Source organism: Artibeus jamaicensis, unplaced genomic scaffold (genome assembly GCF_021234435.1).
Source record: "Artibeus jamaicensis isolate MK-2021 breed Jamaican fruit bat unplaced genomic scaffold, CSHL_Jam_final contig_354, whole genome shotgun sequence".
Taxonomy (NCBI): Eukaryota; Metazoa; Chordata; class Mammalia; order Chiroptera; family Phyllostomidae; genus Artibeus; species Artibeus jamaicensis.
The window spans coordinates 46931358-47040698 of NW_026521803.1; the positions used below are offsets into that span (position 1 = coordinate 46931358).

Consider the following 109341-nt stretch of genomic DNA (forward strand, 5'->3'; position numbering starts at 1 on the left):
GTTTTGTTTCGTTTCACACACCTGCTTTCAGACTTCTGAGAGCTTAGTCTGTTCACCTTTGCCCTATAAAATGACACAAAGTGAGCAGCTGCCCACAGGTGACTGACTCAGAGCGAAGTGGCCATGTCACACAGAACGCCCGGAAGCTGCTGGCACTCGGGTGCCATCTGGGGGAAGCAGGAGGGGGGACTGGAGTGTGAGGCCATCTCCCGTGGCCTCAGCGTCTCTGGCCAGACGCTTCTCGGCCTTGAGGACGGGGCAGAGCGGCCGGCCCGCTGGCCACGGCCCAAGTGCTGGCGCCAACAGTGAGGTTCGTCCGTGGCCGGATGCGCTGCGGACCCCGGGCCACCTCGTGGGCCCTGCACTGCCGGGACGGGTACTGAGCCAGTCCGACTTAGAGCAGCTGGTTTTAGTCCCTTCTTTTCTCTTGAAATGTATGATGCAGTTAAAGACCTCAAGTATTTCAGGGAAAATGTAGTGTCTAACAGGCGTGCTTACTGATACAGCGACGCACCCCGTGGGGACACCAGGGGGCGCCACGGGCGTCGCTGGCAGGTCTGTCCTGCCAGGCCCTGAGGGCGAACCTCTGCCTGCCCTGGGTGGTAGCAGTGGTCAGAGTGTGTCGGGGTGTGAGCATGAGTGCCTGCAACTGGCTGGTGCGCTCAGTCAGCGGTCCACGAGGGGCCTCCCTTTCATCAGAGCTGGCTCTGGGCTGTCCTGACCTGTCATGGGTGGCTGTGGTCCCGCATCACCCAGAGGGGCTCCTGTGACCAGAGGGTAGACATCCACTGCAGGTGCTTCGGACACTGCCGTCCAGACCCCCGGTCGAAGGCACCGTCACAGGTCAGGTGCCCCAGGCTGTGGCCTCAGCCCTGACAGCCGTCTGGGTTCCCATGTCCCCGACTCGTCCCACCATTGGCCGGACAGCTCACATTTGTCACCTGGTGGAGGGTTCCCAGGCGAGGCCCAGGGGCTCCAGGTGCAGGAGCTCCTGTGCCACGGAGCAGGGGACAAAGCCACCTAGCACATGGACGTGCCCTCCCACCTCAAGTGCCCGGGTGGCCTCCTCATGGAGGTGTGACCGCCCGTCCACTACATCCACAGACCCCACCCTCCCCAGTCCTTGAAGGCTGCAGGGGGCTGAGGGATTCAAGCTTGTCACCACAGCCTGGTCTTTCTTGTGACCAGCCTTGTCCAGGGGGCCACCAGAGTCACACAGGGACAGAAGTCACTGCTCTTGCCCAGGAAACTCCAGGGTTTTAAGAACCCGCACTGGGAACTGGGGCCGAATCCAGTCGGCAGAGGCCTCCTCGTCTCACAGAGGGGACCCACTTGTGCAGTCTCGTCGTCATGGTGACATGCGGGGTCGCTAGGTGTCAAGAGTTTTTTCTGTTTGCCTTCCTGGGAAAAGCAAAACGACCATCACAGCCACCCTGCCCGAGCCCCAGGCGGTGGTGGCAGTGTCCCCTTGCCAGTTGAGTGCTGGCATGGGGTGGCGCAGTGCCCGGTCGCCCTCCTCGGTGCCAGGGTTTGGCCACGCTGGGCCCCATGCGGGAGCTTAAAGATGCATCGCACATGCAGCCCACGGCTGTGCTCCAGGCGTGTCTGCTGAGCAGTGGGAGGGGCAGCACCTGGGACCTGCCTGCGGGACACGTGGGCGGGCTCTTCGGGCCTCGCTGGTGAGCAGCTGACTCTCGGTGCCCCAGGTGGACGACATCCTGGGGGAAGGCAGCGACGACAGCGACAGCGAGAGGAAGAGGCCGGAGGAGGACGAGCAGGAGCAGGAGAGCAGGGCTGCGCCCAGGGAGCCCGAGGCCCCGGCGGCCCCGACGAGGCCGGCGCTGGAGTCCAGGCCTCCCAGTGAGAGGAGCGTGGCGGACGGCCGGGGGCCCAGGTGAGGGCGGGCCCCGTGGGGGCGAGGGCGCTCAGAGCAAGTGGGGCGCCACAGGGCACGGAGCCGTGCTTCTGTCTGGGGTGAGGCGGAGCCGCCGCGGGTGCCAGTGTCTGCGGTCGCCGTTGGCCCCCCCGCTCGTGCTGGCCGGGGCCGCGAGGCCGTGGGCCGCACGTCCTGCCGTTTCTGAGCTGCCAGGCTGCTCAGAGGAGGCGCCGCTGAACTCGCTGTGTGCTGTGTGCTGTCCCAGAAGGAGTCGCGTCTGTCTGTGCTTCCCCAGATCAACAGCCACCAGGTGCTGTTTTCATATATTTTTTAAAAGAGTCCACTTATTTCAGAGAGAGGGAAACATCAATGTGTGGTTGCCTCTCACACGCCCCCTACTGGGGACCTGGCCCACAACCCAGGCATGTGCCCTGGCAGGGAATCGAACTGGCGACCCTTCGGTTCACAGGCCAGTGCTGGATCCACTGAGCCACACCAGCCAGGGCTGCGAACAGATGTAACGCGCTGCCTTGTGTTATGTGTGGACACGTGTTGCACACATGCCAAGTCCAGTGCCATGCCTGTCCTAGGTGACAACTGTCTCTGCACAGTCTCTGCAGGAGACCCTTCAGAGTTGTGACTTGAGGCTGCTCTGCCCGGCCCCGGGTGGGGATGCAGTCCAGACAAGGTGGGGTTGCCTGGCACCTGTTCTCAAGGTGTGATCGAGTGTCCCCAGCGCAGTGGGACATCGGGGTCCGTGAGGCCTCGGGGGGAGAACGGCGTGGCTGGGGGGCGGCAGCGAGCCTCCTGGGTCTGCAGGGCCCTGTGGTGGGCGGCCGCGCAGGCTGCTCCCAGGACACCGTGGGCCACAGGCTCCCTGGGCTGGGCCTCCGCTCCATCTGCCAGACTCGTCCGTCGTTCGTGTGGCCGGGCAACGCGCTCGTGTGTGGTGGCTCCTTGTAGGCGCCACGCTCAGCAGGCAGCCGTGTGTTGGAAAGGGGGGCAGCGGCTCCAGGGTGGGCTGGACACGCACGTCGCTTGTTCTGGCCAGAGCCCACCCTGCCTCCTGTCCGCCCGCTCAGGCAAGCGCTCCCGTGGGGCAGGGCCCAGCTGGTGTCCTCCGCCCACAGCCACGGGGCACGTGTGCCAGAGTGTCTCAGCAAGTGCTTCTCCTTCAGGGGCCACAAGAGGAAGCTGAGTGAGGAGGATGTGGCCAGCGAGTCCAGCAGGGCGTCCAGCTGTGAGGATGAGGAAGGCAGCAGCTCGGAGGCGGACGAGATGGCCGCGGCGCTGGAGGCGGAGCTCGACCTCGTGTGACCCCTGAGGCCTAGGGAGGACCAGCTCCGGCGTCCCATGCCGGCCCTCACGTGGGGTTTCCTTGTCTCCGGAAAGATGTGTATATTTTGCAAAGAAAGCTCCACGTACAGAAACACGTTATTTTGCAGAAATGGGTGTTTTGAGAAGTTTTACTACCGGGAAGCACGGGCCATGCCAAAGATCTCGCAGAGCCCGGCTGTGCAGGACTGGGGCGTGCTTCCTGTCGTCGTGGGGGCTGGGGGGGTGTTCCTGTGAACACCGCAGCCGACGGTCCAGGGTGCAGGCGGGAACCTGATGGGACGTGGAGGTGCGGCAGGAGCCAGGCAGCCTGTGCTCTGTCACTCGGAAGCTCCCGATGTGCAGGGGTTTCTGAGAGGCTGGCGTCCACCGGTGGACTGGCCTGGGGGCCCTGCGGCCCCTACCCCCTCAGGGCTCGTTTCCAAGTGGCACCGGGTCCCTGGCACTTGGCGCCGCCCGGCTGTCCACTCTGGCTCCTCAGACCCAGTGTGACGTTTTATACGTTTCCTACCCAACGCTCCACGTGGTTTCCTCCGTTTAATAAAATCCTTTTTGTAAGCTCTTCCGTCTGCTGCACTGCCACAGCGAGTGGCCCGTCCTCGGTCAGAGAGGTTGTGGAACAGGGCACACCCCGTGCCCAGAGGTCCCCAGGCAAAGGACCACTGTGGGGGGGTCTGTCCTCAGCCGACCGTGGCTGTGGGTCCCTCTCGTTCAGAGACACAATTCAGAGCCTGTGGTGAGGCACTGGGAATGTGGAGGGTCACTGCCAATGCTGATCATTCCATTCGTGAAAATGAGACATAAGGACCTGCAGAAACGGCACAGGAGCCCCTCAGCAAGCTGTGGGACAGCGCTCGTCACATGCAGGGGGTCAGCTGGACGTCTGGGCCCCTCCTCCGATCCCTGCTGAGCTTTGGCTGCCTGTTGAGGACACTGGAGGCCAGGAGCATCTGCAGGGCCGTCACTCCAGGTGACGTCCCAGGGGGTGTGTGGGACAGCAGCCCAGCCGCTGTCCCCATGGGGGCCCTGAGTGGCTCCCTGTGAGCAGCATGGCCTGGTCCTCCCCAGCCCCCGGGTCTCTGGGCACCAAGCCCCCAGGGATGCCGAGTGGGCCCTGCCCTGCTTGGTCCCACCCCCCCGTGTTCCCCGACCTCAGCAAAGGGCTGTTTCTTTCTTAAATACGGGAGGAGAAGGAGGCCTGGTGGCTCCTGTGTCAGTCTTCAGGGGCCAAGTGGGTGCCGTGAGTGTCCAGGCACCTGGCCTGGCCCCAGGTTGTGCATGTCCCTGTTCTTCCCGCCTCTGAGGAAGTCCCATCTCCGGGTGGGCGGGGCTCAGGCGCAGCCGGTCCTGCTGCAGAGGAGCCAGCCCCTGGGGGGTGGGGGGACATCAGCCCTCCTGAGCACACCCCCCTTGTTGGTTTGTAACTGGTTCACATGCCTAGGCAGAGCTATCCCCCCCCCCCCCCGCAGGACTCTGCTGTGCACCAGCAGCAGCAGAGGCACAGACCGCACCCCAGGATGCCCTCCAGACCGCCCAGGACACGCGGGGGGGCAAGAAGAAGCCTCTCCCCCCCCCCACGAGTGCACATGTGCCGGTGTCCCAGCGGGGGGCTCTGGCCGTCCCTACGGCAGGAGTGTGTGAGCCTCTGCGGAGCCCAGGCACATGGCGGGCCCCACCAGCCTTGGCACTGGGACGGGAAGAGCCGGCCCACGGGAGCCCTGCCCTCAGCAAGCCCTGAGCCCTGTGGCCCCTGGACAGGGGGAGGCTGCGGTGGGGCGGATGCAGGTGTGGGAGCCAGGACCTGAGGACAGGCTGGGGGCGAGTTGGCAGGACCCGGCCGCATTGTCCTGCCGTGTTTGCTGATGACCTTCCCAAGTCCTGGTCCCCAGGCTCACCAGCCACACACACACCGTCTCCAACCTGCAGTTGGGGACGTCCTGCTGGCATTTTCCAGGGGTCCTCGGGCTGACCAGTGGTGGTCTCTCCCTCGGAGTGAGACCCTCAAGGAGCGAAATACGTAGGAAGAAGTAAAGCGTAGCTGCGCGCCTTTGTGCGCCTTTGTGTGCTTCCCACAAGGATCACAGGTTCCCAGGGCCCCTCACCAGGTCTGCAGAGTGGGGTGGGGTAACCGGGTGATTCCCCTGCAGGGCGGGGCCCGGTGTCCCGGTCCAGGGCTGCCCATGCGCATGCGTTACAGGGCACGGTAAGCTAGGTGTGCGCCAAGCGTGGAGCAGATTTGTGTCTTTCATGCTGAGAAGGGCAGGTTGGGCAGTCCCACGAACCTCTGCTGCCTCTGCTCCAGGGTCCAGCCCTGGGCCTCAAGCCTCATCTGGGCGCCTCGGCTTGAGAATATGGCCTTTTCTCGTGTCGCCATGCGGTTAGGACCCACGGGGGGTACGGTGAGCCAGAGGGCTGTCCGGGGACAGGGACCTGGCTGGGCTGCACTGATGCTCAGCAGCGGCCTGTCTTCACATGGAACTTGCAGGGAGGGACGAAAATCCAGCACCATCAGCAGAGCAGCACAGAGAGCGACAGCGAAGGGCTCATGTGCATTTGGAAAAAAATGGTATTTGAAGCATGTTGAGGCCCGAAAGTTTTTCAAATGCACTGGCGAGGTGACTTACGTTTGCGTGTGTTGTGAAGGGTGTGCGGCCCCAGCACCAGAACAGTGTACATGTGAGACCCACAGGCAGAGCCTGCCGAGTCGACCTCTCGCACACTGACAGGCCCTGAGGACTGACCCCCAGGTCGCACTCGCACACAGCTGGACTGTGGCTCGCCCTGTCCACGGGGCAGGAGCATGGGTGCTGGAGAAGGGACCCGTCCTGGAGCGAGCAGGTCTGATGGCAGAAACGAGTCACAGCTCACGGGCGTGATGGCCCAGTGGCCAGTTTGTCCTAGAGGCTGAAGGCAGCAGGGCTCCGGTACTTTGACCCAAACGTCCCAATTCCCAGCTGCCTGGGGTCTGCAGACCCAGAGCTGCCGCCCCACAGGGACACCCCACTGTCTGTGGGAAAGGCCCGAGGACTCCGCAGGCCCCCGACCCCCAAGGTGGAGGACAGCCCTCAGCTCAGAGTGCAGGGGCTGGCTCAGGTGGCCTCCTGGGCAGTTCCAATCACAGGGTTCCCGGTCTCTGAGGATGGACCGAGTCAGGTTTTAACTTTAAAATCGAGTGCCCAGGACTTCCGCCAAGATGGAGGCGTAGGTGGAAACACCTTGCATCCTCGCACAACCAAATCTAAAAACAATGAAGTTTTAACAACAATAAACTCAACCAAACCACACAGAAAATCAACAATCTGGAGTCCGAAAATAGCAAAATGCTCAGCTAAACCAGTAAGAGGGGCGAAGCCAGCAGCAGAGTGGGTTGGCCAAAGAGATCCCCAACTGAGTGGCGCACAAGCAGCTGAAGGCGCGGATCCCAGGTGCGGGCTAGCTATGGGCAGACTCGGGGAAGAGGGGCGGCTGGCTGTCTGCGGTCGGTCCAGCTTTTGCACGCAGATAAACCAGTGAAGAAGCGAGCATTGAGACCGCATGGCACGGGGCAGCAGGCTCGCACATTTCCGCTCGGATAAACAGGCGGGGGCGAGCGGTGGGACAGACTGGGCGAGCGGAGAGAACTGCCATTGCTCCCTCTCTGACCCCACCCCCACATATAGCGTCACAAACCAGCGACCTGGGTGGCCCCACCCTGGTAAACAATTAAGGCTCTGCTCCTCATACGTAACAGGCACAAACAGATAAAAATATGGCTCAAGAACAACTCAGAGCCCCAGAGCCGATAAATCTAAGTGATGAAGAAATAGCCAAACTTTCAGATGCACAGTTCAAAACACTGATGATCAGGATCCTCACAGAACTGGTTGATTTTAGTCACAAATTAGAGGAACATATGAAGGCTGAACTAATTGAAATGAATGGTAATGCACAGGAAACCAATAGTAATGGAAAGGAGACTGGGACTCAAATCAAGGGAGTGGACCAGAAGGAAGGAAAAAATAACCAAACAGAAAAGAATGAATAAACAAGAATTCAAAACAATGAGAGGCTTAGGAACCTTCAGGACATCTTTAAACGTTCCAACATTCGAATTATAGGGGTACCAGAAGGGGAAGAGGAACAGTCACGAGTGGAAATCTTATGTGAACAAATAATAAAGGAGAACTTCCCCAATCTGGCAAAGGAAATAGACTTCCAGGAAATCCAGGAAGCTCAGAGAGTCCCAAAGAAGTTGGACTCAAGAAGGAACACACCAAGGCACATCATCATTATATTAGCCAAGATTAAAATGAAGGAGAAAATCCTAGAAGCAGCAAGAGATAAGGGGACAGTCACCTACAAAGGAGTTCCCATCAGACTGTCAGCTGATTTCTCAAGAGACCTTACAGGCAAGAAGGGGCTGGAAAGAAGTATTCCAAGTCATGAAAACCAAAGACCTACAACCAAGATTGCTCTATCCAGCAAATTTCTAAATTTCATTTAGAATTGAAGGACAGATAAAGTGCTTCTCAGATAAGACCAAATTCAAGGAGTTCATCATCACCAAGCCCTTATTATATGAAATGTTAAAGGGACTTACCTAAGAAAAAGAAGATAAAAAAGATGAACAGTGAAAGGACGGCAAACTCACAGTTATCAACAACCACACCTAAAACAAAAGCAAATTAAGAGGACAGCTAGATCAGGAGTGAACCATAGAAATGAAGATCACATGGAGGATTAGCAACAGGGGAGTGGGAGAAGAAGGGGGGAGAAGGTACAGAAAATAAGTAGCACAGACAGTAGATAGAAAATAGATGGGGGGAGGGTAAGAATAGTAGGGGAAATACAGAATCTAAAGAACTTGAGACACATGGTCATAAACTGAAGGGGGGACGGTGGGGGAGGGGTGTGCAGGGTGGAGGGGAATGGAGGGGGGAATAGAACAAATGTAATGGCATAATCAATAAAAAAATTTAAGTTAAAAAAAAATCGAGTGCCCAGGTGGGTGCGGAACAAGGTCAGAGCCTGGGTTGAGGGAAGGGGGTGGCTGGTGGTGGCAGTCTGGCCACCCAGCCCCGGAAGCACAGAGTCCAGAGGGGCTGGGAGCTCAGTAATGTAGGGTGGAGGTGCCCCAGGGCGATGCTGGCCGCCAGGCTCTGGAGAAAGGTAAGACCAGGTGCCCATTGTTGAGACTCAGATTCGATTGTTGAGACTCAGGTTCGTCCTGTGAGAGCAGGCCCGCTGTCCTCAGGGGCGGCTGTGGCCTGGGGCCGGGGTGTGGGCCAGGCCCAGACCCCTCTGTGACCAGGGGGCTGCTCTGGTTTCTGCCCCCACTGCACCTTCCCGGCCTGTGAGCGTGAATGTCTCCCCTCCTGGGCTGGTTCACGCAGCCCAGGCCGTTTGGGGAAAGGACAGCTGCAGGGATCCGGCCGAGAGCCCGGGAAGCTTGTGCCGACTGCAAACCCGCCGGGCACAGGCCCCGCTCCTCGCCGGCCCTGTGGCATGCAGCTGCCGAGTCCCCACCGCCCAGCTCACCTGAACCAGGAGTCTCCCCATGGCGGTCACAGGTGAGCCGGTTGACAGATCTGTGCTAGAATTTGTTCGGCCACAAGTGGGCTGGTTTGTTGCATCTGCTGACCTCCAGTGCGAGCCCCCCGCCCCCACTGGGCCAGTGTCAGACATGACCTTGTCACTTCTCCAGCAAAGATAACGAGAAAATGCAGGACTTGGGGATGGATGAGCCTTGCTCTTCGCTGCATCTCCGTGGTGGTCAGTTTATGAGTTAATCTCTTATAATGGCCGTGTGACTGCTGCCTGGCTCTCTGAGCCCCGAGACAGCCCCCCACACCCACCACCCCGCCCGCACTGGCCCCTGGCAACCGCGAGGTGGGTGAGCCTTCTTAATCAACATTTGCCTGCTCAGCTGGTCCCTTTATAGCCTCTTAGGAGCCTCTGTTCTTTTCATAGAATCAAATAAATGTGCAGCAGGAGAGACCAGAGATGGGGGGGCACACTCTGGAACTTTCTCGATGCATTGTGGGCATCTTGTGAGGGGGTCAGGGGTGGAGCCTGAGTCTCCAACGGGCTCTCACAGCCGCATCCACCTCCCCTGACTCTGAGGTGAGGGCCTTGCTGCCCAGAGAGGCCCCAGAACACCCCCCAAAGCATGCCACCCGCTGGTTACACTTGGCTGCTGTCCCTCCTTCCTCTCATTGGCTTCTGTCAGCCAACCTTCACCTGCCTTCCTTCTCACTGAACTCATTACAGACTCAGCTCTTCCAGTACACCCCCATCACACGTGTGCACACAAGCACGCACACACCCTTGCCTGCAGACACAGGCATGCAGGCATGCACACGTGCACACACACTCACACCCGCCCACGCCCTCCACCCAGGTGAGCTGCTGTGAGGCTCTTTAGCAGAGTAAGCCACACGCCCCATGCAGCCGCTGCTGGGCTGGCAGTCGGCCACGGCCGATGGACCACCCAGCTCAAGGCCCCCTCACACTGCGAGTCTCCTCCGTGGGTGCCCCCAGCCCTGTGCAGGTCCCCACGCAGAGGCAGGGTGGCTCTGCCCAGGGGAGGAAGCCGGGACTGTCTGCCCTCCCACCATGGGAGACAAGGGCAGAACTGGTGGTGTGCAAACCCACGTCCGGCAATTTAGCTAAAGATGTTTTATTCTGGAGGCCAACACTTCGGAGGTCTCTGGGCGCACACAGGACACCCCGCCAAGTTCTGTACCACCTGGGCATGGACCCTGGGCATGGGTGCCGGGAAGTTTCCAGATCACACGCAGTCACACCTGGGCAGAGCTCGGGGCTACCTCTGTGGACAGTGCTCTGCCTTCGGTCAGAGCTGTGGACCGTGGCTGGTCTTCTGTCCGACTGGCCGAGACTCTGCAACCAGTCAGTGGCTCACTTCCTTCCAAATCCACCTCTTCAGTTTCGTACCTGGCCGGAGTCCAGTGCAACAGATGAGAAAAACCTAAACCTGGCAGCATTCGGCACTTTTTCTCAGTAGCAACTGTGCCTCTATCTGCTCTGGCCGCCCAGCGAGGGCTTCCAGGGAAGTGGGGCCTCCTGTCGCTGGGCTGCATCCGCCTGCCAGGGTCTCTCATCTCTGCCTCTGGCAACTCCAGGACTTCCCGGACATTCCACAGCAAACCCAGGACAGTCAGGGACAGAGAAGCCCTTTGGATGCGGCCTCCGATGGCCCCCAGGTCCTGTGGGACGGTCCGCAGCATCGGCCCCTTTTCAGTGCCTGACAGTCCCTGGAAGTGGCCGTGGCGCCCTGCCCGTGTGGGTCCCTGAAGGCGGCCTGCTGAGGACAGATGAGCAGCAGTTGAAGGGGTGCGTCCAGCCTGGACCCAGAGAAGCTGTCCTCGGCATCCCCCGCATATGGCCACAGGGTGGACGACTCAGCCTCATTCTCTGCACCTGCACCGCTGACTGGCCTTCCCGCCAGGAGGCCGCCGTGGGCACAGTGCCTCCGAGGGGCCATGCCCAGCACAGCGCTCCGGACGGACATCGGGCAACCTGCCTGAGGTGGCTGGAGCCAGAGAGGGGCGGGGCTCCACCCGTCCCATGTCACCCCAGTGTCCCCGGATCCCCAGCAGGACAGGTCCCCCCGCAGCCAGGCACATGCCTTTGCCTAAAGTACGGTGTCCCCAAGCCTCTGTTGCCTCAGCCATCACGCCGGTCCCCTGTGCTGTTCCGTCAGCACCTGTCTGCAGCTCTGTAGGAGTGGAAGGTCCTCCATGACGGGAACCCTTTGTGCCGCCAGCGCCTGGCACGGACCTTGCGCTGCGGAGGTGATTCTGGAAAGCTCTGGGAGCGCGGGAAGGATGACTTTGCGGTGACGGGAAACTCTGTCAATGGCACCTGTCCCTGTGGACCAATGTGGCGAATCTGAGGTGAAGTGTGACGTGTCAGTGAGACGATTCAGCTGCCGACGAGGGCCTGTCGATTCTGGTCTGTCACCTGTGGTCAGCACGGTGTGACCCGTGTGCCGTCTCTCTGACAGCTGTGGCCAGGGCGCGGCCTGTGGAAGCCGCCGGCCGGGCAGCGTGCCCGAGCCAGAGGAGGGGTGGGCAGGCTGCACCCATCACCCGAAACATCCTGACTCCGGCTCCGTGGTCCCCACGGTGGGGGTCTGGGACGTCAGGGACAATGGGGTGGATCGCTCTTGGGGGGCTCTTGTACTTGGAGGCCTCCTAACTGCACCCGTGAGATGCCAGTGTCCCTCCAAGCAGTCCCTCCCCACCCTGGCAAATGACTCCCTGGTACTGACCCAGCCCGAACGCCAGGGGGCGGGGACTGTGCCCTGGCGCATCTGCTCGCCCTCCCCCGCCCGGCCACCTGTGTCGTCACTGCCTTCTTGGGTTTCTCTGGCTTGGCTTGGCCCGAGAGCGGTCTTTGGTGGCAGCGATGGGGCGGGTGGAGGTTCAAAGACAGGATGTGACAGCTTCAAACGTCCAGGGGGAGAGAAGTGGCCAGGGTTGTTCCAGGCGCTTCCATTTATCTGAGAGAAAAGGGCTCGGCGGGACACCACATGAGAGGCGGTGGTGGCAGCCCGTGGAAGGGCCTGCTATCCTCTGCTATCCCTGCTGCGGAGGCACAGCAGGGCCGCCCCGGCCACCGCCCCAGGGGTTCCGTCTTGGGGCCGACAGGAGCCAGGGGCTTTGTGCCCCACAGGCATATGGTGATCACGGTGCAGAGATGGACAGACTGCAGCGGGTTGCCGTTGCCGGGGCTCCGGGACCACGCCTGGGTTCAGGGTCTCGGGCCGGGACAGAGTGAGTGGATCTCTTCAGCAGACAGAGAGATCCACAGCCCCGGTCAGGGCGGCCATGGCCTTCCCGGCAGCCGCGGGGAAGTCGAGTGCCCCTGGAGGCAGGTGCCGACCGGCAGGGCAGCCCCTAGTCAAAGTGCCGTCAGAGCCTTGTGATCTAGTTGAGCCTCGGGGGGTTGTTCGTGTTATTCCTCAGCAAAGAAACATCGAGAGCCGACAGGCGGAGCAGGGAGCTGCGGCCCAGGCCAGGCGCCAGGGGGGACCGGGCCGCCGAGAGCGCCCCCACCCGGGGGGTGTGAGGTGGAACTGCGGTAACCGGCACGGAGGGACGGCCTTGAACCAGGGCCCATACGCAGGTGTCGCCACCTGAACCGATTCACAGACTCGTAACGGGCACGCTTCCGCTCCCCGCGTGGACACGTCTGCCCTGAGACCCCGCGGCTGGGCGAAGACCCCAGCGAGCTCTGCCGGGTGGAGAGCGTGGGCGCCGGGAGGACGCCCCAGTGTCCTCATGCTCCCCGTGTGGCGCTCCGATCACAATAGGAGGCGAAGTAACAGGCGTGCAGGCCCAGGGGCTTAGGGCAGAGGATGAAAGGCAGCGAACTTTTCAAGGAGGAAACTGGGGAAGCTGAGACAGGGCGTCGCTTTGTGGCAGGACGCGTTTGATCTTTCAAAGCGAATGTCAGGGCAGACGAGAGGCCGACCAGGCACCTGGGAGAAAGAAACCCAGGGAGCGGAGACGCAGGAAGACGAGGTGCTCCGGGGGCACTGGGTGTGGAGGTGCAGGAGGGTGGCGCTCGGTGGGCAGAGGCCACCACAGAGGGAAGAGTGCTGGCTGCTGCCCTGGGCGGAGAGGACAGGAGACAGGGTCCGAAATGACTCCTCCTTCCACGGAAAGAAGAAAGAACGAAAACGAAAGCTCAGAACCAGGCAGATGAAAGAAAGCCTGCCTGTGTCTAAAGGCACGGAGCCCGAGGGGAGCCTGCGGCCTCGCCCATGGGCAGCGGAAGCCCTGCCTACTCCCTCTGTGGTGCCGGCTGACCCAGGGGAGACAGACAGACAGACAGACAGACGGCAGCCGGTTGTGCTGCAGGGGCTGGGAGGGCTGAGCAGCGGTGAAGGGCCCGGGGCCCCTTATGGGTGGCGAAATGTTCTTTGGGGAGGTGGGTGAGCAGCTCTGAGCACCCCAAAATCAGCAAACTGCACAGGGGAATGTGTGGATTCCGTGGGGTCTGAATTCTCTGTCAGTCAAGTCGTGACCAAAAAAAGGAGGGAATGTCTCATCTTGTTTTGAAAATTGGCCAAGAAACAAAAATTAAGCTCAACATCAAGAGGAAAATCACTAACTGGGAAAACGCTGGTGAAGGAAGAGAGGAGACGACTGCGTGGGCGCCGTGCCCGCCCGTTCCTGGCTGGTGCACTCTCGGCGACCCCTCGCAGGCTCACAGTGTGTGCCAGACCAGCACCCAAACGCACCTGCCCTGCCCCGGGCCTGGCCGCTGACTCACCAACACGCAGCTGCGGTCTAGGCAGTGGCTCAGCTTGAGCCTCGGAGGCGTGTGAGGCAGCAAACTTTACATGCTGAAAACCGGGAGAACACGTGTTTGATGGTGGTTCTGGTTAAAGGAGGGACCGAGTGGAGGGTGACATTCCACGCACTCACTTAAAATGACGAGGGAGCCTGCACACGGTTGAAAGTGTTCATTTCCTGTTAAATGATAAAAATCCAGTGTGTAATGGGATGGTGTTTTCGTGTATAAACAAACACAGACATGGTTTTATGTTAAAAAAGACCAAAGTGTTTTGGTACCAAAACAGAAATGGGGAAAATGTTGGGATGATGCAGATGGGAGACACAGGAAGTTTTTTATTTTCTCCTTTGTGTTTTTCACAGAAAGCTTACTAATTTTTTACAGTGGCCATTCATTACATACAACAATGCTTTGTAAATGTTTCCTCCTTTCCTAAAATAGAAGCTACGCACAGTGCAGATGCAACCGCCAGACACAGGCCTGACGTTATTCAGAAGAAGCAACAGGGAGCCTGCTGGGAGGGACGAATGCCACCTTCTCCAATCTTGTCCCCGGCTGCTCCGGCCTCATGACCAGGGCTGGGATCCCAGACGCCTGGCCACCAGGACCTCCATGTCAGCCCCTCACTGACACCTCGTAGCTGGGACGTCAATGTGAGGGGAGAGGTAGAGTCACACATCCAGAGACGTAGCGATCAGAGCAACCCCGAGGAGCAGGCAGCAGCCAGCGAGGGCGTGGAAGGGGTCGGAGAGGTGAGGGGTGCACAGGGGAACGAAGAGAGATTTAAAAGGACGTCAGTCCCCGAGATGTGGGGTGTGTGCACCTGCTTACTGGCTGGGGCTCTGCAGCTGCGATGGCAGCCCCGTCAGCCCCTGGTGACACAGGGCGAGTCCTTGGGGGCAGCAGGACTGTGTGACGTCTCCAAGGGTGCCCTGGGTTCACCACCCAGGGTGCCACCCAAGGGTGCCCTCGTTTCAGCGTCCCTGGAGCATTCCAGGTCATCACTGTTGTGCGAGCCCCCAGAACAGCCGGCTCTGAGTGTTCACGGTGGGCCTGCCGTGTCCTCATATCGACTCGCTCGGCTGTGACAAGGAGCAGTGGAGCCGGTTCTGCTCTGGCTCTCGTGGTGCTGAGGAGCAAGCCGGGGCCCACAGAGCTAAGCAACTTGGTGAAGGACACAAACTGCAACATGGTGGCCCAGGAGTCACACCTGCCGGGGCCCGCAGGGTCACAACACACTGTTTCAGAAAGAAAAGGTTGAGTGTTAGTCCAATGCTGCAAAAAGTCGTATAAAACAGACCATTGTTTGCTGTCTTTTAAGGGGAGGAGAGGGCCCTTTTGGTGGATTTTCAGGTCAGACGCCTGACTGGTTGTGTTCCATTTCAGAAAGGGCTTTGCCGGTCTCCACGGAAGCCTCCTAAACAAAATGGAAACCTCAACTTCCCTGAGCGGCCTGGGCTGGGACGGAGCAGCGCCTGATTGGTCGTCATTCTGCACCGAATCCGAGACCCCGCCGCCCAGCCCCAGGCGCCCTCGTGGTGGAGCAGCGACTTCGGGATGACTTGGGCTAGCGGTGCCCAGCCTGCTGCATGATCAGGTCACAGTTCGGCAACACCTGGCAGGCTCACCGGAAAGGTCAGTAAAAACTAATCCAATAAAACTGAACAGGAGCAGATGTTTTACAATAAACTGCACCAAGAGCTTCAAGAACCAAAGAGCTGAAATGACGGGTGAGGAAAAATCTAAAAACCGCTGCACCAGCCCAGGCAGAGCCATCTACAGGGGTTTGTTGACTGAAAAGCCAGGGTTGCTGGAAAATGTGACTTGGTGCCAGAAAAGGCTGGGTCACCAAGGGGCAGTGTCAGGGTCAGGGAAGGGGGTGGCGGCTGGGTTCCCTCTGCAGGGTCACGGCCGCCCAGGGACTGGGCACAAGGTGCGGGGCCTGTAGGAGGCAGCCTGGGCGGGGCTGGGGCAGGGGCGTCCCTCCCGTGAGCACAGTCAGGGACTGGGGACCATTGTCAAGCAGAGAAGTCACACGCACGGACCAACTAAGTGAGGCCACCACCAGCGGGTCACGCCCCGTGCAGGCAGGTGCTGGGAGAGCTTCCTGTGAAGCATCTCGTTTGCTTGTGTCTCAGCGTGTGTTTCTCCAGAGAAGGGGTTGGGGGTGTCCTGTGTTGAAGGGAATCTCGCCCAGGTCCCCACGCAGCTACAGGTGTCCACTCCGTGGCGGCACACTCGGGGGAGGACGTGAGGAAGCCTTCTAACTGAAGGAGGGGGCCTTCCAGGGCTGCCGCGGCCCGGCCTCTGCAGCTCTAAATGCAATTAGTGTTTCTATGGAGAAAAAGCCTCCTTTCTGGCCAGGGTGTTCAGGCCCAAGTTGCAGAGAACACTGCCTTCTGGTGAACCAAATGGTGAGATTCCTCACCAGAGTGCGGCTGGTCAACCTAATCCTCCTGCATCGCTCGGGCCCCACACCAGGGTCTCCACACCTCAGGTGGCTTCCCTGGGTCCCTCAGCACAGCGCCCACCTGGCAAGCCCCTCATCTGCCCTTCGCTCCAGGGTTGCTGGAGTGTGGGAGGCGCTGTGTGTGTGAGCGCCAGTGCCTTGGTGGTAGCGGTGCACCCAGTGGATCCGAGGCTCTTGCACCCCAGGGGTTCACTGCGGAAGGACTCCTGGCAGCCGCACTGGGGTCTGCTGGCCCTCGCGGCCCGTGGTCGGGCACGAGGGGGCGCAGCGCCACCACAGCCGTGTCGATCTCCGGGGCCGGGCCGGGGCCGGGGGCGGCGCGCGGGGCGGTGCCGGACTCCGCTGGCTGAGGGCTCTGGAGACGCCACACTCCGCCCCGTGGAGGACACCGGCCGGACGAGAGAAGCGGCAGCCGAGGAGTCCGGTCCCGAGGTAAAGTTGGGCGTCCGGTGGGGCTGGGAGTCTACACCGGGGCGTCCAGGGAAGAAACATGGGCTGGGGAAGTGGTCAGGGATCTACACCACAGGACCTACGGCGAGCAAAGCAGGGGGCGTGAGGGGTGTAGGGGAGGCTGCAAGCACCTGTCCCGAAGCGGAGATGGTTAGGTGCGCGCAGTTTCTACCGGGTTCCGCGGTGGGGTGGGGGCGAAGGAGATTGGAGAGAGACGTTGGAAGCGCCCTCCTTCCGCACCCGCCTCCCTGCTACTGGAGCTGGGGTCCGGGCTGTGCTGGGCACCGCCCCCTCGCTCCCTGCAAGCTCGGCGCTTGATGCGCTCTCCTGGAGGTCTGGGCGGCCGGTGGCCGGAGCCTGGCTCCAGCAGCCCCCCCATCTGTTCGCATGGGACCTGCCCAAGCCCAGGTGAGAGCAGCGCGAGGAGGGGCAAAGCGGCGTCTGCGACGTGGGGCAGGGGACTGGGTGGGAGGTCAGTGGGGGCACCCGAGTGAGCTGACAGTGTTCCACCCGCGCGCCCTGGCTGGGTTGGTGGGCGCACTGGCTCGGCAAAGAGGAGGCAGAACGTGGGCGAGTTCTCGGCACTGCTAGGGCCTTTTCCTGGCCCTTTCCTCGCCCCTCCCTGCCGCCCCTGTGATAGTGAACATCGCCCCCATGCGCGCGCGCGCACTCACACACATGTGCACATGCTTGCACAGGCATGCACAGAAATGCACATGAACATGCGTGCATATGCTCGCACTTGCACGGGGCCCTCTCTGGCGGGGGCACGACCCTGGTGCAGACCTGAGTCCCTTGAATTCTACAAACTCCGACCCAGAGGATCCGGGCAGGGGGCTTCCACACAGGCCTGCCCCCCCTCCACCGTGCTGGGGAGGGAGCCGACCAGGGTCAGGACAGTGGGTCAGGAATGGGGGTACTGAGTAGGTCCCCAACCGCTGTGCAGGTGGCAGGCAGGGTGATTTGGGCTCTCTCTGCTCCCCTGGAACTGCCCCAGCCCACAGTTTTCTGGGGCTCCGTGGTCTGTGTACTCTAATGTTTGCAGTCCAGCAGCTTTGGGGTACCCAGTGCGGCCCCCCAGCCTGCCTGGGCTCCCCAGTTGGGTTTCAGGGTTTGGCTCTTGGAACAGGCTACACTGGAGATGGTGGACTGTGACTCCCTCTGTGACCTCTTCCAGAGCCACAGCCCAGAGCTCAGTTCGGGCTGGATGGGTTCCACGTCGCGGCCTTTACAATTCCAGCAAACCCTCTCCCCTGCGGAGCCGCTTCTCTCCTCCCTTCGCTGGGGCTGAAGGCCGAAGTGTGGAGCGGCTGGTTGTGAGCTGGATTCTGACGAGGCGCATCAGGACGGCTCCTGGGGAGGGGCCTCTGAGGAGCCCCGGCCGCCCAGGCTGGTGCTACCCCCAGCCCTGCCCAGGGGCTATTGTGGAAATGGGGTATCAGTTAGGTGAGCTCCCCAAGGTCACCCTGTCTCCAGACTGTGAAAGCAGAATAAACTAAGTTGAGGAGTTTTTATTTCTGCTGAGAAATGCAGCATGGCTCCCGCAGACCCCAGGCAGGTTAAGCAGAAGAAAGCCCCCCCTCCAGTCTGCGGGGTGCACCGTGTATGCAGGTGGCCTGCCAGGATCCCTTCCCGCACGGCTCCCTCTTGGTCAATGGGGTGGAACTGTTCTGGCTTCTCTTCCGTGGTGAACTTTGGAGGCCACACGGGGGTACCGGTCCCCTTGGCTGTGGGAGCTGGGTGCACAGCAGCCCCACACACACAGGACTGAGTGATGCTGCCAAGCGAAGACTCATGTCTGCGCCCGAACTGGGTACATGTTATGAAAACAGTTTTCACATTCTTTCTGAGGCCAGTGCCAACAGTGTTCTGAATCCTTTCCTCTTCAATTTATATATTCTACTTTGCAGTCTTTTTTTTTTATACCTTGAAATTTCCATAATTTGAGAAGAAATTGGGTGTTTTTGTGGGCACGGAGGAAAAGGAGGGAAGCGAGTCCTTGCTGGCACGGAGCAGGGGGCTGTGCAGTTTTCTTCGCGGCGCCTGGCAGAGTCCTCCATGCCAGATGCTCCGAAATATGTGCTGGTGGGTTCGCCGAGTTATAGCTGAGAGTCCCTGCGCAGGGCGCGCTGGCACGGCTCGTCTCCGGCATGGTGAGCCGTAGTTCACACATCGGGCAGAGCTCCTGGCTCGGCAGGAGTGATATGTTGGGTTGGCCCTGGCCAAGCAGGTGGGCCTGAGCGTCTTGTGGGTTGGCAGCCGGGCCCTGCAGCCTGGGCCCCCTGCAGCCAGGGCTTGGCTGCCCTCCAGGAAAGCCTGTCACTCAGGCAGCCAGAGGGCGGGGCCATGGGGACACGGTGGCGCTGTGGGAGGAGGTTCTCACTTCTGCAGTGTTCGGATGTGTGGGGGCGGCAGTGAAGGGGAGCAGATGGGGCAGCGCCCAGGGGCGTGGGCGCTGGGGGTCGGGATGCACCAGAAGGGGTGCCCGTGGCTGTGAGGTGAGGGTGGTGGAGGTCCCGGGGGTCTGAGAAGACAGTGTGTGTGTCTGAACGTCTGAGCCTGTGTGTGGATGGGCACGTCCGTGAGGGAGGGGGACAGTGTAGGGCTGAAGTTATGGAGCCCCAGGCCCAGTGCAGTGAGGGGATCCGGGGCCAGCCAGCCTAGGGCACCGAGGGACGGGCTCTGGGGCTGGTCAGGGACCTGCCTCTTCCCGTGCAATTGATCTGCACCTCACAGCCAGGGCCACTCAGGGCCACTTGGGCCACGTCACCTTCGCCATCCGGCACTTCCTGAGAGCTTGGGCAGTTTTCACAGGGTCAGCTGGAGTGGGGCAGAGGAGGAGGCGGGCAGCCCCTTGGCTCGGACGCCCTCTCCACTGGGGTCGCACCTGTGGGCGCCTTGCAGCCTGACCTGGGCTCCATTCGTCTGGCTGGTTTGTTTGTAAGAAAAACCTAAATCAGAAAACTTGGAGGAGCAACCAAACCGACTGTCAAGGAAAAAAAAGCCACCATGAGAGGTTGCAGGGCCACTGGGAGCCACAGAGCTCCCAGGAGGAATTTATAAACAGCCCAGTTCAGCCTGCCTGTGTGACCAGGAGGTCAGACTGGCCAGTGACACAGGAACAGGCTGCTTGGAGCTTTGTGGTGACCACACCCTTGGAAACCGAGGGACTCACTCCTGTGAGGCCTGCGCATGTCCCCGGCCTGTGAGACGGGCCGATCTGCTCACTCACGTCCGACGCATCCTGGGTCAGATGAGGGCTGGCTGCCCGCTGGGCCCTCTGGCTTCAGAGGGGGGACTTGTGTCAAAACGAAGGATCAGGAACCTCACACATTCTCTGTAAATGCAAATACCCAAGGTTTTAATTTGATTGTATGTTTAGAAAAGACTTATGGAAGTGTCATGTAGAAATAGCACAGAAGACCATAATATTTATGTCACTTAATTAAACCAATGCAGCAAGACCCTGACAGAGTTCACAGAGCCCACGGCTCCCCAGCCCCAACTCGGGTGCTGCTCTGGGGTCCTGGTGCTCTGTGGGCGGGGCTGGGGCGGCCCCCATCCTCTGCCTCCTCTCCCTCTGAAACTCAGGGCCTGTCTTGACTTGGGGTCCCTTCCCTTGCCTCGCTGGCACACCTACTGGGCCACGTCTGCTTCGTGCCCAACCTGGGCTGAGCCTGGCTGGGACGCAGGCGCTGGGCGAGGGAGGGCCCGTGCAGGCCCGAGCCCTGGGGAGCAGTTCCCAGAATGCAGTGACCTTCCTGGGTATGTTCAGCCTTCTCAGATGTTTAAATGGTGGCGTTCAGGTCTTAGCGCAGACTCAGAGAGTGCTGGGCGCGTGGGGATCAAAGGCTGGGGCCGCGGGGCTGGCAAAGCCTCAAAGTCTGGGGGTCGCAGTGCTCTCTCTGATTCTGGCTTGAAGGGGCGGGTCTCAGGCTCCTCCGTTCTCACTGGCCTGGGGAGGTGGGGGCGCCTCCAGCTGGCCTGGCTACGCGGTGCCCCGTCTCCTCCCCCTGAGTGCAGCTGAGTGAGGTCTGGACTTCCCAAGAGGGTTAATCTTGCCTCCAACCCGGCATGTCCATTCTGGCAGAATCAGCCCCCCGCCCAGCGACTCTGGTCGCCCCCGGAACTTACAGCCAGGAAGAGGGTTCCCTTCCTGTTTTCTTTGTGTTTTGTGGGGAAGGGGGTCGAGAGAGGTGTCTCTGTATATTAACAGGGGAAAAAAGCACATGACAAGTTTTGCATCTGGATATTTTATTTAATGCCACAGCAATTAAAGCGATGGGCTTAAAATCTCAGCGAAACCCACTGTGTGAAGGCCCGTCTTGCAGATCAGCTGGCGAGTCGCAGCCCAGCAGCCTCGAGTCAGCCCCGGGGACCTGGGGTTCGATGTCACAGGGAGGCAAAGTCCGTCTTCCTCATCTCTCGTCTGGAGTGGTCACTGGCTATAGTTACAGCAAGAAAATGACAGTTTCTGACTGTGAACAAATTTTCTTGAAATTTTTCCCATGAAAACAAACAAACAAAAACATCTTGTAGATGAGGAAAGAGGGGACATCGATATCATTGGCTTTTTTAATACTCACCAAATTAAAAATGGAAACTTGCAGAGTGTCAGGAAGTGTGGAGGTGGGGGAGCTGCTGGACGGCACACTTGGGCCATTTTTCTGAGAACCTGTGAGGATGGGCAGACTTCCTCGGGCCCAGCCTCTCCAGGAAACCGGCCCATGTGTCCTGGCGGGGTCGGCAGGGGACGCCTGCTGAGTGAGCAGGAGGAGACTGTGGGACCGAGGGAGGGTGACGTGGGAAACCAGTCACGCTTTCCCGAGGCAGCAAATGCGGCCTCGGCTGCCTGTCGCAGCTTCTCCTCCACTGGAGAGAAGCACCCGTGTTCCCAGAGGACCCGGAGCATCTGAAGGAAAACGCACGTTTTTAGCATCTTAGGTGGTGCCACTCTGCGGGGTAATGGGCCCTGATTTATTAGGGCACTTCCTTCTGTCTCTCAGGATCTATACGCGAATTGCGCACGGACACTCTCACGCGGCCATGCCCGTGGTCCCCATCCAACAGGGCGGTGTGCGCCCCAAACTCTTCCCGTCGCAGGTCCTGCTAAGCCTGTTTCCTGTGGACTCCATGGAGGGATAGGGTGGGGGACGCGTGTGGGAGCCCGGCCCCGGGCAGCTTCCTGCCTCCACGGTGTGGCGCCCTTCCTCCCGCAGCCGCGCCCACCAGCCGCGCCCTGTGCACCTCTGGCACCTCGGGAAACCAGGTGCAGATGCCCCGCTGGGACAGTGGGTGTCTCTGGGGCGGGTTGGAGGGTTTTCCTTCTGTTTTGTGGTGCTGGCCAGTTCTCCTGCATCTCGTGGCTCAGCTGTGTGTGTAATCAGGGCGTTACTTTTTATGACAAGAACGTCTAAGACTCATACAGGCAGATTGACATAGAGAAGAATAAGCAGCAGCAGACATCCCCTCTGAGGTCCAACAGGGTCAGAGGGCAGTGCCACCTGTCCTGGGACACCCTCCCAGGCCCAGCAGCTGACCAATAGCCGGTGGGTTTTGCCAAATGGTCGAGCCCAAACTTCCTGCATTGGTAGTGGTTGATTGGGGTTCATGTGATGACGTGTTTGGGTTGAACTAACTCCCAAAGTCCTGTCAAGACAGTTGCCTCTGCAGGGTGGGCTGTGGGGGCTCAGGGACATTTCTCAGGGGGCCGAAGTGCTGATGGGGAAGTCGAGGCAGAGTCCCAGCTCGTAGTCGGGTGACGGGTGTGCTGGGGGTCACCCGCTTTCAGCCAGTGCATGTGGAAAGCCTGACCCTCACTGTCACACCCTTCAAATGGTCTCAGGGACCCCGTGACATGTGGGGAGATCACGTACCTGAGACCCAGAGGCAGTGGGGAGTTCGTAGGGACCGCCATGCAGGTCCACTGGGGTGGGTCCTCCTCCCGCTGCCCTGGGCCGGGCCGGGGCACCCTCTCCTCATGTGCCTGGCGTGTTATTGCTCAGCACATGGACAGCGCGGGAAGGAGCTGCTCGGGTTACCCCAAATTCACGGTTTCTTCCAGAAATGGCTGAAGGGCCCATTTCGAGTTGAATTCAGAGCATGTGGGTACATGTGCTGGCAACCACATGTCACGTGCTCTTTCTCATGAACGTGAAATTGCCAGAAACCACGTTCTCATGGGCCCGACGGAGTGGGTGGGGGGAGGTGCTGCTTGAGTGACACTGTCCACGCCCCTCAGGGCTCCGGGGGCACAGGGGAGGGGGAGCGGAGGGGTGGCCTGGGCGCCGTGGGGAGAAAGCCAGGACCTCGGGACACGCTCGCCAGCACCGAGGTCTGATTTTGTCCGTGAGCAAAGCCAGTGCCTTTGCCGGGGGCGGTGCTGTGAAGCCCCCTGTGGCAGGATGTTGGGCCTCACCAGTGACCCTGCTGGCCGCCACCCCACAGGACAGACGGACTGACCGCTGGCCAGGAGGAAGGGCCGCTAGGCCAAGGACAGAGGCTCCGGGCTCATCCCAGCAGGACTCCCGTGGCTGCAGACCAGTTTGCCGTCCCACACCAGAGCCACGGGGCCGGCAGCCACAGGACAGCCACCTGGAAGGGGACTGGAGGCGGGAGAACAGGGAAACAGCTGCCTGTCATCTCCACAGGGGGGGGAGGCGGAGCCCACAGTGGGGACACCATGGGTGAGGACGCACGAGCAGGGGGCATCCTGTGTAGGACGAGTGTCCACCCCCAGGATTCTGGCCCCGGCAGGTGGCTGCCGCCGCCTGCCCGCCCGCCCTCCCCGCCCCCTCCTGAGCCAGGTCTTCCCACTTTGCCGTGACAGCATTTTTGTCAGCAGCTGTCTCTCCACTGAAGAGAGCACAGTCCTGACGCTGGGGTTGCAGCTCTTCCTTTCGGGAGCTCTGGCTGCTGCAGGCACGTGATGCAAAGGGCGAATGACCTCCGGTCACTGCGCGCGCATGTCCCCCGCCGAGCCGGGTTTTCTGCTGGGCTGCCGCAAAGGCTTCACCGCATCTGGAGGCGCCCGTTCAGGGTGCGGTTCTCTCTGGCCCCAAAGACGTGGCATCAGTAAGACCGGCTGAGTCCCCACCCAGGCTGGCACACATAACGGGCAAGCTGGCGGATGCGTGCTCACCGGGACAGAACAGTAACCTTCCGCTGTCCCCGTGCAAATAGCTCCCGTTCGGTGGGAAGACTGTGCCATGAGGCCGTGACTTCCAGGCACGCCCCACCTGTCCTTCCTTGGGGACGCAGGGTGCTCCCGTCACCTCCCGCCGTGACTGGCACAGAACATGGACCCAGAGTGGCTGGCTGACTTGCCAGCGGTGCCCCAGTGCGTCACCTGGATCTCAGCCACCTGGCTGGGGGCAGAGACCCTCTAGCTTTTCGAGGCTGGCTTTCCCGTGTGATTGGCTCCAGGTGCAATACCTACGAGGCTGTTGCTGCAGCTTCCTGACCCCGCCCCTGGCTGTGCCTCTTGCATAATTGCTGCAGGGAAGAGCATGGCCGTGAGGGTCTCCGCACAGATCAGGTAGTGAGATGGTGGGGGGCGTGGAGAAGTTGCTGCCTGCATGTTCGCAGAGGGGTCACCTTTCTACCATGTCACAGCACACTGACTGGGCGGGAGTCTCACCCTGGCCATTTCCCCGAGGGCCTCTGGGTGTGGCTGCCCTGGGAGCAGGCGTGCAGGGGTGGGAAGAGGAAAGGAGGCGGGTGCTGTGGGGGGTGTCCACAGGGCAACAGAGGGACTGAAACCCCGTGGGGGTGAGTTCGTCCTGACCACGGCCCAGGCTCCTTGTGTGTTCCGGCCTCTCAGAACCGCCTTCACTCTCGAATTCCTGCCTCCAGGCTCACAGAGGGGACCGGGGTCCCGGAGGCCCTGGGAGATGGTGGGGCAGCTTCCTCACAGCTGCCACCGCGGCCTCCCCCCCACTCTCCGGCCCCAGCAGATGCTGCGGTCTGAGGGCACAGCCAGGGGATGGGAGGCCTGCGTTCCAGCCCTGATAGGTGCAGTGCGCTGTCTCAGTGTGGTTTTGATTTTCATTTCTCCCGCAGAGATTAATGAGAATAATCAGATTAATGAGATGAATAGAGATTAACTATGTTGAGCATCTTTTCATGCAGTTGTTGGCATCTGTTTATCTTCTCTGGAGAAACGTCTTTTCACGTCCTTCACCCATTTTTTTTAAATGGGGTTTTGTGGTTTTTGTAGGAGTCTCTCTACATATTTGGGGCATTAACCCTTTATCAGAGCCATGGTTTAAAATATGTTCCCTACAATCTGATCTGTGGGTTGTCTTTTCACTTGGTTGATTTGGGTGCACAAAATTATTTAATGCTAATGAAGTGCAGTTAATCTATTCTTTCTCCTCTTGCTTGTGCCTTTAATATATCCAAGAAACCATTGCCAACTCCAATGTCATGAAGCTTTTCCTTTCAGAGTCTTACAGCTTCAGCTCTTATGTTTAGGTTGGGATCCGCTTTGGGCTGATTTTTTTTAAAGATTTTATTTATTTAGTTTTAGAGAGAGGGAAAGGAAGGGGGAGAAAGGGAGAGAAACATCAGTGTGTGGTTGCCTCTCGTGTGCCCCCTACTGAGGACCTGGCTCGCCACCCAGGCACATGCCCTGACTGGGAATCAAACCTGTCACCCTCTGGTTCACAGGCTGGCACTCAGTCCACTGAGCCAGACAAGACTGGACCACGTATGTGAGGGTTTGTCTGTCTGTCCCATCGGTCTGTCTGTCTTTATACCAGGCCCACACTATGGTGTGTGAATGAAACCTTCACCTCTGTTCTTTGAGAGTTCGCCTTGGCTGTCCAAGGCCCTTGAGATCCCACGTGAACTTGAGGCTGGGTTTTCTACAACATTTCTGTGAAGATGTGGTGGGGTTTGGATGGGTGTTGAGTCTGCACACCGCTCTGGGGAGTGTTGAATCGTAACAATTTGGAGTCTTCCTGTCCACAACCATGGGTGCATCTTCCACTGTGTGTGTCTTCTTTCCTTCCTTCTGGCAGGAGCTGTTGCTTCCCATTCTGCTGGCGCTGGGGTTAGTCTCGTGGCACACACCGGCCACGCCGAGGGCCCTCGGAGAGGTCACGCGGGGCTCTGTCCACCCTTCCACGCCTCCCTGCCCCCCCCCCAGTCTCTTTACTACCTGGTTTGTCCCTCCTGGATTTCTTCTGCACGGTGCGGCGGACGCCTGCCCCGCTTCACGCACCAGCCGTCCCGCCCAGAGTGTCCGTACTCTGGGTCTTCCTTTGAACCTGCTGTTCATCTCACAGCCACACGCGGAGCCGCCCCACTCCGAGCCCTCGCTCGTCGCCTTTTGCCACGGCAGACTCCGTTCTGCTGGTCTGTTTCCCCGGAGGATTATCCATTTTCACATTTACTCGCAGAGACGAGTTTAGAGGGTATCTTGTGATTTCTGAAATGTCTTTTTTCAAAAGTTAAATTTCTTTAATATAATCATGTGGTTGCAGAAAGGAAAAAATTTTTAAATGGAGTGACTGGAAAATCTCATCCGACAGTTTTGAGCTTTATTGTTTGCAAAGCAACACGTTACAGAGTATTGTTTGCTCTGGTTTTCAAGGGCTGCTGAGGTCTGGATACAAAGGTATCTCTTCTGTCCATCTGCTGCTGCTTGGAGAGCGGGCTTGTCGCCTGGGGGTTGTGGGCTGTGCACTTGGGATATTAAAACGCCAACTCGAAGGTGTACTTTTCACACCGGCATTTCACGAGATTTCAGTCTCATCATATAAGAGACTACACGAGGGGATTTTCCCTCTCAAACTAGAATATTTTATTCCTTTTTCTAGATACTAAAGTTATTTGTATCTTTTGCTTAAAAAAGGAAAGAAAAACAAAATGAAAAAATAGAAATCACCCGAAGTCCCACCGCCCACACCTGCGCACTAACAGCCTGCTGAAGCCTTTCCTCGGGAAAGGAACTTGTGAAACTTCTTTGCACACCTGCCCGCAGGGAAACGCTGTGACACACACAGTCCCCGCCACAGGCTGCGCTGCGGCGACCTGGGCGCCGGCCCCAGGCTGAAGGGGACATGCACAGGAGGAATGTCGGCCCGGCAGGGGAGGCCCCGGGCTCGGTCCTATAGGTCTGTGGCCAGGAGCAGGTGGCCCTTGCGTGGGGCGCAGGGGTGACCGGGTCCTGCCCTGTGGGCCACACCGTGGTCACACTGAAGGGCAATTTCTGGAGCAGGCCGCCATGTGCAGCAGCTGCCTCGACTTCATGGGAGACTTACTTCTGCAGAGTCAGCCAGGGTGCGGGGCTGCCCCGCTGGGGGTCACAGGAGCGAGGGGCTTCTCCACAGCTTGTCCCAGGCCTGAGCTGCCGATGGCGGTGGGGTGGCCTTTGGTGCAGCTCCCCCCCAAATTGCATCGGGTACGGTCTGGGTGGTCCCTGGGGGACCCGTGCTCAGCAGCGTCGACTTAAGAACTGTCGTGATTTAAAAGCAGATACTCAGTGTCTGGAGCACTGGATTTGTCTGGCGCCCCTCTGAGGTCAGGGGACTGAGATGTGCTGTCTCGTGCCTGCAGATGCCAGCCCCGGCCTCTCTGGAGTGGGAGGGCACCTGCTGGTCTTTAATGGGGTGCAACGGGCAGCCCAGGCCCCTTCTGGGGCCCATCCTGGGGACCCCCACATAAGGCTCGGAAAATCCTGGGGTGGGGGGCTCCTCCAGGTACATCTCACCCCTCAGGTGGTGGGACACCTGGTGACACAGGGGCACTCCCTCCACCCTGTGGCAGTGGGCCCAGGAGAATTCAGACCACGTCCCCTTTGTGTCCCCTTCAGTCCAGTGGCTCAGTCTCTGTGAGAGCGTCTTCTTGGGGTTGCGTCCAGGGCCAGGCTGGACCGGAGCCCTGGCCTCTCGGGAAGGAACACCGTGGAGCCCGAGAGCACTCGGGCCCCTCCAGTGGGGAGCAGGCCCTCGGGCTGCCCAGCGTCAGCACTTGAGGACACAGAGGGGCTGTGGGTCGGTGCGTCGTGTGCACAGTCGTCACCTGGTGGGAATGGACAAGCTGCTCAGGGCCCATCACCCACTGTCCCCAAGACCGTCCAAGGGGAGAGGTGCTCAGGGTGGGGCATCTCTCCCTCCAGATCAGGTCTCCTCTGAGCTGCTGGCAGCACCACCGGTGGGCAGAAGGGTGAGGCCGTCTCCTGCCGGCCAGGCCCCCAGCTCCGGCCCTCAGAGGGGGGCGGATAGAGCCCATTCTGGGTTCCAGAAGCACAACTACTTAGGTAAAAAGCTACTTGCAGCAGAAAGGGGTTAACAGCACATCTGCGGACACGCGTGCCAGCTCTGTTCCTCTTCCTTGCGCATCACAGCAGACTCCGCGGCTGGCATTGTCCCGGAGCATAATGTTCTCTCTAAATGTCTCAGGCACAGGCACAGAGAGACATGTTTGACACACACATGCGTGCGTGTTGGGTGCACAGCCGCCCTCGGGTCCTGACGAAGGTGGTCCGACGGAGGGAAGGTGGTCGTTCCGGCACGTGGTGCCAGAACCGTCAGGCAGCCGTGGGCCGGGAGCCTTGGCCTGAGTCCCACGCCTGCCACAGAAACCGACTCCAAGTGGGTCATGGTTAAATGTGAAAGGGGAGCTGTGCATTTTAGAAAACCTCTTTGGATGTCGGACTTAGCAAACCACCCTTCACACCAAAAGTACAGTCGATAAAAGAAGAAACGATACATCGGAGTTTCTCAAAAGTAAAACCCTCTGCCTCACTGGGCGTGTGTCCCAGAGGAGAGAAGACCTTCTGTGGAGCGCAGACTTGCTCTCGGCTCCGGTGCTGGAAGGAGCCCCGTGTCCTGCGTGTGAGGCGTCAGCACCCGGGCCTGGCACAGCAGCAGAGATCACCGAGGGGTCCACTTCCACGCCGCCTCGGGACGCCCGAGTGCGGGCATGCACGCCCGGCGGCAGTGTGTCCGGCCCGTGTCCATGTGGCATCTGGGCTGGGAGGCAGGGCTACAGTTTGCAAGATGCGACCCCTGGGCAAACTGGGCGGTGGGTACGAGGCTCCTTGCAGCCTCAGAACCAAAAGTGTGATTTATTTTTTAATATGTTTTATTGATTTTGCCATTACAGTTGTCCCAGTTCCCCCCTTCACTCCCCTCCACCCTGCACACCCACGCACATTCTCCCCTTTTGTTCATGTCCATGGGTCATACGTGTAAGTTCTTTGGCTTCTACATTCCCTAAACTGTTCCTAACCCCCCCCTGTCTATTTTCTACCCACCATTTATGCTACTTGTTCTCTGTACCTTCTCCCCCCTTCTCCCCCTCCCACCCCCCTGTTGCTAACCCTCCGTGTGATCTCCATTATGTGGCTCTGCTCCTGTTCTAGTTGTTGGCTTTGTTTTAGGTTCAGTTGTTGATAGTTGTGAATTTCTTGTCATTTTACTGTTCATAGTTTTGATCATCTTCTTTTTCTTCGCTAAGTTCCTTTAACATTTCAAATAATAAGGGCTTAGTGATGATAAACTCCTTGAACTTGGCCTTATCTGAGAAGCACTTTATCTGCCCTTTCATTCTAAATGAAAGCTTTGCTGGATAGAGCAATCTTGAATATAGGTCCTTGCCTTTCATGACTTGGAATACTTCCTTCCAGCCCCTTCTTGCCTATAAGGTCTCTTTGGAGAAACCAGCTGAGAGTCTTAAGGGCACTCCTTTGTAGATAACTCTCCTCTTGTCTGGCTGCTTCTAAGATTCTCTCCTTATTTTTAATCTTGGATAATGTGATTATAATGTGCCTTGGTGTGTTTCTCCTTGGGCCCAATTTCCTTGGGATTCTCCGATCTTTCTGGACTTCCTGAAAGTCTATTTCCTTTGCCAGCTTGGGGAAGTTCTCCTTCATTATTTGTTCAAATAAGTTTTCAATTTGTTGCTCTTCCTCTTCTCCTTCTGGTACCCCATATAATTCGGATGCTGGAATGTTAAAAAGTGTCCCAGAGGTTCCTAAGCCTCTCCTCATTTTTCTGAATTTTTGTTTTTTCATTCTTTTCTGGTTGGATGTTTCTTTCTTTCTTCTGGTCCACACTGTTGATCTGAGTCCCAGTTTCCTTCCCATCACTGTTGCTTCCCTGTACATTTTCCTTTATTTCACTTAGCATTGCCTTAATTTTCTATCTAATTTGCAAACAAATCCAACCAATTATGTGAGCATCCTGATCACCAGTGTTTTGAACTGTGCATCTGACAGGTTGGCTATGTATTCGTAGCTTAGTTGTAGGTTTTTCTGGAGTTTTGATCTGTTCTTTCCTTCGGGCCTTTTTTTTTCCGTCTCAGTGCACCTGCTATGTAGTAAGGGGCGGGGCCTCAGGTGTTCACCGGGACGGGGCAGCCCACATCGCTGTGTCGTGACACCAGATGTGGGGAAGGAGTTGAGAGGGACAGTGCTGCTTGCTCTGCTCTCTGCCAGATTTCAGTCACTTACTCCACTACCCACGAGCAAAGTGGGCCCTTCTGGTGCTGATTCCAGGGTGAGAGGGTTTGTGTACGTTCTAGGACCCTGTGGGTCTCTCCAACGAACTCTCCTGTGAGGCTGGGAGTTTCTCCTGCTGCCACCTCAACCCCCACGGGTGTTTTCAGTCAGAGGTTTGAGGCTTCATTGCCCTGCTGGGTTGGGAGGTCTGTCTCGCTCCCCAGGTGCTCCTCCTGGTTTATCCGCGTGTGAATGTGGGACCACAGGCTCCACCAGCCGCTGCCTTGCCACGGCCCCTCTATGTCCGGCCGCCCATCTCCGCCCCTCCAGCCAGTCTGGATGGATGTGTCTTCTTTAACTCCTTGGCTGTCGGACTTCCATACAGTTCAGTTTTCTGTCAGTTCTGGTTGTTTTTTGTTTTTAAATTGTTGTTGTCCTTCTTTTGGTGGTGGGAGGAGGAGTAGTGTGTCTACCTACACCTCAGTCTTGACCGAAGTCTCCCTGAAAGTGTGATTTAAAAATATCTTCAGGGCTGTACATGTAGCTGGGTTGTGTGCACCTTTCTTTGGGGATAAGAGTTATTAGTTACCACATTTCTGGATTTGGAGATTCTATGGGGTTCTCATACATCATAACAAAAGAAATCATCAATTTCTGTTAATGACATGGCTGAAAATAGGTCTAATTAGTGAGTTTTGAGTTCTTCTCATATATGCACCCCAGAAGCCTTTGTGGTCTATGTAACTTTGACAGAAAAGAAATCCATTTCAAAAAAAATAATTAAACACAAATGAGTTTCACAATCAGAGAGAAATTACGGAAATGACCCGAAGAGTTCTTTAAGACTCTGAAACTTCCCGAAGAGTCGTGTCTTACAGGAAGTTAGGTATTAGCCTCGGGCTCTTCGTTCTGACCCCTGGGTAACTTTATCTGTAACTCATATGACGTGTGTCTCGTGAGGACACTAAGAACTGAATACAGTGAGCAGAGGTGGCACATCTTTTTTTTTTATTATTTTTGTTGCTCAGGGACAGTTGTGCATGTCTTTATTTTTTTAATTCTTTTAAAGATTTTATTTATTTATTTTTAGAGAGAGGGGAAGGGAAGGAGAGAGTTAGAGAAACGTCAGTGTGTGGTTGCCTCTCACACGGTCCCCATAGCCTGGGGACCTGGCCCACAACCCAGGCATGTGCGGTGACTGGGAATCGAACTGGCGACCCTTTGGTTTGCAGCCCGCGCTCCATCCACTGAGCCACACCAGCCAGGGCTGTTGTCTTCGTTTGAACCCCTCAGCCACAGACAGCGTGGTGGGTGTTGGAAGAAAAGCAAATCTCAGATTGTGTTTCCTTAACGGGACACGTCCATGCGTCTGACTGTAGGACTCACCGCCCGTTGTGGATTGCCATCCTGATCACGTTAACAATGATGATTATTATTAACAACAGCCAGCGGAGCGGCCCCTCCCGCAGTAACTGACTCGTCAGGCAACAGTGCGCGCGGCGGGGGCGGGGCCTGCGGCTTCCGGGAGGAGCCCGCGGGGTCTGAGCCGAAGGCGGGTGTGATCGGACCCTCGCCGTCACTTCCAGGGAGCGGCTGGGGAGTGGACCTCTCTGTGCCTCAGTTTACCAATCTGTAAGATATCCCTGAGGGTCCCGTGTGTGTGACGTGCCACTGGGCGGCGCCGAGTCCTGGGGACCCCACGGGTGAGTGACGTCCCAGTGTCCTGCCCCGCATCCCTGTTCGGCCCTGCAGACTCCGCCGGTGGCTTTTTGTGCGGAAGCGTCCATCTCACGTTTGGCCTCCCCTCCTGCTGCCCCTGCGTTCCCAGCACCATCGTGTTTCCCCAGGAACCCGCCTTGTGCCGAGACGACAAAGGAGGGCAGACTTGTGTGGCCCGTGCTTCCAGGGCTGTCTCGCCCTCGTCTTTCTCTCGCCGGACTTGTCCGTCTTTCTGGTGACCCAGGGGCTCTCCTCCAATGCCACGTTTCAAGTGCATGCATTTCCCGTCAGCCTCCTTCACCGCCAGCCTTCACAGCCTCAGGTGGTTGCCAGGGCTCGGGGTGTGGACGGTCTCGGCCTCACTCTCTAGTGTCCTGTCTGTGCTCCCGGTGAGCGTCCCTACAAGTGTCTTGCCGTGCCACCCAGGGGCTGTGCGCACCTTCCGGTCAGTGGACTCTGGAAAGTCCTCTCTCAGCAGGTCACCGACGCGGCTGTCCCTGCCTCCCCCCATCTGCCACCTCCGCCATACACTGCTCATTGGACAGCTGGGATGGGCCCCAGGGACCCTCTGCTTCTCTCAGCCTCATTTCTGGTGGCTGGGCTGACGGAGGAGTGGGGACGCCTGGGGTCTGTGTGGCCTCCCTCCAGGAGCGACCTGTCTCAGGACTGGGTGGGAAACAGAAGTGAGGCCACCACGGGCCTGAGGCAACGGCCCTGGCCCTCCCCAGAGGGCCTGCCCGGTCCCTCTGCTCCCCCCGGTGCATGGCACCCACGGGACCCTGAATCAGGCGGCATCCCTCTTGGTTGCGGGACAGCCCACACACTGCAGTCTCCTGGTGCCGCTGTCACCAGCCCCCTGTTCCTTCCACAGAGTGTCCCAGCTTGGACGTCAAGTGACATGAGCTCCCATATTGCCTGGGGACAGAAAACGATGGGCAGGGCAGAAACTGGGCATTTTGGGGCACACAGACATATCATAAAATAGTTCTAATTCTTATGAAAGACCCAAGATAGAGTAGTTAGGTTCCTTTTCGCGACTATAGGAAGAGGAAGTTCTATTCTGAGTGGCATGATGCCCAGGAGGCCTTGAAAATTGTTAGTTGGGTGAATGAATGAGTGAACGAGTTAGTGACTGAGTGAGTGACTGAGTGAGTGAGTGAGGCCGGACATTCTCTGTCACACGCTTCCTTCCTGTTTCCGAGAAGTTCCAGGATGCGTGGCCTCCAAACTCACCTCCTGACTGTCTGAGTTCAGGCTCCTCCTGAGAAGATCCCATGGCAGGGACTCAAAGGCCAGCGGCTCATCTGGGGAACCATCCCAGCAAAACCAGGAGGCAACACAAGGAAGGGACAGGGCGGGGGCAGAGCAAGTCAACAAGCAAGGCCCCCCCTGGAGAAGGGGGCAAAGGGAGGACCTGCCAGCAGCTGGGAGTCCACTGGTGTGTGCACAGGGGGTCTAGGGGCCGGGGGGTTGGGGGTCATGGTATGTGGGGGCCAGAAGGATGTGAGAGATGGGGGCATGTGGGGAAGAGGTGACTGCGGAGGACGGGGACGTGGGGGACAGGGAGACCCGACAGCGTTACTCCCGCTCCCAGTCTAAGCAGGGTCTCATTGTAAAGATGACTTCCTCATGGATACTGTCTATTTCTGCCAAGGAAAGAGATTTCTCCTAGAAAAGAATTTGCCACGTCTTTGGAAGCCCCAGATCCCATGGTCTGCTGGAGTCCCTTCCAGTTCATGTTCTTAAGCCCAAGCTCAGAACGGGAGATTCAGCCACAGAGGGTTTCCTCCACTGTGGGCTGCCTTCCCGGCCCGGGACCCCGTTGCCGGTCTGTGCATTCTCCTCCTTTCTCCCCTTCCCCCGGTCCGAGGAGGCCCTGCCTGCGCATGCTCACATATGCTCACACACACCCACTCACACTCACACAGGCCCACACAGGCTCACTCACTCTCTGCCAGCTCTGCCCCCGCAGCCCCCAGGCGGGGCTGCCCCCAGCTGGCGCCTCCTCCCTCAGTTTGTGTTCTCTGTTCTGGAGGAGCCTGCTGGTGCTGCGGGCGCTGGTTCCCTGCCAGGGGCTGCTGCCGTTTGCAGGCTTGCGTGGGCAGCGGGCTCACAGCTCCAGGGACCGGGGGTGAGGCCGCCAGGCAGGACTCCAGGATGGAGACAGCGGGGTGATGGGGAGGACACCTCTCCGGGCGTCCGAGCACATTTGCCTGGGAAAGGAGCAGACCCAGGCTTTCTGCTGTGACCGCCAAGTGTGTCCCGGCCCCAGGTACCAAGTGTCCTGGGGACTTGGGCTGGGAATGGCACAGCTCAGACAGCCAGGCAGGCCGACGGCCATGGGCAGTCAGCACTCAGGCCCGTCTTCCCCCCGAACAAAAGCACAAGAGCTTCCTCCAGGTTAAAACTATCAGGTTCCACTGCATGAGTTTATTTTAGGGCTTAACGCTCCCCAGTCCCCCTAATGTACCATGCGTGGAATTTTCCACCTGTCCGGCACCACCCCTAACACTGGAGACCCTGAACCCCCACACCTTTCCCCTCTTGGCTGACTGCTGCCTCTTCCCCTGGGATTCCTGGTTAACAAACGACGTCGCTGTCTCCTCCGCGTGGTGTGTGGTGCCTGCGTCCTGCTGGCTCCTGCGTGCCCCTGAGCGAGGCCGCCGCCTGCGCCGCGTCCCTCTGTGACTTGCAGCCTCATCTCCGGGCTGTTTGTTCACTCCCGGGAGCTGCGTCCCCCACTGAACCCTCCTCGTCTTCTCCGTGAGGCCATTTCTCCTCCTCACTTTTAACGCCTTCTGTCACATCTTTGCTTTTGACTCTTTCTCTGAAGCCCCTGGAGCCTCATCCTGTTACTTGTGTGTCTGCTGGCGTTGGCCCACGCGGGGTGTTGCCCTGAGTGTTTCATAATTTGGGTTTGTAAAGTTGTCTCGGCTGGGGCTTCATTGGAGAGCATCCCACGAGGCTTAAACGGAGGGTGTATCCCCCTCGACAGTGGCCCCGTTGGCGTGTGGGGCTGGGTCCCAGCCCTTTGTCCTGTAGGTTTGGGCAGTGCTTTGGTTTATACACACTCAGTGCCTCTCATGCCCGGTCCTGACCCTGCCCGGCGCCCCTGGGGCAGAGTCGCCCAGTCGAGGAGCCCTGCCCGACCCTGAGTGTGTGTCTGGTGGTGACCCGCGCCTCAGGCAGGCCACCCACCGGAGACCACTTCTTTCGGGGCTCCTTTCTTAGCTCTGCTCCACAGACCAACTTCCCCGCCTCAAACCCACCGTGCAGTTAGGCGGCAGGCACACACACTCTGTCTCACCTGGGCGCAGGCAGGGAAATCTCACAGCCTTTCCACACCCGCAGCCAAGTTTCCCCTGGACCCCTGGCCCTGAGCATGCAGCCCAACGGGGTCCCGCTTCCTGCAGGGCTCGTGCCGACTCCGCCCTGCCTGTCACGGGGGCACAGCCCACCCTCTGCCTCAACCGGGCGTCTCTCGGGGATCTCGCACCCCGGCGCTCTCATCAGCAATAGCGTGGGGGGATCTGAGATGTTCAGTTCTGCTCTTGCGAGTGAGGTTGCCCCTGGTTTCACAGGTTTCGGTGCCACTCTTCCCTGCCCGTGAACTTGGTGACACCTTGCCCACTGTTTCTGTGGTGCTGTCGTCAGTCTCTCTCTTAGACTCTTAAAAAGTAGCACGTCAGTCACGTTTGTGCTCGCAGATGTAGGTTCTGGGGAACTCGACCTTGACAGCAGGCGTTCCAGCTTCTGCTGGTTACCCTGCTTCTCACTGATTATTGTGATGAAGACTCCTACCTGCAAACAACTGGGGGCCCCCAGGTGATGCGGCTACAAAAGGAGTCGCCAGCCTGGTCTATGGTCTAGGACGTAGGCCCGAGGGGACGTGGAACGGGAGGTGTCAGACGTTGGTCCCCAGGCAAGGATGATAAAGTCCCCTAGGGTTAAAACGCCCTCTTCCCCTTTGACCTTTACTGGGTGACCATCAGGTAACAGACCAATGTCTGGCCCCGGCCCAGATTTCCGGAGGCAACCTCTGCACGGCAGGCTTCCTTCCCCGCCTGGTTAGCTAGTCTGCAGGAGATAAACCGAGGCAGACCACCACTGAGCCAGGGTCTAGGAGAAAGGCTGGGGTCCTCATTTGGGTCACCTGCAGATGGGAGGTGTGCCGGAGGGAAGGTGAGAGGGCAGGCAGAAGGCAGTCCTTGGTTCTGCTGGGTCCCGGGGCCCAGGGAGTCCCCCAGCCTAACGTACTCTCTGTTCGTTTCCCAGGCCCAGCCTCCTGACCACAGCGCCGCGCATGGGGCCATGGCCCTGCTCCCCGGGCCTGCGGAGCCCCCAGGCGGCAGCGGCCGGGCCCGTGCCCGGCACGTCATCATCAATGTTGGTGGCTGCAGGGTGCGCCTGGCCTGGGCCGCGTTGGCCCGCTGTCCCCTTGCGCGCCTCGAGCGCCTGCGCACCTGCCGCGGCCACGAGGAGCTGCTGCGCGTATGTGACGACTACGACGTGAACCGCGACGAGTTCTTCTTCGACCGCAGCCCGTGCGCTTTCCGTGCCATCGTGGCACTGCTGCGCGCCGACAAGCTGCGGCTGCTGCGCGGCCCGTGCGCCCTGGCCTTCCGCGATGAGCTGGCCTACTGGGGCATCGACGAAGCGCGGCTGGAGCGCTGCTGCCTGCGCCGCCTGCGCCGCCGGGAGGAGGAGGCTGCCGAGGCGCGCACTGGGTCGCGACCCGCGGAGCGCACTGCACCCGGAAGTCCCAGCTGCACCCTGGGGTCCCGCGGGCGGCTGGCGCGCGGCCGGCGGCGCCTGCGCGACATGGTGGACAACCCGCACTCCGGGCTGGCCGGCAAGCTCTTCGCCTTTGTGTCCGTGGCCTTCGTGGCTGTCACAGCAGTCGGCCTCTGCCTGAGCACCATGCCAGACATCCGCGCGGAGGAGGAGCGGGTGAGCGCGGGCCGGGCCGGGCCGGGGGGGACTGGCACAGGGTGCAGCCAGCCGGCGGAGGCCTGGCCCTGGGTCTGGGTCCCGGGCCTGGAGGCAGCCGGGTTTAGGGAACACCCCCTGAGTGGGGTCTCAGAAACCTTCTGTCGCTGGTGGTGCAGCTACAAGCGCTGGGCCCCCTTGGTGTGCTCCTTAACATGCCCTTGGCGCCCCCCACCCCGCAGACTGCCGTTGCTGCGGGGACGTGCGCTGACAGGAGATGCTAGGATTATAGTGACGTCCAGCTCAGCCAGGCCCCTCCCAGAACCCTCCGGCCACAGGCCCTGGACGCTCGGTAGCAAGGGCTGAAACACCTAGTGTCTGTCTTGAAGACTTGTGCATCCTGCACCCGGACAGTGTGGCCTCCACTTCTTTGAAGGCGTGATAGCCAGGCGCGTGCCTCAGTTGACCCAGGTGCTGGCTTTGTCCAGAAGGGGGCGTTGTTCTGAGCACAGGGTAGGCTTCCCATCCCCCCCCCCCCCCCGTCCTGCGGGAATGCCAACACGGGACTGTCCAGGGAATGTCCCTCTTGAGCCAGCAGCTATGTGCCCAGAACATGGCCAGGGAGGCGTGGGGTTTGTGCTGTCCAGCGAGAAGAGGGCGCTCCAAGGGCTTGAAGGACGTTGCTGAGTATTGCCCTGGGAGCATGGCCCTGTGCTTCCTGGTGGAGGCGGGGGCAGGGTGAGGGGCCATCCCACTGCAGGAGCTGCCTCTGGCTCCGCCTGGCGCCCTCCCTCAGACAGGGCCCCCGTGCTGGGGGTTGTGGCAGAGCTCACCCGGTAATCTGGTAATCCGGTGAGTTTCCGCAGCATGCAGTGAGGGGCTGGAGGGACGGGCCACATGCCCCTGGACCCCGAGCCGTCACCTGGCCTGGCCTCGAGCGTGGCCACCCTGGCTGCAGGTAAAATTTGAAGGTGAACTGCAGGAGCTGGGCTTGGCACCCTTTGGGGTTTGCACGTTCTGCTCCCGGGCTCCTTCCGGCTGTGAGAACCAGGCCCGAGTGTCGGGTTCTGCTGCTGAAGAGACGCCCGCCGTGTTCCAGTTGTCGGAGCAGCAAGCACACCACACTGTGTGCGGAACCAATGCCACTTAGACCAGGGTCTGGGGCGGAAGGCAGCAGGGCTGCCTCAGCCAATGGCGGCCCGCCGCCGTCACGGAACCCTCAGGGCAACCATGTCTGTGCGTCGTTGTCGCCCTCCACTCCGTGTCCTGGAAAGCAGCGTGTGCAGCCAGTCACAGGTGCCAAGGGCCCTCGCTGGGGGCCCCAGGCGGGACCCAGGGGCTGCCTAGGAAGAGCCCCTGCCCACCCTGAGGCGGGCCCACCCCAGGCAACTCCAGACTGTGGTGTGGAGGGCGACCCTCCCTGTGCTTGGCTCTCCAGGGTTGTCCATGTGAGTCCGGGGCTGGGAGCTGAGGTGCTGGTGTTGGTGGGCTGGTTTCTGCAGAGGCTCCAGGGAGGGTCCTCTGCACCCTTCCCTTGTCACCACGCCCCTCCTCTGTCCTCCAGGATGTCACCCTGGTCCTTCTCCATTCTGCCTCTGGCCTTCTGACCTCCCTCACAGGAGGACCTTGACTGCACTGGGCCCCTGTAGCTGAGGACCCCCTGGCTCAGGGTCCTTTCCTTCATTCCACCTGCAGGGCCCTCCTGCCAGGGAGGTGACACAGCCACAGGTCAGGGGACCAGGGCGTGGATGTCCCCCAGGCCTGGAGAGCCACCCCCAGCCGCACAACACGTGAGGGAGCCGTTCCTGCTGCCTGTCCCTCAGGCTCCCTTCCGGGTCCCTGTGCTGCTAACGCGTCCCCCGGCCACAGAACGCGCCTGCTGCCCTGACACCCAAGGGGCCACCGTGCCCCCACGCCCTGCTCCATGCTCACGAGACAGACGGGGGACCTGCCTTCTGCACAGCTGGCCCGCACTGCATGGCAGCCTCCAGGAGGCACCTGTGGGGCAGTGACAGACCTGCACCGAGGTGTCACCGTCACCCCCATCTATGGCCGACTGCTGGGTCGCTGCTGGGGGCCAGCCTGTGGGAAATGTCGGCGCCCGCCACCATGGTGTCCCACGGACGTGCCTCCTGTCTGCCCCCAGCCCTGTACACACCAGTCTGCCTCCTGTCCCCACAGTTCGGCCTTTTCCAGAAGGTCATATTCTTGGAACGTAACACAGGACGTAGCCTTTGCAGACTGACTCTGTCACTGAGAAGAGTGCACGTCAGGTCCCTCCAGGACTTTTCGTGGCTGGACAGCCATTTCTGTTTATGGTGAATCAGATCTGCACTGTCCGGAAGGGCCTTCAAGCAACGTCTCGGCTGTTCCCAAGTCTTGGTGATTCTCGGAGCAGCAGCATTGCCCCCTCGTGCTCCCTCCCGGGGCCTTGGGCCTCAGGCAGCTCCCGACGCAGAGTCTGAGCACAGCCCCTGTGGCTCGGTGATGAAGGGGCAGCCCCGCCGGGCAGAACGCCCAGAAGGTTCAGCCCAGGCTCCGCAGGGCCCTCCCTGCTACCTCCCCAGTGGATCCCGAGTGTCCAGTGCCAGGCCTGAATCCCGCTGTCCCTGAACAGCCAGTCACACTCCGGCAGGCAGCTCGCAAAGTGCCCACTGCCCAGGCCCCGCCCGGGGACTTCAAGGGAGCAGGAGAGTGTGGGCAAGGAGGTAAAGCAGCATCTCTGATGACATGGCTCCAAAAGGGGCCCTGAGCCCCCAGACCTTCTGCACAGGGAGGCCGCGGTGTGCACACTCCTGTGACTAAGGCGCCAGCACCGCCCCCACAGCTGTGCGAAGCTTGTGGTGGCAGGAGGGGTCCGTGGGGGGAGCGTGTGGCCCCAGACACAGGGTCAGGGCACAAAGCCCGGGGAAGATGCTGTCAGAAGAAAAAAAAGTCAAACTATAAATTCATAGTGAAATGAGTGGAGTATTTTCCTCTGGGCACTCGGGGAGGCTAAACGCCCCTCAGCACACAGTCGGGGAGGGCCGTCAAGCCCACAAGCCCAGCGCTGTCTGCAGGCTCTGTCTGCACGGCTCCTGTGGGCCGTCACCCACTGGTCTGTTTGGCCGGCTGCACAGCGCCCGTGGCGGACTGATGGAGACAAGGGCCTCAGTGTCCAGAAAATGCAGGCAGCAAAGGGATGTTGGACACTTTGGGGACAGAGAACAGGAGAGCCCGGGAGCCTCAAGGTCCTGGATGAACCTCAGCCAGGACCTGCAGCCCGGCTGCGGCAGGGGCTCGGCTGCAGCTTTCCCCGATCATTGGCCTACGGAGAGGACTCCCCGCTGGCTGCCTCCACCTCCTGCTTTACTGGAACCAGCCATGTGCTTGGCAGGGCTCACGCCACTGAATTTGTGATGCTCTGAAATGAGAACAAGGCCGGCTGGGCGTGCACCAGGGCCAGGCCTCTCCCAAGAGTCCACCACTGACTGCCCCAAGGCCTCTGTTCCTGACAAGACTCGGCCCTGAGCTTTCACTTATTTTCACTAGAAAATAAAAACAGTGCCAATTGGGCACCATGTGGGGAGGCCGTGCCTCCCAGCAGTGGTTTCCAAAATGCTGCTTTTCCAAAAGCTAGCTTGGACCGCTGTCACCATCCCTGGCCAGCCTGTGCCGTGGATGGCCCCTCCCGGGGCTCTGCTGGCCCCTCCAGCCCACCTGCAGCTGGATCCCGCAGCTGGGGGGCCTGGAACATTCCGAGCCATCTTGTGTTTGCTTGGGTTTGGTGGTAGCGGATGACGCCGCCCGCATAGGTACACATGCACATTCCTCCCCACGGCCATAAGTATATCTGTAATTAGCTCAAAGTTCACCTGTCCTCGAGTTGCTTCCTTGGAGGCAGCTGGCTTTGGTTCTTGAGCCACAAGTCACTGGAGGAGGCCCAGTTCCAATCCTGGAAAGAAAACACATTTGAAAAGGAACTGGAACCCTCTGGCCCCCAGGAGCAGCCAGCTGGGCAGCCATCAGCAGGATGCTCTGTCCACCCTGGTGGTCAGTCTGATGGGAGCCTGGGAGCAGAGCTGGTGCCGCACAGCTGGCAAGCAGGCGGAGTTTCAGAGGCGCCCAGCTGGGCTGGGCGGGGCCACGGGGGCAGCCGCACCTGGTGCACAGGCCTTGATGAACACATACAGGCACCTGGCCGGAGGCCGGATTCACGAAAACCGTGGACATCTTCGAAACACAAGCAAAAGCCAGACTTGTCTAGTCGGGGGAGCAGGGCGTCAAAACCTGGTGAGCCAGCTGAAGGGAGATTTATTTCTGACCCAATTTTGGCCAAATAGGCCAGATGTGTCAAACTCTGATAAATCAAGGTCTGTTTTCTGGGTTAAAAGTTCCAGAAATAGCTTCCCTACAATTGACCTGCACAGCTGGTCCTTAAGGAGAGGTGGGGGAGGGGTGTCGGGGCTCCCACAGGCCTGTCTCCTCCAGAATCCACCAGGGTGGATCTGGCCGCAGGTCGGCGCCGGGGCAGGTCCTCCTTCAAGGGCAGGGGTCCTTCCTGGACCAGCCCCCACAGGGGCTCAGGGACTGCAGCATCCTTCCCCCAAACACGGTGGTCACAACGCCCCCATGGGGGCTCACGCCACACCTGGCCGGGTGCCTGTGCCAGGACATGGGGGCCAGACGGGGGGCATTGCAGGGCGGGGGGGTGTCCGGGGCTGTGGGTCACGGGTCACGGCACCACCACACTTCCTGGGCTGAGGTCATCAGGCTCCTTCTGCTCAGGCGGAGGCCCGGTGGATGTACCACTGCCTTGACCTGGTGTCGTGCCTGACCTCTACCCATCTCCTGTGTGGGCTCCCCTCCCCCTCCCTTCCTTGGGGTGGAGCATAGGTTTCTGACCAGCTCTGTCCCAGTCACCACAGGCCCCAGCTGTGTCTTGACTGAAAACTCGTGGACCGGGGTTCCCCCCAAATCCAGTGACAGGCTTGGTCCAGCAGAAAGGCCCTCCTGCTCTGTCCTGAGACACCCTCTAACCTCTGAGAGCTTAAACCCAGCTGGACATGGGGCATGGCCAAGTCAGACCCCTACTGGTGTCCCCCAGGCCCAACATGGGGGCTCAGAGCCCCCACCCGCTGCCCCATGAGGCCCAGGACCAGACTCAGTGTTGCCACTGGCCCAGGCAGCCCTGAATATTGACGAGACTTCACTGCCCTCAGGCAATGAACAGGCATCAGAAATTGCTGGAACAAAACCTGCCTGAAACCTAGAAGCAACAAGCAGTGAGCTCCACTGGGTGTGGGCACAGGCACAGGTCCAGGGGGTGCCGGTCCCCATGGCCACAGCCGCAGAGACCCTTCCGCCAGGCCACCTCCCAGGCTGAGCTCAAAGGCAACCGACAGCCCCAGCCCAGTGGGGCTCTTGTTCAGGAGCGATGCTGGCTGTGGGGCGGGAGGTCCAGCCCACCTCCCACAGGGGCTGCCAGCCTCTGGCCCAGGAGGGTCTGGAGCAGTGCTGGGGGTCAGAAGCCCAGGGCACCTCTCATGTCCAGGAGCCCCTTGGGGAAGCCAGTCCGTGGCCAGGGTTTCCAAGCCCACCCAGGGGACCATGACCAGCGTAGTGGCGCGGTGTGGGGCTCCAACAACTCAGTAACGGGGAACTCCGCTCCACGCACACGTGACCCAGCCCTGAGCACTGGTCCTCAGGAGTTTGCAGGGGCCCTGTTTGCCCGATTCCTGGCAGACCAGTGATGTACGTCGTGCCTGGCATTAAGAGACGAGACAGGACTTGGGGAGCAGCCCTGTGTGCTCGAGTTTCAAGGTGTTGAAAAGCTGACTGCGGACCCCTGACCTGATCTCCATTTGAGGTGTCAGGTGGGCCTTGAGCTACTGTCTCTGGGTGGCAGAAGGTCACTGCTGTCCCCCCGTCCCCACGGATCACCAGCTGAGAGGGCTCGGGCAGCTGGTCAGGTGTGACGATCTGTTCTCAGTGCCCAGAGGGACCCGAGCTAGGTTCAGGGCCTTGCAAGGCACAGGAGGCCATGTGGCCCCTGTGGGGCCCCCAGTGGTCTCACCTCCAGCTCAAGGAGGGCCCTCGACTCAGAGCACCCAGCCTCAGCTGAGCGGCTCGTCTCCACCCTGTGGCCTGGGTCCGGCCTGGCGGCATGCAGCTGGGGCAGCCCTGGCTGCTGAAGCCTCTCTCCTGGGGGCCCCTTGGCTACAGTCCCACAGCAGACCCCCGCCTGCCTTCACAAATTTTCATAGATGGTCTTGAATGGATGTTATATTTGCTGCTCACCCTCAGGACCATTTCCAGAACCTCTGGCTGTTTTTTAAATGCTTTTCATATTTGCCGGGGAACAGGTCAGCTGAGCTCCTGTGGAAACCTCATCTCCAAATGGATCTTTTTTACAGGAATCGGGCATTTTTGTGGATATCCCGGGAGCTCCTGCAGCGTCATGCTTACATGGGCTGGGGTGGAGAGTCAGGGCCCCCCAACCCCAGTGTGACCTCCTCCACCCTGGGGAAGCAAGGGCGTGGACCTCCCAGCTCCCAACACGTGTCCCTCTCCTCCCCAGGGTGAGTGCTCCCGCAAGTGCCGCAACCTCTTCGTGCTGGAGACGGTGTGCGTGGCCTGGTTCTCCTTCGAGTTCCTGCTGCGCTCACTGCAGGCCGAGAGCAAGTGTGCCTTCCTGCGGACGCCGCTCAACATCATCGACATCCTGGCCATCCTACCCTTCTACGTGTCACTGCTGGTGGGCCTGGCAGCAGGCGGCGCGGCGCGGACAGGCACGGGCGCGGGTGGCAACAAGCTACTGGAGCGGGCGGGGCTGGTGCTGCGGCTGCTGCGTGCGCTGCGCGTGCTCTACGTAATGCGCCTGGCGCGCCACTCCCTTGGGCTGCGCTCCCTGGGCCTGACAGTTCGTCGCTGTGCGCGTGAGTTTGGGCTGCTGCTCCTCTTCCTCTGCGTGGCCATGGCCCTATTCGCGCCGCTCGTGCACCTGGCTGAGCGCGAGCTGGGCGCGGGCCGCGACTTCTCCAGCGTGCCGGCCAGCTACTGGTGGGCCGTCATCTCCATGACCACCGTGGGCTACGGGGACATGGTGCCGCGCAGCGTGCCCGGGCAGGTGGTGGCGCTGAGCAGCATCCTCAGCGGCATCCTGCTCATGGCCTTCCCCGTCACCTCCATCTTCCACACCTTCTCGCGCTCTTACTCCGAACTCAAGGAGCAGCAGCAGCGGGCCGCCAGCCCTGAGCCATCCCTGCGCGAGGACAGCACGCGCTCTGCTTGCGCCACCGAGGACAGTTCACAGGGTCCCGATGGCACCTGCGAGGCCGGGGACTCAGCGGACAGCGAGTGGGCACGCTCAGGGCCGGCCTGAACCAGGTGGGGACCCTTCCTAACCCAGAGGTGGCCGTGGCTGGCAGTCAGTGGCCATCACCGGAGGCTGCTCCTCTCCAGCTAGAAACAGAACCGCGGTCCTTGCCTCCCACCACGCAGAGGGACAGGGACTGCCCTTGGGTGCAGCAGCTCCTAGCGCCCAAGGGGCCGGCCTCTAGTTGGCCATGTCCAGCCCATGTGCATGCTGTGAGGAGCAGGGCGGCAGAACTAGGGTTAGGCTGGTGCCTTCCTGGAGGTGGTGTCGAAAGCTGTCCTGAGCTTTGAGCAGGTTCTGGAGACGGCACCCAGCCTGCCCTTCCTCATCTCCCTTGGAAGCTCTGGCTCCTTGGCGGATAAGTCCCAGGACGTCCCAGCCTGTAGAGACACCAGAAGGCCACACTGCCCCAGGCCGTGGCCTGGCTCTTCCCTGCTCTTCGGCCTGGAGGTTGTTGGAGCAGAGGGGGGGGTGCACTGGCGCGCAGCCCTGGAGGAGCAGTCTGGGGGGCAGTTCCCAGGGGAAGGGGACAGTCCCTCCTGCCGTGTCACCCGGGCAGGCTCTGCCCCACAGGAGGAAGGCCTTCCCCGGGCACCCAACTCTGCAGAAGGTCCACCCCCTGCCAAGCGGCAGGCACAGAGGTGTCACATCCATGCTCGCAGCCCCCCAGTTCCTTTGGGGGTGCAGCCCTGACCTCTGACCTCCTCCACTGGCCCTGTCCTACAGGGAGCTCCCTGGGTCACCTCCTCACAGGTGTCCCCTGAAACGCAGCACCCTTTCAGCTGCCGGGGGGCTGCATCCTACCCTCTGGGACCCTCGTCTCCTGTAGGGACACTTCCCTGGAGCTCTAGGCCTGGAGGGGGTTCAGAGAGGAGATGGGGGAAGGGGCCCTGGGCCTTCGGCTGCCAGAGGCCTGTTGTCACTGAGGTGGGAGCCTTTTCTCCTTTGGGGGGGGAATGGAACCTGCCAATCATTGAGCTGAGCCGTGACTTCTGCCAAAGACCCAGCTGCAGGCGGTCCTGCACCACTCAGAGGCCCACAGAAGCAGGGCACCTGCCCACCACCGCCCCTCCTGCCTTTTGGCAGGGCCCCAGGTGGGGGCCTGAGCTGGGGAGGGGGCGGCAGGCCAGGGAGCGGCCCCCTGTAGAATGTTCCTGCTGGTCCTCTGGGGCAACACCGGCACCGCCTCAGGGCTCGGGGGCTCGGGGGTCAGGAAGGGGCTCATCTGCTCACAGGGAGTCTGGCCATACAGAGTGTGGGGCCCTCTACCTGGGCACCTGCTGCATGCAGAACCCAGGTGGCCCTCCCGTTCCAAGTACCCCCAGCCTCTCACTGCCCCCCCCAAATGGGGCTGAGTGCCTCAGGGGACCGGCCAGCATGGGGGCGGCTGGCACACCTGTTCTCAGTCGGGCTCAGTCGGGCTCTGCCGGGACAGGCCAGCTGGGCCACCAAGAGGACCATGGGTTTCCCCGTTGTCTTCCTCCTCACTCCCAGCCACAGGTCAGCCGGCATGGGAATGCCCGGGCCCCACCCACTGAGTCTTGGTCAGTGTCAGGTGGACAGGGGCCCAGGAAACAAACACCTTGGTCTTATCAGCGACCGAGAAACTGCAGGGGTCAGACGGAGCTGAGGGTCCTCAACCATTGGAGGCAAGGCCCATCCTCCACCTTCCAGGGTGCTCACGTCTGGCGGGGAGATGGGACCATCCAGGGTGGGGGAGGGGGCACCTGGCCTGACACCTGTCGCCCTGCCTGTGTGCACAGGCGGGCCCGCCCAACTGCCTGGTCAGGTGTCCACCCTGGTTCCTCCGAGTCACTGTGCTTGGAGCTGGTCTGTCCCAGGGGGGCCTGTCTCACAGGACAGGGGCCAGAGCAGGGCCCCAGGAGGGGTGTCAGTCTAGCCCAGGGGATGTGGACGCTTCTGGGCAGAGGCCTGTGGGGGGGGCTGGCCCTTCCCTGGAGACCCTCGTCATGAAATGAGAAGGCAGGACTGACCATTCCTGGGCCCTGGGCACCCCTCGGACTCCATTCACTCAGCCACCTGCGTCCTCGCACCTGTATCCATTTAGAGTCACCGTACTGACAGAACCTCGGGCACTTCGGTCACCGCCATAATCAGTGATGCTTTTATTTGGAGGCAATTACTGCTACAGACATCTCCTTTCATTATTTTTAAATAAATGTTCTCAAAGCGTCTTACGAGCCAGAGGACTAAGCAGGAGTCCCACTCCAACACTGAGGAGCCGTGGAGGGAGACTCGGGAGGTGAAGAGAGCTTCCCACCGGCCGCCACGGGCACCTCGAGCACCGTCGCCTCGGGCAGCGCAGGCACGGAGGGCCCCCTCCACCCGGCAGAAGGGGAAGTGCTGCCTGTGGGAGCCACACGGAAGCCTCTGGAACACGTGGCATCTGGGGGCCTGCGAGCTGGCCCAGGGCAGGCCCAGCGGAGGTGCCTGTGGATGACTGGAAGGCGGACAGCTGTGAGGGACAGGCGTCAGACCAGCGGCCTCATCACCACCACGTGCAGCGGACACAGAGAGCCGTGCAGACAGGAGAGGGTGGGCAGGGACGCCCGCGCCGGGCCACCCTACTGCCCCGGAAGGTCAGTCCAGGCCCTGGAGCTCAGACCTTCCAGCTTGTGTGGGGTGCAAAGCTGCGCATCACGTCACCGTGCCGGCAGACGGGCGTCACAGGCTATGTGCTGAGATGCGCGTACTTCCCGGGAAAGAGGGGAAACGCTACCCGTGCAGCCGAGGCCTTGTGTGGAGCTCTGGGCTCTGGGTCAAACGCCCCTGAGCTTGCTCTGGCCAGCGCCTGGCTGGCACAGACACGGGCGGTCCCCTCGCCCGCTGTGGGAGGAGGCCGGCGCAGCGACAAGGCCTCCAGGGCCGAGCTGAGCCGAGGGCAAGGGCTGGGTCCCAAGTCCTGTGAGGCAGTGGTGCTGAAGGTGGCCCAGGCAAGGCCACCCAGCCAGTGACACTGAGACATATGTCACATGCATCACTGTGGCTCCCCTTTCTTATGACCACGGCACCTGGGCCACGCGCTCTGTGCCGGGCTCACCCCACCCTGAGCCCCTTGCCACACGCTGTCCAGCAGCATGTCCTTCCCCAGCGGCTCTAACCGAGGGCCCTGCGTGCCGGGGCCTGAGCTCTCCCGGTGCTGTCCCCACTCTGTGCCTAGGGCCGGGCCGGGGTGTCAGGTCACTTCTGGCTGTGGCCACCTGCCGGGCCTCCCGATGGCCTGTCCTTCCTGCTCCTCTGTTTCCCAGCCTGTGGGCAGCTCCCCAGGTCCCCCGGAGCTCTGAGAACAAGTGGGCACACAGCCTGCTCTTCCATCACCTGGAAACGACTGCCGTCCCCATGGGGGTGACGCCTGCCGTGCCGCCCTCCAGCGAGTGAGCCCGCCCACCGGCCCGGGAGCCCACGCAGGAGGACAGGGGACCTGCCAGTGCCTGCGGCCAGCAGTCACACGTCCTCCTTCTCCCAGCCGCCTCAGAGGGCCTTGGCACTGGTGGGGTGCGCTGCGTGAGGGCTGGGCCTCAAGGGGTGGCGGGCGAAGGCGTAGGCCTGTGCGAGGATGGCCAGGTCCACCAGCACCTGCAGCAGGCCGCACACGGAGAACTGCAGCGGGGCGCCGGTCAGCAGGAAGTACGCCGTCTTGAAGGTGTCGCCACTCGTCCACATGAGCACCATCTTGATGCTGCGGAGACACAGGCCGGGGTCAGGGGGCAGCCAAGCCGGCCCCTCCCTCCCACCCTCCCATCCTCGCAGTGCGGTCACCGCCTGGCAGCACCAGGGACAGGAAGGCCCCTCATCTGGGGGGACCCTCAGACTCTGGGGCAGAGGCCGGGCCCGTGTGGGGCAGACCCACCCCCTTGCAGTGGCACTGGGTGTGGGCTCCTTGGGGGGCCGGGAGGGAGGGCCTCCGCCAGCTCTGGGGGCAGCAGCGCCTGGGAACTGTCACCTCTCGACAGTGGCCTGGCCACAGGGTGCTGGCTGCGGCCTGATTATGCCCCCTGGGCTTCAGGACGAGCCTAGCCCGGAGGCAGGGGCCCTCCCACCCCACGCCCCTCTCCTCCGGCCCACAGAGCCTCCCACCTGCACCAGGGCCACAGAAGCAGCAGAAGTGCCTGGAATGACCCCAGAGCCGCATCAGACACCCTAGGAGTAGCCTACGCAGCGCCCGCCCTTCCCACCTGCCGTGTCCAGTGAATCAGAGTGGAGAGCGGGGGCGAGACACCCAGTCCCCACCTCCAGCCTCCATCACGGGGCTCTCCTCCCTGGAAACGCCCCCTCCCAACTACCCAGACACTTGGCTGGACACACTTCGCAACCTGCGGGTGGGCCGCCCGCACCAGCCACACAGTGTTCCCTGGGCAGTTGGTTGCGGAAACGCCAACGCGAAGACACACCCGGGTTCTCTCTCTCCCTTGGGGTCTGCAGCCCGCGCTGGCTCGTGACTCCTTCCTAAGGTTGGGCTCACACATCAGTCACACGTCAGTCTCCCTGGGGAGCCCAGGGACAGTGGGGCCACTTGGCTGCTGGGGCCCCCTGGGGAGGGGCAGGGGAGCGCATTCCACCAACAGGAACAGAAGCAGGTGCTGGACTCTCGGGTCCCAAGCGCCTGGGTCGCAGCCCTGGTCAGACAGTCAGGGGCCATAAAGGGGACATGCCGTGACCTGTGCTGGAGCTGACAGGTGCAGCTTCAGGGTCTGGTTTGCCCGACACGAAGAATCGAGAAAGCTGTGAAGAAGGCAGCGCCCTCACACATGCCTGCCGCCTGCTGCCCTGAAACACGATGGGGTGAGCTGCGTGGCTCCTGCCTCATGGAGAGGAAACTGAGGCACAGGCTGGTTAAGCAACACACCCCAGGGAACATAGCAGGTGCTGCCCAGGGCGCAGGAGGACAGAGGCTGCACAGCCGAAAGTGGGGCAGGGGGGCCGGGGCCACCTGTCGCTGTGCTGTGGCCAGGTGGGGCCTCTCGGCCTGGAATGCACAGGTGCACTCGTCCCCCCCGCCAGTGAAGACTCAAGGTCATCACTGGAGCTGGGCTCTGCCTGACACTCAGGGACATTTTTAGCTGCCCAGATGCCTCACCTGGCCTGGGCCCTTGGCCACTGCATGGGGACAGGAACGCAGCCGCCTCTGTGAGGGCTCAGGGAGGGCGGGGCCCAGCAAGCAGTCAGAGAGCGAGAAGGGGGTCTCGCAGCAAGCCAGGGGCTCCGCCCCTCCTGACAAGGTTGTTCCGAAGCCCCTGCCCTCCCACCATGCAGCACGCCAGGATGTCCAAGCAAACACAAAGTGCAGAGCAGCCAGGTCTGGCCTCGTCCCGGTGGCAGGAGTCCTGCCCTCCGGGGAAGCTCAGGCAGCACAGGCTCCGACAGGGCCCGAAGCCCATCCCGGAAGCCCACCCCAAGCAAAGAGAACCTTGCAGGTGGGCAGTTTGAGGGGAAGGGGACACTGTCACCTCCCAGGGCCCAGGCTTCACTCCCCCAGCCCAGGCTGGTGCCTGGGAGCTGGGCTCCCTTTTCTAACACCCCTCCCTTGGCCCCCAGCTCCAGTTGCTGTATCCCGCACCTGACTCTCCCCCAACCCCGCCCACCATTTTAAACCTGACCCCAGTGACCTCATTCTTGGCTCCACTTTGCCTCCCCACTGGGCTGCCAGATCACTGTTCCCAAAATACCTCTCACCTCACCCACAGCCTGTCCTACAGCCAGGAAAGCCCCCCCTGCGGGGGCAGACAGACCCACACAGGCAGCACTCGGACCTGTGGGGCCCGGCCAGGGGAGGGTTTGGGGGAACAGGAGGCGTGGTCCTTGAGGGTGTCGATTTCCTTTCGGGACGATGGAAATGTCCTAAATCAGACTGCGGTGGTGGGTGCGCAACTCTGAAAACAGTGAAATCCATCCAACCACACACTTCAGCGGGTGAGTGTGTGATGGGTGGGGCCTCAGTAAAAGCACTTTTCGGAGTTCCAGCCCCCTCTTTGTCGGGCTGCTGACCGACGGGTGTGTGTGTGTGTGGTGAGTGTGTGCACACGCACGCACATGCGTGTAACCACACAGGTGCATAGCGCACCCCACTCACCGTTCCCTGGCCTGTATTGTGTCAAAAAGGCACAAAGACGGGCCCTGGGAGCGCAGCTGCGAGGTGGCCAGGGCGGGGAGACCTGTCCTGCCTCCCGAGCAGCCGATACCCGAGCTACTGCCTCCAGGGGTCAGGGTGATGCTGAGAGGGACCAGGTGAGACAGTTTCAGGCTGCACCATCGGGCGTGACCTCCGAGTGTCTGGCTGGGAGGGGCAAGGCGGCCCTGGGAGCGGGGTTCGAATTCTACCCACCACCGCCACAGCCGGGGCCTGCACCCCGACCACATCCCACAGCGGCTGGGACACGTGCCACACACACCACAGGGGGCAGCCTCCCTCCCCCCGTCACCGCCTCCCCGGGCCTGCCGTGGGCGCCCACCACTCCCGTCTTGACGGCCGAGGCCTGCTCTCCCGCAGTCCCAGCGCATCTGGGACACCCTCCCCAAGTGCGTCCGAAGCTTCCGCCCCCTCTGCCGGCTCACCGCCCCGGGCTCTCCTGTAATTACGTGCCGGGAAACAGTCTTAAATCTACAAAACCTGGAGAAAAGAGGCGGCAAAGCGTCCTAGGGAATCTGCCTTTCAGAGCTTCCTGTGTTAATTATAATTAGTAAAGTTACTCCCAAAACTTCATCACTGCTTTACTGGTTCAGAAGCAACAATCACTTAACACTTTTTAAAGGAAAATCATTTAAAATATCTCTGGCAGTTGCTCCAAAGCAGAAAAAAGCATGTGTGCGTGTGCCCAAGTGTGGGTGTGTGTGCACATTAGTGAGCACTGGAGTGCACGGGGGCGATGTGTGCGGAGGCACACACGTGCGCGTGAGGAGCAGGCCTGCCAGGTGCAGCCTCGGGACGCGGCCCGGGGCCCCGCCCACCCGACGCGGCCCCGCGCAGAGCAGCTCGGGCCGGCATCCCGGGCTGGGAGGGCGCATGCGCGGCTCAGGTGCTGGTGGTTCCCCGGGAGAAGGAGAGAGTCCTCCGCGCTGCCTGCGTTCAGGTACGTGTGACCTCCCGTCGGTGTGTCTGCCCACAGGTGTAGGTGCCTGCGTCGCATGCACACTGTCCACACGTCGCGGTGAAAGGGACGTGTGGAAACACACACACTCTGCCAGACACACGGGCACGCTCATTTCTCACTCTGGGATCAGGCAGTGCGGTTCCCTGGCCTCCGACTGCCAAGCCGTCCTGGCTGCTGGGGACCTGGCTGTGCAAGAGAGCAGAGGCCCCCGGGGAGGGAGACAGAATGACAGCACGGGTGGAGTAGCATTAGGCAGTGGCAGGCGCTGCGGTAGTCGAAGGCGGGTTGGGGCAGACACCTGAGGGGAGACCTGGCCGCCTGCTCGGGAGGGGAGGCGGCGAGGGGCTGGGCGGGGCGAGCTCGGCTGGAGAAGCCAGTGGAGACGGCCAAACCACCGTCCCCCTCATCAGGCAAAGCTGGGCTGGCTTGTGTGCACATGTGTGCAAAATTTAGTCCCACACTGGATGGAAATGCCTTGAAAGTTTCTCTCACACGAACATCTTTGAAATGAACACCTTTTTTTTTCGGAGGAGACCACGCTGTGCCTGGGCTCCACCAGGCGCTGCCCTCCAAACCCAGGTCCAGTCTGGGCTCTGGGCTCACTGGAGAAAGAGGATGTTTCCTTCTGAACAGACACAGGGAGAGGACACCTTCCCATGTTGACTGTGGCACACGCAGTGTCCAGGAAGGAAACAGGACGGTGCCCGCCCATAATAGAAAACCCGTGACCCTCCGAGGCCCGGCAAACTGCTCCCTCCACTTCCTCCTCCACCTCACCTCTCCCTGAGCCCAGGCCAGGGGCGGGACTGCCGGGCCCCACTCGGACAGAGGGCAGGGCCACAGGCCAAGCACTTAAGGCCCTGGGGTCCCCATGGCCTGGCCCTGCAGACACGCCGCACGAGCCCAGGCCAAGCCCTTCAAGTGGGGACTCTGCCAGGCAGGCGTCCTGTGGCTCATTTAGTATGGCAGCCACATTGAACAAGCACCTAACTGAGTCGCCCCCCTCCACTGGTGGTGAGCTGTTTTTAAGTGAGTGTCCCAGTGAGGTGATGTGGGTCTCGACAGGCCCTGCCCTGCACCTGACGGACTTGGTGGCTCCATCCCTGACAGGCCAGCCCCCACTTTGTGGCACAGGACCTGTTGACCACGGGCCTTCTGTGCAAGCCCCCATCCCAGGTCCTTGCACAGACTCGTGCCTCTCACCGCACCGGCCAAGCCTCATCAAGGTAACCAGGGTCTCCTGCTCACCTGGGCCTTCTGTAAAGTGCCCCCCCCCCAAGAAGGTGAGCAGGGCGTGTGGAGGAGCCTTTGGGGGACAGGGCCTGGGGCCGCAGTGGCCAAGGGCCACGCCAATCCTTTACACCCTGAAGTCAGGATTCCAGGGGACGTTCCAGGTCCCCCGGCCTGAGCATGACTGCGGCCTTCCTCTTCTCAGAGCCGAACACTGGCCTTCCCCACAAACCGGTCACAGCCACAGGCCTCAGAGAACTGGGTGGACTGCAAGCAGACTGGGGACGTGCCAGCCCACCCCAGGCTTCGGTGGGCCCACCTGGGCCGCATCTCTTTTCAGTGCTTCCCCTGCTACCAGGTCTTCAAGAATTAGGGCGATCTCCCTGGCTGGTGTGGCTGAGTGGACTGAGTGCCAATCTATGAACCAAAGGGTCACCAGTTCAATTTCCTGCCAGGGCAAGTGCCTGGGTTGTGGGCCAGGTCCCCAGTAGGGGGCGTGCAAGAGGCAACCACACATGAATGTTTCTCTTCCTCTCTCCCTTCCTTCCCCTCTCTCTAAATATAGATAAATAAAATCCCCCCCCCCCAAAAAAAAAAAAAGAATTAGGATGATCAGCCAGGCACCTGCACTGGGTGACCCTCCACATTCATGAATATCCCCAGCTGTTCTCCTAGCTTCCAAAGGCGATGTAGGTGGTTTAGAAAACCAAGTACTGCATTTCTTCCTTCGTTCATTCAATAAATGTTTTCCGAGCTGCTATAATCTTCCAAACACTGTGTCAGGTGATAGGGAGACCGTGGCACAGGACACAACCCTGCCCTCAGGGCCTTTGGTCAAGCAGCTGAGACACCAAAGTAAAACATCTGGGCACCTGGGCAAGGGCACATCTGGAGGTCATGGGCATTCTGGTCAAACAGTAAGGAGTTTCCCAGATAAGAAAAAGCCAGAGGAGTCTGTGACCACCAAACCAGTCTTACAAGAAATGTTAAAGGGCCTCCTTGAAGAAGAGGAAGAAGCAGAAGGAGGAAAGGAAAAAAGCAGAGGAACATAGTTAAAAGAATAACATGCCTATCGATACAAAAATCAGTAAGAGGAAGACTAAAGGGCCAGCCTGCGAGGCAGCTGCAGATGCCTGTGCCTGCGCTGCAGACAAGTGTCCACACAAAGACAAAGGGTCAGCTAAAACCGTGGGTGATGCAGACTCCAGCTGCCTGGAGGACAGACTCTTCCTCCCCCAGGGCACACTGGAGCCTCGCTAGGAGACCCACACACAGGGCACCGTGCTTCTGTGCACTAGCAAGCAATGGAAACGTCATTTCAGATGCAACACAGATTGCAGGTGCTCACTTCAGTGCGGATGCAGTCCCACACGTCCTGGGTCATGTCCTGAGGGGGGGCCTGGTCACACGGGGCCTGGGGCTGTGCCCCTGCTGCTGTGGGCACAGCCCGCTCCCTTCACTGCGACACCTCAGGCTCCACGGCCCAGAAGGGCAGCTCTCCCAATCAAAAGACCTGTCACCTGCTCCAGAAAGTGTGTCAGCCTCTCCCCACCTGTCTCTCACACACACAAGGCTCACACGTCGCAAGGTCGGTGGACCGATGTGCTCACACCTGCACTGCTCTCCAACTGGCTGTTTGACAGATGTGACTGAAAGTGAAGCAGCCGGCTCTGTGCCCATTGGACTTTCACCAAGTGTGCGTGCACCTGCTGCCGACGATAGCTGCCGCGCCGTGTGCCCACCCACCTCATGCCCTCCGTGGACCGGTGGCGGTGGTTGCGGTACAGCTGCGGCACGCCCAGCATGGCCTCCGTCAGCACAGCCAGGAAGCCCAGGGTCTCCACAAACAGCGCCGAGTCGATGGACAGGTACGTGACGTAGCCGGCGACGCCCACGAAGGCCAGCACGCACTGCAGGTAGTCGGCAAAGCTGCTCCAGTGCCAGAAGTGGTGAGGGTCGAAGTCTAGGGGGAGGGGGGGAGAGGCCAAAGTCAGTCAAGAGAGGGACGTGACCTGGGTGAGGGGTCAAGGTCAGCCCGAGGGAGCTGGATGTGAACTGTGAGCCTCTACCTGCTCTGCAGCAAGGCACCTCGGAGGAAGCCTGAGTTCTTGCAGGTGACGGCTCAGCATAAGGGGCCGAGCCCTCCACCCACCGGGCGCCGCACACCCAGTCGCCCCAGAGCCCCGGGTCTCTGTCCCAGGTCAGAGCGCCCGCCCCTCCCCTCCCCAGCCTCCGGGAGGGACTCACAGGGTGCTGCCCTGCCTAGGCAGGTTGAGGATGGAGGTGCCCCGCCCTCTGTGTGACCCTGAGCCCCTGGGGGATGGTGCCACCCTGCCCAGGCCCCTGTGGGGGTCACACTGTCACTGGATCCAAATAGCCCTTGAGGTGACCCTCACGCACACACCTCGGCTGCTCAGAGGGGCACGGACAGGCCCTGGGCCCCAGGCCACCCTGTGACTCTGCAGACCGAGGGGGTGGGGCAGAGCCCTGGCCCACTGGTGCTCCCGGCCCCCCAGGGGGTTTCCAGGCAGTACCCCATTGATGGCCCCCTTATACAACCTCCGGGCTCCAGACCAGGCAGCCCACCAGCACCCCCATGTGGCTGGCCCCTGTCAGTTCAGGCAGAGCTTTCCCTGCTCCCAGAGCAGCAAGAGAGCTGGGCCCTCACTATGGTTCACTGGAGGACACAGGATGGCCCCAGCCCCGACAGTGGCAGCTTGTGGCAGCCATGGAGACGACAATAACCTGCTGGAGACAGTGGTGAGAGCCCCACAATGACCATGGGGCCTCCACATGCCCCACTTTCACGGGAGAGACTGTCCTCAGGTGTCCCTGTGCTCACAAGACCCCACACGCCAGAGAGGCGCTGAGTGCAGCGGGCTCAGGCCACCAGCGGCCACTCTCCTCTCACAGAAGCCTCCTGGGGCCCGGAGCTCCTGTGCTCCCCCTGCCCCACCCCTGGCCCAGGTGCCCCGAGTGCCCGGCGCTGTCCTGACAAGGCTGTCCTGGGAAGGGCTCGCACACCAGGGCCCACGGCAATGTTGCCTCGAGGGTCTGGGACCAACTGTTAGGACAGGACAGCTGGTGACCATGCAGACAGCAGCTCCCTCTTAGTCTGGGTCACACCCAACAGAGGAGGAGAGGGCCTCCCATAACTGTCACCATGACCTCATATCTGTGTGGTGCCAGATAAGGGGACGGGGGCCCGGTGCCAGCATGGGAGCCAGCCTGCCCCCAGAACCCACACCGACTCTGTGCATCTGGGCATGCAGAGAAACCCACCGCCAAAGCTCTGGGCAGCCCCCAGTGCCTGGACCCCCATGCTGGTCACCCCGGGGCTCCCACACTGACCCTGAACCCCCACACACACCTGCCACTCAGGCCACCATCAGAACTGACTGCAGACCCTGATAAAACCACGGGGATCTGCCGATGGTGAGGCGGGAGCAACAGGAGACAACCCAGAACCACGTCTCTGGGGAATCGAGCGGAAGTGCAACGCACAGAGGGAAGCGGGAACTGGAAAGGTCCCAGTGCAGGGGACAGGGAGGGAGGCCTGCCATGGCTGAAGAGGGAGTCACAGCAGACCCACGGGAGGCAGGGCCCAGTGGCGCCCATGACCGCAGACCCCGAATAACTCATCCCTCCTGGGCAGGCAGCAACAGCAAAGCACTCTTGCGTTCCCTTCTGCACGTTCAAACCGTCAGAGGGAGCCGGGCGAACCTCCTAGTCAGGCAGCTCAGGGGACTGCAGCCAGAGGACCCTGGAGAGTCCCGGCAAAAGGCCGCCACAGCCGCAGAAATTCACTAAAGTGGGAGAAGGCTGGCGACATGGACAGGGTCTCGCCCACAGTCAGGACCCTGGAGCCCAAAACATCACCTTCCAAAGCAGCAGCCAGGGAAAGTTACCCGATCAGGCACCAAGGGGAAAACGAGGGGAAGGGGCTGTGTCCTGGGCTGGGAAGCTCCTGCCCAAGGTGCCAGGACTATCTAAAGGTGGCTGGATGCAGGGACCCACCTGCGACCCAGGCAACGGGGCGGAACAAACAGGTGTATTCACTATATGAAGCAAGCAGCCCTGTGCCCTTGCTGTTGACAGTAAACATGGGAAATCTGAGAAGGCTCTGCAGCCAGATCCTTTCAAAGTGCTTCCCAGAAAGAAGGATTACTCTCCTGTGAAAATGGCAGGACCAGAGGCAGCAGCACCAGGGGGCCCCTGATGGGAAGGCTGCCCAGGACCCAGGACAATGGGTCTCGAATTGACCCCTGGGAGCCTGGGTCAGGGAACTGCTCCCAAGGACCAGGAAATGCAAGGGCAGGCCTGACCGAATCCTTTCCTGCTGTTAGGAGGAAACGGGACACCAGCCGGGGTCACGAGCCTGAGTCCCTGTTTTTAGGGAATAGATGAAGTTTCAGGTGTCATCAGCATCCAGTCAGAGTAGAAAAACAATAGACAAAATCAGCAACGCCAATGTTGCTTCTTTGAAAACAAATCACTAAAACTGAGAAACATGTAGCTAGAATGGCCACAAGAAAAAGGAGAGAGAGAGTCTCAAAGTCAACCATGAAGGAGGGGCAGTCACTACCAACCTCAGAGATGAAAAGAAACACAGGGGGCACTGAGAACAACTGTAGCACTTCACATTGGATAACGTAGGTTTAATGGACAAGTTTTAAAAAAAAAAACTATAAAAACTAACTCAGGAAGCAATTGGAAAACTGAATAGACTTACACTAAGAGACTGCTTTAGTAATTTAAACACTTCCTACAAAGAAAAACCCAGCCCCAGATGGCCTCACTGGGTAATTCCACCAACATTCAAAGAATCGATAGATGTGCAATAAGCAGTTAATAAGCCCTGGAGAGATCACGTACGTTACAGTAAACATAAACAATATTGTATCGCAATCATCGAATCATCAAACTTGCTCAGAGACTAAAACTAAGTATTGCAACCACCAGAGAGAAATAACTATGTAACTCGAGAGACTGCTAGTCATCACTGCAGTGGCAATCGTATCGCAACAGATAAATGTATATAATTAACACACGCACCTTAAGTTTACACAATGTTGCATGTCATACTTCAATGTAAAATTTTTTATTTAACAAAGAATGGGTGCCAATCCTTCACAAACTTTTCAAAAAAAACAGAAAAGAGAACACTTCATTTTCCCAACTTACTTCATAAAATGAGCACTTTCCTGATACGAAAACCAGAGTCATCACAAAGGAAAAAATAAAAAAGATCAGTATCTCTTATGACTATGAGCACAAAAATCCTCAATGCATTACTGGCAGACAGACTCTACCAATTTATAAAAAGGACTATAAATCTTGATCCAACGGGATTTATCCAAAAATGTGAGGTTGGTACCCATCCAAAAGTCAATCTATAAAATACGGTATAATAATGGAATATAGGACAAAAACCACGTGGTCATTTCAACGGACACAGAAAAGCATGTGACAAATGTCAACATGCTTTTATGATAAAAAACACTCAGCAAACTCAGAAGAGGGTGCTTGCTTAACCCCATAAAATCCATCCCACTCAGTGGAGAGGGGCTACCTGCCTTCTCAGGAAGACCAGGAACAAGGGACGTGAATCCGCCCAGGCTGCACTAGGCAGGGGAAGAAGGGCAAAGCAACCAGACCGGAAAGGAAGAAGCAGGACCATTTGCAGATGACATAATCTTGCACACAGAAAACCCCCAGGTACCCACGAAACACTGCGAGACCCAACAAATGAGTTCATCGAAGCTGCAGGGTACGAGATCAATACACGAAAACCTATTTTATTTCTACAAAGCAGCAATGAACAATCCGAAATGAAGTTAAGGAGGCAGTTCCGGTGACCATAGCATCAACATTCTAAAGCTTGTCCTCCGATCGTCCCCCCTTCCTTCCTTCTCTCTCTCAGAGCCGCGCACAGCGCGCGGGCGTCCAGGGGCTGCTGGAAAGCAGCAGCCGTGGGCTCGTTAGTCTGCGGGACTCACAGCATGCTTGTCACATGCATGGACAAGACGCAGCACGGATGACAGTGACGACAGAGAGGGACAGAGCTGGCGTGAGATGACCCCCTCCCACACGGAGGGGGCAGCCCCATGCAGGATGTACATACCCAGATACGACCGCCTGGGGGGGGCTTTGGTTTCCTCATCCTTATTCTCTGCAGCTACATTTAAAAAGGGAGAGAGAGAGACAGGAAGGAAGAAAAGACAAAACAGACGGTTTTAACACAGAGAAGCAGCTGCAACTCTCAGCCTTTTCTGTACTCCTTTTTTTAATGCTTTATATATATATTTTTTTTAAAGATTTTATTTATGTAGTTTTAGAGGCAAGAAGGGAGGGAGAAAGGGAGAAGAACATCAATGTGTGGTTGCCTCTCCCGTGACCCCTCCTGAGGACCTGACCTGCAGCCCAGGCCTGTGTCCTGACTGGGAACCAAACCAGAGACCCTTGTGGGTTCGCAGGCCGGTGCTCAGTCCACTGAGCCCCACTGGCAGGGCTGCATTTCTTAAAAAAAAAAAACAACAAACATTGGAACAAAAAAGACCACAGACTTTGGTTTCTGTGTGTTAAGCAATCCACCTTTGAACTATTGTTCTCCAAACCTGCCCTCTTCCAAAATAAGTGCTTAGACAAGTGGGAGGAAATTTGGACCAAAAATGAAAAGTAGCCACGTTTTCACTTGACTGCTACGGTCAGAGGTGGCATCTGACTCAGCAGATTCTACTTCTACCCCCACAGAAGTCAGCGGTCAGTTGCAGTTCAGCCCCAGCGCCAGGGTCAGAACTCTGCAGAAGGCTGCTTGAAATAAGCTGTTTTCAGAGGATTCTCCCCTAGAGCTGGTTCAGCCCAGGAAGGGGAGAGGCTCGGAGGCACCGTTGCAGCCGCCCAGCCCAGGAGGGCTGCCCAAGACCCTGGAAGACGCAGCTGGAGCAGAGAGCCTGCAGCGGGGTCCCACCTGGCCCTCGGCAGGCGGTTACACAGGAGAGTGAGCCTCCAGTGAATGCCGTGAACACCAAGCAGAGGTGGGATCAAAGGTCACCAGCCCCAGGCCATGCAGACTCACCTAAACGTGCAAATTGGCAAATGAACAGCTAAAAGCAAATAGCAGACCTGCTGCCTAGACTTGGGACAGCGTGGGAGGGCCACACAGCACCGTCCACACTGAGTCCCCGGCCCCACCTGCCTCCCTCCGAGCGGCACCCCTGGTGCTTCTGACTCTGACTACCCAGAGTCATGTGGATGTTTGCAGACTCTTGCTTCTGTTTGTTTATATTTAGACCAATTTCACCAGTGGCTGGCACCTTGACTAAGGATCAAGGTCCCAAAAGAGGGAGGAGGAGGGGTGGGGAGGGGGGAGGAAGCCGGAGAGAACTCAGCTTTGCTCCCGCGCAGGCGCAGTTCGGATGCAAACAGCTGTTCGCCCTCCCCAGTGCGGGGCCTGCTAACCGGACAGAAACAGGACAGAAACACTCCTTCCGGAAGAATTCACACAGAACACCGGAAATCAAGACAGATGGTCAGCTGTCCACCATCCCGCTCACTTCACCGAGAGCCCTTCTGAGAGCGGACCCCCTTGGGAGGCACAGCGCCCTGCTCAGGGTGCCCAGTGTCCTCCGCAGCCAACCTGGAGACCTGCACACAGACCCCCAGGGAAGGGGGTGTGGGGCGTGGGCCCAGGTGGCCTTCCCGCGAGGACACACAAATGCTGAACCTCAGATGCCTCGTGACCCGGAGGCCCCCACACCTGCCATATCTGGCAGCCTCCCTCACCTTCAGACAAGGTCGTGCACTGCTCTCGGGTTTCAGAGCCGCCACACAGGCTGCACTGCCCGTGGCCTCCCCGCCCTCCTGGGGACCCCCACCACCACCTCTCTGCGGTCTCCAGGAAGTCGGTGCCAAAGGAAAGGGGAGGCTTCCCGGAGCCCAGGTGCAGTGAGAGAGAGCAGAAGCTGCGGGAGCAGAAAGCCTGTGTCCCAGAGAAGTCAGAGCCCAGTGCCTCTCCCCAGATGGGCCCGCTCACCGCGCCCTGCTTCCTAGGCTAGTCCAGAGACACAATTGCACCAGCTCTGGGATGACTTTCTGAGTGACACCGGGGGCAGGGACAGAGCCCCCGAGGAGAGAATGGCCTCAACGGGGAGAACATGCCAGGAGCAGGGTGGTCACCTTCATCGTGTAAGTGACACTGATTGGCCCAGGCAGCACATCGAAGCTGAAGGCTGACCTACTTTCCACAAAGACCGCAGCGAGCACGCACCCCTCTCTCTCAAACACAGGCACCAACGGGGGGGCGGGGACCACTCACAGGGAAAGATGACCGCCAGGGACAAAGACACTGGCAAGACCTCAAGTCCACAGGCATCCCGAACTAACACTCTCCAAGACTGACACACACAGCCACAGACACAGCAAAGTGGGAGCTGCTGCACACTCATCACCAGCAGAACACCAGAAGGGAGGCATGAACCCCTCTGCACACAGGAAGACCCCCCCAGCCTGAAGTTCGAGTAGAACGCAGCTCAGAAGGAGCTTTTCCGAAGAAGAAGACAAAGGCAGGAAGAGGCATCTTCTGCTCCGTGAGCCAGAACGTGCAGCAGCTGGTGGGCTGGGCCCGGAGTTCACGCTGCCCGAGCACACGCGCCCAGGGGGCAAGTCACCTGCAACCCCCGCACTCAGGGCCTTCGGAGCATTTCTAACCGGCACGCGAGGAGCCGGCTGCAGGAAACAGCTTGATGTTCCAGCCTCACTGGAAGTCCGAGACACAACTGCGCCCTGACCTGACCTGACCTGACAGAAAGGAGCCCAGCAGGCACGGCCCCGGTCCAGCGCAGACTCCGAGACAGCCCAGCCTCGAGCAAGCCCTTCCCAGCAGGCGACACCTCACCCAGATTCCACGGGAGAAACCGCTCTCTTGGATCGCTTCACATTATACGATGGTCAGTCACACACATGCTGAAAACAGCAACATCGGTTACCGACGACAGTGCCCCACGGTGAGATGGTCCACTCAGGTGACGCTGGGCTGAGGGGCCCTCGCGCCACCCACAGACACAGACAGGTTCGGAGGTTGCGGCGGCCCCACCCCCACGTTGCTGGGTGCCCACCTGCAAAGAAGCGGCGCTTGACGTTGAGCTCGTTGCCCACGCGGACCTCAGTGCACAGCTTCAGCATCAGCAGCATGGTGACGATCATGACGACGCTCTGCCACAGCAGCGGGGACTCGAAGTGCCTTCCAAACCTGGGGGCCAGCGCATCACAATCAGGGGGCGCCTCGTCCGTGCGCCTGACCCGTGTCTGACCAGGGCCAACAGACCCGTCCTGAGTGGCTGGAGCAGGGCTGGGTGCAGACGGGCGGAGGCACCCCAACAGCCCCCTCGGCCGGGCCCCTCCAAATTACTCTGGGCTTCTCCAAATGCCACACCCCACTGACAGGGCGGGACAAGCTCGGGCTCGGGAGCCAGGCCTGGGTGAGGAGAAGGTGCTGTGGGAAGAGAAGCTGGTGCCCGGGGCTTTCTCAGCCAGGAGCCCGGACCCAGGTGGGGACTGAGGCCTGCCCGAGGCTGGCCCTTGCTCACCACAGCCCCCAGGCCCTCTGGCAGGCCCAAGCCATCTCTTCTACGAAGTGCGGATGCCACCTTTAAGGCTGTTTGGGGACACTTCCAGTCACGTCTAAGAACTGGTCCCCACTGCCTGCCCAATTGATCCAGGAGGCGTACTCACCCACAGCTGAAGGTAATTCAGCGACAGCAGAGGCTCCGTGTCAGGCAGAGCAGCCGGCATCACACAAAATAAGTCAGACTGGGCCCCTCCCACATGGCGCGCTCCCAGCTCTAAGTCTGACAGCGTGGAACTTGGGCCACGATGTGGAAAAGGCCAGTTCCACTTTTTAAATGTTCACAGAAACAATGAGTGAGAAAAACTGGGAGGGAAACACCATTTGTGCTTCTCCGTACACAATGCACCAAGAATAATCTAGATGAACTTGATGTTCACAGTGAAAATGAGACCGTTTAATGTGAGTGCCAGGTGACACCAGTGAGTGCTTAACTGATTTGAGGAGGCAGGCTGACTGAGACACAAAATTCCAAAAAGCACAGCTTTCCACAAACAAGGCACAAGGGACAAAATAAATATGAAACACAGTTCAACGCCACTAATAACTTTAAAAATCTAAATAAAAGAGAAAGATACCATTTTTTACTCATGAAATTAAACTTTTTCTTCCTTAAATGCTTTTTCTTCCTTAAATAGGGAGGTCAGACCAGCACTTCTTCCTCTCTGCCCGAGAGTGCAGCTTGGCACAGCCTCTTCTATTACGGACGACAGGACAGCCCGCCAGACAGGCACAAGGCCTGCGCTCAGAGAAGCCAGTTGAGGCAGGTTCTCCCCTGGTTGCAGCGTGTGTTTGTCTCACCCCTAGGGAAATACACATTGCAGAGGACGTGCAATGTTCTACCAAGTCCAGGCAAAACTCTACAGGAAACATCTCTACCCCTCAAAGCAACAGAAAAAAATCTTAAGTGGCAGAGAAATTGTGTATCTACTTCTCTGCGTGTCCTGAGTACTGTGGCCATTAGTAGTAAACTGTTACCATATCTCTGATACAATGTTGCTATATCTTTCACACAATGTTACTAAGGCTTCAATACAGTGTTACCAGACCTTCAGCACAATGTTGCTGCATTTCCAATACAATACAATGTTACTGCATCCCTGATACAATGTTTTCATGCAGTGGGGATGGGCCTGAGAGCTGTCTCCATGAAGGGGGAGACTCTGCACCACCATCCGCTCACCCTGCCCCCCACCTGGTCTCTACAGAATCACAAGCTTGCAAATATTAGGTACAAAACATCACTTAGCCCTCATCTGGGCTTCTAACATCACAAAGGTCAAATCCTGTACCTCAGAATTTTATGAAGTATGATTTGCCAAATGCTAGTTTTGCAAAAGAATGGTGAGGACGGTAAGATATAGGGTGCAGGAGTTCCCCAACTTTCCAAAACCTGGGTCTGTGCAGTGTGGTTTTTCCCTCCTGCAGAGCCACTTACATCATGGCACCACTGATCTGGCAAGGTGCTTCCCAGGTGGACTGGGGCCCTGAGGACTGTGGTTCCAGCCAGCTGTGGGACAGGCACTCTCCAGTCCTACCTGCTGCCCAGTTCTACTGTGGACCCAGTTTCCACCTCCCATGGAGCCTACTGCAGCCGCTGACCCATGCTCTCCCTCCCCATGCCCCACAACCTTTGTGTGTGTGTGTGGTACGCCCCAAACAGCACTCCCACCAAAGTGCAAACCACAGCATTCAGCCTGTGTCCGGCACATGGGAAACCATCTAACCCTATTAAATCAAACGGACTGCTAACCCATGGAGCCTAAAGGGGACACAGGAGTGAGAGAGGAATACAAGGGAGCATCTGCGTTGCCCTCTGAGTAGTGAGTCTTGGACCAGCTGGGCAGAGAGCTGTGGATTAAGCATTGGTTGCAAACAGAGGCCCGCCCTTCTGCTGGTGTGAGATAAAGGAAAGTGCACCCAGGCCAGAGAGTCTCAAAAAGGGACCAGCACCCTGCCAGCCCTCCCTTCATCCCGCACGTCTCTCCAGCCTTCTGGAATGCCGGTTGCAGGAAGCCCTGTGTGCTCACACGGGGGCCACGGAACCCCTGAAGTGACCCAGGACAGCTCAGGGTACTGGCTCAGTGGGAAAGGGCCAGTCACATGTGCAAAGAGAGACTTGCCAGTGGCCGCCCTGCTCTGCGTTAGGGAGGGAGCTCAAGCCCCCTCTCAAAGGCTCAGGCCCTGCAGTGGGGGGAGGTCATGGATCTTGAAGGCATCGGACACCCGTTAAATGAGACGACCTTTAAGAAGCTGGTTCAACTTCCGACTCCTCCAAACAAGATTCCAAGATGTAGATTAGATATGGTGTTACTTTCTTTCTTTTTGCACTTTTGAATGACAAGCACACTGAGGGAAAGACCTCTAAATTGAACTATTTTCCCATAAGATAAGCCGACTCTGGTAGTTCCCTCCACTGCTGGAGAAAACCTACCCCACAATAAAGGACTTGCTGTGCCGCCCCCACCCCCTACCCCAGACACCCAGTGCCTGGCCAGGGGCTCCGGGTCAACAACAGTGTTGATTTCTTTTCAACCCACTCTGTTCAGCCTTAGACTCAAGGTCAGTTTATAACAGGAAAGCAAGGTGTTCTGCTTCAGAGGCCCCTCAGCCAAAGGTAAAGGAGGAACCTTCAAAATGCTGCTTTTCAAGTTGTTCAGAACAAAAACAAGCCCCCACCAACCCGTCCCTAGAAGTGGGCTCACCGGGTGACCGACTCGAGATGTGACTGACTCACCAGCTGGCCTTTTAAAAACCCGACAGGAGCAAAACTAAGGCCCAGGGACAGCAGCCCAGGGTGAGTGGAGGCCCGGGCTGGTCAGAGGAGCAGAGCAGAGGCGCGTCAGGGCCTCAGGAAATTCCTGTCTTGATTGTAACAGTAACTCTGGGGGGTGGCGGGGAGTTCAACAAAACTCACCAAACAGCACATGCAGAATGGGCCATTGCATTTATCGGAAACCGTGCCTCAACAAGATCAATGAGCCAAAAGACTTTGACTTTGGCTTAAAGTCAATGAGCCAAAGAGCATGATTATGCCAACAGCGCCAGGCTCCCCCTAAGCAACCTTTCCTCGGATAGAAGGGACCCGTGAGTCCCGATGGACAAAAGAAAAGTCCGGATTTGGAGGCCTCAGAGTGAGGCTACGAAACCTCTTCTCATTTCCTCTGAGCCCCCGCCCGCCCGGTTTTGTCTGGCTTCAGCGACTCTTAGAATTAATTTCAAGTTCCTTACTGGAATGTAAATGATAGAAAGAGGAAGTAAGGCTGGGAGGAGCAAGCAAAAGAGTCTAAGTATTTTCCAGCAAGTTGACTTCCTACTCAAAAATAAACAGAACCTCACACCCCACAGAGAAGGCTGAAGGGGTTGCCCCCCCTCCACAGGCCCCAGCAGGCTCGGATGTCCCCTCCTGAGGGGTCCACTGGCCAGCAAAGTGTCCTTCCCACTGGTCACTGCTTTTTGTTCCTCGGACCAATCACTCCGTTGTTTTCTCTCCCCCATCCCCCACGCAGGTCCTCTGGGGCCAGGGACAGGTCCCCGGGCTAAGGCCAGGACACGCACCTGACAAATGCCCGGGCGACACGGAATGAGACTAAGACCTTAGATCACGAGCGAGGGGCTCCCCTCCAAGCCCCCAGCCTTCCCTCCGAAAGCATCTCCGGGTCCCCCAGCTCCGTCTCGCGGAGCACAGGCACCTCCACCCTCGGGCCTCCCTGGAAAGCCCCAAAGGAGGAGCACCCCCACGGGCAGAGGGCCCCGACTTTACCAGAAGAGAATCCGGAGAATGTTGGCCACCAGGAGCACCAGACACACGTAGGTGGAGAAGCCCTCGGCGTTCTGAGTCCTCCGGATGTCCCGGTACTGCGGGATGTAGGGCACCACCCCTCCAAAGACCATGGCTCCGGCCGCCGCCCAGGAGACCAGCTGGTGCAGCGGGACCAAAAGCCAGTCCAAGCCCCGGACGTCCATCGCCCACACCTGCGCCGCCCGGCCGGCGGGCTGACGGCCACCTGGCTGAGTCCCCACGGGCTCCCGGAACGCGCGCTGTCACCCCCACATGGCCGCCGCCGGAGCCTGGCAGGAGAGAAGAGGGGAAGAACTGGGCTCGGCGCCTCGGCAGCGGGAGGCAGGCGCACCGGGCGGCTCCGGGACTCCGGGCTGGGGCGCGATCCCCTTCCAGGACGCGCGCGGTCAGGGCGCCGGCATCGCCGGGGGACGAGGCGCGGACGCGCGGCCCGGGCAGCGGGGACTTGGTGCTGGGGCCCGACCACCGCGCCCGCACCTCACCCCGCGCCCACGCGCACCGCGGATCCCCCCCGCCCCGACCCTCACCGGCCGCGTGGGCTCCGCCGGTCCGGCCCGCGTCGGTCTGTCCGCCGGGCCGAGCCCGGACCCCGGGCCCCGCCTCGCCGTGACGTCACAATACCTGGCCCCGCCCACCGCGGGCCGGGCGCCGGCGGGTCCTAGAGCGCGCGACCCGGCGGGGAGGTGGGGGCGGGCCCCGCTCCACCGCGCGCCCCGCTCGCTGAGAGGTGCCTGCCCGACGGGGCCTCCCCTTCGGGGCCGGGTGCGCGCGTGGGCCGTCTCTGCGTGGCCCAGGGCGGGCGCCGTGCATGCAGACTCAGTGCTCGGCCTTCGGAAGCGGAGGACGGGATCCTGTCGCTGCGCAGCGGGTAGCGGGTGGCTGGGGACCCCTCTCGCGGCACCGGGCTGGTGTGAGCACGGGCGTCACCCCGTGTGGAGACCCAGGCAGCGGCCCCAGCTGACTCCAGGAGTCCTCCCACGCGGTCATCCTCTGGCGGAGTCGGGCCCCGGAGTTGGAGACGGACTCAGAAGTTCGGGAGTTTAACCGGGTGGTGCGGGCGGCTGCTCGCGGACAAAGCCCGCAGCCTGCGGCCGGACCCCAGAACAAGGGCACGCGCACCGGAGACGCGGGAGCTGCCGCTGCCGCGGCGCCTCCACAAGGTGCCCTGTGCAGGGGAAGGAAACGGGGACGCCGGGAGGCGCCCCACCACGGCGAGACGCAGTCTCAGGACGCAGAGGCCGGGCTGGGAGTGGCGGTCCCGGCTGGTGGCGGGGCCGGAGGACCCTGTGTGAGGCCAGCCAGCCCTGCGTGCCCAGGGCCCCCAGGATCCGATGAGCGAGGAGCCCCTCAGCGCTCCCCTCGACCGCGGCAGACCCTAATTACCCCCAAACGGAAGGCCTGGTGGTGAGAGGTGGCCCCGGGGGCACAGGGCCCGCATCTGGGTCACGCCGCCGGTCCTGTCTCCCTGGCACGTGTGGGCAAATTGGTGGCCAGCCCACGGCCACCTGCTGCTCTGGGTCTATCGGGGGTGTGTGGAGACGGTCCGCAAGGGGGAGGGAGAGGGAATCAGGGGCCCCGGAATTCTGAGCCTAGAGCTCGAAGGGTGAGCTGGGGCGCTGTACTCTGAGAACATACATTGTAGTAAAATGTACAGAAAGCCGACTGACCTTCTCGCCCACGCTGGAGGGCCAGGAGCGGAGCATTCAGTGCACCCATGAGGTTGTGCGGCACCACCACCGTCCTCTCGCCCCTGCCCGGCACCCACCATCTGCTTTTGTCATGAGTTTGATGTTCGAGGTAGTCCACGTGACTGGAATCACCCAGTACCAACCCCGGCACAATCCGGTCGAAGTGCCAGTCAGAACTTTCTTTTGCGGCTGAGCGATGCCCCATCGCAGGGACAGACCAGGTTCTGTTGATTCACCTACTGGATTCTCGGCCGTCTCCTTCCCCTTTTGATATTGTTAGTAGCGTTGCCGTGGACGCTCGTGTGCACCTTTTTGTGCAGAAAGAGGTCATCACGTAAAGGTGGAATCGAGGTTTCAGGGACGGGCAGCCTGTTCCCACACTGGCCGCGCCATTTCCATTCCCACAGCAGTTGTGAGGCCCGGGATGGGCCACCTCCCATTAGCACCTGTTATTGTCTGTGTTTGACTGTAGCCGTCGTGGCTGTGACCTGCAACCTCAGGGAGGTTCTGATTTGCATCCTGCTGATTACTAATGATCTCGGGCAGCTCTGCTTGTGCGGTTGCGTTTCACATCTAGTAGCCTGGGTGCCTGGGGCTGCAGCTCAGCTGGGCCCCTGGGGTGACTCAGGCTGACCCAGCCCTGCCCCACAGAGCTTCCAGGGTAAAGAGTTGCAAAACAGAGTGCCACCCATGAAGGGACTCAGGAGCTGCCACCCATAAGGGCTGAAAGGGCACCAGAAGGAAGGGCGTGGGGTGAGGATTTCCTTCCAGATCTTCAGTGACATCAGAACCCAAGTGCACAAGTTGCCGGTGTGTCAGGAATTGGTCGCAGGACGCAGAATTCTTAGTTTTATTTTTTAAAATATTTTTAGAGAAGGGGAAGAAGGGAGAAGGAGAGACATCAATGTGTGGCTGCCTCTTGTGCCCCCTGCCCACCCCCACCAGGGACCTGGCCCGAAACCCAGGTGTGGGAAACCCCGGCTGGGGATTTTTTCCCACAGCGGCCTCTCGGTGTCCGGGTCGGCGCTCAGCCCACCGAGCCACACAGGGCAGGGCAGGGTTCTTAACTGGGCAGTTGGCCGTAGGTTTGGCAGGCACGCAGAGAGCACGTCTTCTGCATGGATGGTGACAGGGCCAGATCCCCGGACCCCCACGGCCCCCTTGGAGAAGCGACACACTGACCGAAGGGGTGGAACATAGATGGAGTGGACAGCGGGCCCAGGGACGAGCTGTGAGTGTTCAGTGGGGCAGCAGTTCAGTTTGGGAAGATGAAAGAACTCTGCGGGTGGACGGTGGTCACGGCTGCACAGCCCAGCCACCGAGCCGTGCACTGAGAAATGGTGAACAGGCTGGGTTTTATGTCGCGTGTATTTTAAGTCACAGTAATGATAAGGAGGAGGAGGATCGGGAGGAGATCCGCGTGCTCTAGGGCTGCCTCTCGGCCCTGGTGTGATGGGATCAGCAGGCCAGACCCCAGGCCTTGTGCCGGCAGAGGGTTGCAGCGCCCCTGCCCCCGGGACAGTGACCTTCAGGATGAAGCCGCCCCTTGCCTGGCCCTCACCTTCCAGGCCTTCTCCCAGGACCTGCTGGGCAGCTTCAGTGTCTCAGGGTTGGGAGGCACGCCCTGCCCAGGAATTCCCGGGGGCATCTGTGTTAGGAGGAGCTGCAGCCCAGCCAGACTCTCTGGTATTCCCTCGCAGCAGGAGCCCTGCCCTCGGCGGCGGCTGCCGGACCAGAAGGGGACACCGCGACTCTGACCCGCCGGAGCCACCTGGCCCCACCGGCACCGCCAGACCCTCGCCCCCGCTCCACATGGATGCACAGGGACCCGAAGACCTTGGGCGCACGCTGCGGGGCGCGGTGAGTCGGGCTCCACCCCTCCCTCTTGGCTCTCCCACCCACCCTGTGGCCCGGTGGGACCTGCGGACCCCGCTGCGCCCCCGCCCACTCTCCGCCAGGCGGAGCTAGTCAAGGACGGATCAGGAAGCACCACTGTGGGATGGTGTAGGTCCTTACACCTGCGTGGTCCGGAGGAAGGAGACCAGCTGGGTATAGGACACAGCGGCTGGCTGTGGGCAGTGGTCTTCACACCGCGAGGCGTGTTCTTGGCGGCCAGCAGCCCAGGCCCAGGTGGTTTGAGGTCCCAGGTGAAGCACAAAGCAGCCGATGCACAGGTCCCGTCTGCCTCTGTCCACCTCGGCAGGCACACTTCTGGAACGTCCTGCCTGCCGGCCTGCTGATGCCCCAGGCCAGGGGCTGAGGTCACATCAGTGGCTGTGACCCCCGGGCCAGGCTTTGTCGCAGGGGCTCCCTGCTGTCGTCGGGTGCCCACACTTAGGTGCAGGGTCCCCTTGGGTAGGTTTCTGTGTGTGGTTCGAGAGAGAGGGGTCACCAGCTTATTATCGTCCCCACCACCACCACCACCACTTATTGAAAGGACTTTCCTTGTCAAAAATCAACTTCATGCGTGGTTCTGTTCCATGGTGCCTGAGACGCCCAACATCAGGAGCAAGTATTACCTTCATTGTCTTATGGTTCATTTTTTTCAGGCAGAAAATCTATATCAGGAACTTGAAGAACATTTTCAAGCTCTGACTGCAACATTAAATCTCAAAAATATCCTTTTCTATTTTATAGCAAAAACTGCAATGCTTTGGGCTGTTAGATAACGTGGAATAGCTTTTTAGTGGAGGATTTTTGGCCTAGGATTTCCTGTTTCCACCTGTGCCTGTAAGTGGCAGCCTGATGCATTAATTACCAGTCACAGATGATTTCTCCCTGCTTGGCCAGCAGCACAAGGCATTTTTGTGTGGCAATAAAATATGTGGACACACCACACATGACTCCGTAGCCACGCCCTCCCACCACGCCTTACATTTGTGGTCTGTTTGGGAGCATCTCACATGCGCTGCCACGCACAGACAGAACACAGACAGACAAAAACCCACAGACAGAACCCAGAAGACCTCCAACACAGGACGCTCCACCTGGCTCCCTGCCTCTTTTGTTTTGCACCTTGAGCAGCTCACCGTTTTTGCTGAGACATGAATTCAAACACAATTTGGAGAGAGTGTTTGTTGCCAGCTGAGCAGATCCAGAGAAGGCAACTGTTAAATTATTAGATGTGCCCAGCGTGAGCTCCCTTCTCACAATCAAATTTGTTCCTTAAACGCTGTGTGCAAAGTATTTGCACGTAGAACTTGCAATTTCTGATTCTGTAGGTGGGTTCCCACAGGAAAAAAATCTTGAACATGACAAACTGAGTTAATTTCCATAATATCTGCAACCTCATTAGAGTTTGGTTAAGACAGTGAAACATGCCAGACTACCTCCCCTCCCTGCCCCTGTGCCCACACCTGGGGAGCCAAGCCTTCAGAGCTGAGCTTAGAGACAACTCCCACAGACCTCCAGGAAGCACCCGTACGGACCTCGGGGGGCTTACAGGTGGCAGCCAGGGAGGGCGCTTGCCAGACCAGGTGCAGGATGCTGCAGGGCTTTCCAGGCAGAAGCTCTGTGCTCCTTGACATGGAACTGGAAGAAATGGGGAGGCGCCTCCAGGACCTGCAGAGCAACGTGGACCAGCTGATGGTGCAGGCTGGGATCACAAGCGCTACAGAGAAACAGACGGTAAGGCTGAGGCTGGGGACTGGTTCCTTCCTGCGGAGCCTGTGATCGCTTTCCTCTCGGAAACGCAATCCTGCATTTGTTCACTATGGGAGTTCCTGCCTTTGTACCTGAAAAACCTTCAGGGGTAACAAGTCTTTCACAAATGCTCCTTTCAAAATACACCAGCTGAGCCCTGGCCCGGCATCTCAGTGGGTTAGAGCATCATCCCAATAAGCCAAGGTGCCAGGTTCGATCCCTGGTCAGGGTGCAAACAAGAAACAACCAATGAGTGCACCAGTAAGTGGAACAACAAGTTGATGTTTCTCTGTCTCTCTCCCTCTCAAAATCAGTAAGTAAAGAAAATTAATAGACCAATTTAACACTCTTTATCATATTCCTTTAGAAGTGCACGTTTCAAATGAGAAGCTTTATTATTTAAAAATTGGATTTCCTTCAAGCACGTGTTTACTGCCCCCCCAATTAATCTTTAGTCAAAACACAAGCCATGACGATTTAGACACTGGGGACTATAACTAGCTGTTTCTATTGGAGACAGTGCAGTCATGGAACCATTTGAACACATGTTGCATTAAGCCCTCCACCTGCTTCCAGATCAGCAGGACCCTGCCTTCCCAGTGGAATTTTGCAGGGGCCCTTGAGATACAAATAAATGCTTACTTTCAGGTCTTGGACCGAACTTGTGTCCATGTGACACATGTGGAGAGGCACAACTTCACTAAGATACATACGTGTTTTACTGACATCTTATTCTGATTACATGAGCCTATTTTAATAACTTCACGCCTTTGTTCTCCCATTTCTTTGGCAATCATTACCCTAAGTCAGAGGACAAATCGCCCATACTTGCCTGCTAAACTGGAGCTAGTCCACTGCCCGAGACATAAACATCTCCATCTGGAGGACACTGGGGAGGGCACTCAAGCACTTCCATGGGTGAAGACACACCTGCCTCGCTGAGGTTGCATCAGGTGGGCCCACCTGCCCTGCAGTTCCTTCTAGGCCTCCTGGTCACTGGGCCACTCACCTGAGGGCTCGCCGGGGACAAGCCAGTGCCCAAGGGCAGGGACAGTGGGCCAGGTTCTGCAAGACCCCCAGTTGGCACAGGATGGCAGTGCAGGAACTTAGTTTCTTCCCTCATCACCTAGATTCCAGCAGGGTTTTAAATCTGGTCAAACCCCACCAAATACTGGGCATCAAGTTATATGGTTAAGTTCATATCAAGACCTCACTTTCTGACGCTCATGCAGCCATTCTTTAAAGAAGCAGAGAGGAGCCAGCAGGCATCTAAGTCTGTCTGTTCAAACACCGTCAATGCCCTTGACATTAAAAGGCCTAAATAAGTTTGGGTTCATTTGGCTAAATCTGTGCTTGGTGATGTTAGGTCAGAGCCTGCGCCCTGGGTTTCAGTGGATTCGGCAAACCTCCAAACTCATGTTCCTGTTGTGGCCATTGTGAATGGAACTAGAGTCCATGACCCAAAACGTCAAAAACCACTATTCTACATTCAGAAAGACCGGGCTCCTGGTCAGTCTCTGCATCACACTACACCTGTGACACCGTTACCACATTTCCTTCGACAGACAGGAGGGGGCTCTCCAGACCCCTGGAACCCCGGCGATGGAAAGTGGACACGTGGTGCCCTGCTCACTGGTCCTCACAGGGAGTCCTCGTTGACCCCAGCTGACTGAAATAAAGGTCACTCGTCATCACGTTTTTCTGCACGCTGGAGTTTGCCCACGCAAAGGGTGTTTTTGTCATCTCAGGGAATGAAGGCACCTTCATCCAAAGCGTGGGTTCTGGTTTATTTAACTGGGCATTAATTGGTGTATAAGCAGATCTTTCCCTCTTTCCATTTTCCCCTTACTCCTGCAGACAGCGGACCAGTCACTTGAAAATTTGATAAAGTGAAAACTTTTTAAAACTATATTTTATTGATTATGCTAATATAGTTAATATTAAAATGGGTTTCCCACCCTTCACTCCCCTCCACCCTGCACACCCCTTCCCACCCATATTCCCCCCCTTTAGTTCATGTCCATGAATCATACATGTAAGTTCTTTGGTTTCTACATTTCCTATACTATTCTTACCCTCCTCCTGTCTATTTTCTATCAGTTATGCTACTTATTCTCTATACCTTTTCCCCCCTCTCCCTCTTCCACTCCCCTGTCGCTAACCCTCCATGTGATCTCCATTTCTGTGGTTCTGTTCCTGTTCTAGTTGTTTGCTTAGTTTGCTTTTGTTTTTGTTTTAGATGGGGTTGTTAATAATTGTGAGTTTGATGTCACTTTACTGTTCATGTTTTTAAATCTTTTTCTTAGATAAATTTCTTTAACATTTCAAATAATAAGGGCTTGGTGATGATGAACTCCTTTAACTTGACCTTATCTGAGAAGCACTTTATCTGCCCCTCCATTCTAAGTGAAAGCTTTGCTGGATAGAGCAATCTTGGATGTAGGTCCTTGCCTTTCATGACTTGGAATACTTCTTTCCAGCCCCTTCTTGCCTATAAGGTCTCTTTTGAGAAATCAGCTGACAGTCTGATGGGAACTTCTTTGTAGGTGACTGCCCCCTTATCTCTTGTGCTTCTAGGATTCTCTCCTTCATTTTAATCTTGGGTAATGTAATGATGATGTGCCTTGGTGTGTTCCTCCTTGGGTCCAACTTCTTTGGGACTCTCTGAGTTTCCTGGACTTCCTGGAAGTCTATTTCCTTTGCCAGATTGGGGAAGTTCTCCTTTATTATTTGTTCAAATCTTTTCCACTTGTTGCTCTTCCTCTGACACCTGTATAATTTGGATGTTGGAATGTTTAAAGATATCCTGGAGGTTCCTAAGCCTCTCCTCATATTTTTAAGTTCTTGTTTCTTCGTTGTTTTCTGGTTGGATGTTTCTTTTTTCCTTCTGGTCCACACTGTTGATTTGAGTCCCAGTTTCCTTCCCATCACTGTTGGTTTCCTGTACATTTTCCTTTGTTTCACTTAGCATAGCCTTCATTTTTTAAATGTAATTTGCGACCAAATTCAACCAATTCTGTGAGCATCCCGTTTACCAGTGGGTTTTTTAAAGATTTATTTATTTTTAGAGAGGAGAAGGAGGGAAACAGCAATGTGTGGTTGCCTTTGCCTTCCCCATGTCCCTACCGGGGACCTGGCTCACAACCCACACACATGCCCTGACTGGGAATCGAACTGGCCTTTTTGTCCACAGGCCCAGTGCTCGATCCACTCAGCCACACCAGCCAGAGCTGATCACCAGTGTTTTGAACTGAATGTCTGATAGGTTGGCTATCTCTTCATTGCTTAGTTGTATTTTTTCTGGAGCTTTGATCTGTTCTTTCGTCTGGGCTTTTTTTTTTTTTTTTTTTGTCTCGACGCACCTGTTACGTATGAGGGGCGGGGCCTTAGGTGTTCACCAGGGCGGGGCAACCCAGGACGCTGGGTAGTGACGCTGTTTCTGGGGGAGGGGTCCAAGAGGGGACAATGGCGCTTGCTCTGCTCTCTGCTGGATTTCAGTCACTTACTCCACTACCCACGAGCAAAGTGGGCCCTTCTGGTGCTAATTTCAGGATGAGAGGGTTTGTGTACATTCTAGGACCCTGTGGGTCTCTCCAGTGAACTCTCCTGTGAGGCTGGGAGTTTCTCCCACTGCCGCCTCAACCCCCATGGGTGTTTTCAGTCAGAGGCTTTGGGGCTTTATTTCCCCGAGCTGGAGCCCTGGGTTGTGCACTCCATCCCGCTCCCCACTTGCTTCTCCCAGTTTATCTGCGCATGAATGCAGGGCCACCGGCTCCACCATTCGCCGCCTTGCCAGCCAGCTGCAGCCTTTCGCAGCCCTCCGTAATCCGCCGCCTCACTGGGTCCTCCAGCCACCGCCTTGCCGTGAGTCCTCTCTGCCTGGCTGCCCATCTCTGCCCCTCCTACAGGTCTGGACGGATGTGTCTTCTTTAACTCCTTGATTGTTAGATTTCCATAGTTATGTCTTGTCAGTTCTGGTTGTTTTTTGTTTTTAAATTGTGTTGTCCTTCTTTTGGTGGTGCAAAGAGGCGCAGTGTGTCTACCTACACCTCCATCTTGGCCAGAAGTCCTCGAAAACTTCTTAGTAATCTACATAATCTGAGTCCTGATTTTCAGCATTTGAAAATTCATTTTAGTAAAATAAGATCATAAAAACAAAGGCCATGGGATAAGAATGCAGCTCCGAAGGTAACGAACCCCTTAACAAAAGGTGTGCCAGATGGCAGTACACATTTCCATCCACACCTAACTTTGGGAATTGTGCAAGAGAAGCGTGAGCTGTGTGAGGTCCATTTCTTTCTGAATTCAAGTCTATGTAATCTTCTTCAAAGATCACCAGCAGTTTCCTAGTAGAAGTTGCTTTTTCAACGGCTGCATCACCCGGCATTTCCAGGCACGGGTTCTTGGACAGACTCACTTTGATCTGTGCAGTCCAGACGGGTTATGAGCGCTGTGCTCTCCAAACTGAACAAAACCTAGTGAGAGCCAAGGCGGCAGGTGAGCCAGGAGCACGCGGACTCCGGGTGCCCTCGCCTCTTGCACCCTGGAGGCAGTTGGCAACTAGGTCTCTGTAGGTAGCGAAGATGGCACTTCCAGTCACCCAGTTCCCCTCTCCCTGGAGCTACAGTGAAATAAGGCTGATCACCCCCAAAAGGGCCAGTTATAGGTTCTCACTGTAAAAAAAAAAAAATTACTGCTGCATATAAATCATGTTCATCATTCAAAATCTACCATAATTGTACACTTTAGATTAACTACTGTCAACATCTTTTCCTTTGACTTGATTTATTGATTTTAGAGGTGGGGAGGGAGAAAGGGAAACATTGATCCAGAGAAGTACGACTGCTACATGTGCCCCACCAAACCCACAACCCAGGTGTGTGTCCTGACTGGGAATTGAATTTGGGACCCTTTGGTGCGTGGAATGATGCCCCAGCTAAGCCACACTGCTCCAAGTTTAACATCTATTCACCCCATTTTATATAGTTGATGTGTTTATATCCTGTTTTCTTTGCATGTCATGAACACTTTTTAAGATTTTATTATTTTAGAGATGGGAAGGGAGAGAAACCTCAATGTGTGGTTGCCTCTTGTGTGGCAAAAACAATCCCCCTACTGGGGACCTGGCCTGCAACCCAGGCATGTGCCCTGACTGGGAATTGAACCGGGGACCCTTTGACTTGCTGGCCAGCACTCAAGCATGGAGGTACGCCAGCTAGGGCACGAATGTTTTTCCTAGGTGAACATTTCACACACACTTTTTATGGCTGAGAGCCTGTTGTCTCAGACACTGAGGTTCTACCAGGCTTTCTCGCTACTACAAATAACCCATGATGAGCACTCGTACCCATGACTCATCTGCTAGAAAAAGGCCAGGTCCTGGGGCACGGAGTTTAAACCAGCAGCAGCAGCAGGTGGAGTTGGTGGGTGTTCACATCTTGTTTGGGAGAAGAAAGGTGTAAATAGTTGTGAAAGAATTTACCAGCCTGGAGTTCCCACGCACACTCAAGGGCGTGAGCAGTGGTCTGTGAGCTGGCCAGCAGCCGCTCACTGGGTAGCTGTTCTCGTTAGCACACCACAGGCCTTCTTTCCGGTCATTGTCATCCCCTTCTCACTACGGACTTGAGCCGCTTGCCCAGGAAGTGACTGCCCACCCCCAACCCTGCACCGTGAAACCTGGGAGGGGCAGCGGCTCCACGTATGCTCCCCACCCCACCACCCTGCTCCCGGGCGGCTTGAGGAGAAACTTGAACCTGAAGTGGAAGCTATGGGAAAGAGGTTTTGTGGACTCTACAGAGAACACAGCATGTTTAAGCACATTAGATACAATCTTAGGAGGAATAAGAAGCAGTGTACTCTTCATATTTAAAAGAAAGGCCTCCCAAATCATTTTATTGCACTGTTTTCATAACCAGAAGACACTTTTGGATTCTGTTATGGGTTGCAGGGCATACACCCTCCCACCCTGGATACATGTGTTGGGACCTGAGGATGTGACCTTAGTGGACATGGGATGTTGCAGATGCGATTACTCAGGATGTCACACTGGAGTCAGGCGGCCTTCATCCAGTGCCGGTGTCCTTACAAAGGGGGCATTTAGCCCTGGTTGGGTAGCTCAGTTGTTTAGAGCACTGTCCCGATACGTGAGGGTTGTGTGTTCAATCCTTGGTCAGAGCACAATACAAGACTCAAACAATGAATGCGTCAGCAAGTGGGACAACAAATCAACGTTTCTCTGTAAAAATAATTTAAAAAAAGAAATCTGAACACAGACACAACTCAGGGAGGCCTAGATAAAATGAGAGCTGAGACTGGGGTGGGCTGGGGGATGCCTGGGGCCCCAATGTCCGGTCTCCAGGCTGTTGAGACAGGAACGTCTGCCAGGTGGCCCAGGTTCTGGCCCTTCACTCCAGCAGCCCGGGAAACAGAGACCTCACCACCAGGGAGGCAAAACCGAGCAGTCACAGGGCACCCCCTGACCTTCACTCCAGGGCTAGAGAACTAAGCTCCTCCCAAGCCTATGACCTACACAAGAATCCAACCACCAGGACGTCCCCATCACCACACACTTGTTTACTTCAGCTGGATATTTACAGACGTCTGCAAATATGAACGTATGGCCACCAGGCCAACTCCGGGTTGAGGCCACGCAGGCCCGTCCTCCCCCAAACTCCTCCGAAAAGGCTTTGAGTCCCGCCCGTCTCCACAGGAGAAGGGCTGCCCAGCGCACATGCCCCGCCCACAGCAGGCGCTCAGTATCGGTATTTCGTGGAGTAGTCCTTCGGAGACACGACCAGGCCGCGGCCCTTCCGGGCACCGCGGTACACGGTCTCAATGATGTCTATCATCTCCTGCTTGTCCTCCATGGCCCAGTTGATCTTGTTGTTGTTGCCGGTGCCGAGGTCGATCATGATGTGCTTGTTCCTGCAGGGAAAGGTGCACGGTCATCAGAGCCTCCGAGGGGGCCCCGACCCAGCCAACAACCTGGCTGAGCATCGGGGATCCTCCCCCAACCAACCTGTCCCAAGAGAACCCGCAGAACCTGCCCGCCTTGGGCCTGCGGGATCCCCAGCTCACAAACGGTGGTTTTCAGCCACAACGCTGTGCTGACTGGTCACTCGGACGACGAAGCTGAGGCACGCCCTGCACAGCCCACCTGGACCACCCTCGCCAACAAGGGCTCCACGTGTAGAGCAGACACGACACTGCCGCCCACCGGCTTGTGTGGCGACAGCAGCAGGGAGACATTTGGCACATGTGACAATGTCCAAGGGCGGTTTCTTTCTAATGAAGCCTCCACAACAGAGCTATTTCTTTACTCATGATGTGACTTGACTTTACTGCTAAACGAATACCATCAAATGTACGTGGCATCTGGACCAGACCCTTATAGCCCCAGCCGGTGTCCGTTCCCACGGCTTTCTCTGCAGCAAAGCCCGTGAGCTGTGGAATCGAATGCAACTAAGGCAGTTAGAGAAACTCTGTTCTTCAGGCCAATAATTCACAGGCTAGAGTCTACAACAGAATGTCTAAGCTGATAAAATAACTTGTAAGCAAAGAAATGAAGTGCAGGTTTCACAAAGAACACTAAATAGAGTCACTGATATCATATTTCAAAAGTAAGTTATTTTAAAAGACATTTTTCATCAACAGGTTATTTAAAGGTACCTTAAATGTCAGTAAAGATGTTTTCCATTGAATTACACCTCACCTAGGTTTCTGGGCAAAGTTATTTCAAAAGAGTAGTTTGTTACTGAGGAAATGCTAAAACTGGAAATTGTGTTACTTTGGAAACTGTTTAAAAGATTGCACTGATTGCCTGGAGACTGTAAGTGACAAGGCTATGTAGCTGACTTCCTTCTGAATAAAAGGATCTGAAGGCACACTGATCACATTAAACTTCCAGACCAGCCACTCCGTGAGAGGGCAACCTCAGTGAGGGGGAGGGGGGGAGGGACGCACCTGAAGAAGAACATGACCGTGCACGGGTCGTACAGCTCGTACATCTTATTGAAGTCAGGCACCTCTGTGATGTCCACAAGGTAAATAACTGCAAAGTTTTTAACCTGAAAGTAAAAAAGATTGAAAAAAATCTAAAATAACAAATCAATCTTGTATTCTGCAAAAGTACATTAAAAGTAAAAACAACCATCTGTGTGTAATAGAACAGTTTCCAAACTAACTCTCCAGCATTTTTCCCAATAGTGTTAGCACAGAAAATAATCCAACAAGCCCAGGATTCTGAGCAATTCACTGGCCGTTTACACCTCCTTTTAACATTTCCAGAACGGCAAGTTAAAAGAGTCTGCAGAAAATGTCCACACGTGTTACTATTCACACTGACCTAGCAATAATCTACACAAACTTTTCCAACTTGTACTTTTATGAATACTTCATTGGGTGCACTGAACAACTGCTTGAGAACATGCCTTTGGATTTCAGCTATACATTCCCCGTGTGCTTAGGTTTCACCTCTTGTAAATACTGAAAGACTAGTATCCCAAATAGTATTGTATTATGTCAAATTTTCTTTAATTATAAGTTCATTGAAGGAGATTTAGAAAACCCCAAAAAATGAAAAATAAAATCACCTTCAATACCAACACAAAGTTAACTGCTGCAAAAGTATTTTTAGTGTATTCTTTCCGATTTTTTTCTGGTATATACATATTTATATTGTAAAAATCTGTTCAGCCCTGGCTGGTGTGGCTCAGTGGATTGGACACCCGTTTGGGAACCAAAAAGTTGCTGGTTCAATTCCCAGTCAGGGCACATGCCTGGGTTGCAGGCCAGGTCCCCAGTAGGGGGCATGCAAGAGGCAATCAATAGGTGTATCTCTCACACATTGATGTTTCTGTCCCTCTCTTTCTCCCTCCCTTCCCCACTAAAAATTTTTTTAAAAAATCTGTTCATATTGTTTTAACAAAATGTGATCATACAGATACGATTATTTAGTGCCCGGCTTTAATCACAAGCATTCTCATATACACTGTCCTTGACAAAAACACAACTTTCATGGCTGCATTAAACAGTTCATCAAATGGTTACAGCCTGTACTCTGCTTTCCCACAGCTGACGCCACTGCTCCCTCACGTTCACTAGAGCCAGGAGAAAACCCTCCTTCATGGCCACGTAACATTCCACCGGGAGGGTGCGTGTTTCCAGTTTAAACCCCAAGGCCCGAGCCCTGACTGACGACTGCTGGTGCCTGCTCTGGCACCGCTGGGACCCATGGGAGGGCTCTGGGTCCCACCTGGCACTGCACCCGGTCCATCCCCCCACCCCCCATCACTGACACTGTGGCTGCTTCCACTGTCGCTGTAAATGACAGCCATGGGCTTGTGGGGCACCAAGCCTCGCCTCTGAAAGGCCGGGTGCTGAGAACAGTGACTGCTCGCCGGGCTCATTGTGCGACACTGACCCCACCACCTGGACGTCCCGGCTGGAGCACACCCCACACCTTTCTGTCTCTGACATAAAAAAGAAATGACAGTGCCCCATTTTAATGTATTTCTCTGAAGTTTACTTAACCACTAGAATTTCCCCTTTTCAAGTTCTTTTCCCATTTACTCATGGGAATCGTCTTTTCAAATGACACAGAGAACTTACCTGCTTAAGTCTACCATATTCAAAACACTTGCCTGCTCCATTGTAGTCATAACTGGGAGTTGAGTAGTATTTTTTTAACCATGAATGACATTTACAAATTATACTTTTATTATCCAATTATTTTTAATATCCACATTCTTTACATCATCTGCATTAGTGAACACCCTTTCCAGGCCTGCTGCCCGCACACTAATGAGCAAAGTGTCTGCCTCTTCAGGGAGTTGGTGACTAGCCACTGCCGTGCGCGTTGCATGGAGCCCCCGCACTGGCTAGGAGCCCCTCTGACACACCAGGACACGTGGTCTGTACTGTCCCTTGCCTAATTATTACACTTCTAGGTGATTCATTTCAAATCCTCAAAAACAATTACATGGTGACTTTATTCTCTCAAACTGCGTGCCCTGATTAGCTCCACTCATGACGACTGTTCCAAGTTTTGTGACGTGAGATAAGCGATCATGATGGCAACAAGGGACTGTGGACCGACCACTCGCTACGTTACAGGAAGTGTTCTGCAGGCCTTTCTGTCCGCTCTGCTCTCACAGCTCCTGGTGGGTTCAGCCCCGCTGTCCTTTTCCTACAGACTTCCAGGTCACACCGGCAGCAGGTGGCAGACTCCAGCTCAGCCTCAGTCCTGCCACCCGGAGCTGCTTTACTGGAAGGCTCTACACCCAGAGCTGCAAACCCACAGCAAACACGGAAGTGCACTTTCTGCTGGTTCCCATCAGACTCCTCGCTGAATGAGCACCGGCTTCTACTGGTCCGCTCACATCATGTGCTGCTTCAGGAAACTCCCCAGGGTCACGCCCAAAGAGTCCCATCAGTGTGCTTGCCTTACACACAGTTCCATTTAGAACATATAATTCCAAGCCAATACCACTGGGGTGCTACATGTTTTAAACTCTATTTTCTGGGCTTTTTAACACAAAAATTAAACATCCCATTTACTCTCACTTTTCATGAGACTTAGGTAACGGTGGGCTGTGACAGACTGTGTCCCTACAGACAACAGGCAGACAGCTCCGGGGAGAGCCAGTCTCTCTTCACAGCTGCATACAGCCCTGGCCACGTGGCTCCGTGGGCTGGGCGTTGTCCCGCAAACCAAAAGGTCGTGGGCTCAACTCCCCATCAGGGCACACATCTGGGTTGAGGGCTCAGCCCCTGGTCAGGGCACATGCAGGAGGCAGCCGATTGATGTTTCTCTCTCACGTCACTGTTTCTCTCTCTCTTTTTCCCTCCTTCCCCCTTTCTCTGGTATCAAAGTAAAAAAAGGGGGGGCGGGCAGGAAGCTGCACATAAAACCATCTGCTTAACAGAAAACCTTGTTATTATCACTCTACCAACTTCGGGACGCCTGTAAAGAGCATCTCCCCATTTCAGTGCAGCTCAAAACGAATCCAGTACGAGGATCGGCACTGTCAGAGCATCGAGTCAACACTGCACATCTCAGCCTCAGCGTGGGAACTTTTACTCACTTTAAAACAGCTGGGATATCCAAACGGGGCTCGTAACAAGATGAGGAAGATCCCCCATTATCTGCCATTTCTGCAGAGGGAGATTTTTAAACAGAGTTAAATTGTTCTTTATACTAAAATCTCACATATCAAAAATTCTTGTTGAGCTTCCCCCAAAGAACTTCTAGAATAATAAATTCATATTTTGCCCTTATACTAAGAAGGAAATAAAACATTAAGAGCATTATAATAAACTTCAAGTTTGCATTTTGAATAGCTATGTGATACCACAACACTGAAAGTTTATTAAAATACAGATCCAAATTTTTGGACAAAAGAAAAAGGGTACTCAAAAGGCCAGAGAAAAATACTCAAAGTGAGTCTAGTTAAACTGATCACATCAACAGGTTCACTACAAGAGTGTGGTCACCGGTGACACCACAATTCGCTCTAAAACTGACAGAAAGGCGTCGGGAAAGAGCCACTCTGGTCAAAACCCTTAAAAACTTGCGTTACGCACACAGTCTGCCTCCTAGCCAAGGGCACCTTGCTGAGTTTTGCTCAGACATGAAGAGCCAGCCAACCCTCATGTCCTAGCCACCCTAGCCTGGCGCTGCTGGCAGCAGGGTCAGGACATCACCTGGTGATGCAGCTGCCACCTGCAAGGCAGAACCCAGAACACACACCCAAGGTTAGTTGACAGCACGCTAACGGTCTGCTTCTGCTTCTTGGGAAAGTGCTCAGTAGCGTGCACCCCCCCCCCCCCCCAGCTCAGCAGCACCTGCCCTTGACCACTGCAGCTGAAACAATGAACAAACGTCCCACTCGAGGGTCTCCGGGCTCCCCAGGCATCTCCTAAAGTCCCTCAGTGCCTTGGGAGTGGCCGACCGGCGCCACACTCGTACTCAGACCCAGGCCTCTGCTGCGGGGTTTCTGAAAGTCTCACCACAACTTCCCAGGCAGGCTGTTACAGGAGCTGTTTCCGGACCTCACTCTGGACCCATGGAATCAGAATCTCGGCGACGCACTTGGTAAGTATTCCCAGTGGCACTGATGATGACTGACATGGAAGACGGGTCCCTGACGTCCACAGTGCCACCCCCACCCCCACCCTGCCTCTCCTATGAACAGGAGACTGTAAAATCAGTTTTCCCTTCCTAAGTACAAGATGTACCTTTATCTCTGTTAGTACTGACTCAAAATGTCACTTTAACCTGGCCTGTGTTAGCATCTCCTATTACCATAAAGAAAAGGTGATTTCACCCTGGCTGGTGTGGCTCAGTGGATTGCCTGCCAGCCTGCAAACTAAAGGGTTGGCGGTTAGATTCCCAATTGGCAAATGCCTGGGTTTCAGGCCAGGCCCTCAGTAGGGGGTGCACAAGAGGTAACCACACACTGATGTTTCTCTCCCTTCCCTAAAAATAAATGAAATCTTTAAAAAGAAGACAGTTTCAATGTGTCCACTTTTACTTTTCAATAAAATGAATAACCTCTGAGACCATTCATAAGGTATTAAGAAGTTAATTACTTCATTAACACTCTGGTATATTTGCCTTTTGCTCTATTGCTGCAATTGCAAAAATCCGTCTGTTATCTTAAAATCGCCATGAAGAAATTTCAAAAAAGAACTGAGGCCTTGTTACAGAGTAACGCACAACTTGCATACTTACTGTCTGCAAACAAGCACCCAAGACAACCCAGTGTATGACGTGAAACGTCAGGAAAACCAGATCTAACAAGGAACAATTCTAAGTTCTCCAACTGTTCCCTGCATTTAAATAATCACATGAAGTGATACACGAAGAGCCGGTAGCAAAGAAAGAAAGAAAAGGAAACAGCAGGATTTACTATATCATTTACATAAACATTCTGCTTTATAAATACAACAAATGAACGTGGTACCAAAAAAAGGACAAACTTTTTAAGCTGAGCTTTTCAAAGTGAACTTCCCTGCCCTTGCCAAAGTCTGCAAATGTGTTATGTTCATGGTACTACAAATGCAAATTTTGAAAAACACCCTATGGCTAGGAATTCTTAAGTCATTTTATATAGGGAGAGGGACCATAAACATTTTCAAAAACTGGAAATGCGGGAAACTTCTCCCAGAAAAAAGGCAGAACCTGTTGTGTACAATTTCAGGAAGCTCGTCACCAAGTCAGTTCTCTTCATTTGGTGGCTTCTGGAAATTAAGGCCTGAAGAACGAGTGCGGACTGCAGCTTTCACCCTCACTTTCAAATTTCCCCGCCCACCAGCAAAGCCAAAGAAAGCAGACACCGAGCAACTGCAGAGCCTCGGGAGTGGGGCTGCGGTACCTTCTCCGCGATGCTGTACAGAACCTCGTCCATTTTCATGCACGTAGGATCCCAATCGTGCCCGAAGCGAATGACGACCACCCGGTCTTCTTCCGAAAGGATGGCCTGGTCCACCTGCCAGCCGTTGTGCAAGTGCGGGAGCATGTACGACATGCTGGCGACTGTGCTGGCCTCTGTGAAAGAGGGACTCGGTGGACGATCTGCTTCCGCCTCAACCACAGCACGCGGCGCTGGCGGGGGGCGCTGCCGCCCCGATCGCCGCTCCCTCTCCCGACTCCGAACCCCCACCCCTGGCGGGCCCCACTTCCTCCCAGGACCCCACTACCGATTCCCGGCCCAGCCCCGCTTCCCTCCGGCCCGAACGCCCGCCACCCATCCCCATGATCCGGACCCCCGACACCCCCCCACACGGACCTCCGCCGACTCTCGAACTCTAATACCACAGCGACCGTCCCGGGGGGCACACGCTTGCGGCCGCGCAGACGTGTGCGTGCGCGCGCCCGCCGTGCGTGCGTGCGTGCGTCCGCGCTGGGGCTGCACGCCAGGGTCTAGCTGTTGTCTAGTCTAGTTGCGCGGGGGATGCTCCAGGTCCGAAGGGCGGGGCTATGTCGGACTGCAGGCGGCTTCCCGGCGGAGCCGCCTTAAGTGGGGCGGGGCTTGTCCCAGGCACTCCACAGAGGCCCCAAATTAATAATTTTGGCAGTGAAGCTTTCGCGACATAAGCACACTCTATTTTACTTGCCTAAAGCAGTTTATTAACACATACTCCAAGCTAATATATTGGTATTATTTGCAACACACAAGTTTTACATTTTGATTAAGTCCAATTTATTTATTTATTTTTGTTGCTTTTGCGTTTCGCGTCATACCTAACAAATCCAGGTCATGAATGTTTAGTCCTGTCTTTTCCTTATTCCTGTAAGAATTTCATACTTTTAATTCTTACATTTAGCTCTATGATAATTTTGAGTTAACTTTTTTTGAGTATGTTAGGTGTCCAACTTCTTTCTTTTGCATATGGGTATCCAGTTGTCCCACATCGTTTATTGGAAAGATTGTTCCTTCCTCATCAAATTGCTTTGGCACCGTTATTGAAAATCAATTGACTTTAAATGCAAGGAGTTATTTCTGTAGCGTCAGTTCTACTCCAGTGATCTTTGTGTGTAGCTTTATGTCAGTCTGTCTTGATTCATGAAGCTTTGTAGTAAGTCTTGAATCTGGAAGTGAGTTCCTCAGTTTCGTTTCATTTCAAGACTAGTTTGGCTCTCCTGAGTCCCTTGCATTCTAGACTAACATTAGGGTTTGTCAACTTCAGCAAAAGGCAGCTGGGGATTTTGGTAGGGATCGTGTTGAACCCGTACACGAATTTAAGGAGTGTTACCATTTAAGATTAATTTTCCCAATCCATGCGCATGGGATTCTTTACATTTATTTAAGGCTTTTTAAAATTTCTGTGAGTTTCTATCTGTAGGTTACAGGTAATTGGCTTCTCCACAGGTTCTTATCCATGAGCCCAGCCCCACCCCAGCTGCTGGGCTGCTGCTCGTCACGGACATTAGATGTAGCACGACTTACTTCATTCCCACGTCAAAGCAACATTTTACTCTTTGTCGTAACCAAGTGTATCAAAACACTTTCACCTGTCGTAAGCACGTGGATTTGAAATCATAGTAACCCTACGTACAACTGTAAACTGGCCCTTGAAGCGCCCGGATTCGTAGCTCAGAGGCGTACAGTCCCAACCTAGCCACCTTTCCCGCTGCGCTTTGGCCACGCCCGCCATTCGCCCCACCTCCCAGGGCCCTGTCCCGCCCTGGCTTCGCCGACGGTCCGGAAAGAGGCTCCCTCCCCAAGCCCAGCCCCAGCCGCCAAGGCCGTCAAGCCCACGTGAGCCACCGTAATCACGTAGGCACGCAAGAGCACTTCCGGTGCGCCCTAGCGATGGCTTCCGCGGCTCTCCAGCTCCAAACTAAAACAGGGGGACGGGCCTGTGGGTCCTCGCTGAGGCGGGGCCGGGGCGGGACCCGAGGAATAGGGGGCGGTCCTGATGGTCCCCGCACAGGCGGGGGCGGGACCAGGGCCGGGGCGGGGCGAAGAGGAGTAGGGGCGGGGATAGGTGAGTTGTGTTGGACAGGTGCAAGGTCGCTGTGCTCTTTGAACCTTGGGGTTCACTGTGAGGTATGTGGCTGAGATGCTGGGTTCTGCTGGTGTATCCCTCAAATGTGGGATCTTTTGAAAAAGTAAGTGTGCCGTGTGCCCCTAGTATGTCATGGCGAGGGCAGAAGACTGGACGGAGTTCTGCCGCATGAGTCTGGCTGTGACACCAGACCTCACCTGGGACAAGTGGGCCGCATTAGAATTCTAAGACCCACCCTGACCTGTAAGAAGGGTCCTGGAGGATTTTACAGGGAAAATGCGACGTTGCCTCATTTGAGGGAAGTTGAAGCCCTTCAGGGACTCTGCCAGAATTTAAAGGTCAATTTGGACAGACATTATTTTTCTAAGCTGTAGACAATGGCCCATTAAGCTTTAAATGGGTAAATTCCAATACCCACATCAGATTTTAGTTCATAGTTTACTTCCTTACGTGAATCCAGTTTTTCAGGAGCGTAATACCGGTTTTTGCTGAGACGCAGTATGATAGTATATTGGTTTTAAATTATATTGTATTTGTTAATACCTGGTAACTCAAGAAACCTTACATAAAAGGCACAGACAGTGCAGTTTCATTAATCTCGAACTAGCAAACAGATCCTCAGGGACTCTGTAAAACCTTTGGCATATCTTAATTTTTTAGCTCTCTTATCTAGTCCTGTACTAATCAGGTAATTGTCTATCCAATCAAATATCTCATGCTCCTTTGCTGGACTCTGAGCTGTGATTGCCAACAGTCGAAGACAGGTGCAAAAGAAAGAGACCAAGAAAGGCGTGAGCCCTGCACCTGCCCATGCTCCATCACTGGTACCTCTCTTTCTCCCCACGGGGTAATCTTGCCCTGTCTTAGCATTTGGAGCAGCCACAAGTCACTTGGAGAGTCTCGATCTTTTCCACAAAGAACACTGGCAGTAATGGTGTGATGGGTGTATGCCATTGCTCTCTAACCAATGCTGATGGAAAGTCAAATGCAAAGTGTTCGGGAATCAAGTCTCCTCTCTGCAAAAGTAAACTAAAGTCTTCTTATTGTAAATAAAGTTATTTTACCCTTTTACTTAAAGTCCAAAAAATATTTGTAAACCAACTATGCCCTAAGCATTAAATATGTTTAGCTAAGTCATGACACAAAAATGTAATGCTTCATTAGCTTCAGTTCTCAAAACACAACTGCTTTTACTTTTGAGGAAGGCTATAAGATGTTAGAAATACCTTCTTTTTAATGAGTGACAAGGAACATAAAACCTTATTTAATTTATTTGAGAGATAACAAAAATATCTTATTTTCACAGTGAAAAATGGTTTCTGTAACTTCCAAACCTGTAGAGAATGTTAATAAGAGTTTATTTGAGCCAAAACTGAAAACTGCCAGGAGGCAAGATCTAAATGCTCCCCAGAATAACAGTTTTCAGGATTTTTTTTAAAAACGATTTTATTTATTTACTTTTAGAGAGGGGAGGGAAGAGAAAGAGAGGGAGAGAAACATCACTGTGCGGTTGCCTCTCACATGCCCCTCACCAGGGACCTGGCCCACAACCCAGGCATGTGCCCTGACTGGGAATCGAACCGGAGACCCTTTGGTTCATGGACTGGCACTCAGTCCACTGAGCCGCACCAGCACAGGGCAGTTTTTTTTTTTTTTTTTTTTTAATGCATTTGGAACCAAGAAGGGAATGTGAGGAAGGTGAAATGAAGGTGGGACAGAGCAGGTGGGGACTGGATTACAGGGGAGCTGACAAAACCGTGCCTCCCTTGAGGGTGGCCACACTTCAGGGGTGTGAGAAATAGAATTAACCCGACATTTCAAAGCCATGTTAACCCAGACACACAAAAACAACGGACAGGGTTTTCTTAAGGCAAAGATGAAGCTTTTGCTAAAAAAGTTATATGCCTGGGGTGTGATTTGCCAGGTTAGGAATTTATGACCTCACAGATTACCCTGTGAGGTTACTTTTTGCAGAGCCCTTTTTTTTGTCCACAATTTTATTAGTTATTGCTGCATATATAGCAAATTATCCTATATTTTAGTGGCTGGAAACAAACATCTGCTATCTCCCAGGCATCTAGGTCAGAAATCCAGGAGTGGCTTACCTGGGTGGCCCTGGCTCAGGGTCTCTCATGAAACTTTAGTTGGGGTGTTGACAGGGGCTGCAGCATCTCCAGGCTCACCTGGTTGAGGGCCGGCCTCTTAGACCTGGTCCTAAGTTCAGTCTCAGTGTCCGCACAGGCTGCTCCCCAGCATCAGGCAGCGGCCTCCTGCTCTGCCATCTTCTCTTCACTGGAAGTGCACCCCAGTGGTGGAATCACACCAAGGCCTGATGACCGGGAGGGTGCCTTCAGAGCTCCGGGTCTGCTGACTTTCAAATGAATTCCAGGCATGTTGTGATTTTAAAAATCTGAAGAGCAGGAGAGCACACAGGTTGTTGTCCTACAGACTCTTTTTTTTTTTTAAGATTTTATTTATTTATCTTTAGAGGGTAAGGGAAGGAGAGAGAGAGAGAAATATCAATGTATGGTTGCCTCTCATGTGTCCCCTGCCGGGAACTGACCTGCAACCCAGGCATGTGCCCTGAGTGGGAATTGAACTGCAATACTCTGGTTCGCAGGCCCGTAGTCAATCCACTGAGCTATACCAGCCAGGGGTTCAGACTCTATTTGGACAGCAGAAATCACAGTTGTCTCTCTGTAGGCCATAGGAGATCAAGACCTACTAGGAATTCTGGTGTCTGCATTGGGAGGACCATCTGGTGTATGTGAAGATCATGTTTCAGAGCTGCAGAAACACTTTAATCTCATTACCATGCAAGAATTTCTGGACAATAAAGCACAACTGGGTCCAAATATTCAGGCCGTACACATCTGGGGAGGAAAGCCACTATTACTCAGGAGCTCCTGCAGGGCCTGCCCGCCTTGAAGATTGTTGCCAACTCAGGAGCCAGTCTAGACCACCTGGCTCCTCACCAGCCTTGGTGTGAAGGTGGCCAACATGCTGCAGGCTGAGTCCAGCCCCAGTGCTGATGTGGGGATGGCCTTGCTGCTGGCGGCAAGGCCCAGAGAGTCGTGGAAGGTAAGCCATGTTGGAGATGCTGGTTTTCCCAAGAGATCGATGGCAAACACTTATTAACATATGACAAGTATAATATTACTTTCAAACTTCAAATCTTTAGCCCTGATTTCTTTACACTATGGCCAGGACTTGGTGGCACCTGGAAACTGGAGTGCCTCCTGGCCATATGCATCCTACTGGGTGCTTAGGCCCCACTCTGGGCACAAGTAGTTCAGCAGCCTTTACTTCGGCAGCCATTTCCCCCCACCAGATGCCACTCATTCGCATAACAGGTGGGAAGTGTGTGCATGCAGTGGTTTCAGCACCACTCTGGAAGTGCCCTGGGGGTCATTCGTTGGCTGGGCGCATGCCACCTGGAGGTGAAGGCCTACCTGTGAGTAGGCAGCATCCCGCCTGTCCGTGCACTGGGCCTCTCCGGGGCACCCCAGGAAAGGCAGTGTGTCCCCTCAGCTCACCCATCCTCCCAGTGGAGCTCTGGCATGAAGGGTTCGAGGAGAGAGAAGCAGAAAGTGGTCTCTGTTTCCAAATGCTGGTTCATACACACACACACACACACACACACACACACGGTAACCCACACGTAGTCACAGTCCCACACACAGTGACACACAGATAGAATACACATGTACACAGCCACATACATAGTCACACACACAGACACACCCCTAAGCGACTTTGACCAGGAAGACTTCCCCAGTTCGAGAGGACCAGCTCTTTTACAGCATTTCCTAGGAAGCACTGGCTGTGCTATGAGGACACTGCTGTCTGTCCCCCTCCTTCCCTCTCAGAAACATTTGTTTGCTGTCACAGAGAATGCATGAGAGCCATGGTCTGCCACTGGCATTCCCTACCTGTGTCACCTTGACAAAAATGTCTCAGGAAAGGCTGTGCGTTCCTGTGTGGTGCCATCTCCACTCCCCTCTGTCTTCTCGTTCACCGTAGGTCACCAGCTGGCCATCTCACTGGACACACAGAACTTTTCCACAAACTGGATGGGTCAGGAAGTGACAGGGGGCTACCCTGGGGATCATGGACATGGGCAGAATCGGCTACAGGGTGGCTCAGCGGGCCTGGGCATTTGACATGAAGATTCTGTACCACAACAGGAAACAGGTGAGAGCTGGAGCGGACTCGAAGTGAGCTCAGCAGAACATACACCAGCGCTGCCCTGACTGTGGCTGGGGCGTATGAGCTCTGCATTTTCCATAAGACTCCCTGCTCTTTCTTCCAGAAAGCAGAGCTGATGGTCCAGAAAGGGATTGTGTATTTTTACATTACTCAGGAATGTAACTGTTACTTGTTTCCATTAAAAAATTCACCAGGAAGGGATGTTAGCTCACTATACCCATTCTTTTTTTTAATTTCTCAAGTGACTTTTGATCACGGGAGGCGCCCTCCACACACACAGAGCAAGTTGGTCAGTTTCTTTAGTGCTGAGCCGTGTGCTCACCCACGCACTCCATCCGAAGGCCATTTCCTTCCATGCGCGATTCAGCGCAACACCAGCCCTAGTGATTCTGTCTCCAAACAGCCCTCCAGCCCACCTGCTGTCTCACTCTACTTGCACCTCCCCTCAGGGGCTGCCAGTCTGCTCCTGAATGCCCAGTCCCCTCTGCACATCAGCCAGCGTGACACTGCTCACCCCCTGTGGTGGCTCCCTGACACATGGAATGGAATTGCGGCTGATGAGAAATTCGGGGTGGTGTGGTGAGCCGGGGAATTTTAGGTCAGGACCTGTCCCCCTTTTCAGTCATTGTTTGCACAGTGGGCAGTGGAGGCGGCTCTCAGTGTGAGAAGGCAGAGGCTGAGGCCAGTGTTCCCTGGACAGGGAGCACCGTGTGGGCCGGGCATTGCAGAGGGAGCTGGGTGTGCTTTCTTCCAGATAGGCCTGGTTCATAGAATTTTGTGTTCCACTCTTGCGTGGCACTGGCAGCTACCTGCTGTGACCTCCTGGAGCCTGGAATTCCTGTCGAGTGCTCAGCTGTCCGGAGTGGCCAGTTTGGGAGTTCAGACTGGACCTAAATGGGACCAAAACACAACCCTACCTCCGTCAGACGCTTGGCTCCTCGAGTCTGTTGAACAGGCAGCACTCTCGGCCCTCCCCTGAGTTGTTCTGCTTTTTGGAAATGGTAATGCAGGTGATGCCCACACTCGGTGACGCTCTGACATGACTGGAAGCATGTCTGACACACAGTCATGCTTGTACCAGGCTCCACAGGTTCAAAGCTGAGGGAGAGGACAGCCCTGGTCTCAAAGAGCCCTGGGTCACTGTGAGACCCTGCAGAGAGGCCAGGTGCCCAGGACTAGTCCTGGACCCAGATGGGGACAGATCCGGTCCCTGGCTCCCTTCAGAAACTCCTTCTTGGGGCAACATAATGAATCTCTGACTACAAAAGGTCGTTTTTCTTCCTCAATCTCTTCACTGGAAACTGGAGGAGGGGGGAGCTGTTGAGGCCAGTTACCACGAGAGCCTGGATGACCTGCTCCGGTGATCAGACTTTGTGATGTTGATGGCGGGCCTGACACCCCCGACCCAGGGGCTGATGGGGGGGAGGGAGCTGAGGCTGATGAAGCCCACCACCATCCGCGTCAGTGTTGGTAAGGGTATGGCCCGTTGTCCAAGTGCAGGCCCTGTGGCTAGGAGGCCACGGAGCAGGAGTTCTCACGAGATTCCTGGCATCTGTGGTCGACATTTTCCCCGAGTGGCTAAAAAATCCACTTTGATGGGTGGAGTGCTGAGCTGCTTATTTAGAAATATTTCTGATTTTTGTCTTCACCTCTTTTTGAACCTCAGATCAGTGAGGGAATTTTCAAATCCGGGTTTGGGCATCCACTTTTGGTAGGGGCATTGCAGTTTGATCTCCTAGGTGTAATTAAGCAAAATTTACGGGGATGAATTTTCTGAGCCTTCACTTTAAAAAATGACAGTGTTAGTTTGGTTATTCGACATTTCCGTAGTGCTGTCTGTGTTTGTATGCAGGAGGTAGTGGGCTGGTGCTTTAACCTAGTACTAGGGCAGGCTGCTGCGGCATTCATAAAGAAAGGACAAAGAGTCCTTGCAACCTCCACCAGCGACAGCACACAGGAGGGTCAGGGCTGACGCCAAGCTGCTGGCCTCTGCAGGTCAGTGGCCGAGGACACAGGCATGCACTGGCCCGCCCCTCTTGGGTTATCTGTGAGCAAACAGTGCTGTCCTGCAGCCCCACTGGCCGAGCCAACCTGCTGGAGCTTCTCTGAGAATTCAGATCCTCCACATGGGCATTACGTGCTTTGGGAGATGTCACAGGCCAGTGACCACAGTAAAGATTCTGGGGAGATAGACACTCCAGGAACGGGCCTGGAACCCAGCTTCCCCCACAGCCCATGGGCAAGCCAGGGGTGCTCTGTGCCCTGACTGGCCCTGACCGGGGCAGCTGCTCCTGGCTGGTCAGTAGTGGGCTCCTCGTAGGTTTCTGCTGGAAGGAAAGGGTTTTCTTCTGAGCATCCACCCGCTGTTTTGTGTTGAAGTGACAGTTACAGGTGGCATTTGTGGCTGCTTCATTTTTTAGTGTGTGTACAAAGTGCATATAAAACTGGTATCGGGGGCCATTTGGGGATGTGGTATGAACTCAGAACAGCTCTGGGGCTCAGACTTACAGTTTATCACAGGGAAAGGATGTGGAATGAAATCAGCAAACATACACAGTTTATCTGCTGGAGTCCAGGAGACACATGGCACGAGCCTCCAGTTACCCTCCCTCAATGGGTAGTTCACAACACACACAGCGTTTCCAACCAGGGAAGCGCACCCAAGCCTCAGTGTCAAGTGGCCACGTAGGTATGGAGTGCCCACAGGTCTGACATCAGATACTTACTCTCCAGCCTTTCCAGAGGTCACAATGACATAGAGTGGGCGAGGGTTCCAGATAAGCAAAAAGGAGGCATTCACCCCAAATTCCATTTTTAGCACAAACTGTCTGGCTGTGCTCAAAGTCCTAAGGATAAGGAGATAACCCATCAGGCAGTGAACCCCAAGGGCTCAGAGGTCATCTCCCAGAGGTCTGTGTTTGGAATGCGCAGAGTCTGAGCTCTCCGAGCCTGTCTGCTGAGTTAACCTTTTATTTCACCAGTCATCCCTGACCCTTGACCCACCCGGTGCAGCCATTGCATGCATTCTTGTATTTTGGTACCAGCTTGATTGTTTGTCCATTGCCCCGCCACTTCTCTGTTCCTCTTGACACACTTGTGCTATACCATAAGTATATAAGTTAGCTACTATTTAGCTAAATCTAGCTTTTACTTGAGCCAGTCATTGCCCATTGTTATATTCTGAAGAGGCTTTAACTCAATCTCCCAATCCAATTGATCATCAATAGCAGTATTATCTTATGACTTATTTACATTAGGTAGTTAAATTCTACCAACAATGCTAGTGCTACACCATATCACAATACAATCACGATTTAATTCAGTTTCATTACAGGACAAATCAGTAACAGTTACAGAGGTATTTGCCACACTTTCTCAAGAGAATTGGCTCTTGCCTCCACACTAGATAGTTTGTGGACGGGTGTTACAGTTGGTCATGATTCAGTTACCGCTGGGTTCCAAGTCATTTGGGACCAAGCCAGTCACCCTGCGGTTTCCAGTGTGTGCTGTCACATAGCAGGGTCCACTTATGGGGAGGACAAGTGTTTCCAGAAGAGTTCTTATCCCTGCTAACTATACCACAGGATATGCGGTCTGGGGCAGCCACAGTGACAAGTGCCCCCAGGTAACATCCACAGGGTTAGGGGTCCTTAAGGTCGCAAAGGTGTTCCCTCAACAGCTAGGAACGTCACAGGGCTACTCTGACCTCTGTCTGCATTAAAGTAGTCAGGAGGCCCTGGTGGTTACAGCCCTTTCCCTGCGCTGGGTTCTAGTGTTACTTATCACCACACTGAGTCTGCCTGGCCCACTGCACTAGGAACCTCCTCTTTCCAGACAGACCCCCTTCCTTCGCATTCTTCTTGGAAGAGAACTCCCTCTAATCTGCTCATTCTAGCTAGGAAATCTTCTTCCTCTGAATGCTGATACTCCTCAAAGGCGCATTCTGCTTGTCCAGTCATGCCGGGACCAGCACCTCTGTCCCCAAAGGCCCTTTTAGGTCTGGTGGGCCAGCATTTAGTCCACTATGCATGTTGTACCATTGCGTGATAATGGCCTGGTTGCAGTTAAGATAATGTGTTTTGCACCCAAAAATGTAAGGTCCCTAGTACTAGGGTTGGATGAGTGGTCATACCCAGGTGTGATTTAGAGTGTGCACAAGCCTCCTGCAACCTTCCCCTCACAGGGCCGGGATGTGAAACCAGAATATGAAGATCAAGAGACAAAACAGCTCTGAATGGTTTTCCTCAACTAATCTGTATTTCAGAGACCATCCTTTGTTGAAGAATGTCACTCTGACACCTCACATTGGAAGTGCCACCCATCAGGCCAGATGGCAGATGATGGAAAACTTGGTTGGAAGCATCCTGGCCTATCTCAGTGGCTTTCCCATTCCTAATGAAGTGCTAGTTACATGATATGTGTGGGCTGAGGATTAAGAGGAGTGAAATATGGCAGATTAAATGGGAGAATATAATTTTGTGTGTTGTATTTATGTAAGAGTCCAACATACAGATTGGTTTACTATCATTTTATCTGAAAACCAAGGATAGCAACGACACTGACCATTCACTGAGAGCCCGCTAGGGGCTTTACTTCCATTCTCACTCCATCCTTAAAGCTGTAGGAGAGGTGTCATCATTTGTCATGACCCTGAGCCCAGTTAATCCTCTAACGGTTGGAACTTGCAAATATTTCCATTTGGATTAAAAGCCTGGGCTAGGTCTGTGGATTTTTCATCGGCCGTTGCTTTTTATTCTATTAAATTCCCACAGCCCCACGGGGTAGGTAGCCTTCCTTAAACTGGAATCCCTGTGCACGCCTTTATTTCAATCATTCAAAAAATGACGATGGAGGACCTTCCAAGTGCCAGAGCTGTTCTCGGTGCTGGGGCTTCCGTAGGGAACAAGTCGCCACTGTCGAGGGGTTGCTGACTAGTGGGGGACAAGACCAAAGAGCACAGAGTCTCTGAGAGCCAGTGACGAGCACGGGGGACCTTGGCAGGGCTGCCGCCGGCGGTCCCCGGGTGACGGTGACGACGAGCCGGGTAGCAGTGTGCCTCCATTCTGCAGGGTAGACCTGCTGAGAAGGTGGCACAGGAAGAAAACGTTCCGCGTGAGCAAAGGGACTGGTAGTTTCAGGAGTCAGAAACATGAGGGCTCCATTCCAGACGCCCCCGAACCACAAGCTAAGAGCTCTCACTACCCTTCCGCCCCATTTCTCCTCTTGCTATTTTGTGGAAGGCGAGCTGCAGCGCAGCCCCATTCGTTAAGTTCCAGCGCCGGCAAACGCTGCGCTCCTACCCGCACAGCAGTCAGGTGGTGCCGCCTGGCCCTGCCCCGTTGCTTCACGCCACGCCCACCCCTCATCTAGGCCCCGCCCCACGTTCTCTACAACGCTCCTCACGCTCGTCACCACCCCCTGCGTCTCCACCGCTCCGCCTGCACGTCGCCGCTAGGCTCGGATCCCCGCCCAGTCACTTCAGGTTCCACCCCTCCGTGCGTCGCTCCGCCTCACGTTTCCCGACTCGCTGCTTCAAGTCCCTCCTACTTGTCTTCGAGGCCCCTACCCTGCACTTCGCCCCGCCCCACGTGGCCCCGCCCTTTACGTCCCGCCCAGCGTCGATTCGCCGCTCCCTGCTCTGCCTCAGGGATCTCTTGGTCGCCATGTGGGTGGCGGCCCCCCGGGTGCTGGGGGTATCCCCTGGGCTCCGGGCGCTGCTCGGTAGGCGCCACGCGGGGCTTCTTCCCAGCGGCGCCCGAGGCCTACATAGCTCACCGGTCCCCTGCGGCAAGAACCTGCTCAAGAAGTTTGCCTCGAAAACCAAGTACGGCAGCCTGAATGCATGAGGGTATGGGGGTGGAGGGGGTGCCCTCGGGGCGGGAGTGAGGCCCACCAGGCTGCGGTCCGCGGACCACAGGGGTCCGCGGGGCAGGGGTGGGACCCCCGGGCACCGCGTCAGCAAGCGTAGCATTTGCTTGTCATATTAGTGGTTATTGAAAAGTCACCAGCAGTTCCGCTGCTCCGTTAACATTGCGCCGTTTTTGCCACCTGGCCTTTGTTCTGTTGTTACAGGTGAGATGATAGTGTTAGGGGACGGCCCCAGATACACTGAGAGCTGGACGTGTTCGTTGCTACTGGGGTGTGTCTTTAGGCCGTTTCAGCTGACAAAGCAAAAAAAGAGGAGCACACCTGCAAACGCACTTACCTGTAAACATTTCTGCGTGTCACCATGTGGGTCTGTCGTAAGTGAAACTGGAGTTCATACAGTTCTCCAGCTCTGATCCACTGCCACACGGACGGTTCTAGCTTTCTTCCTTGCTCACCTGGAACTTCCTCCCACACCTGTTGGCGTAGCTGTTCCGCTGCCCCAAGTCAGTAGAGCGCAGCGCCCCGTGCAGTCGGACAGGCGTGTTTGTAAGACGCTCCACTGCCTGTGGGAGGGAGGGAGACTTCGAGTGGAAACCGAGGTGCAATTAGAGCCCTGTCTCTGCCCACAGTCCCCGCCATTGTCAGGTAACTTCCGATTCTCATAACATCAACATCAGAAGTCCCTTAGAAACCGTTGAGGTGTCACAAGCTTGAGTTAGCTTATGTAATTTTTTCTTCTTTAATTTGCTGTCAGTATCCAACACAGTTTTTACTTTCTCCCCGTAGAAAGAAGTTTTGGTATGAAGGCCCTTCCCTGGGCTCTCACCTGGTGAGTAGAGTGGCCGCGACAGGGGCGAGGTTCCAGGAGTCTGCAGCCGGGTGGCCCTTCCATCCCCATAGTGGGCAGTGCAGGGTCTGTAGGGGCTGGACCGGATGAATTGGTAACGTGGAGTTTTGGTGTTAAAAAATATAATGGACACCAAAGTTTCCCAGAATGTCATACTTACGATCAAATTCTAACATAGCAATGTGCACTCAGTTTTCAGTGCGTGTGTGTGTGTGTGTATCAAACATACACATGGATACATTGTAAAAGTCTATGTAATGAATGACTTTAGTTAGGAAAAAACACCGTGTACTAAAAACCATTGATTTTTTTAAAAATTTATTGATATTAGAGAGACAGGAAGGAAGAAAGAAACATCAATTTGTCGTTCCACTTATTCATGCATTCATTGCTCGATTCTTGTATGTGCCATGACTGGGGATCAAACCAGCAACCTTGGCATGTCAGGATGATGCTCCAACCAACTGAGCTACCTGGCTAGGGCTCTACGGTACATTTTAAGAGGGAGAATTTTATGATATGTTGATTATATTTCTGTAAAAGTTTTTCTTGAAAAAATATATACTGGCAGTTATTTTTATAAAATCTAGAAGGATCCAACTCTGTAAAATGAAGTGTATTTTTTTTAATCTTCACCTGAGGACATGCCCATTGATTTTAGAGAGAGGGGAAGGGAGGGAGAGAAATATTGATCAGTTGCCTCTCATACCCACCCCTACTGGGGATGGAACCTACGACCTTTTGGTCTGCAGGGAATGACACTCCAACCGAGTGAGTCACACTGGCCAGGGCTAAGCTAAGGTGACTGAGCATAACATTTTCTTGTTTACAAGGTGCTCAAGTTCTTCCCAGTGGCTTTTTTTTTGTAAGCGAATACAAGTTTGTTGTAGAGCCTAATGTTAGCCTTTGTGTGTGTCCTTGTTAATGCAGACTCACAAGCCGTCCCAGCTGGATTTCCTGACAAAGAGCACCTCAAGAAAAACCAAGAAGGAGGACCACGTGCGCCTGAGGGCCCTGAACGGCCTCCTCTACAAAGCGCTCACCGATTTGCTGTGCACCCCTGAAGTGAGCCAAGAGGTCTACAACCTGAATGTGGAGCTGTCCAAGGTAGGCCAAGGGGCCAAACTGAGAAGGAACGGGGCTGGGGACTGCGAGCCCAGCTGCTGGGAAAGAGGCGCCGGGTCACTCCCAGGGTCTTTGGTCTGGGTTGCATGAGCGTTGCTAAGCGTGGCCATTTCAGCACTAAAGACAGATGGAGGGGACGCATGTGTTACCAAAGCAGGGAAGGGAGGTGTCTCTGACCTGATGGCAGCAAGTGCAGAGTCAGACGCCCAGTCGGTGTGGGCACTGGAGCATTTGAAGACCTGTGGGTCAGATACGTGGATACGTCACCTTTGTCTCAGAGTAAAGATGAAGGAGGTGACTTCCTGCCATTGGTCTACTAAGAGGAGTGTGGCTGTGAGTGTGGTGCCTGCTACGGTGCGGCTGGAGCACCAGCTTAGGTGGTGGGTGTAGATGGTTGTCGCACTAGCATCTGGCTCCTGCGTGTTGTCTGTCTGCGGAAAACCCACTGACACTGAAGGGGTGGCGGGCCCTCAGGTGTCTCTGACAGCGGACTTCTCTGCCTGCCGCGTGTACTGGAAGACACCGCTCCCTGCCGAGCAGAACGCAGATGCCCAGGCCACCCTGCAGAGGCATGCAGCACGTATGAGGTGAGGACACTGTGCCAGCCCAGTGTGTTTGCTCTTGCAGCACCTGGAGTTTCCCAGTCTGTTTAGTGATGTATCTTTGCTTTTGAGAAAAATTTTGGAAGTGTTTTTTTTAACTTCACAGTATAATTCACATTTTCATACAAGCCGTAATCTAGGTGTTACTCAGAGTGCGGTCCTGGATCCCTAGTGGCCCCTGAGCTCTCTGGGGGTGTCCGTCAGGTTAAAGCTGTCGTCACAGTGGGATGTTACTTCCTTTCTCACCGTGTGGACATTTGCACCAAAGCTCCAGTGGGTAGATCTGTGGGCCCAGAGGCCCTGAGCTCGTGGTACCTCCATGCTGCCTGCTCGCAGTGAACACAGGGCCAGTTTTATTTAAGAATGTCCTTTATGGATAAGCAAATGCTACTAATGTCATTAAATTCTGACCCTGGGGTACGGATCTGTTTCGTATCGTGTGTGGTGGGGAGTGTGCCTGCAGCCCTGTGAGGGGCTGGGGTGGAGTGGCTGTCCCTGGGAAGATGCTGTGCACATGGAAATAGACTTTTTCACCTGAAGGAACAAGAGAACCAACCGTGGTTTTTCAGATTTGGGTACTATGACAGACGTTTTCTGCCAATGAGCCAAGTGAACCTGTCACTTTAGGGAAAACAATTGATCATACTTGTTGCCAGTGATAAAATTCAAGCCTTCAAGTAAAAATCAGGTTTTTAAGCGTTGTTTGTACTGCTGCAAGTTTGGCAGCTTTCCAACACATGCAGCCTCTTGATGAGATGGGTGGTGACAGGTGTCAGCCTTCTGAAAATGGCAGACCTTGGTGAGCCAGTGTCTCCTGAGGACCAGGGTGTGAGGTCACAGAACCATGCGGGAAGAAAGGTCAGCTCAAATGCAAGAGAGCCCAGGGGGTTCCTTGTGATGGTGTGACGTGTTCATTGGTCTGGTGTCTGATTCCACATTGCACCTAATCTTTAAAAAGCCACCATGTATTGAGTTTTTGTTTAGCACCAAAAAGATCCACACTTCTCGTAAGCGTGTTTAGACAGCCCTCCATTTTCCAGTCACAGACCTGTGCGAGGCCAGGTTTCCTTCTTATGTTTCAACCAAAACAACATCGGAACAGATTGGATGCAAGTGCAGACATGATAATCCGGCTGTCTTCCATTAAGCTGGGCATTAAAGAAACCTGCAACTGTGTACACAGCACCACTCTTTGCAGTAACTTTTTTTTTTTTTAAGATTTTATTTATTTATCTTTAGAGGGGAAGGGAAGGAGAGAGAGGGAGAGAAACATCAATGTATGGTTGCCCTTTGTGCATCCCCTGCTGGGAATTGGCCTGCAGGGAACTGGCTTGCAACCCAGGTATGTGCCCTGACTGGGAATCGAACCGCGATTGTCTGGTTCGCAGGCCTGCACTCAATCCACTGAGCTACAACAGCCAGGTTGCAGTAACTTTTTTTAGAAAAGTTATTTTTCATTAAAAATGTCTATGTGAACATTCAGTGGGTTTAAGTGAATTAATACATACATATATTTTAAATTCCTAGTATTTCTAGTATGGTATGTATTGCTGGCTATAATCCACATAAACAAAAGCTCTTCAGGGATCTTCAGTAATTTTTTAGTGTAAAGCAGCCCTGAGGTTTTGAGAACTGCTGAGCTAGGTGATAGTAGAGAAGTTACTCAGTTTCCTCAGGCTTAAAATACCCAGAAACTCAACCTGCCAGCCTCTCAGAATTGGAATCCCTCCCTCCCACTGTCCTTGGCTTTCTCCCACTCTTGTCCCTCTCCCCGGTCCCCTGCACTGTCAGAAGGGGGCAGATACTGACAAGTCAGAGTCACACAGGAGCTGCCACACTCATCTCTGTGTGGCTCTCCTGTGTCACAACCACAGACGTCCACCACAGTGGTCCCTCAGAGTCTGTAAAGCTGCTTATTAAAGGCTGGCAAGTGCATTTCACTTTTACATTTAACAGAACAAGAAAACGAGAAATCTAACAAGTGTTGCCATAAAAGTACCATCCCCTGATTAATTTTTAGGTAGCTAGAAAATTCAGTTAAACAGAATGTCCTCTTCCCTCACTCCTCTGGTAGCCCTGGGTTTAGTGTGTTCCATGATCCACTGTCTCTGAGTGGATGTGCTGTGTGTCACAGCCACATTGTCATCGGATACTTGTACCGAGTCACCTTTTACCTCCTTGTTGCATAACCAAAGACCACAGAGATCACTTCTGTGTGACATGGGTGGTGGGTGGCATCGTTGTGGGGCATATCCATTGGTAGGAGGATGAAGCGTTGACGGTGGTTAGTGACCAGCCATGGAGCCCATGGCCACCGTGATGCCCAGGTGGGAGCCTCCAGTTAGATACTATTATTTAGACTTTAGAGAGATCATTTTTTATCCCTTCTGTGATGTGCGGTTGGCTGAAGACTTCTGGGCAGATACTTTCATCTTTGAGTAATGTGATAAGCAAATCTTATTTCTTATGTCTGTGTGAAATCATCATAAATTTTTTGTTTCTGGCACTGTCACATCTCTCCTCTCAGTGTCACCTGCCTTGCACTAATGTGCATTCTCTCTCTCTAGGCATCTTTTGATGTCCCAGCAGACTCTGAGGAACATGCCACCAATAGTGTTTGTTCAGGACAAAGACCACGCAGCTCTCGCCGAGGTGAGGCCTCTAAGTAATGGACTTTGTAATGTACACTTTTACATAGGTAGAATTTCTAAGAAGATAATATATACAGTTTTACAAACTAATACTTGGAAGGGTATACATGACAAGTAAGACCCCAGGCTTATTCCCAGCAACAGTCACCAGAGGTAACCTTGTTTTCTGACTTTAGTTTTTTTATGTTTATCTCTGTAACTCTTAACTACTAAGTCAGATCTCCAGGTCTCGATTTATGAACCTGAGGCGGTCAAAGCTGCCTGCCCTCCTCTGCTTGCTGCCTGCTCTCACTTCCCCGGACTTCAGCCCAGCCACGGCTGTTTTATACCGTTAAGGCTCACAAGGTTTACATTCTGCCCTGTGACTATAACTTTTACAGTTACCTTGCTTGCTTTAGTTATAGGTTAATTATAAAGGTTAAAACCTGTAACTATATATGTGTATTATTTACGTATTTATTTATAGAGATCGGGAGAGAAACATCAATGTGTGGTGGCCTCTCACGCGCCCCCTACTGGGGACCTGGCCCACAACTCAGGCCTGTGCCCTGACAGGGAATCAAACTGGCGACCCTTTGGTGTACTGCCCATGCTCAATCTACTGAGCTACACCAGCCAGGGCATATGTGTGTGTGTATTTTAATCCGGCTGGTGGTTACCTGGTGTTTATTAAGGTATGCTATACCTTTAAAAAGTTTATCAAAAAAAGCCCCGGCTGGTGTGGCTCAGTAGATGAAACATCAAACATGTTGATGTTTCTCTCTCTTTCTCCCGCCCCATGTCTCTAAAAATATATAATAAAAATTTTTTAAAGAAGCTTATCCAAAGAAACCACTAAGTAGCATTTACAATATTAAGATTAAGTGGCTATTATTTACTATAGAACTAAGTATTTAGATCCACAGAGAAAAAATATCTAATTGGACATCTTTTTGTCTCATTATTCATTATACAAGTGATACTGCAAGTATTATACAAATAATAACCTTGACAGATGGAAAAGAAAAAAAAGGAGTGAAGTTACAGTGTCTGCCTTAAAGAATCCAGCAAAACCCCAGCTGGCGTGGCTCAGTGGATTGGGAATTGTCCTGTGAACCACAAAGGTGCTGGTTCGATTCCCAGTCAGGGCATGTACCTAGGTTGCAGGTTCAGTTCCCTGGGGCAGAGGTCCTTCCTCAACCTTTTAGGTACCTAGGTACCTTGGGCTGGTTTTATAGAAGATAATTTTTTCCATGGCCTGGGCCAGGGCAGATGGTTTTGAGATGATTCAAGTACATTACATTCAAACTAACCCCCAACCAGCACTGGCCTGTGGCCTGGAGGTTGGGGACCCCTACCCTCAGGCACATAGGGAAGGCAATCAATCGATGTTTCTCACATCAGTGTTTCTCACCTTCTCTTTCTCCCTCCCTTCCCCTCTCTAAAATATAAAATAAAATAATAAAATATAAAAAATAAAATAAAATATAAAATAAAAGAATCCACCCAGGCACATGTGGTCAAACTGGGAGAAGGAAACCTGAGCTGGCTGGAGGATGAACCCTCTGCTCCCTGGCCTTCCCTGCCCTTTCCTCTGAGGTGGTAGAACAGCAGTCACCAGGCCCCACCTGGATCTGTGGGTTCCTGTCCAGAAGCTGCTGGAAGGAGGTGGTACCTGAGATGCTCGTTCTAGAGAGGCCCTTTCTCCAGAGTTGGTGCTGGCGGGTGTCTCTGTTGGAGGCTGCCTCAGGCCTGTGCAGCGTCCATCCCACTGTGTCTGTCCCACTGCATCCCACATGTGCCCACAGGAGGTGGTAAAGCACCTGATTATGTGCCCCACGGCCAGGGTGGGTCCTGCAGGTACCCAGAGCCCAGGAGGCAAAGTGAAGACTTGGTCTCGGCTTGGCTCACTGTCATGAAGTCTGTCTCACGACAGGTAGAAGTAAGTAAAGGCCGGACTAGGAGGGGGTCTCAGATGCGCCCAGAGGAGTATTTGAGGGCATGTCATCTCCTGCTTGCCCTTGTGTTTGTAACAGGCTGAAGTCAGCCCATGGGAAGGCAGCTTGGATAGACACAAAAATTAAAGTTGGGAATATGGATGAAACTTTGAGTCTTCTACCAGTTTATTCAGTGTCTTATGTTGGGTGCACTGTGTGGAACACTTGCAGATGCAAATGGTAGTAGTGTTAACAGTTTCGCCTCCTTCCTGTACATTCTCAGGATGGTCTACAGGTCACTAGTATGGACATTTCAGAGGGGTAGTGATAAGCTCTAGCCACACTGAGCCCACTACTGCTGGTAAAGCCAGGTGGGGGGCTCAGTGTCATGGTCGTCAGGAGCACATACGTGAAACCACAAAAGTCCTAGTGCACACCCTGCCTCGGCGAGGCTAACCAGACAGTACAGGTCCCGACCAGAGCAATAGGCTCCCGAGCTGCCGGGGAGAGGCCTATGAACAGTGCTGCTTTGGAGGCTGAGGTCGAACCTGCAGAAGCTGAGTGGACGGTACCCCACCATCCCCTGAGGGTATCGATGGCAGTGGGAGGGTGTGTGTGGTCCCACAGACACCGGGCTTATGTTAGCAGCAGCTGAATGTACTCTGGTGCGAGCCACCTGTCCTGTGCCCAGTACCTCACACCAGGAGCCAAAGGAGAGGCTTGTGCTCTGGTTCTGTTTATAAGAAGTACAAGGACAGGCGTGCCCCACCTTCGGCTTTGGAAATCACAACACAGGCTGCTTTGGGGCGGGCGTGGAGGAGGGCTTGGTCTCCAAACGTCCGCTGCAGTGTCCCCTGAGGTTGCCGTGTGCAGCCCTGAGTTGTGCATGGAGGGGCTTGTGTGCTTGTCCTGTACACCTTACACTTCAACCGGCAGACATTTACAATGGGATTTTTTTCATAACTATAAAGGAAAAATGTCTAAATATTTAAAGAAAATGTATGGACTTGGAGGCCAATTTTGTGGTTTATTCCTTTCGCTTGTCAGTGGGCTGAGAGCAGAGCGCCAGCCTGGTGGAGTCAGTGCGGCCTGCACATGGGGCTCCCTACAGGATGGTCCCAGAGACCCAGTGGGCTGGCGGTCACGTGTCAGAACTGAGGGCTGCATTTGGTGATTTGATAACCTTTCTAAAGTAAGCTTTATCGATGGGTGATCTCCTGTCATGGGCAGAATGCACACCTCTCTGCTTACCCTGAGTAGCTGGCTCCCGTGCCCCTGGCGTACCTGATTTTTGGGCCTTGAGGACTGTCACTTAGGGCCTCTGGCTCGGGCAGTGCTTCAAGGCTCATCCCAGTGTTTCCTGTGGGTATGGCCCCTTTGGCCATAGGTATCCCAGGACAGGTATCTGCCCTGGGAACACAGCACAGCCATTCTCCGCCCGTCAGTACCTGATGGTCCTCTGTCCAAGTGAGACTGTGGGCAGCTGCCCTGTGCTCAGACTGGTAGCATCCATGGGCACCTGCAGACTGGGAGCGCCCAGTCTGGTGGGGTCAGCGCATGGCTGGAGCCCTGCAGGTCATCCCTCCTTCTGTGATGCCTTCGGGTCCTATTGGTTGTCTGGCTATGCAGCCGCGTGGTCCGGTCCACATACCTGGTCAGAGCGCGCATTGCGAGTCTTCCCTCCCCAACTATCCGTGGTATGCAGCATTACCAGTCCTGTGCTCAGACACACTCCCTAGGTCTGTGTCCTCGGAGGTCCAGGACCGTCCCCGGTGCCGTGGGGATCCTGCGCACTGGCTCTAGGGCACGTGCTCGTCCCCTTCCTCTCCCCATGCCTTCAGCACTTCCTGTGCAGCGGTGCAAGTTGCCTGGGTAATTCAGCTGATGTCCAGCTTCTGGGTCATAACCTTGACTTTTACGCATTTAAATCCAGTTCTGATATTTTTTATATTTTTAAAGACAGTTTTTAAAAACTGTTCATCAGAAAACGTGGCTGTTAGAACAGCTGTTTGAAAGCACAGGGGGTGAATGCGCCCAGCATCCGGAAATTGTCACCTCCGGCAGCGACATCTACCGGCGCCGGAAAGAGCCTACGGCGGTCGTCGCACATCCCTCGACGTCAGTCTGACGCGACGCCCTGCGATCTGGAGTGCTGAGTGGCTTGCTCTCTTTTTCAGGTGGATCGGTTACTGGCAGTCGCTGATCTCGGACCGGCAGATGAAGACCTTGTACGCAAGGACCTCAGGTAATACATGTGGACGTGCGTCCAGGTCTCCGGAGGGTGGTGGGTGCGGCTTTGCGGCAGCCCTGACGCCCAGCTGTGTCTGTGGGCGGGCGGGAGGGCTGCGTGGCCCGGGCGCATCTGGCCACAGGCTTCTGTGGGCCCTGGGGCCGTGGGTGTCCACCCGCAGTGCTGGGACCTCTGGCCTCTGTGGACACTGCAAAGACTTGTAGGTCAGAGCCGCGTGTTGCAGCCCTGTGAGCAAACGTTCGGCCATGTGTGGGGCCCGCGTTTTGTGGCGAGGCTGACTGGCAGTAGTGAACGTGGTGACGAGTGTGGTGGGTGAGGCAACATTGCAGGGTGGGCTTTGGAAAGGGTGGTGAGGAGTTGCGGGGTGTGTGGAGGTTCCAGTCCAGGCAGGGGAACAGCCCGAGCAGGCTTGCGGCCCGGGGTCCGAGACTGGCTGCACCTGCCTCCCCTGGGCTCTATTAGGACCCCAGCCTGCCAGGCGTGCTCCATTCTGGGACTGCGGGCCTGAGCAGAGGCTCCATGCTGCAGTGAGGCCCTGTGTCTTGGACCAGCAAGGAGCCCGCGGGGGGTGGGAGGGGAAAGCTGTGGGCGTGGGGTCTCTGGAGTGGAGAGTTGAAGGGTTCAGAGGGGCGACACAGCCAGATTTCGGGTTTAAAGGGTTCTCCCAGTTTGCTGTGGGCATAGAAACTTTTCTTTCGCTTTGGTTCATCAAGTTGGCTTGAGTATCAAAGGCTCCACCCAACTTGGGTGTTGGCCAAGTTTAAATGGGGGAAAAATTAAAAATATGTTTAATGACAGTGCAATGGCAGCGTCAGAACTGGGATGGCCGGTGCCACAGGCAGGTGCCACCAGTGCCCTGTGCGGTCCTGGGCTGCAGACCGCTCGCACCAGCCCCCATTGTGCTGTCCTCGCCACGTGCTGCAGGCCACTGCCCGGCATGAGGGTGGCTCATGGGCACGGGGCGCAGGGAGGTGCAGCACCAGCCAACCCAGGTGCCCCACTCAGTTGCTCTGGCGCTTTATCTGTATTTCTCTCCTCCAGGGACCTTGAGGCCCCAGAAGCCCCCTCACTATATGACACCCCCGGACCTGCCATGGGCTCTAATCTGTGCGGGATTGATCACGAGGCTCTCCACAAGCAGATTGCGGAGTACAAGAGGAGGAAGGAGAAAGGGCGCAGGGGCGTGCCTGGGGCTGGAGATGATAACTGAGCTACAAGACAAGTGGAAAGGCGGAAAAAGGCCAGGCCCCACGCAGTCGAGGAGCTCTCCCTGAAGAACTATCCGTGGGAGCTGGCGGGTGGAAACGACCTGGAATGTGGCAGGACCCTTCCTGAGAAGCTCACCCCAGGATGCGAGTGGGAGCGAGGATAAGCGGAGCTGGACACAAAGGCAGAGAGAGGTGGGGGCAGGAGGACTGAGGCTACTGTCGGTGACGGGCATGGGTTTTGAGGCTGCCCCATCCGAGTTCCGCTTCAGGAAGTGCTGTCAGCTGTAGTGTTTTTGCAGGAAAGCCTTTGGCGACTGGCAGCGGAGGTTTGTGAGGAGTCAGCTGCCACCTTCTGCCTCCCATGCTCCAACACTAGGTCTTCGGAGCGGTTTTATCAGACTTCGTTAATCTAGGTGAGAAAGCCAAGAGTAATTTTGAGTGTTTTAGTTATTAGAAGAAGAAAAGTAGAGGAAGAATCTATGAGAAATGACAAGATTCACTGCAGATTTTGCCTGAATTCTCTTCATATAAACCAGCAAAGTCTGGATGTGTGCTACATACGACCTCAGAGCACTGTCCTAAAATGTGTGTGAGTATGAGTGCCCTTGTCGCTCTCCGCCCTGTGGCTGCTGTCCCTGTGTCAGGTGAGACAGGTGATGAGGAGCTGGATCCTCATCGCCTGCAGGTTTGCCTCCTCACTGGTGTCCCTGTGACCCCAGTCACATTCATTCTGGGACGCACCCACAGAGGCGGGGACTCGGAGCCCTGCAGCGCACACGTGTCCGTGGCGGGTCAGGCATTCGTGTCTTGCTGTAAATGGCTGCTTTTCTTGGTGGGTTTTATGCCACATTGTCCACATTTTTGTCTTTTTTTTTTTTTAATCCCCACCTGAGGATATGTCTGTCCATTTTAGAGACAGAGGAAGCAGAAAGCCTCAGTGTGGGAGAGAAACACACACCAGACCAGGAGCTGAACCCACGGCCCAGGGATGTGCCCTGACCAGGAGCACAGATGTTCCCTTTAGATATGAAAGCAATTTGGTTTCCTTCTGTCTTTTTAAAAAACAAACTTTCAGTGATTGAAGGCAGAGCAGAGAAATTTTTTGCCTACAGTATTTCATTTATCTCTGGATAACGCTAAGTTCTGGGGAAGGCATGCCCTGTGACCCCATTTTCATAAGATTCACTTACGCATAGTACCTCTTAGCATGGAGCACAAGAAAGTCACGTTCGGCTTTTAAAAGTAAGCTGTTCTGGGAAGAACTTTGTGGAACTCTCAGTAAATATATGTCCAGTAAAGCCTCTTCACTCTGCCCCGAACAGCATGCCTCCCTGTGCTTCCACTTTGAGAGCAGACACTTGGGCGCTGCCTTTGTTGAGGGGCTCGATGCAGGGATGAGTCAGATGTGTGGTGCAGAGAGGCACCCTGTTCTTCCAGCAGAGTGACCGGTGTGACGGTGGCCTCTGTGCTGTGCAGGCTGGTCCTTCCCTCTAGGCAAGTTGAATTGCTGACGTTGGTCCCTGCTCAGGCCCCTGTCTTGCAAATTGGCACATGGGTCAGATACCTGCCTCACGCATCACTGGGGCCGAGAAAGTTTGTGAGGAGTCAGCTGCCACCTTCTGCCTCCCATGCTCCAACACTAGGTCTTCGGAGCGGTTTTATCAGACTTCGTTAATCTAGGTGAGAAAGCCAAGAGTAATTTCGAGTGTTTTAGTTATTAGAAGAAGAAAAGTAGAGGAAGAATCTATGAGAAATGACAAGATTCACTGCAGATTTTGCCTGAATTCTCTTCATATAAACCAGCAAAGTCTGGATGTGTGCTACATACGACCTCAGAGCACTGTCCTAAAATGTGTGTGAGTATGAGTGCCCATGTGTGCAAGTGTACACCTGTACGGGTGTCCGTGTGCGAGAGTATGTATGTGTGTACCTGTGCACGAGATTAGGCCTGCAAGATCTTAAGATACAACAATCATGACAGGCACTCACGCCCAGCCTATGCCGCCAACAGGTGTCTTGTGGGTTTGGCTCCATCTGAGGAGAAAAGGACAGTAAAACAGTAAAGGCTGTGGAAGGATCACAATCTGATTTCCAGAGTTACTACACTACAACAAAACTGCAAAGAAATAGGATATTATGGCCCATTCAAATGAAAAAATCCACA

At 56.1% G+C, this 109341-nt stretch overlaps 6 protein-coding genes and 1 long non-coding RNA gene across 17 annotated transcripts in view; 5 read left to right on the plus strand and 2 right to left on the minus strand.

Moving 5' to 3' along the window:
- CTDP1 (CTD phosphatase subunit 1) overlaps positions 1-3773 on the plus strand; it is a 23050-nt gene extending 19277 nt beyond the window's left edge. For both annotated transcript variants that reach the window (XM_037148081.2, XM_037148083.2), the window contains exons 12-13: positions 1707-1894; positions 3055-3773. In XM_037148081.2, coding sequence (XP_037003976.2) covers positions 1707-1894; positions 3055-3193 — 327 coding nt within the window. In that variant the 3' untranslated portion in view covers positions 3194-3773. The remainder of the gene's footprint in view (positions 1-1706; positions 1895-3054) is intronic.
- Positions 3774-35908: 32135 nt separating this feature from the next.
- Positions 35909-44360, plus strand: KCNG2 (potassium voltage-gated channel modifier subfamily G member 2). Its single transcript, XM_037148096.2, is given in 3 exon segments — positions 35909-35929; positions 35932-36555; positions 43094-44360. Coding segments are annotated over 3 exon segments (1449 nt in total). The 3' UTR covers positions 43898-44360.
- A 1633-nt stretch (positions 44361-45993) lies between these two features.
- SLC66A2 (solute carrier family 66 member 2) lies at positions 45994-65917 on the minus strand. 3 transcript variants are annotated; one of them, XM_037148086.2, is made up of 5 exons: positions 65619-65917; positions 61347-61480; positions 58355-58408; positions 53977-54193; positions 45994-47591 (listed from the first exon to the last, which is right to left on the minus strand). In XM_037148086.2, exons 1-5 carry the CDS (start codon positions 65819-65821, stop codon positions 47384-47386), a joined length of 816 nt encoding a protein of 271 aa, XP_037003981.2. In that variant the 5' UTR covers positions 65822-65917; the 3' UTR covers positions 45994-47383. The 3 variants fall into 3 exon arrangements, with proteins under 3 accessions (XP_037003981.2, XP_037003982.2, XP_037003983.1); XM_037148087.2 differs by lacking the exon at positions 58355-58408; XM_037148088.2 differs by lacking the exons at positions 53977-54193; positions 58355-58408 and having other exon boundaries at positions 47530-47591.
- Positions 65918-66620: 703 nt separating this feature from the next.
- Positions 66621-78951, plus strand: HSBP1L1 (heat shock factor binding protein 1 like 1). 6 transcript variants are annotated; one of them, XM_053664131.1, is made up of 5 exons: positions 66621-67061; positions 69046-69205; positions 69895-69961; positions 70878-70972; positions 77918-78951. In XM_053664131.1, the coding sequence occupies exons 2-5, from the start codon at positions 69158-69160 to the stop codon at positions 78095-78097; spliced, it is 390 nt and encodes a 129-aa protein (XP_053520106.1). In that variant the 5' UTR covers positions 66621-67061; positions 69046-69157; the 3' UTR covers positions 78098-78951. The 6 variants fall into 6 exon arrangements, with proteins under 6 accessions (XP_053520106.1, XP_053520107.1, XP_053520105.1 ...); XM_053664132.1 differs by having other exon boundaries at positions 69049-69205; XM_053664130.1 differs by having other exon boundaries at positions 66743-66817.
- Positions 76852-84903, minus strand: TXNL4A (thioredoxin like 4A). The gene is made up of 4 exons (XM_037148095.2): positions 84778-84903; positions 84364-84536; positions 78950-79053; positions 76852-77911 (listed from the first exon to the last, which is right to left on the minus strand). The coding sequence occupies exons 2-4, from the start codon at positions 84514-84516 to the stop codon at positions 77740-77742; spliced, it is 429 nt and encodes a 142-aa protein (XP_037003990.1). The 5' UTR covers positions 84517-84536; positions 84778-84903; the 3' UTR covers positions 76852-77739.
- Positions 84904-86488: 1585 nt separating this feature from the next.
- On the plus strand, positions 86489-90853 carry LOC119051377 (uncharacterized). 2 transcript variants are annotated; one of them, XR_008391438.1, is made up of 3 exons: positions 86489-86541; positions 89204-89581; positions 90524-90853. It is a non-coding gene; the product is annotated as an uncharacterized LOC119051377 (long non-coding RNA). The 2 variants fall into 2 exon arrangements; XR_008391437.1 differs by having other exon boundaries at positions 86514-86603.
- Positions 90854-96311: 5458 nt separating this feature from the next.
- Positions 96312-109007, plus strand: RBFA (ribosome binding factor A). 2 transcript variants are annotated; one of them, XM_037148084.2, is made up of 7 exons: positions 96312-96533; positions 97364-97406; positions 98355-98531; positions 99024-99136; positions 101719-101803; positions 105896-105963; positions 107011-109007. In XM_037148084.2, exons 1-7 carry the CDS (start codon positions 96373-96375, stop codon positions 107177-107179), a joined length of 816 nt encoding a protein of 271 aa, XP_037003979.2. In that variant the 5' UTR covers positions 96312-96372; the 3' UTR covers positions 107180-109007. The 2 variants fall into 2 exon arrangements, with proteins under 2 accessions (XP_037003979.2, XP_053520265.1); XM_053664290.1 differs by lacking the exon at positions 101719-101803.
- Positions 109008-109341: the final 334 nt, after the last annotated feature.

Bases quoted from the DNA above. Each gene is read 5' to 3' on its own strand.
- SLC66A2 (XM_037148086.2), bottom strand. From the start codon at position 65,821: ATGGACGTCCGGGGCTTGGACTGGCTTTTGGTCCCGCTGCACCAGCTG. The intron at 54,194-58,354 runs GTATGTACATCC...CCCTCCCCCTAG, and splicing joins CCCCAGGCGGTCGTATCTGG to ACTTCGACCCTCACCACTTC. The intron at 47,592-53,976 runs GTGGGTGGGCAC...GTGTCTCCGCAG, and splicing joins CGGTCCACGGAGGGCATGAG to CATCAAGATGGTGCTCATGT.
- HSBP1L1 (XM_053664131.1), top strand. From the start codon at position 69,158: ATGGATGCACAGGGACCCGAAGACCTTGGGCGCACGCTGCGGGGCGCG. The intron at 69,206-69,894 runs GTGAGTCGGGCT...CATTTTTTTCAG, and splicing joins GGCGCACGCTGCGGGGCGCG to GCAGAAAATCTATATCAGGA. The intron at 69,962-70,877 runs ATATCCTTTTCT...TTGACATGGAAC, and splicing joins TGCAACATTAAATCTCAAAA to TGGAAGAAATGGGGAGGCGC.
- TXNL4A (XM_037148095.2), bottom strand. From the start codon at position 84,516: ATGTCGTACATGCTCCCGCACTTGCACAACGGCTGGCAGGTGGACCAG. The intron at 79,054-84,363 runs GTACCGCAGCCC...TTTTACTTTCAG, and splicing joins TGTACAGCATCGCGGAGAAG to GTTAAAAACTTTGCAGTTAT. The intron at 77,912-78,949 runs GTGCGTCCCTCC...CTTTCCCTGCAG, and splicing joins ACGGTCATGTTCTTCTTCAG to GAACAAGCACATCATGATCG.
- RBFA (XM_037148084.2), top strand. From the start codon at position 96,373: ATGTGGGTGGCGGCCCCCCGGGTGCTGGGGGTATCCCCTGGGCTCCGG. The intron at 97,407-98,354 runs GTGAGTAGAGTG...TTGTTAATGCAG, and splicing joins CTTCCCTGGGCTCTCACCTG to ACTCACAAGCCGTCCCAGCT. The intron at 98,532-99,023 runs GTAGGCCAAGGG...GCGGGCCCTCAG, and splicing joins TGAATGTGGAGCTGTCCAAG to GTGTCTCTGACAGCGGACTT.